The 134,010-nt window shown below is 37.5% G+C and overlaps 7 protein-coding genes and 1 pseudogene across 11 annotated transcripts; 4 read left to right on the top strand and 4 right to left on the bottom strand.

Moving 5' to 3' along the window:
- Nucleotides 1-4,136: 4,136 nt before the first annotated feature.
- On the bottom strand, nt 4,137-14,078 carry LOC306869106 (transcription factor E4F1). The gene is made up of 14 exons (XM_079415718.1): nt 13,742-14,078; nt 12,841-12,950; nt 10,947-11,037; nt 10,582-10,727; nt 10,364-10,484; nt 10,098-10,250; nt 9,602-9,711; nt 8,173-8,397; nt 7,983-8,097; nt 7,677-7,894; nt 7,392-7,590; nt 5,881-6,047; nt 5,001-5,063; nt 4,137-4,881 (listed from the first exon to the last, which is right to left on the bottom strand). The coding sequence occupies exons 1-14, from the start codon at nt 13,833-13,835 to the stop codon at nt 4,531-4,533; spliced, it is 2,163 nt and encodes a 720-aa protein (XP_079271844.1). The 5' UTR covers nt 13,836-14,078; the 3' UTR covers nt 4,137-4,530.
- Nucleotides 14,079-14,613: 535 nt separating this feature from the next.
- Nucleotides 14,614-21,674, bottom strand: LOC306869109 (hexosaminidase D-like). Of its 2 annotated transcripts, none has more exons than XM_079415721.1 (14): nt 21,206-21,394; nt 20,542-20,687; nt 20,158-20,431; nt 19,968-20,077; nt 19,096-19,183; nt 18,763-18,927; nt 18,430-18,613; nt 17,984-18,055; nt 17,105-17,309; nt 16,795-16,877; nt 16,584-16,659; nt 16,404-16,499; nt 16,176-16,265; nt 14,614-15,564 (listed from the first exon to the last, which is right to left on the bottom strand). In XM_079415721.1, the coding sequence occupies exons 2-14, from the start codon at nt 20,619-20,621 to the stop codon at nt 15,366-15,368; spliced, it is 1,722 nt and encodes a 573-aa protein (XP_079271847.1). In that variant the 5' UTR covers nt 20,622-20,687; nt 21,206-21,394; the 3' UTR covers nt 14,614-15,365. The 2 variants fall into 2 exon arrangements, with proteins under 2 accessions (XP_079271847.1, XP_079271848.1); XM_079415722.1 differs by lacking the exon at nt 21,206-21,394 and adding an exon at nt 21,612-21,674 and having other exon boundaries at nt 14,754-15,564.
- Nucleotides 21,675-24,656: 2,982 nt separating this feature from the next.
- Nucleotides 24,657-30,206, bottom strand: LOC306869111 (hydroxyacylglutathione hydrolase, mitochondrial). Of its 3 annotated transcripts, none has more exons than XM_079415724.1 (9): nt 29,995-30,206; nt 28,449-28,603; nt 28,310-28,374; nt 27,611-27,728; nt 26,838-26,946; nt 26,148-26,251; nt 25,883-25,984; nt 25,716-25,795; nt 24,657-25,556 (listed from the first exon to the last, which is right to left on the bottom strand). In XM_079415724.1, exons 2-9 carry the CDS (start codon nt 28,551-28,553, stop codon nt 25,457-25,459), a joined length of 783 nt encoding a protein of 260 aa, XP_079271850.1. In that variant the 5' UTR covers nt 28,554-28,603; nt 29,995-30,206; the 3' UTR covers nt 24,657-25,456. The 3 variants fall into 3 exon arrangements, with proteins under 3 accessions (XP_079271850.1, XP_079271851.1, XP_079271852.1); XM_079415725.1 differs by having other exon boundaries at nt 28,449-28,581; nt 29,995-30,057; XM_079415726.1 differs by lacking the exon at nt 29,995-30,206 and adding an exon at nt 29,804-29,904.
- A 1,059-nt stretch (nt 30,207-31,265) lies between these two features.
- On the top strand, nt 31,266-31,923 carry LOC306869112 (oxaloacetate tautomerase FAHD1, mitochondrial-like; annotated as a pseudogene). Its single transcript has one exon. The product of its transcript is annotated as an oxaloacetate tautomerase FAHD1, mitochondrial-like (transcript).
- A 4,299-nt stretch (nt 31,924-36,222) lies between these two features.
- Nucleotides 36,223-38,807, top strand: LOC306869113 (NADH dehydrogenase [ubiquinone] 1 beta subcomplex subunit 10-like). Its single transcript, XM_079415727.1, has 4 exons — nt 36,223-36,477; nt 37,695-37,833; nt 37,917-38,056; nt 38,246-38,807. Exons 1-4 carry the CDS (start codon nt 36,330-36,332, stop codon nt 38,329-38,331), a joined length of 513 nt encoding a protein of 170 aa, XP_079271853.1. The 5' UTR covers nt 36,223-36,329; the 3' UTR covers nt 38,332-38,807.
- A 1,796-nt stretch (nt 38,808-40,603) lies between these two features.
- On the bottom strand, nt 40,604-43,925 carry LOC306869110 (small ribosomal subunit protein uS5-like). The gene is made up of 8 exons (XM_079415723.1): nt 43,864-43,925; nt 43,321-43,458; nt 41,901-41,990; nt 41,506-41,613; nt 41,240-41,413; nt 41,000-41,159; nt 40,812-40,903; nt 40,604-40,728 (listed from the first exon to the last, which is right to left on the bottom strand). Exons 2-8 carry the CDS (start codon nt 43,453-43,455, stop codon nt 40,648-40,650), a joined length of 840 nt encoding a protein of 279 aa, XP_079271849.1. The 5' UTR covers nt 43,456-43,458; nt 43,864-43,925; the 3' UTR covers nt 40,604-40,647.
- Nucleotides 43,926-49,159: 5,234 nt separating this feature from the next.
- On the top strand, nt 49,160-53,359 carry LOC306862190 (ER lumen protein-retaining receptor 2). Its single transcript, XM_079404919.1, has 5 exons — nt 49,160-49,406; nt 50,094-50,194; nt 50,362-50,520; nt 50,854-51,106; nt 51,963-53,359. The coding sequence occupies exons 1-5, from the start codon at nt 49,316-49,318 to the stop codon at nt 51,995-51,997; spliced, it is 639 nt and encodes a 212-aa protein (XP_079261045.1). The 5' UTR covers nt 49,160-49,315; the 3' UTR covers nt 51,998-53,359.
- Nucleotides 53,360-54,956: 1,597 nt separating this feature from the next.
- Nucleotides 54,957-125,636, top strand: LOC306868074 (C-Jun-amino-terminal kinase-interacting protein 4-like; the record flags this gene model as incomplete). The annotated part of the gene is made up of 34 exons (XM_079414067.1): nt 54,957-55,256; nt 59,654-59,774; nt 66,212-66,282; nt 66,891-66,982; nt 67,198-67,348; nt 70,745-70,825; nt 73,288-73,447; nt 73,967-74,057; nt 74,285-74,406; nt 75,413-75,424; nt 77,950-77,979; nt 78,146-78,203; nt 78,286-78,438; nt 78,705-78,759; nt 82,567-82,697; nt 83,102-83,158; nt 83,247-83,411; nt 83,750-83,879; nt 84,681-84,770; nt 84,913-85,065; nt 85,587-85,752; nt 87,962-88,183; nt 89,105-89,288; nt 89,373-89,495; nt 95,828-95,908; nt 96,140-96,207; nt 96,295-96,443; nt 96,552-96,723; nt 99,574-99,687; nt 99,832-99,864; nt 100,203-100,382; nt 100,557-100,673; nt 101,149-101,261; nt 125,235-125,636. 34 exons carry the CDS (start codon nt 54,957-54,959, stop codon nt 125,634-125,636), a joined length of 4,347 nt encoding a protein of 1,448 aa, XP_079270193.1.
- Nucleotides 125,637-134,010: the final 8,374 nt, after the last annotated feature.

Genomic DNA, 134,010 nt, shown 5'->3' with positions numbered 1-134,010 from the left:
GTATACTTACCCCGGACTTGTGAGCGTCAGTCCAGGATGTTTCCAGCGTGGCTCTCTGCTCTCTCAGCTGGGCCTGCTTCTCCACGGCCTCAAGCCCCAGCTACACCGAATGCAGCTCGAATGTGTCCTCACCTGCACTCAAAGGTAGACACAAATCCACCATTTAAGCAAGTAACAGTGAAGCAATGGCAATGTGTGTGAATAGAGTATTAGCAATCTAAGCGAAATTAGCGGCTGCCGATGCTAACGGGCTATAAGCTAATAGCAGACTCGAGAAATCAAAATAAAACAAGGCGCTCTGATTGGTTTTGTTTTAGAATGCTATATGGGATATACAGGTCCTTTTAAAAAAAATTAGCATATTGTGATAAAGTTCATTATTTTCTGTAATGTACTGATAAACATTAGACTTTCATATATTTTAGATTCATTACAACACAACTGAAGTAGTTCAAGCCTTTTATTGTTTTAATATTGATGATTTTGGCATACAGCTCATGAAAACCCAAAATTCCTATCTCAAAAAATTAGCATATCATGAAAAGGTTCTCTAAACGAGCTATTAACCTAATCATCTGAATCAACTAATTAACTCTAAACACCTGCAAAAGATTCCTGAGGCTTTTAAAAACTCCCAGCCTGGTTCATTACTCAAAACCGCAATCATGGGTAAGACTGTCGACCTGACTGCTGTCCAGAAGGCCATCATTGACACCCTCAAGCAAGAGGGTAAGACACAGAAAGAAGTTTCTGAACGAATAGGCTGTTCCCAGAGTGCTGTATCAAGGCACCTCAGTGGGAAGTCTGTGGGAAGGAAAAAGTGTGGCAGAAAACGCAGCACAACGAGAAGAGGTGACCGGACCCTGAGGAAGATTGTGGAGAAGGACCGATTCCAGACCTTGGGGGACCTGCGGAAGCAGTGGACTGAGTCTGGAGTAGAAACATCCAGAGCCACCGTGTACAGGCGTGTGCAGGAAATGGGCTACAGGTGCCGCATTCCCCAGGTCAAGCCACTTTTGAACAGAGAAGCAGCACTGGACTGTTGCTCAGTGGTCCAAAGTACTTTTTTCGGATGAAAGCAAATTTTGCATGTCATTCGGAAATCAAGGTGCCAGAGTCTGGAGGAAGACTGGGGAGAGGGAAATGCCAAAATGCCTGAAGTCCAGTGTCAAGTACCCACAGTCAGTGATGGTCTGGGGTGCCATGTCAGCTGCTGGTGTTGGTCCACTGTGTTTTATCAAGGGCAGGGTCAATGCAGCTAGCTATCAGGAGATTTTGGAGCACTTCATGCTTCCATCTGCTGAAAAGCTTTATGGAGATGAAGATTTCATTTTTCAGCACGACCTGGCACCTGCTCACAGTGCCAAAACCACTGGTAAATGGTTTACTGACCATGGTATTACTGTGCTCAATTGGCCTGCCAACTCTCCTGACCTGAACCCCATAGAGAATCTGTGGGATATTGTGAAGAGAAAGTTGAGAGACGCAAGACCCAACACTCTGGATGAGCTTAAGGCCGCTATCGAAGCATCCTGGGCCTCCATAACACCTCAGCAGTGCCACAGGCTGATTGCCTCCATGCCACGCCGCATTGAAGCAGTCATTTCTGCAAAAGGATTCCCGACCAAGTATTGAGTGCATAACTGAACATAATTATTTGAAGGTTGACTTTTTTTTGTATTAAAAACACTTTTCTTTTATTGGTCGGATGAAATATGCTAATTTTTTGAGATAGGAATTTTGGGTTTTCATGAGCTGTATGCCAAAATCATCAATATTAAAACAATAAAAGGCTTGAACTACTTCAGTTGTGTTGTAATGAATCTAAAATATATGAAAGTCTAATGTTTATCAGTACATTACAGAAAATAATGAACTTTATCACAATATGCTAATTGTTTGAAAAGGACCTGTATTCACACAAAAATGATAGTGTATCAAATTGTTTTTAAGATAGAAAATAGACGATAAAGAATCAATTTGAAGGAGCTCAAACTCAAAACACGCAGTCACAAATCAGCGCATGCCGGACACCTGGATGAGCCCCGGGGACATATCCCCAGTCACCGTAGCCACCAGATCCAGTCCGTATCCAGATCAGATGCTGGATCAGCACCCAGAGATGACCTCTACAGCCCTGAACGTCAGCGGAGACCAGGACACCGAGATGAGCGCCAGAGACCGATCCCCAGTGAGGACCGTGCCACTTAGACAGCCATTGGGAAAGACCACTGGAACCAGTTGAGCCTTACAATCTGACTTTGCTGCAGTTGGAATTGAACTGCTGGTTCGTTTGGCCAGAGGAGAACCGACTGAGCCTGGTTTCTCCCAAGGTTTTTTTTCTCCATTCTGTCACCGATGGAGCTTTGGTTCCTTGCCGCTGTCGCCTCTGGCTTGCTTAGTTGGGGAATCTTCATTTCCAGCGATATCGTCGACCTGATTGCAAAGACACTATTTAAACTGAACTGAATTCAATAATGAAATGCCTTTAACTGACAATCTTTTTTCAATCTTTTCATTTTATATTATTGACACCATTTTCCTTTTTTGATATTGTGGAGTTGCTTTGACACAATTTACATTGTTAAAAGCGCTATATAAATAAAGGTGACTTGATTATTAACAAAAATTGCATCATTTTACAGTTAAATGGCACTGTGATTAAAAATAATAGTTTTAATGGGCATCAATGGGGACATTTTTGTCCAAAGGGTCCAGAGAGGAACAATTTTGTGTACCTAGTGCAAAACAAGATTTATTAAAGGAAATGGGAGTGAAATAGTACAATTCCAATTAAAATACAAACCTGTGCCAAAATTTATGCAGTTGGCAATAACACAAGCAAAATAATCAAAAAACAAAACTAAAATATAGCTGCAAGCAGCGATTACCGGGGTTCAAGCTCTTTAAGGCCTTTGATTTCTATGCTGTTAAGGTGTAGCCTAATGTGAAATGCAGGTCTGACACCAGAACACATCCACAGTGGAGAATTCATTAACACCGTATTTCTCTCTCTCTCTCGGTCACATACACACACAGACAGAAATTAAAGGTTTAACAACACTGATACACAGTAAGCATGCTAATACATACACACAAACAGACACACATTGTTGTAGATATAAAATTGTGATTTTCAGCTCCATTACTGGAGACCTTCTGCTGTGTGCTGCCTTGCTTATTGAACACACCTGATTCAGATATTCAGATCTCCGGCTCGCTAGAAGAGAGCTCCATGCAGGTTTAAGCACATTAATGCCTTTATGACTTTTATGCTGTTAAGGTCTAGGCCAACGTTAAATGCAGGGCTGACAATAGAACACATTCACAATGGAGAATTCATTAACACCGTATTTCTGTCACATAAACACACACACAGGGAGAAATGAAAGGTTTAAAAATACTTAATACACAGCTAACACAGACACACACACTCACTTTGTTGCAGATACACTTCAGGTCTTGCAGTCTCCACTAATGAGCTGATGAGTTGAATCAGGTGTGATAGATGAGGGAGACATACAAAATGTGCAGGGCTGGAGGTACTCCAGGACAGGTTTGAGAACCACTGAATTAGTAGGCCTTTGGGTACACTATATAAAGAACATATTATAAAATTACCGATTTATAGTTGTGCAAATGCTCAACTTTTTTTGATAATTATTGACCTAGAGAGTCTAGAGAATAGTTCTGCATTGATTTGATTGAGTTGAAAACTGAGGCTAGTTCACAGAAATAGGTTTTTTAATATGATAACCACCGTGATCAAAAATGCTTATTAACCTCAATGGGCAAAATGATATCCAAATTTTCCAATCCTGTTAGGATCGTAAACAACGATTTAGCAGAAAGGCATCAAAAATCTGCAGGTATTATGTCAGTAAGTTATAAATGAAAGTCCATTGAAAGTCCTACTGAAAAAGCACATCTATATTTAGCATCTTTAATCTGCTATTAAACCCTCCAGAAAGTCTTGCTCCATAGACTTCCATTTGATTTTTGTTTTTACAAACTGAGGGACGAATAACACATCCGTGCTTTTTGAGGCCAGAATATTCCTTAGATGACTATGTAAATTATGCATTACTAAGAACGCAGAAATGAGAACTGATCAATGAATGAAGAAATACAGAGGTACATAAAAATATATTTAATGTTTCATACTTTCGTTCCCTGCCAGGTGTTTTATGGGCCCTGTTATTGTTGGCAACATGTTATGTTACATATTCATGATGAGCAGATGATAGTCATATGATTCTATGCCATGCAACAGAGAGAAAATCTAATATAGAAAAAACATGGTTTTGCCATCTACTGAAAAATGGCATCAGTTTTTTAGCATAACCTGCAGCTTGAAAACAATCGGTTTAAAACACAAAACACAAACTTTTGAAAGTTTCCATAAGCAAAAGTTATGAATTCATCTTGCAGTGCAAAACATGTGGATTAAGGCCTCTCAGAGAACCGAAATGCTACAGCACGGCTGTTTATGTAACAAACAAAACATATTAAATTAACACAACCTGCATCTTAAACCACTACTACAGTCTGGATTTCCATTTCGTCGGGTGAAGCGATGACGTACTGCTCCTCTTGCTCCATTGTCTCAACATTCTCCGCTGTTACCATGGTGACTGTGGTGTGGGGCGTCTCCACGGCACCCTCTGTTGTCGTAGTGAGGATGGTTCCATCGCTTATGGCATTGGCGAGTGTCATTGCCACCTGTTCGGTCAAGCTCTCAGGTGTGGCAATGGTGATGGTGTCTCCACAGTCCGAGATGCATGGGGTCTCGTCTGCGGCCACGTTACGCACGATGATCTGGTGGCCTCCGTGTGATTGGCTGACGATCTGCTGCACCACCTTCATGATGTGACTGTCCATCTGAGGTCAGACACATCGAGCAATATGGTTACTCCATTTGGATGACAAACTGTCCTTTTTTAATCTTGCTAACATCTGCTTTAAGTTGACATTGATGTGAGGGAAATTTAAAAAATTACCTGCTGCTGATTGTCTTGAATTATTGCCACTTCCTCCCCTTGATCTGCTTCCTCAGCTGATGCCTGAAAAACAAAAAAAAACAAAAAACTCAAAAAACACAAAAATCTATATTTTAAACTAAATTATAGTCAATGTATTACAACAAGTATCTTTATCATATTTGTTTTCAAATCTTTAGATTTGGCCATCCATATTATTTATTATAAAATATAATTAAATATATACTAGTGTTTGAAAGTTTGGGGTCAGTATGAAATGAATACCTTTATTTAACAAGTATGCATTAAATTGATCAAAAGTGATATTAAAATTTACAAAATAAATCATGGTTTCCACAAAACTAATATGAAGCAGCACAACTGTTTTCAACATTGATTATAATAAAAATGTTTCTTGAGCAATTCAGCATTTTAGAATGATTTCTGAAGGATCATGTGACACTGAATACTGGAGTAATGCTGCTGGAAATTCAGCTTTTCACCAAATAAATAAATTACACAAACAAAAATGCAATAATATTTCATAGTATTACTGTTTTTACTGTATTTCTGAGCCTTATTTCAGGCTGTATAAGAGACTTATTTCAAAAACATGACCCCAAACTTTTGAATAATAATGTAACAAGTGGTGGAAGATAGTGAAAATGTGTATGTAATGATATGAAAATGAATATAAAAAAAATTAAATGAATTTAATTAAAACAAAAAAAGACATAAAACTAGTTAGATTTTTCTTCATTATTAATTACAACCAATTGTAATAATTTGACCTTTTTTGTTTAATGTATATGTTGTGCATATAATAATTGTCATATTATATCTACAGATGATCAGCAAATCAAGTCACATAACAAGCATACATAGCACACATGATGTTTACCCCAATGATGTATTCCTGAGTGTCGGCCACCACTGAGGAGAACTCCACCAGCACAGCATGAGGGTCGTCTGATACGATGGTGGTGGAGACACTCTCAGCCGACACCTCCTGCTCCTCAGAGTTCCCCGCGAGTTCAGAGTCTTTCTGCTGCACAGCAAAACAGCCTCCTGACACACACACACACACACACACACACACAAATATACAGTCACTGTAAGACTTCTTGATTTCTAGAAATAGCTTAAATGAGTCTCTCCAGTGTCCTCGAATTTTAGAGAGGAATTCCAGAATTATATTTAAAAGTTTAGCTGGACTTTTCAATGTTTTTGAAAAAAAAATAAAACATTTTACAATAAGTTTTCTATTTTAATATATTTTAACATGTAATTTATTCCTGTGATTCGAAGCTGAATTTTCAGCATCATTACTCCAGTCTTCAGTGTCACATGATCCTTCAGACTATAAGTTGCTTTCGATAAAAGCGCCTTCTAAATAAATGCAAAAAATGCATGAATGTAAATTTTCATTACCTGAAAAAATATATACTTAAAAAAACTTCAACTTATTTAATTTTAGCTAGTTGCCAGGGCATTGTTTCTCATTTTCGTTTAGCTTAAGTTGAAGCACTATAATATAACCATCACTAAAGTTATAGTTATATAGTAATAACTAAAACTAAATAAATTATAACTGATAAATACTCTATGGATGTTTTTAAAATCAAAGTGAAAACAGAAAATACACAAATTAAATTAATTACAAATATTAACAAAAACTATATGAACCATAGAAAGAAGGAAATTGTAATGTTTACTGCTTTATTGTGTTGTTTTTATATTCCTTCAATAAAAAAAACTTAAAAAAATAAAAAAACCATATAAACTGGCTTACAGTCCGTTTTGTTTTTAACCATAATAGACACATTTCAAGAGATGCTTAAAAATGAGTTCAATACAATACAAAACATTTATGATATTCATATTCTCTATACGGATATTATAGACAAAACTGGTTTTTAACATAATAAATATTAATATGTTAATAAATAATAATAAATGTTTCTTGAGAAGCAAATCAGTATATTAGAATGATTTCTGAAGATCATGTGATATTGAAGACTAGAGTAATGATGCTGAAAATTCAGCTTTGAATCAAATAAATGTTATTTTAATATATATTGAAATACAAAACTGGTATTTTAAATTGTAATAATATTTCACAATATTACTGTTTTTACTGTAATTTTGATCAAATAATTTCAGCTTATTATTAATTACATAAATGTTTTTAATTAAAATAATTTCAGATATCCATATTTGGATCTCATAATTTAAAAAAAAATCTGTTCTTTAGAAAGTTTTGCAGCTTATATTTAGGACTTTTAATATGCCAGAAAACACATTATAAGTCCTACTTATGTTTACTAGTTGTTTTTACATTAACTTCAGTTTAGACATGTTTTAATAATTTGAATGATTAATACATAATTTTAGTGAATCATGTTTATAAACCTTTAGCTCGCAGGTGTCGGTTGAGTGTACCATGCTCAGCAAAGCCCCGGCCGCATTTTGAGCACTTAAAGGGCTTTTCTCCCGTGTGATGTCGGATGTGCCGAACTAAAGCACTCTTTTCCCGGAAGCCACGTGAGCAGTGTGGACACACGTAAGGCTTTTCCTCCCCATGAGTGCGGTGGTGGACCTGCAGAGCATTCTGGAACACAGAAGACGGTGGTTTAAATGTGACAATGTAAAACCTAAGGACAGTGTTTGCATATTGTTTTTGCATATTGACCTCACCTTGGTCTTGTATCTCTTGTCACAGAAGCTGCAGTGGTACGGCCTCTCGTCTGAATGCGCTCTCATGTGTTCCCGCACATGTCCGATGGCTTTAAACTGTTTGCCGCACTCTCCGCATTTATAGCGCCGCTCGCTGACGTGCGTCTCCACGTGTTTCTTCAGCACGTAGCCTGTCAGGAACTCCTTCTGACATGTTAAGCACTTAAACGGCTTGTAACCTGAGGAAGGAAAAAAACATTCAGAGACTCATCTATTACACAAATATTATAGATTGTTAATGAATAAACTGCTTTGAATGGGGCGTACCAACATGCCCTTTGACATGGACCCTCAGGTAGGCCAATGTCTTGAACATGCGCTCACAGTGAGGACATTTGTATAATTTTGACTCGACGGGTTCGTCTTCCTTCACAGACAAATCCTACAATGGATAAAAAAAGGTTATGGTGTTGTTTTTATTGAAATGAAACATGCTGTCGCAATCTAAGAAACTCACTTGCGTTTCCTCGGCCATGGTCTCCACACATTCCTCCGTCACCTGGATCTCAGTGAGTCTGGCGTCAGTGTCAGGAGCCTGCAGGACTGCTTTAGGTGACCGGGCCTCTGCCTGCTCAGCCGCTTCCGTGGCTTCAGTTTCCAATGCGATACCCGAGTTTATGATGGCCTGGCAGATTAGATTGTTGGCTTCAACCACAGTCGCAGTTTGAGGCTGAGACACGACCTGGTACAGACAGAGGAACTTCATTAACACTAGTCTGAAACGATTTATAAACAAATGTCCTTGTACTTTTCCAAACATCTACATTTTTACTAAAGGAAGTTACTTCTTAGAAAGATTAATTTTTTTGGGGGGAGAGGGCTTTTAGTTTAGCTTTTACGCCATTTTAATAATATTAAGTAGCAGGTAATGCGGTTTTATTGTTACTAACAATGAACAATAATTTTTACAGCAATTATCTAGATAAATGCTAATTTATAGGGGTGGCACGGTACACAGATGTCACAGTTCGGTACGTACCTCGGTTCGGGGGTCACAGTTCGATACGATTTCAGTACAACAGGAGAAAAAAAACAACAAATCTACTATGCTCGGTTTCTTTTCATTTATTTTGAACAGGGTAGTACAGTAGTAATACTAAATATTACATTACATTGAATATAGTATATAATCTGCAGTACATATATACAAGGAATAAAGTCTTGAAATATACTGGATTTAGGTAACAGATAAACAAGGGGAAAAAACAGTGCGGCACGTAACATAGCCTATATATGCTGAGTTTCAGTTCATTTTTGTGACGGGCTTAATTTGTTCACAGAAAGGAAACTCAAATGGCAGAAAGCAACATCCTATTTGTTTTCTTTAATTTATAAAACCATTTTTCATTGTGAGTGTACACAAATAAAAGCAGACCTTTATACAGTTCAAGATTCAAGATTTTTATTTGTCACATAAAAAATAAATATATATATATAATTTTATCAATGTTGGCGAAGCAAAAAGAAATATCAACTATTGGTCCTACTGTTGAGACTTGCTTAAATGTACTTGCTTACAAGTAGTTAAATTGCAGCTCCCAAAAAATACAATTGAATTGTTCATGTTTCTTTTAATTAGTGAAATTCAACATGCTTTTCTGCGCCAAAAATATTTGTGAGTTTTGTTGCTCCTATTCAAATACCCTGTACAATTGTTTTGCACATTCCTCTTTATTACTATTTAAGTCAACAACATACTGACCTGCACATTTATATTTATTATCTTTTATTTTTTCTACTTTTCTTTTTCTTAATATTTGTATACTTTATAATTGCACTGTCCTTGGAGCGGACCTGACCTATATTTCACTGCTGGTTATACTCTGTATAATTGTGTATGTGACAAATAAAAAAAATCTTGACTCTTGATCTTGATAGTCTCATACCTGTTGCACTTGTCCTACCACCTCGATCTGGATGATTTCCTGACCAGCTTCCACAACCCTCACGACAGGAATTTGCTCCTTCTCAGGTTCAGGAGATGACGGCTGAACTTCTAGAACGAAACCCAACAGCAATACAATCAGAAAACACATGAAAAATAAATCTTCATCATTGCATGAACAAACCAGCTAAAAATGTCAGCATGAAATAATCATTCACCATCAATTTGTAAATGCATGTTATAGATTTGATCTATTCACGCATTTTTCGACCTTGTAATGTTAAATCAAAAAGTCATAACTGATCTTCCCATGAAAACAACAGACTTTTATCCGGTGACATATGCCAGACTTCACCAATCATATAGTCTACTTAAACCCTGCAATGTCACATTCATGGAATGAAAGATCCGAATTGGGATGAAAGATCCATTGATAATTGACACCCTCCGATCACTGAAAAGGTCATTATGAAAAGCTGTCGTGAGATGTGAATTACCTTTCCGAACTCCATCCTTGCTGACAAGTATCTCTTTACACTGACTGTAGCGAATCTTCTCAGTGCAAGGCGTGAGAGACTTCAGATGTCTGGTTAGAGCTCCGGACTCTCTGAACGCCAGGCCACATTGATTGCAGCGGTACGGACGCTCATCTGCCAAAGGAAACAATGTCAAAATACTGTGAAAGTCTTGCATAAAAACTTACACAGACACTAAACAACTTTCACAACCCGGTAGAGTCCAATACAAGGATGCTTAGTTTTACCTGTGTGTCGACGTTTGTGTCGGATCAACGAACCCTTGGTCCTAAAAGCAGTCTCGCATATTTCACACTTAAAGTCCTTCTGATCGGTGTGCGTGAACATGTGGGTTCTCAGAATATTTGTCTATAAATGGATCAAATTTATAACTGGAGTGAGTTTTCCTTGCATATTCCCAAATAGGGTAAGTATTCAAATGCATAAAAATGATCTAATATTGTACCGTTTTAAAGGTCTTCTCACATATGTCGCAGATGTATCGTCCCTCTGCGTTTAACTTCAAAATGACTTTTGCAGAGCTGGAACTGTCATCTTCGCTTGCAGAGCGGCTTCTCTTTTTTCCTCCAGCTGCTGCGTTTTCTCGCTTGTCTAAAGAACAAACAAAGCGACTTTGTTTAGTACCCAAACAAAGACAGATGGATTGGTTCTTTTCAGACCCAAATTCTCCCATTGTACAGTTTGTATATAACGATAGAGATCAGATGTCTTGTTTGGCCCTGGTCCTGTTCAAATAAAATCGGGACATCTAGTCCCTCGATACAATGAAAGTGATATTATATTGACTTTACTAAATAAAAAGTGCAGTACCTGCATTTGATGTGCCCGCTTCATCAGATGAACTATCATTTTCACTTAATTTCACCTCAATGGAAGAATCTTCATTTGGGGAAGCATTTGTCTGAGGGAGAGGACAGACAGATGAGCACTGATGTATCCTTAGCTTACATTTTGCACAGCTTCTTGACAGGCTTGCTGCGATACACGGTGTTGGCGGTGATACCGGTGTTAAGCCCACAGATGGGTGCTCGAGTCGCATTTTTATCTGAAATGACTCCAGACTTGACTCGACTCGAGGAAAAAGACTTGTGAATATTTTAAAAGCAATTATAACTTTGAAACTGCTGGTTATCTTTATTTTCTGCTCAAGATGGGAACATTTTGATTATTGTAGACATTTTTAGTAGATAATGCTTATAATATATTTAAATAGTATAGATTTAAGGAGCAAAACCCTGGACAGAAACAGTGTTTTTTGTCACATGGCCTCACATGTATCTAAATGTAAAAGTACAATACATGTAAAAATATATATATTTTTATTTATAATTTTTTTTTGTCCGGACCTCTACTTGGAAGAAAATAAAGAGTCTGTGCCTCTTGGAACTTTAATTGAATACCCCTGACTTTTATCAAAAGGAAATACTTGATTTGTATGGTTTTGTAATATCTGTGTTGCATATTTCCTTATGTGTCATGGTAGATAGGACTCTTATTATAGAATTTGATTACAGAAAAACTGTTTTGAACATGGGAATTGAATAAAATAGATTAGATTTCATTCACGTGACGAGAGTGAGTCGAGCTGACCGATCAGAAGAGCGGGGACAAGATGACAGCGGAAGATTTAGCTTCAAAACGAAATGCAAAAGCGCATGTTTGCAATATTTTGCATTTTGAAAAGCCTGTTGACTTTTGCCGTTTATCTACGGTGATTTTGGAAGTTTTTTTAAAACATCCGTTTCTTATTTAATTGGTTCCACCGTGTTTGCTGATTATCAGTTTTGTATAGGCCTACCTAGGCTATTTAAAGTGTGCAAGTTAATTCTATTATTATAAAATATGATTATTTTATATTAGGCACAGCCTATAGAATGGTGTATTTTGATTCGTTTTGTTAATATAAGCTCTATGATTTATATAGGCTAAGTGGAGTTTGAAGTTGTATTTTGTTGATGCTTCAATTGACGCCGAATTGCTGCCAATTCGAAACATCGCTTTTAAGCTGTTCAGAAGCGAAGGAAAGTGAGGAAAAGAGGGAAATCTCAAACGAACTAACAACGAACAAGTGCTTTACGCCGAATTGCCACTAATTTGAAAGTGAAAGTAAAATGTGCACCCCGCTTTTACAAGCTATTTAAAAGCAAAGGAAAGCGTGAAAAAAGGGGAACCCCATCCCCCCAACGGTGATACCAGTACAGTATTGTTACACATCGATTAACTGGTGGGGAAATTTCCTCACCGTCACAACCCTACTTCTTGAGTCTATGATGCAGATACACTACTGTTCAAAAGTTTGGGGTCTGTAAGATTTTTATGATTTTGAAAGAAGTCCCTTATGCTCAGCAAGACTGCAATTATTTGATTTAAAAAAAACAGTACAGTAACATTGTGAAATATTACTAATTGAAAAAAAAAAAATTCTATCATAATATATTTTAAAATGTAATAATTTTTTGTGATGCAAAGCTGAATTTTTAGCATTATTTCTTCAGTGTCACATGATCCTTCAGAAATCATTCTGATATGCTGATTTGCTGCTCAAGAAGCATTTATTATTATCAGTAATGCATTTTGTTTAAAATGTTTGTGGAAACATTTTTCCTTGATTGCATTTTTTTCATGCAAAAAGAAAATATGTACAGTGAATCCCTCTGGATATAATTATGCGATGAAAAAGGGAATGATATAATAACACACAAACCTGATGGTCTTGCTGAGGACGCTTGCAGCTCCTGCTGAGTTTATGTTGGATGAAAGCATCCAGAGCAGAGAACTCCTCCAGACATCTCCCACATTTATGAATGTCCTCATCTGAGAGGGAACACAAAAATATTGATCACACTTCAGTTTGACAGAACATGCATATTGCTAAAGTATCTGCGCAACGCGAAACAAAGAATGAAATAAACATAAATATTTATCAATCTAAAATAATAACATTTTCCCACAATTGTGCCTTCAATTTTGCACTCAATATTTTAAAATAAATGTATTTTTACTATTGTAATAGTAAATTAAAATGTTATTATTTAGTCATTTATAATAGTATATAAATTAATGTCATAACACAACTACTATCATAGATTTATTAATTAAATATTATTACTATACTATAATATTTTGGATTAGTTTTTAGTTTAGTTTATATTTTCTGTTACCATTATGATCTGTTAAAGTTTTGTATTACTATAAATTATATTTATTTCATTTATTACTTGTTTAAAAAATGTATTTAACAAAGACAAAGCAATTTAGTCCACAAATATTTAAAATGTCATCTCCATCACAGTATGCTATTGACTATATCTTTGAAATATATACATAAAAGTCAAATTCACAGGGCCAAAAGTGTCCATATGTGAAGAAACAGCTAAATCCTGGAGCCGTGCGGTTTTAACATCAAACAGTCTTGGTGTTGAGAGATCTTCATCCAGTACAGATCGATGCTAAGCAGCATTAGCAGCAGGCTAAACATGTTTGTCAAAAATAACATTGCGGCTAATGGAGACTCTGCTAGCGTGACTGAACGAGCCAAAGCCAGGCCCAAGCGTTTAATAATCGCGCTTTTACTGCGTGACTGTGTCCCATCGCCCTGTTTCTACCTTCGTCTCCGAGTGTGGTTTGGATGGTGATTATGTTGCTATGCTCCGTTTGGTCGGTAACTGTTGCTGCCGTATTATTATTTTCTTCAGTCATGTCGTTCCAGACCTCCGTCTCTGTCGCAACGCTTCAACAGGGAAAACATGGCGGATTTACGACCTCGTAGTCATAACAACTAAAGAGCGGCGAGGGGAAGGGAGAACGATTCAAAATAAAGGCGCGCTCATCTTCTCTCCAGTCGAATCGGTTCTTTCGAACGATTCTTTTCAAAGAATCGGTTCAGCGATTGCCATCCATAATCTAAAAACACTGCTATTTATAACGTACATTATTTTATTCTAAGTTTTATGTTGTAAATGTAATTTCACGTGTTCCAGAATTAGTTTGTGTAGTTATCTCTTTTTAAACCGATGAGGGAGCTTAACAGTTACAACAATAATCCCCAGTTTCACAGACAAGATTTAAACTAGTCCCAGACTAAAATGCATGTTAACTGAAAATATCTTGCTCTGGCATATCTTAATGTCAAGATGCACACCTTAATGTTTTCTTCCAAGGCATTTTTGTAAAAGTTGCTTAAATATCTTAGTTTAAGCCAAGACTAGGCCTTAGATAAATTCAGCCGTTTGTGAAACCGGGCCTAAATGTACCAAGTTAGAAATATTTACGACTTGATTACAGTTTTATCAAGCACAAATGAAACAGAGATTGTTTTAATAAATATGATTGGTTTGTAAATCTTGCAACGACCGAACACGAATCTGACTGGTTTTGTGAACTGGTTGAATCTGATTCAAAAAGAATGATTCGCTCATGATTCGAACTAAGCTACATCAATTGATTTGATGAACACAACAGTAAATATTCTTCTATTGAAATTTATTAAAGACTGTAACTTTTCATAAATTTGATAACGCAAAAACTGTGATGATAATCACTGTGGAACGTAACACCTGAATTATACCGAAAGCACAGAAACCATCAAAGATTTTTCAGTAATAAACAGTACAAAATACATTCCCATATTTTTTTATTTTATTTTGTAAAAACACACACACACACACACACACACACATACACACACATACACAAAGAAATAAAATCCAGGAAATTATGTTGTGTTATTGGCATTGCGATAAGGCTTTAATGCAGGTTTCCAGTGTTGACTTTTTCTGAGGTAAATGCTTCTATAGCTAATTTAGAACTATATGTGTAATAGTGAAGAAACACTAAAGAAACCTAGTATCTTTATTCGAGGCTCTCAATTGCCACATGGTTCCACATTCTGCAACTGTATAAAATTGCACAATATTTGCGCTCCTCGAACTGCACAAAATGTCCATCCCTAGACATTTACATTGAAAAAACCCCCAAAAAACATTAGCTGTACCAGTGTAACTGCATTATTTTAAGTCAACTCAAATACAGATTAAATTAATGCATAGTGTAGAGAGTCCACTTCTTCAAGACGTGCATGCACAGTGTAATTAGAGAACGTTTATGCAACTTTTCAATATCTTGTCATCACTTCCAGCAAAGCCTTCGGGAAACAAGCAAGATCCCTGAGGTGGAAAAACACAGTAGGAAGTTTGAATGCCATATTTTGGAATGTCTTTCTTGTCTGTTTCACCTCTTTTTCAAAGGATCAACCTTTGGCTGTCCATTGAGTTTAATGATTCTCTCTACATCAACCACCATGTTATAAAGTCTTTCTATGTGTTCGTTGACGTTCTCCTCCAACCACTCTTCTAAAGTGTCTGGGTAGAAGATTGCCTTCATATTTTGCCGGAAAGTCAGTAAAAAGGAATCCCATTCATCCATCAATCTGACAAGAGGGAAAAAAGCAACATATTTAGGCTACTATCTTTCCATTTATGCACCTCACAGCATAAACAAGCTTAACTAATTCTAGTTTATGGTTTATAATAATCACCTACACCTGCAAACAAACAGCATTTGCACCATCATTAATAAACTATTATGATTTGTATTCATATTATGGATTAGTTTTTATTTGTTCTATTTTCTGTTCTCGTTATAATTTCAGTTAAGGTTTTAGGAAATCTGTTTTGTGTATTTGTCATTTTTATTAGTTTTTTTTTTTTAAATATGTCCACACAAGTTATAATATTTTTTTCATACTTAACTTGAAGTAGTACTTAAACTTCAGCTAACATTTTATTTCAATTTTAGTTTTATTTAGCATTTTTATTTAGCATACAAGACTTCTTTAGTCAATCTGAATTTGTTTTTTCCGTAAATTCTGATACAGACTAATTCATTAATGAATCTTTTAGACATTATTTATTAACAATTTTTGACAAATTCATTGAAAAGAACCATTTCAAAACAATTTGCTATGGCTCACTATTACTGTGGGAACCCTGTATCCAAATAATAACCAAAATGTTTTATGAGAAATATAAAAACACGTACTTTTTCAGTTCATCTTTGAAAAATGCAAGATTTCGAGGGTTTGCAAAGTTGTGTTTGCGATGATATGGGCTGAATGACCCCTTGACATGGCTGCAAAACACAAGACAAACACAATCAAGACAAAGAATTTAGTTGCATTGAAAAAGGGAAATACTGGCTTATGCTCTGTGTGAATGTCATTTGAGCTCATGTTTATATGTAAGGTCACTCGGAAACTGAATCACTCACTAGCTTTGCATGATCTTTATAACTGAACTCTCGAGGTTGTCGTTGATCTTCTTCACCATTTCATAAACATCTGAGCCAGGAAAGGATGCACCCTTACTGCAGATCGGTCAAGAGAGTATCATTTAAAAACATCTATTCAAATATATCTATATATAAACATCCATACAAACATCTTCATACCACTCATTTTTGCTCAGCTCAATCTGACACCCAAGGAGGCGCTGCACCTCATTCTGTGCCTCAGTATCAAAAGAACCTAATGCAAACAAATACATGAAAGCATGATATTATACCTTTGCAGTATATCACATATGATTTTATTCTACTCATTCATAATCACATCACATACTCAGCCCCTCCAGAAATAAAACATGTTGGTTCAGCCTCTCACCGTATTTCAGTGTCTGAAGACAGACAGCCAGAGAAGGGATGGCCACTGGGAGAAGCTCACACAGCACAGTGTGATGCTCAAACCTTCAACACAAACAGTTTTTCATTAACTTTAACTATTAATAGAGAAATATGTTTTAATAATAGTGTATAATGTATGTATATGTCCCCATAAATGCTCATATAAATTGCAAACACATTCATTCTCTAGATTTGGAAGTTCTTAAAATCTGCACAGTTTGCATCAAGGCATTGCATGTTTGAAGACACAAAATATTTGAAGAAAAAGCTCAGTAAAACTGCGGGCTTACCTCTGCCAGCCAGTCAGAGCAATGCCTTGGAACCTCACAGACTTGTACTGCGGCATGGATGCAATGACTTTCTGCCACTGTAGGTGGTTTTTTAAATGGTGATTGATTGGAGTCCATTTCTGGTCGATTCCAGAGGCTCCTTTGAAAGCACTAGCAAACCACACACCCTTAAATCCAGCCTGTTCATACTTAGAGATGTAGTTACCTACAAACAATAAGCAAAAATGAAGTTAGATTTGGTTTGATCATTCAAAGGTTGTGCTCATAAAAAAAAAAAAAAAAAAGTGACTTATGCTCACCGAGGCTGCACCAAGGCTTTGATCAAAAACATAGTAATATTTAATATACATAGTTTTAAATATATATATATATATATATATTGTAATTTATTTTGCCATACCTTTTTTCCAGGATTTTTTGATTGATAGAAAGCATCATTTATTAATCTTTTTTTTAAATTGTAAATGTAGAATTTTTTTTTTCTTGTCACATTAATTTAATGCATCCCTCCCTGCTGAATAAGTTTAAATTTATTTAATATATTTATAAAAAAAATATATATACTATATTTTATATATTTAAAAAATAAAAATAAAACTTACTAAACTCCAAACCTTTGAACCGTAGTGTACTAGTTGGTCATATTGTCTATGATATTGATATTTGTGTTACATTTTCAAAATAAATTTTTTAAAATTAAAACATTAAAAAAAAAAAAACATTTCAAATCATTGAATATTTTCACAAATGATTACATAGGGAAACCTTTTTCCTCTGAATAATCTGCACAGATGAATCATTCACAATAAGGACAATGTTTAAGATGATGCATAGGCCTATGGTCAATATTTTCATATGAGAATCAGAGCAGGGCCTTACCGATCTCTTTCATATCCATGTTTGGGATGTACTTCCATATCATGGGCGATGCAAGGTCCTGCAAACCTGATTCTAAAAAGTAAACACCCACATCAGGACCAAAAAGCACTACTGAGTTCTTGACATTGTATTTTTGAAAGCTTGAAAGGTGCATCAAACAACATTTTCCATTGTAAAAGACGTTTAACCCCACCATTTTCATACTTTACAGAATAAATCATTTCACAGGTCACAAATACACCTGTGAATAGGACATCTATAATTTGTTGTTTTCAGGATGTTTCATCCACACCATTAGATAAAATGACAGTGCACCTATTAGAAATCCTTTGTACTTTCATAATATGCAAATACTGTACATTACAGTAAATGTGAGTTTTATTGGTAATATCTGCTATTTGATCATGGCAAAAATACATTTACTGGCTTACAGACTCTCATTATACCTTTGATAGTGTCCGAGCTAAGTTTCCTAAACATGTCGTCCCACAAGATCAGCTTGATTCCTCGCTTCAGTTTGGTTATAAATCTCCCAACTGCGGTCACATGATTGAGAAAAAGCTTTCCCATGTCTCCATTGTTGGCTTCCAGCCAGCGCTTCGAGTCTTCGCTTTCGCCCAGGCCACGTACCTAAATGTATTTTATCCACATGAGCTTACATTGGAAAGGAATAGGTCACTCAAAAACTAAACCAAACTCATTGTGTCTTTGTCATTTTCTTTTTTTTCTATGAAATGCAACTCTTTTTAATGATCTATAGAGAATAAAGATCCACTGACCTCATCAGCACCAATGTGGAACCACTTTGCTTCTGGGTGCTTCTTCATAACCTGCATTAGCATGTCTTGAACAAGATCCATGCTTCCTTGGGCCTGAGGGTTCAGGCTATTGGGAAATGTTTCCACTTCTCTCAATTTGAAGTACTTCTCGTGTTTTAAGACAAACTGAAATGTGAACAGAAAGACTGGTACTTAGTGTAGTGCATCTACAGCATTTGAATGATTTTTGCTTCCACATCAACAAAACCACCGTGACTGGTTGCTCCTTCAACTGTGAGCGTATGTTTGAGATATCTATTTGTATTTGTGAGAGATAGCTTCTTCTCTACTTGCCTCCAAGTGTCCGAACACCTGCACCAGAGGAATCAGTTCAAGCTTGTGCCGTTTGGCCAGAGACTTCATTTCCTCTATATCTTCCGGACTTAAAATAAGCAAGTTCAAAATTTGTATAAAGAGAAATAAAGATGAACAAATCATCATCTTATGATCTCTGAATATATTACAGCAATAGTTTATAATAGTTGACTATTTCTATGGTATTTATATTATGTTTTTTTGGTTCTCTTTGAAGCTTGACATATGTGCTAATGTTAGCACATTAAAATAAACCTGAAATCAAATCAAATGTAAATATTATATGAAAACACTCAAATTTGAAATGTTGCCTTTAGTTGAAATACTAAAATTACTAAAACTAAAATAAAAAAATAAGGTAAAGCTAAATACAATTATTTAAAATAAACAAACAAAATGACAAAACTACATTTGATATGACAAAACTGCTCATAAAAATAAAAACTCTAAATATGAATAAACTTAAAATATTCAGAAGAATTATAATATACTTAAATTAAACATTTAAATAAATAACAAAATCCAATGAAAACATGTAACAGAACAATTTAAGAAGAATATAATATCAAATAAAAAGTCACATAATCCCATAAAAGCTACTATGAAAAGGTGCGTTTGAAGAGAAGATAAATTTATAATACCATTTATTATAGTAAATAATTAAAATTAAGTATATAAATAATACTGGTGATTATTATTCACTGTCATTTTATGGAAAAGTGCTGCATACAGTAAATATTCTTCAAATATCTGCATATTGCATACAGGTGTAGAATGACATGAAGTAAATAATGGCAGAATTCAAATTAAGCCAGGTCTAGTTAATTCGATGCTCAGAATCAGTCGCTCACCTGTATGCAAAGCTTGATTTGACAATGCTGAGTTCCCCCTCATAAGGAAACATATCCTCATATTCCAGCAATATCCCATTAGCACCCAGAGATGACAGTAGAGGGAATATCTACAAAAGAACATAAAGGTAAACTGTTAATACATTATACCACATGTCTGAAACACAATCCTGTTTACACACACTCCCACCTCTTCCAGGTATTTGACTTTGGGTGCGGCGCCTTTCAGGTCTAAGTGCACAATTTTTAATGGATCTGTGGGTGTATCATCAGGAACTTCTGGGTATAACTCCTCTTGGTTTGATTGAATCATCTCTTTTTTCTCTGGCTGAACCTCTGCATGCTCTTTTTTGACAGGATCCTCCTGATTATGAACCAAATTCAGCTGTGGGATATGCTGGTTAGCCCAGAAATTACCACCTTGTACGATTTGGTGGGTCTTGACACTGGTGTCTTTGCTTGAGCTATGGACAGAAGGTAAATAAACTTCAATCACAATCTTGTTTGGGACAGTGAAGCATGGTTTGATGCTGATGCACCTGTACATGGAGACCCACAGAACTGCAATGCCCACCTGGGACTAAAGAAAATTTTCACCATGGCAACAATCACCAAGCAGCCCACGATCAACCTCATAAACTTCTGAGAGTTCATGTCTGCTTCTGTGCAGGTGAATGCGATAAACCATAGAAATGAAGGCAGGCGTTGAACTCAGGTGACCTTCAAAACAAAATTTGCAATGAAAATCAAGGGACATAATGAAAAGCTTAAAAATCTTTACCTTTTTAAATGACAACGGAAAAGTCTCCGCTTCTAAACACATCAGGGGCTAGTTGCATAAACTTAGCCTCTATATAGTGTCTCATTTTTGGATTATAATCTATGTTTTTATGTAACTGAATTTAAAAATATATATATGACCAGCCTTTGATGGCTATCTTATAAGACCAGTCTAAACCTTACATGCAACTGGCCCCAGTTTATGCATTTAATAATAATAATAAAACACTTTACAAATACAAATGAAAACCCGGTCTATTTTTTTATGTGGAAATGCATCCATAATGAAAGCAGATCACCAAACATAACATGCATTTAAAATATTTTCTCACAATTCGGACTCTTTAGCATTAAAACAGATTTTTTGTCTTTGCTCAAATAGCAGATATGACGCTTTATAAATGAATGCATGCTGTTATCACTTTAGAGAAACGCCGAAATGTATATAGGCTACTTACTCTGTTAAAGACCATTAATCCTTTAGGTAAAAGACTTGTATATGCAGACAAAGGTTTACTTCCGTGTGTAGTTTCTAGTGCATTTGTGTGGTTGAAAAACGCGACAGGTTCAACCTGTTTAACGTGACGTGCTTTTAAGATGACAAAAGGTCGACCGACATCTTTCTGCATTTGACCGAGCGCGAGCACCTGAACGACAAGAGCGTGACAGTCAGAGAAGGGATGGGCGGGTCGATCCTAAAGTTGTATCGACCCTCACATAAAAATATCCATTCTAAAGTGCTTTTTTTAAATTAAACCACTCATTTTATTTATGAAGAAACTAAGAATAATTGTGTTGGATAGAGCTATTTCTCCTGCTCATCTGAACACACACAAATGCTGAAAGACAGAACCAATAGCATACCAAGAAGTGACAGCGGAGACCTGGGGCTCGTTCAGGTTTACACCGGCGCAAAACGTTTTGCTCCGGTTTCCGGGTTGAAGACACATGCTGGAAACGGTGTGCACAATTGGTCCAAGTGAAGTCTTTTAATATGGTCCGCTGCAGCTCGGTATGCGCAATAATTAAAGATATTAGAAGACATGTTTGTCCTAAGAGTTTTATAGTAATATAGCATACCAACATGATGATAATAAATTTGTAATAAAATAATTTCACAAGAGCAAGTATATTGTTTGCACATGTTTATTCACATTAAAGGCAAAATAACTGAAATAATAAGAGCACAAGTATAGATCTGGAACTTCTTTAAAAGTCTGTCTAAATATGTACGTAATAATTGCAATGTCTTCTGGTCCATATCCTGTCCTTAGGAAGCTGTGCTAGACACTGATTAATGTAACATAAAAATACTATATTTATATATTTTGCTATTGTATTGTGGAGTGACACTTTTATAAACTTTTCTATCCTCCTCTGATATAACAGATATAACAGATCAGCAATAATGATAAGCCTAATGCTCACAATAAAAATAATAAAGTCATATAGATCATAACACAGTCTCGGAGGTAAGAAGTGGATTATCCTTCACCTGAAATGTCTTTTCATCCTGAAATGTGAGGCAAATGTTGGATCCCAATAATTAGGAACCACAGTTTCCACAAATCCCTTCACTCCATTGGGATGTTCTCGTATTCTGGACGGCAGTGACTGTAACATCTAGCGTATTTTTCAGTATTAAACACTTATACCGATTTCATTAGGCTCTGAAAATTCTTCAAAAAGAGCACAGAGTGATCTTCTCAGCTGCCATATAGCTGCAACTCTTCTGTCATCAGAACAGGGTGTTCAAGCACCGTTTCCTTTAATAAACGTTTTGCACCGTTTTTTCATTCAGCCCTGAAGTCATATCAACCTATCTTCACATGATATGAATTCTTGATATCAACAATTCAATTTTCACTAATTAAAATACTAATTCTTGATATCACGAATTAAATTTCAACTAGTAAAAACTATAATTGTTGATATCTGTAATTCACTAGTTAAACGTCACCATAGGCTGCCATTCAAAATCAATTGTTGATATCAAGAATTAATTTCTTACTATTTGAAAATTCCAATTTCACATATCAGAAATACAATTACTAGTAAAAATGTATATTCTTGATATCAACAATTTAACTGTCACCGGTGACAATGTTCATTTCTGATATCATGAATGTGATTGTTACTATAGTAACATAATTCTAGATATCCAAAATCACCCTCCCAATTATTGAAATCAGAAATACATTTTCAGAAATGAACATTGTCACCGGTGACAGTTAAATTGTTGATATCAAGAATAGACATTTTTACTAGTAATTGTATTTCTGATATGTGAAATTGGAATTTCAACTAAGAAATTCAATCAACAATTGATTTTGAATGGCAGCCTATGGTGACGTTTAACTAGTGAAAATACAATTACAGATATCAACCATTTAATTCTTGATATTTTGATATTTATTTGAACTTTTTATTTTTATTTTATTTATTTATTTAAATATTTTCCTTTATATGTTTACTATTGAGATGTTGTTGTTGTATGCATTTGTCAATTTTATTTAATTTCTGTATTTTCTTAAATGGGTGTGTATAGAGTATTTACAGAGTGTTAACTTTTTGTTTTAGTTACTTTTTCTTATTTGTAAGTCGCTTTGGATAAAAGCGTCTGCTAAATGACTAAAAGTAAAAAGTAAGTAAGTGACATCAACAATTAGCATTTTAACAAGTGAAAATTGAATTTTTGATATCAATAATTAACATTGTTACTTATGAAAATGTAATTGCTGATATCAAAAATAGCTATTGTTACTAGTACAAATCCAATTCCTGATATCAAGAATTAGCATTTTAACTCGTAAAAACTGAATTTTTGATATCAAGAATTCATATGCTGAGACAGAATAAAAGTCAAAAACGGCTTGCCATACAGAGCTACTTCCAAGAATGGACTACAAGTGGACAGTTTAGAAGTCATTCACAGATCTCTGCCAAACACTTCACAGGAGCAGCAGCACAAGCAATGGCGTCGCATTTCAGCTCACGGACCTGGATGAGTTTATTACTCCATCTCAGGTTGAATAGATGTTTCTGCCTGTAACATTTGAAACAGAGACATTACTATCACTTCAGCGCTTTTACTTTATATCTGTATGATATAACACCGGTCAGCTGATCATACGAATGTAACATTGTGTAGATAACGATACAGTTTAGCATCATTACTCCACTATTTTGTGTCACACGATCCTTCAGAAATCATTCTGATGTGATTTGCTGCTCAAGAAACATTTCTTATCATATATTGCAAACAGTTCTGCCAAAAAAAATGTTTGTGTGGAAATGATGACACTTTTTTTCAAAAAACTTTGTAATTAGGCTACATTGTATAATTATATTCCTAATTATATATATTTTTAAGTAAGTACATGTTTTCATAGTTTTTTATTCAAGTATTTTCCATATATTTGTGATTATTTTACCTTTTTTTGTTAATATAGGTATGATTTAGATTTTTTTTCATTACAAAAAACCCCAGCAAACACCGTATTAAATATTAAAGTTATATTAGTCCTGCTATTATTACTGTGCAATTATTATAATTTTACAATACCCTTTAGAATAAGGTTCATTAGTAGACATGAACAATACTTCTACAGCATTTATTAATCTTAATTTACTAATGCATTATTAAAATCACCAGTTGTTTTAATGCATTAATGCACTGTGAACTAACATGAATAAACAATGAACAACTGTATTTTCATTAACTAACATTAACAAAGATTGTAATAAATGCATTGTTCATTGTTTGTTCGTGTTAGTTAATACATTAATGTTAACAAATGACACCTTATTGTAAAGTGTTACCTAATTTTATGTAAATCTTTTGGTAAAAAAATAGGTTCAGGAGGAAAGTTGGAAGACTTTTGCTGTTATTGTTGAGTTGAACAATTTGTACTTCATATTGTTTTATACAACAGCCAGTAATAAAACAACTGTGTAGAATTACATTAAGACTTTATTCAGTTTGAACACTATAATCATAATTAATATTATCTGTTATTTCTGATGACAAAAAGTGCAAGTTCAGCTGAAACAACAAATGGATGAGATAAAACTAGGTGAAAAGCTGAAACTAGTATGAAGTGTTCAATAATTTCTACATTCAAAATCATTCAGAGACATCAAAATGAACACAATTTCTGATGGACATAAAAATACACCAAATATCATTTTGCTAGAACACCTCGCTTTGTTCATAACATCTTACAAATAATTATTTTTGATTTACAGAATAAAACATTGCACATTAAGACAAACATTTCAAAATAAAACTATAATTTAACCACATAACATTGGTTCATGGCCTGGATCTTCCCAAAAGCTGAAAATCTCAAAAATAAACCTTACGTAAACACAATTTTGCCTACAAAACAGACCTAGTTCAATATTCGAATTTTCTATAAATGCGAATCAATGGTATAAATGTATTCGTGAAAACATTGTAAATAATGAGTTTTTGTTTGATCTATTGCTTGCAGCAATGTTTTATATACATTGTTTTACAGGTTAACAATCCTGTGTATTGCTCACTGAAGACGATACGCTGCCTTAAAGAAAAAATATGGAAATAACCAGCTCAATAATTGTGCTTTTGCTATAAATGGAGTTCCTGCATGTCCTGCTATTGTTAGTCAAGTGAGGAGAAGACTAAGCGTAGTGGTGATGACCATCGCAAAGACAAGCCTGAAAGCTCAATTCTTTGGGACTCTAAAGCGGTCCTTCTCCTTACGGATGTTTCTCATGGCTTCAATCGGGTCACTGGTCCCAGCATGCTCTTGTACTGACTTCTCTCTGAAGTGCAAACACAAAGACATGAGGGGGAAAACAGTATTCGTTTTAAAATAATATACATTTTTAATAGTAATATTCCAAATTGACTAACTTAATTTGTTTAGATGGTGCAAGAAGGCTTATATAATATGATGTATAGTTAGGAATTATTTGACATACCTCACTCTCATGAAGGGGTTAAATGTGAACTCATCAGCGACTGTAGAGGGAATGGTTGGCTCTCCGTTATCGTATTTTTCCTAATCAGTTCAAGACAAGGTTATTCAAACACTTGCACTATGATAATATTTGCAGCTAAAGTGAATACATGTTAAAGATTTAAACACCTTAGCCCATGCTAACTTTTTCTGGATGGCCTCGTTATTTGGCTCAACATGCCGTGCAAACTTCAGATTATTGATGGTGTACTCGTGACCGCAGTATACACGCTGAAACAAAAGCAAATTGTAACTTTAGAGCATGTGACTTTTGATGACCTATAACGTCTATTTCAGTAACTATGAGAGTGTTCAATAGCGTTTATTGCTTTAATATTTAATATTCAGTCAAATTTTGTAGCACAAAGGCAGGAAGGAATGGAGGAACTGTTACCGTCTCTGGAGGAAGACGGCCTAAAATCTCAATCAGGGCTTTATACATCTCATCAGCGGTACCCTCAAAAAACTTTCCACAGCCGGCCACGGACAGAGTATCACCTGTTTATAATGTGAACATAAAAAACAGGATTGTTAATACAGTTCATCATATGTCAGACTGTCAAAATAGTCTCTGCTCTGCTTTTTTTGAAAGAAATTCATTCTTGTATTCATTATGGACGCTGATCAAAAATGACAGTAATGGCATTTATCATGTTACAAAAGATTTCTATTTCAAATAAATGTTCTTTCTGTTCATTAAAGGATCCTGAATGTTTTCACAAACATATGAAGCAGCACAACTGTTCATAATAATAATAAATATTTCTTGAGCAGCAAATCAGCATATTAGAATGATTTCTGAAGGATTGTGTGACACTGAAGACTGGAGTAATGATGCTGAAAATACAGCTTTGGCATCACAGGCATTACATTTTAAAATATATTCAAATAGAAAACAATTATATTACATTTTAATCATATTTCTCAATGTTCTGTTTTTATCACAAATAAATGCAGCCCTTGTGAGCAAAAGAGAAAATACATTTAATGCATCCTCGCTGAATTAAAGTCTTAATTTTGGAGAATAATGGAGAAAAAATATCTTATAACGTTTGATTAGTAGTGTATATAAACTATGTTGTACCTGTAAACACAGCTGGTGGTTCAGTGCTGTTTTCTTTTATTACAAAATAGCAAATGTGACCACTGGTGTGACACGGCGTGAACAAACACTTTACATTCAGAGAGCCCACCTGGAATAATAATAATAAAAAAAAAAAATAGAAAATCATAAAACTGACAGATCCTATAATATGGATGATTCTGATTAGCTAAACTGCATTCAAAGTCAATTTATGCACATGTGATTATACAATAATACCATTTAAAAGTTTAGGGTTGGCAAGATTTTTAATGTTTTATAAACAAGTCTCTTAGGCTCACATTTACTTTATAAGATTTATATAGGCTACATTTATATGATCACAAACATTGTAATAACAGTAATATTGTGAAATATTATTGCTACTTAAAATATTTTTTTCTGTTGAAATTGATTTTAAAATGTAATTTATTCTTGTGATGTAAAGCTGAATTTTCAGCATCATTACTCCAGTCTTCAGTGTCACATGATTCTTCAGAAATCAATCATGCATATTTTCTGCTTAAGAAACATTGTTAAAAATGATGAAAACATTCCTGCTTCATATTTTTGTGGAAACTGTGTTTTTTTTCAGGATTCTTTGATGAATAGAAAGTAAAAAAAAAAAAAATGCATTTCTTTGAAATAGAAATCTTTTGTAAATGTCTTTACTGTCACTTTTGATCCTTGCTGAATAAAAACATTAATTACTCCAAAACAATCATACTAACCCCAAACGTTTAAATAGTAGTATATATTATATAAATCAGACTTACTTTGAAAGTGTTGTAGTGTGTGACTTTCTGAGTTAAAGCTCCCACTCTGTCATCTCCACCGTACACGGTCAGTCCTGGCATGAGCTTCACCAGCTTCTCATTACCTCCTGCATGATCCCTGGAAGTTTTGAACGGAGTCATTTTTATTTTATTTTGTCTTGTGGAGTATATTTACATCTGTTGTGTGAAATAGCTTATTCAAGACTGTATTAAATAAACAATAACATGCATGAACCCTCTTATTTTGTTAAAATTATTAACATTTTGCATATTCTGGAAAAGGGGGGAAGGGGAAGTGGTGTGTGGCCAAGTATGGTGACCCATACTTGGAATTTGTGCTCTGCATTTAACCCATCCAAGTGTACACACAGTAGTGAACATACACCCGGAGCAGTGGGCAGCCATTGCTGCAGAGCCCGGGGAGCAGTTGGGGGTTCGGTGCCTTGCTCAAGGGTCTCACCTCAGTCGTGGTATTGAGGGTGGAGAGAGTGTTGGTTATTCACTCCCCCACCTACAATCCCTGCCGGACCTGAGACTAGAACCCACAACCTTCGGGTTACAAGTCCAACTCTCTATCCATTAGGCCACGACTGCCCCCCAAGGGGCATGCAAATTTATGAGCAAAACTGTAATATATGTATGTATTATATATATATGGAACAAAGCACAATCATTCTATGATATATATATATGTCTCACCAGTGATGGTGGGTTGTCAGGACAGTTTTGAGCTTCACGCCATGCTTTTTGACTGCATCTACAACCTGAGACAGATGCCAATTATAAATCTATAGTATACAGCCTGTAATGTGTGATGCGCACAGAGCAATATTCTTACTTTCTGAGGCTCTACTGGATCGACTATGGCTGCTTCCTTCGTGTCTTCATCAATGAGGAGGTACATGTAGTTGTCGGTGAGCGCGGGCAGCAGTTCTACCTTCATGTCTGTCTGCTCCACCAGAGATGATTTCCTAAGAGTGGAGTGAAACAAGGCTGTAGGAAATGTAAATCACAGGTTCACCATCAGTAAATGCTCCAGCATGAATAATAGATTTTTATCTTTTAGATTACATGAAAAACAAACCATAATTAGCAAAATACTTGATTCACTACAATTTTAGTTACCGTAAATCAAATTTTGTCTGGTTTTATATACTTTCTAGCAGGTATAAGCTGGTCATTTATGGTCATAAGTTGGTTAAAGATGATAGTTCACCTGTTTTCGACCAGTTTTACTATTTTAGGCTGGAATGACCAGTGCTTAAATGCAATTAAACAAAATGGCAGGAAATAATTCTGAAACATCTAAGTTTGAAGAAGTTCCCACATTTATATATTATGATTTTACAGTAATAAGCACAATTAGTAACACTTTCTGTAGTATTTTGGTGGAAGCTATTAACCATTAAAGAATTTGAGGTCAGTAACATTTTTGAATGTCTTTAAAAGAAGTCTCCTATGACTGCATTTATTTGATACAGTATATATACACACAGTATTCATATTGTTAATATCATTACAAAAAATATAACTACAATTTACAATAATGATATGACGATCCTTCAGAAATCATTCAATAATGCTGATAAATGCAAATAATTTGATGCTCAAGATTTGATTTGATGCATTTCTTATTATTATCAGTGTTAAAAAATAGTTGTGCTGGTTAATATTTTTGTGAAAACAGTAACATTTTTAGGATTCTTTCATTTTTAAATAAATAGTTCAAAAGAAAAGCCTTTATTTGAAATATTAATATTTTGTAACATTCTAGATATCTGCACTGTCGCTTTTAATAATATTATGCATCCTTTGCTGAATTAACGTTATATTAACGTAATATTAACTGAATTAATATTTAAAAAATTTAATATTATACATTTTATAACATTGTACACAATTTAACATCATAAAATGTAGGGATCAAATCATAATCTGCCTAATTGATCTCTGATTTGTAAATAAATACATATGTATTATGCTCAATGTTTTGATGCTGGGTCATTCTCTCCATATTGCATCTAAGCAATACTGTGAAAAAATTATGCATGGCATATTATTGCAATACACGCGTATTAACACCACACAAGTGAGAATTAAGAAATCTTTGATAAATGGTTTTCAATTGCACAATGCAGAACAAACAGAAAGCACGCACGACATGTAAAGTATAATGTAAATAATAATACGAACACGATATTATACGATGCTCGACGACGTTTATCAACAGCCAAGATGATGTAACTCTACTCTGTATAAGGAACAACTCAACTACATCTCTGCTAGATCAAAACATTGACTCCAAAGGTTCTTTGACAGCGCTGACATATCGATAAACAAGTCATTCTGATCACGCGCGAGTGAATATCCACGCGTAAACATACCGTGCTCCGAGCACACCGAGAGCGCAAGCACCTGATCCACATATCAGGACTTCAGCTGTCTGACACTACAGCCAGCACACAGGGAGGAAGTACAAAGTCTGCCTTAGAGTGCAAATCAGCCCACTTTTTATCTTTGACCTCTCGTTTAACCAATCCAAAACGGGAGAGTGTCGCGCGTGCTGCTGTATTTAGGGTTATTTACGAATTCTACTAAAGCGAAGGCTCGGCTACTATTCATAACTCATGGCAGTAGCCTCACATGACCTAATTCATATTCAAAAGTCAAGTTTTTTTGTTTGAAGAAGAAGAATCCAATACAGTTAAGTACAAGGTAATTAGGCTACAGCATGCATATCTACATACATACTACATCTCTATCAAATTAAAATTAGAACAAAAGACAAAAATAAAATATTTTACATTATGGGACGAAACACCAATAGATTCGCTGTCACAAATATATATGATTGAAATTAATGTTTAAAGTATTATTTTATAGTATTATTAAAATCCATAACTCAGATATAAATGTCACTTTCACATTTCTCACCAGCTGTTTTTGTTTGTTTACTTTTTCCTTATTTTTTTCCTTTTTTTAAAAAATAGTTTTTGTTGATGGCCTTGTAACTGGAGCACCCCCCCCCCCCAAAACAAAACAAAACATGGGACACATGGTAAAGTAAATCGAAATAAACCGTATGACTATAAATCGAAACTTTATTGTTATTATTATTATGCAATTATGTACAAAATTAGTACAAACATATACATATAACAAATTATGAAAAAAAGGTATATATATATATATAAACGTGCATGTGCATAAGTAAATATATATGCCAGGAGTAAAAATTAAAAGTTTTTATTATTATTATTATTTAATGCCAAGGTCCCAAAGATAAAAGTACTGAAAATATGAACATTATGCACAGGTGACATTACATGCAAAGCACCATTTATACATGTATAGCTATTAATTAATATTCAATAACGCAGCTTTCGCCATCGGTCAGGTTTCAAGAACGTTGGCGAGACCTAATTAATATTCATAAGCTCAGCCTTCTCTGTAGTAGAATTCTTATTCGGGCTATTTAATTCTTTCGGGCTTAGTTGTAGTCAACGACTTTAGAATGAATAATGTCTTCTGGACTTAATTACACACAATTGCATCAGTTTCTTGTTCGGTTTATTTGCACTAGATAATTCTCATTGTTCTAACGTGTCTGATTATTTCCTATTGCAGGTCTCGCTGCCTGGTGTCGGACTCCGAAATGAGCGCAAGGAATATCACTCGCTTTTGGGAATGGGGAAAGAAAATAATACGCGTCGGGAGAAACTATGCAGATCACGCCATCGAGCTCAAAAATGCCATTCCCAGCGAACCTGTGCTTTTCCTGAAGCCCCCTTCTGCTTATGTCAGGGAAGGCTCCTATCCTGCTTCCCTTCTACACCAGCAACCTCCACCATGAAGTTGAGCTGGAGGTGGTGATTGGTAAAGGAGGAACTGCTATTCCTCAGTCTTCAGCCATGGACCATGTGGCTGGATATGTGTTATGCCTGGACATGACAGCTCGGGACATTCAGGACGAATGCAAGTCCAAAGGTCTTCCATGGACCATGGCCAAAGCTTTCAACACCTCATGTCCCATCAGTGACTTCATTCCCAAGGAGAAGATCCCAGACCCGGGGAGAATCAGCCTGTGGTTGAAGGTGAACGATATTGTGAAACAGAATGGAAGCACATCCCAGATTATCTTTTCCATCCTATATCTCATAAACTACATCAGCGAGATCATCTCTTTGGAGGAAGGTGATCTCATTCTCACTGGGACCCCTAAAGGAATGTCAAGTGTCCAGGAACAAGATGAACTTCAAGCTGGCATTGATGGCATTGTGACTATGACGTTCAAAGTTGATCGAAAAAGTTAGAATTAAGGACAATTTGCTGCGAAGCACAACCATTGCAATGGCAATGACACAATGATTTTACAATCACTAGAGTGGGAAACGTATGATGTTTTATCTTTTCTAAATAAAACATTTAATCTGACTGCATATTTTGTGGCCGTCTGCCATTCTTTTTCAGCAAAATCTTCTGGGGTTGATTAGCTTTATTTGAACCGCTGGTTGTGTAAGTTATAACATGTGAAATTAACGTTTTACCAGGTCTAAATGTTCTTTGTTTTACACATCTCAGATTGTAACAGATTGATTTATGGTTTATCAGTTACAGGAAGAAACATGAAAACAGCTGCTCAGCCTCACATTATGTAGAAAAATCACTTTTCTCAAGTGATGATACTTGAGTAATGACACAGTGCATAGTTTAAGCTTGAGGAGGTAGGTCTAACATATAACAGTAGGCAAAATTAGTTAACTATTAGCCATAAGTTTGACAACATTCAGAGTGTTTTAAAAATCAGATGTGGTTTCACTGGGAGTAAATCAGTGGTCAGCTTTAACATTAAATGTTTATAGCTTATGTTTTTTCTTAATTAACAGAACCCGTTATCCTATAAAATGCAAATAAAATACCATATACAAAGAGAAACAAAAGTATTTCTTTTGCAATCCTGGCATAGTTTGCTTTTATTGACCTCTACATGAATGTACTTTCAAAGTATCAACATGCTCCATATTCATTCTCACAAACAATTTATTTATTAACCCCATTTAAAAGAAGATCTTCATGGGGGATTTTAACTTTGAACATCTCTTGGGTTTCCATCAATATGTAACAGCAGGAAAATCCAGCAGTTATACAAGATTAAATGATTAAAATCTCTGCAGTGACTGAAACAGTGATCTACAGAAACAGCAGCAGTAGTTTGCATCTTTTGGTATTGTTGTAAATATGGTAATGCATAAATTATTTCAATGTGCTAAACGATATCTAAAAGATTATCTCTGCATGACCAAGTGGGGCTGCAGAAATGATTAAGTCAGCATTTGTGATTCTTACGTTATCAAGTAACCAAATTATTTAATTTAAAATGTAACTATTGATCTATAACAGGCAAACTGATAAAATGTACACTACCATTTCAAAGTTTTGGGTCAGTAAGGGTTTTTTACTGTGACCGAGAGAGCTCAATGAGCTGCAACTTCAGAAAACACATGCAAATAGAAAAAGCACCAGCAAATCAAGAAAACATCTTCATCAATTTGACAGCAGGTGCTGCAAATGCTTACAACGCAAACAAATAAAGAAACGCACTGCAAATACTCCCAACACAACCAAATAAAGAATTGTATTTGCAGCGCGTTTCTTTATTTGTTTGTGTTGTGAGCATTTGCAGCACGTGTGTTGTCAAATTGGCGAAGTTGTTTTCTTAATTTGCAGGTGTTTTTCTATATGCAGCGCGCTGAGCTCTCTTGGCCACCGTAGTTTTTATATATTTTGAAGAAAATATATAATTCTATTCAGCAAGGATGCATTAAATACAAATGATTTTTATTTCAAATAAATACAGTTCTTTTGAACATCAAAGAATCCTGAAAAAAGTATCATGGTTTTCCAGAAAATATGAAACAGCACAACTGTTTTCAACATTTATAATAATATTAATAATATATCATAATATGGAAAACCATGATACTTTTTTTCAGGGTTCTTTGATGTTCAAAGGAACTGTATTAATAATAAGAAATGTTTCTTGAGCATCAAATCAGCAAATTAAAATAAAATGATTTCTGAAGGATCTGAAAATTCAGCTTTGCATCACAGGAATAAACTACTTTTTTAAAATATATTACAATAGAAAGCAGTTATTTTAAATTGTAACAATGTTTCAAAATATTTTTACTGTATTTTTGATCAAATAAATGCAGCCTTGGTGAGCATAATAAGAGGCTTCTTTCAAAAACATTACAACATCTTACTGACCCCACACTTTTGAACAATAGTGTATATTGTGAATATTATAAAAGATCTGATCTTGCATAGTTGTGCTTATTTATTGAAAGTAGCCGTTATTGGGAGTAAGCTTCTTTCTTCATGTTTCCCATGAGGCTGTTTACACATCATTGCTCTGATTATTCCTCTGTGGGCTTTTCATCAGAGCCTTTCATACACCATCCACACGGAAAACATATCCGAGCTTCTCCATACGCTCTTACTGAAACATGCATATCCAACATCTGGCTCTACTGTTGTTCATTCTTGACTGTGAAAGAAAACACGAAGGTTATGCAACAAATCAAATGTATTAAAAACCATTCTGTATATCAAGTGCTTACTTGAAGATATATAGCACAGATCATGTTAACAGCCATTAGTGTAGAAATTCAGATAATTCTCATAGTTTTCTGGCATAGCAGTTCATTTAATATTTAATTTAATTTAATATCAATTTTTTGTGTATACCTTTAGGAATAAACTTCAGAGAGCTGCTGAATATTCAGAAACATTCACATCATTCACAAACTCAAGACCATTTCCACACTTACCACATTTAACCTGTAAAAGATGATACAGAATTCAATGATCACATTCTCCAGATCCGAGATTAAATTAATAAAATTAGCTAAAAATTCACCATCAGGCCACCCAAGACATAGATTAGTTTGTTTCTTCATCACCAACAGATCCTCTGCAGTCAATGGCTGCCGTCAGAATGAGAGCCCAAACTGTTGCTAAATGCAAAATTTCACCAAATCTGTTCCGATGAAGGTCTTGGGTGGAACGAGAGTGAGTAAATTATCAGCAATTTTTCATACAGGGGTGAACTATTTCTTTAGGTACTTCAAATTCTCAAAATAATAATAAAAAAGAATTCACCTTATAAGCAGCCCATCTCTCCCCATGTGTAGACACCCTGTTTTCATGGATGGTTTCTGTGAAGCCTGGCCAGGGTGATGAATGCTCATATTTGGACCTGCTGGAGAACAGCTCATGCCCACATTCGGCACAAACATACATGCCTGCAGAAGAAACACAAATGTAAGTCTCAGACAGAATCACATAAGCAATGTAAAATACTTCTCAATCTTATTTTATGCAGTTACTAATTTGCCAGAAAGTCACTAATGCTACTATTCAGCTTCATTCTCTTAAAAAAACTTGATGCATAAGATTAAACTGATCACTGAGAAATAAGATGAAGAAAAAGACATACATTAACTTTTACTGTACCATTTTTATGATGCTTTGGCAATATTAATTGTCAAAAAATCATATCAAAAAGTACTTTTATATCTGAAACAATGGATGAAAAGGAACTTTCTTCTCGTAGCAACAAGAACCATAACGTAAAAACAAGACTTTCCCATAGTTTTACTAATCAAATGACACAATTAACTACACATATATGAATCATGATATTACATAAGCTTTACATGTGTTATATAGTAGCTACATCGGGGTCAACTTACCAGTATCAAAATGATCTTTATAAAACTCCCCTTCAGAGCCCGCAAAACAATACTTTCTCAAACACAGAAACCAACTACACAATAGACATTACCCTGCTGAAAAAAACAATAGAACCCTGCCCAAAACACAACAGAAAATAATGGATTTAATTGTTATAATGGGAATTGTATTGGTTTTAATGGAAACTATAATGGTGTCTACTGGTATGTGATGGATTATATTGGTGGGATGTTAAATCCTATTGGAAAAAGGCCCAAAACACACTACAAAAAGGAATTTTGTAATGTTTTACTGGAAAAAGCTAATGGTTTATAATGGTATTTTAATGGAAATCTGTTTTGGTTCTATTGGCCTTCTGTTGTTTTGTTGTTGTTGTTTTTAGCAGGGTAGCCAAAGAACTGACTGCAGCTATTTAGCCAGCATAATACATATAAATTACATAACCTTATAAATTAAAAGTTTATAAAGAACTTTTTTTTAATGAAAATGAGTATTTGTTGAGTAGTGAATGCAGCCTTGAAATGACCTAATTGTTTACATCACTTTTGTACTTTTTTATTTTTACATATTGTATTTGCATCTGTTTTATTTTTATAATTGATGATGTCTCAATATTTGGAATAAAAAAAAATAGCAGTGATCCGCATCCAATGTCACAACGACGACATCTATTTGTAGAAAAAAATTATTGCATCTATAACCTTTCACCTTCAACCTGGCTGTTTACAAACGAAACGAGGAGATAAAATAGTCAATTTTATACAGATTAGTAGCGGATTTGTTTTATAAAAATTATAGAAAAAATAGAATAAAATACTTAGAAAAAAAGTAATTTTCACTGGTCGCAGCTCGGTGACCTTTCTCGCCATGTTGTGTGAAGCGCGCATGCGCACTGTGCAGGAGAGAAACAGGAGGTCGATTAAAGGATTTTTCAGATTTCCCTTCCAATTAATGGTCGAAAATGCCGTCAGATCACGATAAAGATGTGTATCCAGAGCCTCCCAGTCAGACCCCAGTGGTGGATAGACAATCGGTTCTGCCGAATCCAGCTTTAATACTGTCAAAGCTCTTCTACTACTCGGTGGATTTGCCAGTGACTACATTCAGAGGTGAAGCGACTCCACACTAGTGCATCTGACACTGTTTACATATGCTTATTCATCCAGTTTGATATATAGTAGCCCTTGAAGTGTGAAAGGCAAATTATGGACATGCATTTGTGCTTTAACCCTTGTATTAGGGGACGTAATTTCTGAATATTAACCCTTTACAGACTCTAAGAGTCAGCATCTCATCTAAGAATCATGTGTCCATGTTGTTTAATAACAAACACAAATGATGAGTATTGGAAATATACGTTAAACTATGGTGTTTTTCTTGGAGTTTTGTGACTTTTTTTCTCATTGGTTGTTTGTGTTTTTGTAATAGCAATGCATTTTAGTTTAGTTTCATTCACTGTCATTTCAGAATTGAGGAAATAGTTCACCCAAAAATGTGCTGAAAATTGACTCATGCTCAGACAATGTAAGATGTAGATGAGTTTGTTTCATCATGGGAACAGATTTGGAGAAATTAATTAGCTTTATATCAGTTGCTCACCAATGGATCCTCTGCAGTGAATGGGTGCCGTCAGAATGAGAGCCCAAACAGCTGATAAAAACATCATAATAATACACAAGTGATCCACATGACTCCATCAGTTAACATCTTGTGAAATGAATAGCTGCGTGTTTGTAAGAACTAAATCGATTGAGGTGTTTTTAACTCTAAACAAACATTTCTAGCAAGTTTCTTCTAGTGAATCCCCTGTTGTCCTCTCACATCAAAATCCACCAACATATTTGTTTAGAACTGTTTTCTATTCTTATAAATGGTGCTTGTTCTGTGCATATTTCTCTCCTGATTCAGATAAGACTGACAAGACAAGCAATATTATGTATAGAGTACTTGTATTTTAGCCGGTTTCAAGTTAAAAACATCTTAATGATGAATTTTTTTCGCTTCATAAGACATTAATTGATGGTTTGGAGATGATTCATGTGGATTTATTGTTTTTAAATCAGCCATTTGGACTCTCGTTGTGATGGCACCCATTCACTGCAGATCAGATCACCCGGTGAGCAAGTGATATAATGATAATACATTTCTCCAAATCTGTTCCCATGAAGAAACAAACTCATCTACATCTTGGATGGCCTGAGAGTTTCCAGCAAATTTTCATTTTTGAGCGTACTATTCTTTAATGACTAAAACAAATGACAACTAAACTCTACTTGGCTTGTAATTTATGATCTTTATTTAATTGCCCTGCTTTTTGATCTACCAGACATTGTCGAAGGCATCCAGAGCGGTAAGAAGTCTTCATACTATCATCAGAATTTCCGCCGTGTTCCTGAGCTGACTCAGTGCCAGGAAGGAGATTATGTGTGCTATTATGAGGCTGAGATGCAGTGGAGACGAGACTAGTATGTTGCGTCACAAAGCCTTGTATCGCATTACATAATGAAGTTTTGTGCACACAATCACTATTTTTTTTTTTTTTCTGCAGTAAGGTGGATCAGGAGATTGTGAAGGTGATCCAGGAGCGTCTTCGGGCCTGCCAGCAGCGTGAGGGTCCCAGTTATAGACAGAACTGTAATAAAGAATTGCAGCAGTTTGAGCAAGTTTCCAAGGCCTTTCAGTCACGCTGTGAGTATCATGTCTGGTAGAAATCTTTTTTGTGTAATTAGCAGTGCTGTTTTAAAGCTGTTCAATAAATAACACAATGGGACATGTCAGCTGTATTAGATGTCTAAAAACGTTGACTAGGAACTCAAAAGCGTTTATATAAAAGTCCAGGAGTTATTTTCTGGCTGTTAACATCTTTAATTCTTCTAGACGGGGATCTTGGTGCGTACGCCAGCGCACGGAAGTGTCTGATGAAACAGAAGGAGAGAATGATGGCAGAGCTACCGCAGGCATAAACCTATAAACCCCTCTTTTGGCTTTTCTGTGTCAATCTCTCTCATCTGTGTCAATGTGTAAAATAAAGTTTATTGGAAAGTGACTTCTCAGTAGCTGTTGTTATTCAATAAAATCCAGTCAGTTTCAGTGGTTACTACTTTACCTTATATATGACTTTCCTGTTATAACTGCTTTACTTTTATGCTTTAGTTTAATATCAATGTTGTAAAAAAAAAACAGCTTATTGCCATTTGCTGCTCGAAGTCTATAAATCACAATACACTTTCTATAAATATTTGTTCCAGCCAAGTAAAATTAGGTTTCTAATGGACTGACAATAGTGGCAGCTACTGGACCGCAGGTACACTGATGTACACATTAACGCTGCACAAAGAGGGTCGACCTCAGCATACAGCATGCCAAATATTTAATGACCATTGCTTTGTTCTTTTGAATTCTCATATCAAACAAATCTGAAATAATGTAGCACTTCCACAAAAAAAAATTAAATATGAATATAAAAATTAGTGCTGTCAATCGATTAAAAAAATTAACTAATTAATCACAATTTTTTCCTGAAATTAATCGCGATTAATCCCACCTAACATTAAACTTTTTAAATCTACTTTTATATTGCAATAATTTCACATTTAATCTTCAAATTAATGTAGAAACAACATAAAGACGGTATATTTTTAATATTTGATTAATGGCATCTTTTTAATGAATGAAGGCCAGTATCACTGACACCAATATTGATGTCTCTATAAAATAATTATTTTTTCCCTAATATTTAACCATTGACTATTGCCATTCAACATTACAGTATAATTGAGAGCCATCAATTTTAATATGTATTAGACTTTAATAAAAATAACTTCTAATTTAAGTGAACTTTAAACAATTTTCTCATAAACACAGTATAACCAATGTCATATTTAGCTACCTATGCCCTTCAGCAAGTAGGAAATATACAGAAATTGAATAAAGTTATCAAACACTAAATTCTAAATTAAATACAGATGAGTCCTTAAAGCTATAAAGTTATTGATTTCCTTTTTTTTATTTTTTTTGTTCTTTGATGAACAGACATCACAGCAGCTGGGTTAATAGGTTATTTTGGCAGCTTTTTCTTTAAGAGCTGCCGAGGCGGATCTGACACGCATCGTGTTTTCTCTCAACTCACTTAAAAAGTCTTAAAGTCTCTATTAATGATCAGACGAGTGTGTTAGATGAGTGAGAAAGTGCAGGACAGTTTTGAAAACCATTTCAGAGACATGTTCTTAAATGTGACTCATATTTCACGCAAGCAGTTTTAAGGCAGTTTTAATCACCTTCATGACTTAACTGACCACGACATTGCATGCACATCGTTTCTTTCACGCTTTGATATGAAATGATAAAGGCTACAGCGTGCGGCAGCGCCTTTGTTCAGTACAGTAGTTTCCGCGCTCCTTTGACTCACGCCTGACGCTGAAGTGAAGTTGAAGCACGCGTCTGAAACATTTCCTATTTGAAATGCTCGTAAAGACGTTCTGTGACTAAATTAGCAAGAAAAAAGAGACAGAGGCAGCAGTTGTGAGTGGGGTGGCCAACACTAGCCCCGCCCCTGTGTTAACGCCGTTAAATATTTTTAACGCGTTAAACTGAAAAAATTAATCACCTGCGTTAACGCGCTAATTTTGACAGCACTAATAAAAATATGAAGCAGCACAACCGTTTTAAACATTGATAAAATGTTTTTGGAGCATCAAATCAGCATATTAGTGATTTCTGGTGGGTCACGTGATGCTAAAGACTGGAGTAATGATGCTGAAAATTCAGCTTTACATTACAGGAATAAATTATATTTGAAGATATTAAAACCAAAGAGAGTCATTTAAAATGGCAATGTTTTACAATATTAGTTGTTTTTATACAAATAAATGCAGCCTTGGTGAGTGTAAGGTATTTAAACAAACTAGTACGGCATTCCAGGCGAATTAAAATTACACTAAACCCGCTATAACACAAAACATGTTATACCCTAGCACCTATATTGTGCATTTAATGAAATTTAGGTTTTAATGGGTCTTTCAGCAATAAAAACCAAAAGGCAATCAAAGTTGTGCTTTGCAGCATTACTAGACAATGTGAGTGTTTGAAACCCCTTCAGCCATAGACACAATATAGCAAACCTCTTAGTCATTTTAAACCACTTTTGTTGGGACAGTTTTGGGTATGTTAATCAAAAACATAAGTCCACAAACCATTTGCTTTCACAATGTCAAACAACAGAGCACAGACTGAAAGTGTGTTTTCTTTCTGGACATTTATTTCAATCCATTGTACAAAATTTAGGAGGCTGCCTGAACATCTCCCTGAGTCCTCTGAACAGAGACCCTGGTGTGAGTCTTGGCCAGATGATCAGTGAATTCCTGAAACGGGACAGATACGTCAGTTTCAAGAACACCATGATGTATTTGTAAAAAGGAACATTTGAAATGAAGATACACATTACCTGGTAAGGAGATTTGGTAAACACCGTTTCCTTCCAGAGATCAGGGGTCAGGTAGCTGTATGTCTTTGAGATCGCATCGAAGGTGGCCTTGGCTGCATTGAGAAAATAGACATTACCATCATCACTGAAACACTCAAGCATGGACCGTTTTATCCTGGAACATTGCTATTCAAATGAAAGCCCCTTACCAAAGTTGCCCAGAGTGGCAGTGCAGCCCCTGGCTGAGGTGTAGCAGTCGTCGATACCGGCCATCATCAGCAGTTTCTTGGGCACGGGAGCGGACACAATGCCGGTACCACGGGGAGCAGGAATGAGACGCACCAGGACCGAACCACAGCGACCGGTCACCTGAGTGGATACATGTTCAGCCATTAAAAACACGTCCAAGCAGAGTCAAACCGTGCGCTAAACCACCTGCGAACACTCACTTTGCACGGCACGGTGTGTGGTTTTCCGATCTTGTTACCCCAGTATCCTCTTCTGACGGGAATGATGGACAGTTTGGCCAGGATGATGGCACCACGGATAGCGGTCGCTACCTCTTTAGAGCACTTCACTCCCAGGCCAACATGGCCATTGTAGTCACCAATTGCAACAAAGGCCTAGAAAATTAAGAAACATGAACAATTATTATCTTTTTAAAAAGTTACAGGGGATTTGACTAGTACTTAAACCTCAGGAAGTAGTAAGTCACCTTAAACCTGGTGCGCTGACCAGCCCTGGTCTGTTTCTGTACAGGCATGATCTTCAAGACTTCATCTTTCAGGGCTGAACCCAGGAAGAAATCAATGATCTCAGACTCCTACAGGAAAGAAAGGCAATACGTTTCACAACTTTGTGGGTTCTTAGTAACTTTAAAGTCACAATGAACCAGAGGCAATTCTTTCCTTTTGTATTGTGCCACAAATACAAGTTTAAAATACACTTGAAAAACAAAACTTGGGTTCTGTGCATCAGCACATTGAATTCTAGACTGGAATAGCCCATTAGTATGTTTGTTTTGTTTTTAAGTGAAGCATATTGAGTTTTTTAAGACCTATAAAATACATTCAGCAAATAGATATGGCATATATTACTAGCCAACTTTACCTTGATGGGCAGAGAATACAGGTAGATCTCCTCCAGGGTCTTGATCTTCATGTCCTTCACCAGACGACCAAGTTTGGTCACAGGCACCCACTATATGAAACAGAAATAGTCCATTAGCAAGTGTAAACTGAAGCTACAACTATAACGTAGACTAACCATGTTCCGTACAAAACCATGTTCCGTACAGATGCCGTTTTAGCGCCGATCGCTGAATAAATACTTCCAGGTCGTACATAAACTATATATCTGTGTAATCCTCATTTTTCCATCTTTCACCTCCAATCAAGACAGAGACCCACCCGCTGTTTGTTTCAGTGAGATTTGAGTAAGTTTGCTAGGTGCGCCCACTGCGCTTGAAAATGGACGGCGGGCAAGTTACACTTCAAGACTGCAGCTTAGGAGGGAGACAACTAGAGCAGCGAAAATGTACATTTCTATTTAATTTATGTTTCTCACAGTACTACAGTCTGTACGAAATGAATATGTTATCACAAATGGTTAAATATGTTCCCTTTTATTGAATAAATGTTTTGAAATTTAAATTTTTAAACATCGATTGCGGATGACCACTCACCTGAGACAGGTCTCACCTGTTTGCCCTTCATTCTGCGTGCAGTGATGATATTTATATTCATAAAGGGTCAATTAAGTTAACATTACATGATTTGAATTTTAACATTTTAAGTTAACAAATTAAACATGAAATATAACTCAATTGATTGTGTTATTTCAAAGCCAACTTTTTCATAAAAAAAAAAAAAGTGACGTTATGTTGTCTGTGCACATAAAAACACACGTTACACACAATGTAGACCTAAATAGTGCACACAATTTTTAGTAGTAGTATTTTTAATCAGTTTAGGGTCAAATGTAAATAGTAGTAAACACGCGCATCTTGATCATTATGTTTAGAAGTTCTCACATTGGTTAATATTTTTTATTTTAAAATCAGTGCAAATTGTTTGCCCTTCTCTCTTCAGAGATATGGAAATGTTATTCACTTATGTTTCACATGGTTGATGCTTAACTCACATGCCATAATTAATATCATTATAAGCCTGTAGGGAACACCGTTACCATTTTCCGTACACTGGCGGAGGTGGTACTTTTCCCCAATTTTCTCAAAAACTATTGGTCCTAAAGACATCAATCAAAGTATAATGGATATTCCCCCAGAGAAAGATCCCACAAACTTGCTTGTCGGTCTCTCGACAACGTCGGAATGGTCGCTGTTGTGCGGCGAATAGCGAAGAGTGTATGGAACATGGTTAGTCTACGTTACATCTTATAAATTGTGACTGACAGCTACTTACATAGTACATAGAGAGCATGCAGTAAAGCCAAAATAAAAGGCCAACATAACAGTACACAATGGATGAGAGAATGCATCTCTTAATGCAGTCTTTGACTGGTGCTTTACCTCCTTATCCTCAGATTTCCCTCCGCGGGCCCCGCGGCCTCTTCCACGGCCCCTGCCGCGACCACGACCGCGACCCCGGCCACCAGTGCCGAAACCCCCGCGAAAACCTCCTCTACCACCGGCGTCGTCCGCCATTTGCTGCAAAATATGAGAAAACACGAACAAGTGACTTGAATGTCAGACACATGATAAAGACAAATGCACATGTATCTTACAACAATCGACTAACATGCTACTATACAAGCCAACACTGACATTATAGCCAAAACATATGAAATTGTGCCATTAATTCGAATGATATAATACAGTTAAGTATATTAAGAATAAACTACTGACTACACCGGTGCCCCGCCATTTTTGAAACCATCTACTTAAAGTGCTCTAAAATAACCTATCCGCTCAATTCATAGGATTCATTTTGCGCTCATATTGTTACTAAGACGCACACGGATGCGTTCTACATAAATGTAGCGTTTTTATTTCACGATTGCGGAGATATTAACAGATATTGTTCCGCAGTGACAGAGACGCGTGCTCACTTACGTGATGTGTGTGCAGGAAGAAGAAGGCCGCCCCGAGAGTTCGCGGAGTATTTATTCAAGCGCAAGTATCGCGATATTTGACCACAGCCGTGATAATGATGACCTCTAGCGGCAGTCGAGAGACCTGCCTGTTCTAGCAAAGCTCTACTTTGCACAATATTAGAAACAGACCTATGAAGCACTGTCACTTTAATTTGGTTATTTAATTTTTTTTTTTAACCCATGCACTTGTTTTTATAGTTTTTTCCCCTCTCCCTTTTTTTTTATTACTGTTGTGAGATGTTTGTATTAATATGTACATAACTGCATAACTGCAAAGCTATCCGATGATACAAATAACACAAATGAGTAATGACATAAATCGTTACGTTAAATAATTTATTAAAGAAATACAATTGAAAGAGAGAAAAGAAAACAGAAGACATATATATTATGGCTTAACAATAAAAACCTAATTTGTGCAAATCTGATCGTATTTTGATCTTCATACGTAATTCTGTCCCACCTCTGAGACAACAGAAAAAATACTGACTCTAATGTAAGAATGAAATGTGCTGTTATGGTGCTGATCCTGCAAATATCAGTGACATTATGCCCAGTTCATGCACAACATCTTGAATACAATGAATAGATTAACTCAGCGTTTAACAAATACAGTTAAACATAGCAAGAGTGCTCACATGATTGTAAAACGCTTGTGAGAGGAAGGTCATCAACAGACAACATGTTTCAATTTTGGGTCACCCAACCACCATGTTACCACATCAAGTTTTTTTTTAACAGTAAAAATAGCACACATGCTAGAAATGTGAACATGACAAATTTTTGTATTGTAAAAAATACAATATTGCCAAAGCTTGAAATATAATAAAATATCAAAATAACAGAATAAAAACATTATAACAATATAAACTTAAATAAACATTTTAACAAATAAGAACTTGTGTGAACATTTCATACCATAGTGTTTAACATATAAACACACACAGGCTGAGGGTCACTGTGGTAGACAGTAGGGAAACACACTGAGGTCAGACATAATACATACATTACACACACACACACACACACACACACACACACACGTTCACCTGCTGTCTCTCAGACTGTAGCACACACACACACACACACACACACACGTTCACCTGCTGTCTCTCAGACTGTAGCACACACACACACACACACACACACACACACACGTTCACCTGCTGTCTCTCAGACTGTAGCACACACACACACACACACACACACACACACACACACACACACACGTTCACCTGCTGTCTCTCAGACTGTAGCACACACACACACACACACACACACACACACACACACACGTTCACCTGCTGTCTCTCAGACTGTAGCACACACACACACACACACACACACGTTCACCTGCTGTCTCTCAGACTGTAGCACACACACACACACACACACACACACACACACACACGTTCACCTGCTGTCTCTCAGACTGTAGCACACACACACACACACACACACACACGTTCACCTGCTGTCTCTCAGACTGTAGCACACACACACACACACACACACACACATGTTCACCTGCTGTCTCTCAGACTGTAGCACACACACACACACACACACACACACACGTTCACCTGCTGTCTCTCAGGCTGTGGCACGTCCACACGTATCTCGCAGCCAGTGCTGCTGTCTGTCCCTCTCCTAGTATTATCTTTATTTGTTCCTCTTCAGTCATGGCTGTAAAGTTCTTTATGATGTTTGTGAATTTGTTGATATATATGTCTCTGTTTGATTTAAATTGGTAACAGTGAAGTAGGAAGTGTGTCTCTGTCTCAATCTCTCCTGTCTCACAGTGAGCACACACTCTTTGCTCTCTGGGTAACCAGCTCTTTCTGTGTCTGCCGGTCTCGATGGCTAGTCTGTGCTCACTGACCCTGAGATATTCTTCTAATTCATATTTTAATTTTATAGTTCGATAGAGTTGTAATTTACTTTGTGTTTTGGTTTCTTGATCCCAATGTTCCAGATATATATTTTTAGATTGTTTGATAATTAGATTTATTTTGATGTTTGGGTGAGAAGCAGTGCTGGTCTGAGACTGGTTAGTGTTAGTAGAGTTAGTCAGGTTAGTAAGTCTCAGAACCAGCTGACTGAGTGGACTCTTTTCAGGGTTCAGTTCTTGGGTTTGTAGTGCTTTAAAATGTAGCGATTCTGTGGGACTTGATTTTAGATGCATCCAGAATTTGAGGGATCTTTTTTGTATATTTACAATCAATGGGAAGCGGCCTAATTCTGCCCTACATGCATTATTGGGTGTTCTTCTTTGTAATTTTAGAATCATTTTGCAGAATTCTGTGTGTAGGGCTTCTGTTGGATGCCTGTCCCATCTAGTGTAGCTCTGATCACTGAGTGGACCCCAAACCTCACTTCCATACAGCGCTATGGGCTGAATTACACTATCAAAGATTTTACACCAAATTGGAAGCGGTATTTCAGTATTTTGGAATTGTTTCTTGATTGCATATAGAGCTCTTCGAGCTTTATCTTTGAGAGCATTCACTGCCGTACTGAAACTCCCCGATGCAGTGATGATCAGGCCGAGGTAAGTGTACTGCATCGTGTGCTCTAGGGCGGTGCTGCCTAGACTGAACTGGTATCTGTGTTCCTGACATCTGGGCTTTTTCTGAAAGACCATAATGCTGGTCTTTTTGAGGTTTACTGCCAGGGCCCAGTTCTGGCAGTAGTTCTCCAGCAGGTCTAGGTGTTGCTGTAGTCCCTGTGGGGTGGATGACAGCAGCACTAGATTATTTTTTTTAATATATATATTAATGCACTGTTTGTGTATATTGTCCTTATCTGTTGAGGAGCTGGTTGCACAGTGTCTGCAGCATCTCTCTGATCTGGCTCAGTTCACTGGCAGGTGTGGAGGTGCTGGGTGGAGCAGGGGGCCGGGCTGCAGCTTCAGCATAGCTCTGTGCTCTCGGCTGTGGGGGCTTCTCTTGGTGTGGGGTGGCTTTTGGCTTCTTCTTTCTTACGGGGGTTTGATGGGCAGCAGGTAGATGTGAAGTTGGTGACTGCAGGTTTACAGATGTGTAGGGAGCCATTGGTGGGTGTGGTGCACGACGTGCGGTGTTTGTCCAGGCGATGTCTGTCCTCACCGGGGCCGGAGGGGGATGTCTGGGCATGTAGTCTCGGTGATGCTGGACTGCGGCCCAGGGCTGCATCTTTTAGTGTCTTTGCAAAAATACGGACTCCGTCTTTGTGTAGGTGAAGTCCAGCGTACAGATGTTGGAGGCCGATGTGGTGGTGGTGGGCCAGGTGTACATTAGGGAGTGCAGAACAGCCACGGGAGATTTCAGCATTGATGCTGTAGATGATGTGTGGTGGTGTGTCGTGTCTTGGGAGAAGCATGAGATTATGATTCGGGATTCTGGGAACTTTTTGCTGGTGATTTCTGCCATTTTCCTCACCTCATCAGAAGTATTGTTGCACAGCGAGTGAAGATCATTAGTCCCAGTGTGAATGATAATACATGAGGGGTGTCCTGTGAAGTCTCTGATGATCTGGTGAGCGTGGCCTGTTGTGCTACATCGCTTTGCGAGGAGTCCATGAGGAGGAGAACATCTGGATCAGGTTCTGGAGGCTGGGCAGGTGAGGCCTGTGTTGCTGCAGGTGTCTGTGTGTTTGTCGTAGGCATGCATTCTGTGTTTGTGTAGTTTGGTTTGTTTGGAGCTGTATTGAAGTGAAGTGTATTGTCTTTTGTGTTTTTCTGTAACTGTTCTTTCATTTCTTGCAGCTGTCTGGAAAAGTTCACTTCCTTTTTCTCTGTGTCCTCCTCTAGTTTGCATAACTGTAAGTGAAGAGTTTGGTTTTCTTCTTGAAGTTCTCCGAGAGCTCTTGTAAGTCCAGCAATGGAGGAGCTGGTGTTTTTCTTCAGCTGCTGGAGTTCATCTTTGAGCTCCTGGATGTAAATGTTTGTGTTGTGTGTGTCTGAGAGTTTGGCCTGAGTGTGTTCTCTGAATTCAGTGAAGTCCAGTTCTATTAGGGCTAAACTGTCTCTCAGCTGACGTTCGGATGGTGAAGGTGAAGGATTCACTGGGCCTTCTTCCTCAGAGTCTGTGCAGGTCACATGGGTCTCATCTCTCTCCTTCTCTACTCTGGCTTTTAGCAGGGGGAACATCTCCTCAAATGAGTTCAGGCTTGCTTCATTGCCTTGCAGTAAGAAGGTGCCTTTAATATAGTATGTTATAGTGAGAATGGGGTTGTCTGTGTCTAGCATTTCATCTTCACAAATAGTCAATCTTCCACCTCGGCCAATTCCTTCTTTAAAAACATGCTTGTATTCCTCACAGATGGTCAGTTTCCAAGCATTAATCATAGTGGTGTGGAAAATTAAGTTGTTCTTGATTCTTTTCCCATTGAGCTGAATATAGTCAGCGTACAGAACATCAGGATTGTCTCTGAGAGTTTTCTCTTTGTGTTTTTTTCGTGCCTGTACACTTCTGCACTTCTCTGGGTAACTAAACACACCTCCCTGCACTCTGCTTGCGCCAGGGTTGCCATGGTGATCAGACTGGGCACAGAGCCAGAACTGCAGCTAACTTTAGCTTTTAGCTTATAATGATGAGAGTTTTTACTTGAGTAAAATTAAATATTCAGTTTTTGGTTGTGTTTTATGCCAGATAGAGCTCACCTCTTTGTTTAGCCACTGTAGATAAACAATTGTGGAATGTTTTTCAGTTGTAGTTCCTTTAAAAAGTCCTTAAGTGTTTTGGAGGGAAATCTGCAGATAGCTGGTGCAGTGCTGATCCAGTAGCCAGATGCTAATCCAGAGGTTCCAGTCTTCTTTTTTGTATTAAAATGTATTTTATAGAAAAAAATCAGTCTTTACGCGAATCCAAGTTGTTCCTCTGTTGTTTTTACTTGTTTGTTGTCATTATCTCACTCTCTGTCTTACTTTTTTTGGCTTAATCTTTTGTAATTTTTCAGGAGCTCATCCTTAGAGTGGCTGACTCTCTCTCTCTCTCTCTCTCTCTCTCTCTCTCTCTATCTATCTATCTATCTATCTATCTATCTATCTATCTATCTATCTATCTATCTATCTATCTATCTATCTATCTGTCTGTCTGTCTGTCTGTCTGTCTGTCTGTCTATCCATCTATTTTTCGTAAAATTACGTAATGTTATTTTGATTAGTAATTTTTTCGATAGTAACAGTAATTTTTGTAAGGTAGACTGAGTGGGCGTGGCCAGAGTCCACGGCCGCATGAACTACACTTCCCAGCATTCATTGCGGTTTCGCAGTTGGCCACGTCACGTCCACCGGCCACGTCGCCCCTCATTCGCCATATTTCGTGGAGTAATGCTCTGGAGGAGAGCGGCATTGAGCCGGTTCACAGCTATCGCACTCATCCCGAGCTCTCTTTCACACCACTAAACCCAGCCAGAGAGAGAAAGACATCATGAACGTCTTTAGGCTGACTGGAGATCTGTCTCATCTAGCTGCCATCATCATCCTCCTGCTCAAGATATGGAAGACCAGGTCCTGCGCGGGTGAGCTAATCTCACACAAAACATACTTTCCTCATATGTGTCATTCTTAATATGCGTGTTTACGAAAGATAGAGGAAGCTTTAGACTGGGTTTAGCTGTCGGAAAAGTCTTATGAATTTATATTCGAGCATGAAGCATAAATGAAGTGCAGTTTGGGTAGCATTCAAGCTAGTGGGCTAGCTTGACTTAAAAGCGGTTGAAGGCTCGATTTTTGTTGAATTAGGTAATTAAATGGTTTAAATGGGCGTATTAGTATGTATTTAACATGTTGTGATCGTTAATGTTTTGCATAACTGTTGTGAAGGATATCAAACATCACAGGCTTATTCTCAGTGATTGAAATATCTGAAACTTGTGGCCTAGTTACTAACAGTAGTTTAATAATAGTAATCTCTCTCTCGCTCTATATATATATCCCTCCTTTTATTAGCCATAGGTTCTTAATGTGCATTGCATTCCTTGCTTTGACGTGGCAGTGCATGTAGTTATGTGTGGGCTTTGCAAGGATTGGTCATCTGGGTAGACTTGATACATTGACATCAGACTTTTGATTCACTGAGATCTAGAGAACCTAGATGCAGCTCTTTTGGACTGTTTATGAGCTCAGTATTCAGTAAAGACTGCTGCTGTCTTCTCTTATTTACTTGTAAGTTACAGTTATCTGAGTGCAAATATTTTTGCCCTCAGGTATCTCTGGGAAGAGCCAGATACTCTTTGCCTTGGTGTTCACCACTCGGTACCTGGATCTCCTGACATCCTTCATTTCTCTATACAACAGTTGCATGAAGGTAAAGGCATAGAATGAACACTTACATGCACACATCGATGGATTTATCAATCTTAAATATCAGTGATTGCAAAATCAATGTTTTGGCTACATCGGTGTAAACCGGTTTATATGTGCTCTGACCTTTTGTAGTTAATCAGTTTCTTTGTTTCTATTCTGTGAAAACAGATTATCTACGTCGGATGTGCCTATGCCACAGTCTACCTGATTTACGCAAAGTTCAGGGCAAGTTATGATGGAAACCACGACACTTTCAGAATTGAGTTTCTTGTGGTTCCAGTGGGAGGTCTGGCCTTTCTGGTCAACCATGACTTCTCTCCATTGGAGGTGAGTATTAGAGTCTTCACTGCACATTTGGGCATTTGACCATCATAAATGTGCTATTCTTGCCGGTTTTGTTTTTAACCTTTATTAAACCTCTGCATATAACAACAGGCATTATCTTTGTTAAAAGAGAAAAAAGACAAAAAAGTCGAGAAATACACACACGCACAAATAATATGTATAAAAAATTAATAAAAGCAATTACTTGCAAATAATAAATACTGAAATATATAAAAGCAAATTGCAACAGTTTAAATTAAAAAACTGAAAATTCACTCATTATTTACTAACCCTCAAGTTGTTTCAAACCTGTATGAATTTTTATTTTCTTGGCAGATTCTGTGGACCTTTTCCATCTACCTTGAGTCTGTGGCCATCCTGCCTCAGCTATTTATGATTAGCAAGACTGGCGAGGCCGAGACCATCACTACCCACTATCTGTTCTGCCTGGGGGTCTACCGCGCCCTCTACCTCTTCAACTGGATCTGGAGGTTCTACTTTGAGGGCTTTTTTGACATGATTGCCATCGTGGCTGGGGTCGTCCAGACTATTCTTTATTGTGACTTCTTCTACCTTTACATCACAAAAGGTGAGTTAAAACCTTTTTAAGGACCATGGGTGTGACATCTACTTTAGGTGGTCATGAACTTAAAGTCAGCATGAGATTAAAATGGACCCATTTTACTTTATTAAAACACATTGCTGATTGAATTGAAAATTAAATTTAATTTTATGACTTGTCTTTAATTCAGAAATTAAAACATCGAAGATACAGTTTACATTGTTGTGAGATTAATGTTTCTTCATCAGATCAGATTTGGAGAAATGTATCATTACTTCACTTGCTCACCAATGGATCCTCTGCAGTGAATGGGTGCCGTCAGAATGAGAGTCCAAACAGCAATGCAATGCATGCAAAAATTATCCAAAACTGTTCTAAACATGCGTTCATAGATTTTGAGAGGACAATAGGGTATAGACATTTACGATGGAGGAAGAGTTATGGATTGCAGTTTCCATATTTTGACCAGACTCAACAGTTTAAAGTTAAAAACACATTAATAATGATTTGTTTCTTACAAACACGCAGCTTTTCACTTTATTATTGGACTGGAGTCATGTGGATTATTGTGATGTTTTTATCAGCTGTTTGGACTCTTATTCTGACGGCACCCATTCTTTGCAGGGGATCCATTGGTGAGCAAGTGAAGTAATGATATTTCTCCAAATCTGTAGCAGAAATCTTTGATAGCCTTTTCAGCTTATTTTCATTTTTGGGTGAACTGTTACTTTAGGAAAGGTACCTATTTTAATCCGTCAACATTAATGCATGTATTAATTGAAGTTTAAGCACTTGTTTGGCCTCCATTTTTAGGATTTGGCATGTTTTAGGATAAAAAAAAAAATCCTGCTTCAGTTTCTGACATCTTTTGTCTGGTCCACAGTGCTGAAAGGAAAGAAGCTGAGTCTACCAGCCTAAGTGCCAAAGAACAGAGAGCTGTGTCTCCATCAGACTTATAGAGGGGCACAAGCCAATGATGCCACCGCAAGATGCCCAAGACGAAGAACGCATAACGCCAGTTAAATCACTGATTTATTTCTCTTTGCCTGGACACCAACCATCCCCTTACAGAAACGAGGACGTTTTTTGCAAACTTTTCTTCTGTCTTTAGCATCTTGCAATACTTTTTTATTGCTATTGAAAAGAAAAAGAAAAAAACTTTTCTATATGCAAGGTGTATTGAAATATTGAACAGTGCATTGTACACATTAACAGTTAAATGCGTCATTGCAAATTTGCCCATGATTGGAAATAGTTCCCAGTGTCGAATAAGTTTGCGGTTCTTTCCTGATTTAAGAGGGGGAGAAAAAAATGAAATGTGTGTTCTTGAATTCAAATTATTATATCCCATTCTTTATTTCCCCATATTGTACATGTGGTAAAATCATCCTTTGTTTCAATGAACAGTTTTGCCACCAATGAAAATTGTTTAAAAAAAAGAAAGTCCTTTTCATTTTTTTCCCACATAAATGCCTTATTTGTATTTCAATTTATGTACATAACCATTGTTGATGCCCCCATTTTTGTGACTTTTTTTTTATATGTCAACATTTATCAATGATACGCGATATTACAGCAAGGTTGTTTAAATACTCAGTTATTACCTGCAAACATCAGCTTGTTGAAATGCAGTAATATATGGTAAGATCATTATATCTAGTGGCGTGGATTCTGTCAAAGCACATTTTGGAGTGAGTTTTGTAGTGAGATTTTTTTTTTTTTTTTTTTTTTATGAACTACAACTTGTTTTCTTTAAGTTCAACATCCCCAATGTTTTCCCCTCTCGAGCCATTCCTGTTGGGTTTACAGTTATTTTTCTAGTTTTTACATGTCTCCAATAAATATTTTAAGGGACACAATTTGTGTGTTATTCCTTTGTGTTTTTTGTGCAATTTCCATAATTGATTCCATGTAAATTTTCAATATTTATGGTAAAAAAAAACTACATGCATTATGAATAAGTGTTGAAAATGCTGTTTACATGGAGCAGCATAAGTATTGTTACTTACCATCTATGTTCAAGTTAAATGAAAGACTCAATAAAATACAACATTTTCCCTTATACAGTGCCCTCCAAAAGTATTGGAACAGTAAGGCCAAAAAAATGAAAAATGGGTGGGTTCAAACAAAGGTGTTATCTTCTAAGTTGTGTATCAGATCCAGATTAAAATAACTGTAAATAAAAGCAGAAATGTGAATCTCTCATCTCATATTCATCTTTTGATGTCAAACCCAAATGTTTACAGTCTACAGCAAAAATAAAGGAATTGGCCTCACTGTCCCAATACTTTTGGAGGGTACTGTATATAAATTATTTTTTTACAGGACTCTTTCGATTTGTGTAACTGTACAGCCAATGAAAATATATTAATGAATAATTCAGTTCCAACTACAAAGCACTGACCACATGAGCGCTTTACCATGTACAACGCCCACATCTCTTTTGTAGTGACCAGGCATTCAAACATTTAGCAACGATTCTTCAGTACAGGAACAAATATATATCAAGGAATTATTTTGGATGAATAATCTATTCAGCATGATTAGAGGTATTCACCTAGCCTATGTTTCACTACATCTCCTGCTTCTCCCATTTTCTCTCTCTCAAAAAAAAGTGTTTTGCCTTGCCTTCATTTAAAATGAGGCTACACCATCAGATGCAAAAATAATGTCTAAAATATTTATTATAATACTGACAAATCTAGGATTCATTTTAATGAATGAAACAACTGACTGACCATTTTACAGTGTTTAAATCACCAGATTTTTCATATCACATAAAAATGAGCGGGAAAACTAGACAAAAACGTTTACAATATTTTACACATGTGCTTTAGGTGTCATAATTTGGATAAAATAAAGAGAAAATCGAATGAAATAATGCATTTTGAGCAGTGTGCGAAATATACAATTGATAATATATAACTGAAAAATATAAATGATTTTTAAAAATCAATGCTTTAATATTTATGCTTTTTTTTTTGTTTTCATTCCGATGAGCCTACAGTTCCACCGACATTCCCCCGGTTTCACAGACAAGGTTTAAAACTATCCCAGACTAAAATGTAATTCTGAGCTGTTTCAACCGAAATAAACTTGCACTGATTGATTTTAAAACATATCAGTGCCTTATATAGTTTTGTCTTAAGATGAACACCAGTAATGTTTTTTTCTAAGGCATGTTAATAAAAATGACTTAAATGTCCTAATTGAACTATGTCCTAATCCTGGTTTAGTCTAAACCCCGTCTGTGAAACAGGGCCATAGCCCACTATTGTTACCACTTGAGGCAACCATACACACTTTTTGATCGCGACTATTTACTATTTTTAAATTACTTTTTATTTCCTTTGTGGGCTGAATTCTAACCAACATAATTCACATTCTGCAGTTTTGCCAAAAACACTTTAGTTATCAAATTCATTATTATCAATTATTAAATGTTTCATTCCAGAGTGGGAATTGTGCTATTTAAAAAAAAAATAATAATAAAATAATAATTTTTATATATATAGGCTATGTGAATATATAAAAAATAAAATTAAAAATCAGATAATGTCAGGTAATGTTGTGGTACAGGTTTTGCCCCATCATGTCTCAAGAATGATCATCCCAGTACGCGGCGCGTGTTACGGTACCGAGCGTGACCGCTCAGCTGCTGTTGTTGTGTGGCGACCGCGGGGAAAAAAACACTCCACGTAATACATCGGCCGGTTCCAGGGAGGGACTCTGGACTTCCGTGGGGTCACTGTGGTCGTGTTTCAGACAAGATAACGGGAACACACCAGCTCTCGTTCTTCAGAAATAAACCGAGACTCGTTGGTGTGGAACAGGTTTAGGTTTAGATCTAGGACAGTCTCTCTGGAGAGGAAGGAAAATGGAGCTGGATGACGGAGTTGTGTACCAGGACGATGCGGGGACATCGGCGATCATGTCGGAGAGCGTCTCGGGCCTGGCCAGCTCCATCTACCGCGAGTTCGAGAGACTCATACGCAAATACGACGAGGACGTGGTGAAGGAGCTGATGCCGCTGGTGGTGGCGGTGCTGGAGAACCTCGACTCGGTGCTCGCCGAGAACCAGGAGCACGAAGTGGAGCTGGAGCTCATCAAGGAGGACAACGAGCAGCTGATCACTCAGTACGAGCGCGAGAAAGCGCTCAGGAAACACGCCGAGGAGGTGAGTGCACGAGGAGGCTTAGCGCCTAACATCATCATCCTCACCGGGAGCCTGGCATCTTTGTTTTCTTGCAGCAGCCGCCGCCACAGATCATCATCCTCATGCACGTGCACGAATGGTTTTGTCCTGCCTTGTTTAGCCAGTGCTGCCCTTTGAGGGCGAATCAGTCTTGGGCCTTAAGTGAATAAAGAAATCAAATGTGCATTTCGACTTGCTTCAGTTCATTATTATGCCCTCTGATGGTCTGTCTGGTCCGCGCTGATGGTTAGAACTTAATGTACAAACATTTCGTTCAATAGAACTGGCGCAGTCATGTTGTTTACATGCTTGTAAGTAAAGACCAGAGATCCAAAACAAGCAAGTAAACGACATGTCGAGCGAGGTTTTTGTTTGGCAAAGCAAGCTACAGAGAGGGATGCTTGCCTCTGTGTCATATGGGAGGAGAGACGGGGCAAGTTGTCACAGTGGCAGAACTTTGGCGTTCTGGCGAGGTTATGAACAAACGTTCTTCAAGTAACGCTAATAGAATGTTGATTCAAAGTTATCTGGTCTAATAATGTTCTGAAAACACTGGCAAAAAAGTGTTTTATACGTTGTCCATAGAATGTTTTTGTTCTGAAACATTTTAGTTGGATGTTCATCTGTTTTTTTTTTTTTTTTTAAAGGGGTCCTATTATGCTCTTTTACAAAAGTGTTGATTTTGTTTTGGGGGTGTACTAGAACATGCTCTCATGCTCGGTGGTTCGAAAATCACATTATTTTTCACATAATTTAGATTATCACAATACCTTTCCCCCCAGCCTGACACAAATGATTAGTTCCGGGTTTAATGAAGGCCCGCCTTCCGAAAAATGAAATGTGTTGTGATTGGTTAGCTGGCGAACAGCTTAGATGGTGTTTCAGTACTGCCCCGCCCCTCGCCAAAGCAGCAAGTTCATCAATATTGCCATATCAATCGCTCCGCTCACAAACTCTGCTTTATCAGACATTACATGCAAGATGAAAATGAAAATGACATCCATCATTTTCTGTCGGTTTCCTTCAGAAATACAGTGATATAAAAACACCCGCACTGGGTTTCGATTTTGAAACGTGCAGAGCTCAACCAAGAGTTCTCCCCACCCACCAATCATTCAAATTTCGAGGCGGGATTTATTTTAATGATATTCTAATGAGCTGCTTTGTGATATCACAAACATAGTCCAAACGAGCCGTTCGCTGTAGTTCTTGTAAGGGGATTTAAAAAAAAACGAAATATATATGGAGATTTGTAACTTTATAGATCTGTTTATGCCCAAACATACACACTACACACTGACAAAAAGTGAAAAAGCATAATAGGACCCCTTTAAATGTTGCCTGTTTCAGTACGTTCTGAGAACGCTAATAGAATGTTCATTCAAAGTTATCTGCTATTTAATAACATTAGCACAAAAAATGTTATTTTAGTATATGTATTTTAGGAAACTTTTTAGTTGGATGTTCTTCTAACGTTTTTAAATGTTACCTGTGAGGTGATGTACCCATGACGTTTGTTAAATGATAAAATGAAACGTTCCCTTAACGTTTGCATAACCAAGGAAAAAACGTAAAAAAAAAAACAGAGAACATTCAGAAATAACTTCATAACTTCAAGGGAACATTAGCAGAGTGTTCTTTAGAATATATTTTTTGTTTGATGGGCAGCTGGAAGGTTTTGATTCAAAAGGCTAATAGTTTTTAGCGGTGGTTTTGTATGTGGATTTCAAACACCTTTAATAAAATCCCAATATCATATTTGTCATTTTTGTGTCTGTGTGTTGTCAAGCTAGGCAGGCTGTCACAAGGTTATTAATTTCTAAAAATCACAATTTAATAATCACAATATTTGTTGACCATGGCATGTATTTTTTAGCACTAACGATGGAAATATTTAATAGCTTTTTTTCTAGGCAAGACTTTAATGTATGTGAAATAAATTTCAAAAATCAACCTACCTTGATAAATATTTACTAGTGTCAAAAGTGTGTCATCTAGTCCAAGTCGTCCATATATGGCAGGATTTTGACTGCTGCAACAGTCTGTCGTCATGCACAGAAACACACTGTGCAGTGCTTTTTTCAGAGACTTTCTTTCACATTAAACCTTTGAAATTGTATTGCGTGTGTCATTAGTTTTAAGTTACGAACCTTTCATAGTTGAAGTGTGTGAGTAAATGCGACTCTAATCTGTTTTGGAAATAAGATTACACTGCATTGAACAGTTCTCAATGTGTGTAAGCCTGATTTTGGACAGATTAAGGCTGCTCAATGGCTTTCTGTGTTCCTGACACAGTGACAGTTAACTGGGATTATGAGCAATATGTCTGGCACATTCTACAACCAAAACACAAATGAGCCATGAGCTGCATTAATCCCTGTGTGTGTACTGATACCAGATCTGGATACATCCTGTTATGACAGACAAATTTCACTTCCAACAGCAGAGTGACTGTGATATAAGGCTGTGATCAATATTCAGTTGTGGTGAACATTGATCTTTCTCTCACGTTTCAGATCACTGATATACTAGAGCAACTTTTTTCAGGGTTTATCGGGTTTCAGGCATAAATGTGTTAAATTTTTATACTGTAAATTGAACCAATATGTTGTCTCAAACCAGTGTAATTATTCTATTATAGTATTTATTGAAATGTTAAATTGGCTTTATATTTTTAGTTTTCATTTTAATATAGCTTTAAGTTTTAGTATTATTTTGTGCTTTTTGTTGTATGCTTTTGTCATTTTTATTAGTTTTTTAAAAATATTAATATTTTATTTCAGTTTTAGTTTTAGCTATTTTATTAATTCGACTTACATATTTATTTGATCACTTCTAATTTTCTTTTAAAAAAATTTAAAATTGTAATTTATCTAAAATTGATATTTTATTTTTCAGTTACCCAAAATGTTTTAATTTTTAATAGTTTTAGTTAATAACAACAGTCTTAATCATAGCTGCAAAATCAGTTTACACTTATATATAGTGTCATGCCTTGATATTTAAATTTAATTTAATGAATTGATTTAATTTGAGTTTTTCCATGGTCGATGATGATATTTTTCATATCTAGAGAGAATAGTGTCTGATATAATGCAGATATATAGTACAGTTTATGGGCTTAAGATGACTTGACCCCATGTTTTATAGAATATTTACTCTATATTATAATGTCATTGTAGTGTATGTCTTGTCTTAAACTTTTTTAACTTTATAACTAAAACTGTGTATTTGTGAGAGCTTTGTGTTGCACTGAAAGTGAATGGGAATTACCTCCAGGTAATGGGTCCTTTGCTGTGACCTGGCTATAAAAAGTGGATTTACACTGTATTTTGCTTTTGAAACTTACAGTTTTGTCAATGCATGATGTACCTTTTGCAGTTTTCATACACTGCCACTTAAAAGTTTGTGGTCAGTAAGAGTTTTTGAAAGAAATTAATATTTTCATTCAGCAAATGTGCATTAAATGAATCAAAAGTGACAGTAAATACGTTTATTTTGCAAAAAAAAACAATATAAATATAATATACAATATATATATATATATATATATATATATATATATATATATATATATATATTTCAAATAAATGCTGTTTGTTTGAACTTTCCATTCATCAACTGTAAGTAGCACAAACGTTTTTAACATGTGAGCAGCAAATCATTATATTAGAATGATTTCTGAAGAATCATATGACACTGAAGACACATGAAGAGCAATGATGCTGGAAATTACTGTATTTTTGATCAAATAAATGTAGCATAAGTAACTTAAGTAACATAAACAAAAATCTTGCTGACCCCAAAGTTTTGAATTTGGTTAGTGAATATTGTGAAAATATTTACATATTTAATTTCAGCACAATTTTGTAGGTTAAGCAAAAAGCATCTGCCACTTTGGTCAACCATATATCCACATTTCACATTATAGATTTTTTTCTGCACATGTTGGATGTAGTTTAATAAAAGAAATCCTTAGAAAACCTTTCTGCCTTGTTTGTGTCAGTCTTGATAGATTTGAAATCTTGACTTTTAATGTTGTTCCTCAATCTTGATCCTATTTTTGATGCATTCTACTACCTTGCAGGAATCATAAAGTGCCTTTTCTGCTTGAAGTTTTGTAGCTTTTAGTCTGTTGAGTGTATAATCAATATGCTAGCTAACTAAAGTTAATTTTAGCAGATATACACACATAAAAAAGACCAGAAATACTGATGACTCATCCTTGAAAATGTACAAGACTGAAAATGTCCCCTTCCTTTAAATTACACGTATCACTTACCGTTGATATCATGATGTAACATAACTAAATGTTGGTTATTTAAAAAAATAATGTATTATGCAATACTTAATTTGTTCTTTGTGTTTTCTGTGAGCAGAAGTTCATTGAATTTGAAGATTCCCAAGAGCAAGAGAAGAAGGATTTGCAGAACCGTCTGGAAAGCCTTTCATCACATTCCCGTCAACTGGAGCTGAAGATCAAGAACAATGCTGACCAGAGTAAGAATTATCTGCTTTATTCCCTCTTCTCGTTCAATCTGACACTTCCATGATCTGACAATTTTTTGAAACCTTCATATACAGTCATGGCCAAAAATATCGGCACCCTTGGTAAATATGATCAAAGAAGGCTGTGAAAATTAATCTGCATTGTTAATCCTTTTGATCTTTTATTTAAAAAATTCACAAAAATCTAACCTTTCATTGGAGAATAAGAGTTTAAAATGGGGGGAAATATCATTATGAAATAAATGTTTTTCTCTAATACACATTGGCCACAATTAACGGCACCCTTTTAGTCAATACTTTTTGAAAATTTGCCAGTTTAACAGCTCTAAATTTTCTCCTATAATGCCTGATGAGGTTAGAGAACACCTGACAAGAGATCAGAGACCATTCCTTCATCCAGAATCTCTCCAGATCCTTTAGATTCCCAGCTCCATGTTGGTGCTTCTTCTCTTCAGTTCACCTCATTCATTTTCTACAGGGTTCATGTCAGAGGACTGGAATGGCCAGCAGAAGCTTGGTTTTGTGCCCAGTAACCCATTTTTGTGTTGTTTTTGAGGTTTGTGTTTGGATTATTGTCCGGTTGGAAGATCCAAACATGGCCCATTATAAGATTTCTATCAGATTCGGTCACTTATAGATTTTTTTTATCTGTTGGTATTTGATAGAATCCATGATGTCATGTCTAAACAAGATGTCCAGGACCTCCAGCAGAAATATAGGCCCACAACATTAAAAATACAGCAGTATATTTCATTGCACACATGGGGTACTTTTTATCCCTGTGTTCACCAAACCCACCTTGAGTGTTTGCTGCTAAAAAGCTCATTTTTTTGTTTCATCTGACCATAGAAGCCAGTCCCATTTGAAGTTCCAGTCGTGTCTGATAACTGAATATCCTAGAGATTGTCTTTCATTTTTCTTGAAACCCTCCCAAACAACATGTGGCGATGTAGGTGCTGTATGACAATTTTTTTTTAAAGGTTTTCTGACCCCAAGACTATTTTCTGCAATTCTCCAGCTGTGGTCCTTGGGGAGTCTTTAGCCACTCAAATTCTCCTCCTCACCATGCATTAGGACGATATAGACACATGTCCTCTTCCAGACAGTTTCGTAACATTTTATGTTGATTGGAAATTCTTAATTATTGCCCTGATGGTGGAAATGGGAATTTTCACCTCTCTAGCTCTTTTCTTAAAGCCACTTCACTAATTTGTGAAGCTCAATTGTAGTGATCGACCGATATTGATTTTTTATAACCGATACCGATACCAATTATTTGCATGTCTATGTGCCCGATAACCGATATGCAGAACCGATATTTATTTACTGTTATAAAGTAAATAAATGACTGCGTGAAGTAAGTCCATACTTCACTTTGGTTTTACCTCCTTTCAGTCATCTTAACAAAAAATGTTTTGAGAATTAGCAGTCTTTCATGCAGGGCTCTAGACTCATTCTTCCCGCTGATCTCACTTTTGCAACAACATTTGATTAATCAATGCATGCTGATGAACTTTTATCATAGTTTATAGTTATATGGTAACGAAAGTTTTCAACATTCAACTCGTTCTTTTTCATCTGTATTATTTGTGATTTAAATTTTGTGAACAGGAATTCCTTTTTTCGTGCGCTTTTTACTTTCAAATTTGCGATCTTGGTGTCACATTTTACAAGAAAAGATCATTGTCTGTTTTGCTTATATCTATACACCTTTAACTTTTTAAGACTAAAACAAAAGATGGATTCATTGTTATTCTTAATTAAAAAGCGCAACAACAATAAAACAGTACGTTGACAATGACAAACTCTTACATAACATTTATCAACAAAAACGAATAAGAGGAGGCATGGCATAGGACACACCACATGCTGTACTATATACCTAGTATATTACAGAATGTTTAGCAAACTCTGAGGAAGCAAATAAATATTAATATATATATTTTTTTTAATTAAGGAAAGCCTCCATAGCATAACCTGAGGTAAACAGCAAAGATAACAAGCTTCTCAAAACGAAAACAAAAAGAAAAGTAAAACTAAACTGGCTGTCGCTGACAGGACTTGCATGTTTTTTCTACAAGAATACCAGCATGTTCACCTTCTCTGGTTTTACTTTAGTTTGAAAACAAATCCATCCGTTGCGCTCCATCCGCGACGCGCACCTTCACGCTCGTGCTGACGCGGCGAGTATAAACCAGGCTCTACCCACTAAGCGCTCGCGCTGAGAGCACCTCTCTTCACGTGATCAGTGGAATCTGACTCCTGCTATAATGTGCTGCGGCTGGCAGCGCGCGCTGTATGAAGCAGACGCTTTGGAGCAGCGCAGACCTGGCACTCGTACAAATGCGACCACGTCAAATTTTAACTCGCAAACAATTACCATTTTGGTCGCAGTCTAGAGCCCTGTCATGTTAAATGTAATCTTCGTATTACAACAATAAAAAACATTTTATTTATAAAAAGCTTTAGCAGCAACACTAATATTAGCAGTAAGCAAAATGAACATAGAAAGTCTAATGTTTTCAAATGGAGAAAATAAAGGAAAGGAGTCATATCAACTTCATTTTTAACTACAGTTTTAGTAGGTTTATAAGCTGTTTAATAGGATAAAGAGTGAAGAATAATTCACTGGATAATGTTAATTCACGGAATAATATTCTCTGGAATATTGGAATATAACAAGCATTGTATTTTATTGCATTTCTCAACTGGCATGCTCTAAATTATGCTGCTGACAGCGCGGTTTATCTGTGCCTTTACACAGAACTATAGGCTACTCAAACTGCGATCGATCGCGGAGATAATAAATAATTAATTTCCATAGAGTTGTATTAATTTAGATGTTTATAAACGAAATAATGGTTATATAGTAAGTGTTAATACAATTTAGGGTGCTTCAAAAAAGTGAATCTTGTTAAAAGTTACATGCGGTGGCCGTGCTGAGTATTTCTTGAGCATCAACCGCTGAGCGAACTGCAATATGAAAGCGGCTTCACGAGACTAATGATGAGCATATAGACAACAGAGAGAGAATTACATTCAATGCTTTTCTTTCCAACATGCAATCATTCATGGCTGTATTATTTAATTCATGCAAAGTTACGTCTTTATTGGGAGAGGACTTGACGGATTATCTGTGACTCCGACTTCACGAGACTAATAGACCACAGAGAGAATTAAATTCAGCGCTTTTATTTCCACCATGTGCTAATTCATGGCTGTGTTATTTCAGGCAAAGTTATAGCCTATCTTTATAGGGACAGGGCTTGACAGAGTATCTTATTTATCATATTTCTTAGAGCCAAGTTGCATTTAAACTATATATCAGGCATTTATGTAATACATCTAATTTGTGCATTAATGCCTGTAATATTAAATAGTTTACTAACTACAGCACATCAAGTACCTGCACGCCGTTGCTGTCTCGTCTCCCCTCAGATGCGCTGCAATTGCAATCCTGCGCGCAATTCTGAAAACGTCCACAAGATGGCGGTGTTTATCGGGGAATCCGATATTACAAAACCGATATTCGATTATGGAAAAATGCTTAAATATCGGAAAAAATATCGGTAAATCGATATATCGGTCGATCTCTACTCAATTGTCTTTTGCTGCACATCAGAAATATATTCTTTGGTTTTTCTCATTATGATGGATGATTAAGGGAATTTGGTCTTTGTTTTCCCTCCCATTCATATTTCTGTGAAACAGGAAGCCATGGGTGGATAATTTCATGTTCATAATCCCCCTGGAGTGCTCAAAATTGTGAATATGAATGGAATATACTTCAGAGATATTTTACTCATAAGAATTTCTAGTAGTGCCAATAATTGTGTCCAACATGTATTTGAGAACAACATTTATTTCATAATGATATTTCCCCCCATTTTAAATTATTATTATCCAACGAAAGTTTAGATTTTTGTGAATTTTTAAAATAAAAGATCAAAAGGATTAACAATGCAGATTAATTTTCACAGCCGCCTTTGATCATATTTACCAAGAGTGCAGATATTTTTGGCCATGACTGTATGTCTTCTACATGTTATATGTCCATGCATCTGCTCTTAAAGTCCTTCTGTTTTGGTATAAAATAGCTATAGTTCATAGTTCGGTATACTTTTTGCTTTTATGTGAAGTATTGGTTTAGGGTTCTTCACACGTGGTTCATATTAGATTACCGTCCCGTAATTTAATCTGCTCTCTCTTTTCTCAAACCATTCTACTGACCCTATTAATGGATCATTGAGAATGTAGAGTGGCCCATTGATAAAGCAAAGATTTGACACGTTCTTTGGCTTCAACATAGCTGTTTGATTCCTCATGTCTGTGAGTCATTATTGTGCTGGTTTCTATTAAAGTGAAATAGTTGGGTGCAAGGTATCTAACACTAAAATTGATTTTCAAGGGTAGCTTGCTGTTCGTTTGCGTCAGCATTCAACAGATTAATTTAGATCATAGTCTAATTCGCTACTGACATGGATATGAATGTAAAACCTGCTGTATTGTTTTCTGTCCATATTCCACCAGTGTAACTCATCTCTCCATATACATTTGTTTATTAATTTAAAGGAATAGTTCACCCAAAAATGAACATTTGCTGAAAATGTACTCCTCTTCAGGCCATCCAAGATGTAGATGAGTTTGTTTCTTCATCAGAACAGATTTGGCGTTACATCACTTGCTCACCAATGGATCCTCTGCAGTGAATGGGTGCCGTCAGAATGAGAATCCAAACAGCTGATGAAAACATCACAAGTAATCAACACCACTCCAGTTCATTAATTAATGTCTTAAGAAGTAAAAAGCTGCTTTTAGTATTAATAAACAAATGTATCTTTACAGCTTTAATCCGTTGCTAAAATACCACTGAAAAAGTCTCGCTTGAATCATGAGAGAAATATGCACAGATCAAGCACTGTTTACATGGACTGGAGTGGTGTGGATTACTTGTGGATTATTGTGATGTTTTTATCAGCTGTTTGAACTCTCATTCTGACGGCACCCATTCACTGCAAATGATCCACTGGTGAGCAAGTGATGTGATCCTAAATTTCTCCAAATCTGTTCTGATGAAGAAACTTGGATACATCACGGATGGCCTGAAGGTGAGTAAATTTTCAGCAAATTTCAATATTTGGGTGAACTGCTCCTTTTAAAGAGTCATTTGCTGTGTAAAAATAAGTTCATATGTTTAAAACAGTACAAAAAGCTTTAATTATGTTATTTTAAAGAACAGTTATTCTCTTTTCAGATCACATGCACACAGAAACTCTCCTCTACATATTTTAGAAAATAATTATGAATCACATTAGAATAACCAAATGAAAGTAGACCAAATTTAGTGATGCGTTGCATCTTTTCAAAAAGAATTGAAAACAGAATTTGATTTGTTGTCAGAGCAAATATTTACACCTCTAGAAGTCTGGATTTGAGTAAGGGAGTTTTGTTTAGTTTTGCATTCGTGTGATTAATCTCTTCAGTCTTATTAAATGCAATGTTTTCTGTGGCCCAGAAATAACATTACTCATGTTCTGTCGCTCAAAAACATCCCTAAAAAAATCTAAACCAGGGTCAGTTTGAGACTGAGTGTGTGCTAGAATAGGCCCGTGGGTGATAATGATATTAGTCAAGCACCAAAACATGCTAATTATGGATGTCTGCTGTTTTAATCTGGCACTAATTAATTAATTCTGACATTAATTAATAGTGCATTTCCAGAAAACCCTTTTCTGAGATTTGAAATGGATATCAGTTCTACTAGAAATCACTGTGCTGAAATGAAGTATGTAGAAAGTGAATTAACCGGTCTGATTGTGGGATGCTTTGGGCAGATCTGCTGCAGGATTAGATTTAAACCTGAAAGCTAAAAGTGGATTATGTCTTTGTGTCACCTCTTAAATAAAGCCTGTTTAATATCCTCTGTGGATATTCTCTCAACAGAACTGCAAGTATTTTTAAAGGCCTCACTGAAAGCATCAGCTTTGCCCACTCAAACAAGCTTAATATCTGGTTTCAAGCCAATTCTAAGTGGCAGGCTGGCTCGCATGGTTTTTGAGTGCTGTACAGTGAACTGCGGGTCGTGATTGGTCATTTGGGAATTTTCTAACCTGCTATGACGACGGCTGTGATAATTAGCCTCATTTCTCTGTCCTCATTTATTTCAAGGCCTTGTTTCAAGCTTGTACCTTGTGTTGATAAGACATCCCAGACTAACATTTTGCATGAATTTGCATGCAAAAAGATGCCAAAATATTGTCTTTCAAAGTTTTTAAAAGCAGTTGATATCAATATTTAAAAAGACATGTTTTTGGACACTTTTGGACTGAAACTACAATACTAAAACATTTGCAAATTACACTTGTAATGTTTAAGTTAAGTTAATCATTCCGAATTTCTTTAATATTTTTTTTTTACTCCTTTCTCAGTAAGTCGATTAGAGGAGCGAGATGCTGAACTGAAGCGCGAGTATAATTCCCTTCACCTGCGGCACACAGAGGTAAGAAAGAGAGCAAATTCAACACAGTGTAAATGACAAAGGCCATGTACACACTGCAGTTTTGGTAGTGACAACCATAATATATATTAATCAAACAGTGAATTTAAATAAAAATTCACTACTTTTCAAAAGTTTGGGGTCCGTATGATTTTTCTTTTTTAAATAATTTTTTACGTTTATTCAGTGAAGACGTATTAAAATGAACAGAAGTGACAGTGTAGACATTTATAATGTTACAAATAGATTATTATTTCAAATAAATACTGTTTTTTTTTACATCCCAGAATCCTTATGTATCATGGTTTTCACAAAAATATTAAGCAGCACAATTATTTTCAACATTGATGATAAATGTTTCTTGAGCAGCTAATCAGTATATGAAGGATCATGCGACACTGAAGACTGGAGTAATGATGATGAAAATTCAGCTTTGCATCACAGGAATAAATTACCTTTAAAATTAGAAGAGTTATTTTAATAACATTTCACAATATCTTTACAAAAGTTTTTACTTTATTAATTAAATGCAGCCTTGGTGAGCATAAGAGATTACCTGCAGCTCTTTAAGGCCAATTAATATGCCTACTTTTTGTTCATTTGTTCTTCAGATGATCCACAGCTACATGGAACATGTGGAACGGATCCGGATGCAGCAGACGGGAGGAGAGACCTCTGACACAGGAACAATTGGCCGAGTTCGGTAAGATGAACATGATCCTATTATCTGTGCTGAAAAGAACAGACACTATCATGTAGTTGTTTTAAAAAGTATGCAAGTTTTTAAAGCAACTGATGGTATTTTTGCATGATTGTTTATATAAAATTAAATTACATCAGAACAAAGATTGATTGCATTCCACATTTATATTAATACATCATGCATGATGATTTTTTATCTTTTTCCTCATTATATAGGAAAGAGCGGCCCCTGTCTTTGGGAATCTTCCCCATGTCCGGCAGTGGCACTTCACTGACGCCTGACATCCAGGGCAGAGCCGAGACTCCTGGGGTGGAGGGCTGGAGATTCAATAACCTCAGTCATCAGCGCTCTAATGCCAGCCTCAAGGTACAGTAAAAACGCAACATCATCATATAAGAGTTTATACACTAAAACAAATGTCCAGGGTATCTATACTAGGCCATGAGAAGAAAATAACTTATATTGTAGACAGACAATATGAAAGAACTCTGGGAAGAGAAGATGATCGATACACATTTGATGTCTTTTTTTGATCCTCTGTTTTTGTAAAGGTACATGTTTGCTGGTTGATAGGGTAGAAAATATGAGCAGTGGTTGTTTGAAAGATGTTGCCACAGAAACATTAGGCAGTGATGTATTTTCAAACATCCTGGAACATTGGCAGTGACCCATTTTATCAAATGTACTACCAAAATACAAGTATAAATTAGATTTTAGGGCTTGCGATAAAGTTAAAGGACTAGAGGGTTAAAGTTACTATGTTAAAGCTGCAGTCCGTAAGTTTTGCCTCTTTGTTGCCATCTCTGTTTGAAAACCTAGAATTGCAGCTATTTGCAGAATTATCTAGCGTGGATGTAGTCTCGCGTAGCCAGACCTTCAGACTGACAGCTGAAGGTCTGGAATAGATGTCCGCTTTCATTGGCCAAGGCCCGCCCATGAGGCCGTTTGACCGACATGTCAAACAACCAATCATAGTTCGTTTCGTTTAGCGTCACGTATCGGGGCATGGAAATATCGCCACAATAACAAACCGGTGAGTGATGTATTTTAAAGATTCTATGCCGCGAACTTGAAATATTTCACATACTTTTGAAAATCCAGCCTTTAGTTGATCCTGATAAGCGTTCGTCGTCACATTTGTAAACAAGACGGCTTTCTTCTTTCGTGAGGGGGTTTGGCGCCACGGCATCTTTGTTTCCCGGCGGACCGAAAATAAACGCAACACTCGTGTCTCCCGGAAATCCGGTTTAATTCAACCAGTTGGATGACGACTTCGACATTCCTGAAGTGTTTCCAGAAAAGTGTGCCATATGCATCAGACGTTTAGCCAAGTTCCGTGGGCGTGATGTCTGAGGCTGAGACTAGCGCGGATGAATCTAAAGTTTTGAGGAGTATGTGTGGCTGTCAGTCACCGGTGTGGATATTTACTGTACTTCGGAATCACAGACTCTAGCCTACGTCTTAGAATATATGACCCAAATAAGAATTTTCACCGTATATTGCCACGTACATTACTTACTTACTGAACAAGTAAGTAACAAGTCTGCCACGTTTGTTCTGACCAACTGAGGAAAAAAGCATTACAATAAATCATGCTACCAATGGTGATTTAAATCTAACGATCACTTAGCTCATATCACATCAAACCGTGCAAATTATTATTATTGTTATACTTTGTTCTCAAATTGTTAATGTAACATCAGCATTGCGTGTACTTACATGTAGATTTCAATTTCTGTACAGTCTAATCTAATTGTCATACCATTTGAATTTCATATAAAGAAATTCTTTTAATCCAAAAAGCAAATTATTCTTCCTTCTCTTTGAAATACAAAACGTGTGTAATCCCTCGTAGACTATCTGTAATCAATTCATTTTTTGCGATTAAAACGGGAATATAATTTAATTAAATCACATGTATCTCATAAACACATAATGCTTTCAGGATTACAGTCCACAATCAAAATAATAAATTTAATTATTACAACTGTTGTTAGAAAAGGTTATAAACGATCTGCCACCTGCAGCATCCTCGCATGCGATATAGTATATTAGCCAGAAAAAACTTCTTTATGTTTACAGATGTGACATACTGACACGGCGGCATGTTCAAAATTCCTGCGAATTCCTACCATTACCACTCAAATTATAAAACATTATTATAAGCTAACCATTGTGGGCTAAAGTAAGAAGATTTTGGATTTCCTTGCTCAAATATTGATTTCAGATCATTTTTAACCAAAAAAAGTTACGGATTGCAGCTTTAACATCGAGTGTAATATGCAGGAATTCTGAAAATATTTTGCAGTTCATAATATGAATGGTTTGAAATGGACTCAGTACTTATTGATGTTCAATTTAAGAATGTCAAATGGACCCTTTTCACATTTCCAGGTTTCTCAGAACCAGAGGTGTGCGATACTGACAAAAAATTATATCTCTCTCTAGATTTTTATTGGGATTCTTTGAATAACAATAACTAAACAATGTATTGCTGAGGGTGATTTGTGCTGGTACCTTGGCTGGTTTAGACCTTTCGTGGATGAATAAATATGACACTAGTCCCTTTCTTAATGAGTGATTCATTGAATCATTCATTCAAATGATTCATTTAAAATGGCTAAATAATTTTTAGAAATGAAGCAAGTGACTGGGTTATTATGTATGGGTTATTGACTCGTGGGCTCAAATGATCTGTTCAAAAACACCGCAGTGTTGCTTTGAGATGCAAAAATGTTTGAAAATATTTTCGTGGGCGAAACAGGAAAAAAACAGACAATATTATGTCTAAAATCTAACTCGCTGAATATTAACTTATTGTTTTTTTACTTTGCTTTACTTTACTTTACTTTACTTTTTTTTAGCATAAAGTTAATATCACATTTGTGATCGTACTCATGCGCTAATATTTAGGAAAACGGCACTGTTGCTTGTGTGATATTACTTGCCTATATAAATACAAAAACAAACCCATACAGGGATACTTATTGCTTTCATAAGTTGAATTATAGGGGCATTTTAACTGTATTTGATAGGCTTCATCATGCATGTAGGCTTTTAGATTTTCAAGACATGTTTTGATTATTTTTGCAAAGTGAGTGACAATTATGATATTATCGCAGATGATAAATATTGCACACCCCTACTCAGAACTGGAAGTTCTATAATGGTGAAGAAACTACAACAAATATAATTTTTGTGTTCCCATTTGCTCCAATAGTAAAAGAAAAAATCCATAATATTGTTTCTATGATTTTCCAAAAGAGGAAGAAAAATAGACATTGATTACGTTGGCAGGAAGAGAGAAGAAATGAGAAATTCCTCAGCCATTGCATTAGAAACGCAGCAGGATTAACTGCCAATGTAACAAAGTATAGTGTTATAAACAAACTTTACATTTTTTTAATAAGTAAAAATATAAAAAACTTCACAATGTAAATAACCGTGGAAATGCATCATGTGAAAAGAGTCCATTATACAGAACATTCATTCCATTAATGTTACAGCCTTTTTTCTTTATGTGAACTGATTTGATGCTGCGACATCCACGTTCAGCTGCATGAAACATGGCAACATTAAGAATCTGAAGCTCTCTTGTATGGATCGCTGCTTTAAATGTTCTCATGCATAATAATGTTACATTAGAGTTGTGTTTTCCCACCCACCAATGCTAGATCACAGCACAAACACATGAGAGCGCTATTGTGTTTTGTGTTTCAAACAAATATAAGATGCCACGTCCCAATTTTCTTGTCCAAGCAGTTGGAGGCGGAGGACACTCCAAAGAAAAGGGATGGTAAGGATGTTCTGGAAGCTTGGGACTCGCTGGCAAACGACTGCAAGGTAGCAAGGCTGTGTGCCGGCGGACAGTGTGTAGTGCAAATCACTGTTGTCCTCTAATAGTCAGAAAGTTTATTCACAGAACGTGGTTTGGTGTCTTAACTGCATGCAACTACACAGATGTATAAATGCTAAATAAAAAAAGAGCATGCTAACTTGGAGTAATGCACAAATAGTTTTAGTTATCTAGGATATAGTTGCATACAGCTAATGCATGGTGTTAATTTAGCTTTTACCGCATGTCATTTCAGTTTCATGCTGTCTTAGATTTCATTCTTCATTTGCACATTTCTAACATTGTGCTATTAAAATGGTAGCTGACAATACCATGTCTTTATGAATTGGTTTTAACCAGTGTTGGGGAATGTTACTTTTAAAGAGGTCATTTATTTTGTACTGTTCTCTGAGGTCTACTTATAATGTTATCAAGATTTTTACATCAAAATCATCATGATTTGGAAGTAATAGGCTGTTTTCTGTCCTGTTTTTGACCCCCCTCATCAGAACACTCTGCTTGAATAGGCGTGGAGGATTGTAGACTCGGAAGTAAACGCCCACTGCTATGATTGGCTAACAGTTGTGTATGTTTGACAGCGTACATCCTTCACAGATGGACGCTGCTGTGATTTAGGTTCAAAATGTGTAAATACTCAGTACATATCAAACGATAACAGACAAAGCAAATGTGATCTCGTAATGAAAACAGTTACTCTTGTGTGTTGCGACTATACTGTCGGATCCAATATAGTTGGCACAGCATCGTCTTTTAGTTTCAATCTTTCTGAAAATCCCACATCAAATTGTGCCTTGTTTGTAAACGAATCCGCAATAAAATAAACAAAGGACCAAGTTGTTACTGACGAGGTCTGGAACTTCCTTAAAAATAAAGTTAATCAAATACAGTTTATTGTTTTCTGCGTAGACCTGCGTACGCCTCTGTTGTTATTCACACTACATTGGTGGGCGGGGCTAAACAGGCAGTAATGTAAAAGCAGGCGTTGATCATTTTCTGTGGAGGCGGTGCTTATCCACACTATTACATCATAAAGCAGAACATTACTCAAGCTGTCATTTTGGCAGACTGGCTTCAATATAAGCTGTTTTTAGACTAACAAGAAAATTTGGAGTTCTGAAACTTACAGTACAATGACCTCTTATGTCAAAAGATCAAGGGAATTTTGGTTTCTCAGTTCATGACCCCTTTAAAAGAAATATTACATTATTAGTTTTACAATATTTTGGATAAAGTGTGCAGGTACGTAAAACATGGCAATAAATGTTTTCAGTTTTAGTAGGTTAATTTACTGTAGATGTAGGTTTTCTCCAGTATAAATAACCTCAACACTTGGCTTTAACAGTTTTTCTTCTTTTCTATAAATTACTGCATTCATTTCAATTGTGTTGCATTTACAGCAGTGTTTTTAACCTATTTCATCAGCATAAATGATATTTGCTTTGTTGTTTGGGGTGTGTTGTGTAAATCTCGGTGTGTTGCAGTGTGTTTTTGTAGTAGTGTTTTTGTAGAGATTGACCGATAATTGATTTGGATGATTTTATTTTCCTCTCTTGTGTTATCAGTTCTTAAGTACCAGTATGGTACGCCTATAAATCAGTCTACTTAATATATTGTTTGGATAAAATTGTAAACTTTTATTTTTAACAATGCATAGCTGTTTAAAAAAAAAGTAAATCAACTTTTTTTTATTATTGTGTCAAAAATCTGAAATTGAAACTCAGAATCAGAAATAAATATATTTATTAATATTGTAATATTTACAATATTTCTGTATCTTAGTTATCAGACACTTGAAAAAGCAAAAAAATCTGTATTGGTCGATCTCATTAGTTTGGTGTTCTAATCTCTGTTATTTTTGTATCATTTAAGCATTGTTAAGTTTATTGCACACTGAGTCCGAAATCTTTGGCCGAAATTTTCGCACGTTAAAAAATAAATACGACCTCACGTTGTGTTAATCACGTTTGCACACTGTCTCCAAAACTTTCGTCCGTCAAAAAAAATTCGGATCAGGTTCGATTTTCTGCGTTTTCTCATCCATAGGAAAGGATGGGGAATACGAAAAAACGGAAAAACACATGCAAAACTTTTGGACTCAGTGTGCAATGACCATTACAGTTGCATCAATGAGCTGTCAAGTGTATGCCATTTTTGTGTTTGCAGTCTTATTTTTTAATATCTTTAGCCTGAACTGACACCGATTTGTCTAGTTATTATTTGACGCTTGTTTAAAAAAAAAAAAAAAAAAATTGTCTACAGCAATGCCATCCCCTATATATTTAGTTGTGTGTGTTTGTGTGGCTGTCGGTCTCACCTCAGTTTGTCAAATGTTCAGGGGTTAAGTGAATATCCCGACCCCTCTGTGTTTTCCTGTTGCTTTCTCTCCTCTGTCCCTGAGCTGTGACCTTTGACTTTTAGGTAATGAGCATTGTGTGTTGAATGATTTCAGGAGGAGCTGTCTGACCTCAGCCAGGGAGGCTCAAAGTCTGTCACTCCCATGTCCACCACGGCCTCAGATCTGGCCCTGGACTCGCACCGAGAGGATGGAGAGGGATTCTGGAAGAACACAGAGGTTCAGGCTGTTCCAGGGACCAGGAGCGTCTCTGCGGGTTAGACACTCTTTTACTGTGCATGGAAAGCGTTACAGCTTTAAACGACTCTAAAATTGCACAGTGTAACTTAAATAGTGCTTCATTCAGTCTTATACACTACCATTCAGAAGTTTAGGGTCGGTAAGATTGTTCTTATGCTCAGTGAGGCTATATTTATTTGATTAAAAATACAGTAAAAACAGCAATATTGTGAAATATATTTACAGTTTAAAAGAACTGTTTTCTATTGTAATATATTTAAAAATGTATTCCTGTGATGTAAAGCTGAATTTTCAGCATCATTACTCCAGTCTTCAGTGTCACATGATCCTTCAGAAATTATTCTGATATGCTGATTTGCTGCTCAAGAAACATTTCTTATTATCAGTGTTGAAAACACTTGTGCTGCTTAATGTGTTTGTGGTAACTGTGATTTTTTTCGGTATTCTTTGATAAATAGAAAGTTCAAACAACGTATTGCAGATCACATTATTTTAAATGATGATAAATATGTAGTTGTCCATTTTGATTATTCAGGTCTGGCTGGTAATGAGGAGAAGTCAGATGTTCAGGCCATTATTGAGTCCACTCCAGAGCTGGACATGGACCTCGGATATAAAGGTTCAAGGTAACCAATGTGCCATAAATCAAACACTGTGTCTAAAACATTTGAATGTGTCTATGATATAATTGATCATTGATATGATATAAGAAATATTGTTTAGGCTTAATAGGATACTCTAAACTGAACTGAGTAACCTCAGTTTTACCCTCTCCTATTAAAGTGTCAGATCCTAAATCCAGTGCTAGCCTATAATTGAATGATGTAACATGCTTGTTGCTGATGTGTTGAAGCACCCCGACCCGAGGGATTGAGAACATGGTGTTCGACCGAAATACAGAGTCTCTCTTTGAAGAAGTGTCGTCAGCAGGCACAGGTTTGATTGGAGATGTGGATGAAGGGGCAGATCTGTTGGGTACGTTTGTTGCTGTTAATTTTCAGATAGTTTTACAGTTTTTTTGTGAGCTTGATCTTTATTAACATCAAAGGAATAGTTCATTCAAAAAATTGATGAGAATTTACTCATCCTTGGGACATCCAAGATGTAGATGAGTTTGTTTCTTCATCAGAACAGATTTGGAGAAATTTTGCATCACATAACTTGCTCACCAGTGGATGCTCTGCAGTGAATGGGTGCCGCCAGAATGAGAGTCCAAACAGCTGATAAAAACATCACAATAATCCACAAGCAATCCACACCACTCCAGTCTTTTAGTGAATATCTGGTGAAGTGAAAAGTTACATGATTGTAAGAAACAAATTCATCATTAAGACGTTTCTAACTTCAAACTGTTGCTTGCAGATAGAGTCCTCTATCATTAGTATTACTTTCTCCAGTGAAAAAATTATCCTGTCTGAATCAGGAGAGAAATATGCACAGATCAAGCACCGTCTACAAGCAAAAACAGTTCAAAACAAATATGTCTGTGACTCTGTGGATTTTGAATGTTATTATGGTATTTTGGCCTCAAGCAATGTTTTAAATTTAAAACGTCTTAATAATGGATTTGTTTCTTACAAACACACAACATACTTTGTGAGATGTTAAATGATGGACTGGAGTCATGTGGATTACTTATGGATTACTGTGATGTTTTTATCAGCTGTTTGGATTCTCCTTCTGACGGCACCCATTCACTGCAGAGCATCCACTGGTGAGCAAGTGATGTAATGATACATTTCTCCAAATCTGTTCTGATGAAGAAACAAACTCATCTACATCTAGGATGTTCTGAGGGTGAGCTCATTTTCAGCTAGTTTTTGTTTTTAAGTGAACTATTCTTATAAATATGTCATTTGCCATCATAATGAGATGAGCTCTGTGATGGTGGCACAGTCCCATGATGCTCTGTTTTGCATGTTGAACTGACCCAGATTTCTCTCTCCATGCCCTTTTGTCCTGTTCTTCCCTCTAACCGCAGTGGAGTACTCTGGTGTGTAAGACATCCTTACTTCTTTCTGTCAGATAATCTTTGCTTGTGTTTCAATTAGCATCATTTTTGTATCTAAATCTTTCATTCGTTCCTCATACTTCTCCATACTTTCCCCTTTAACTGAATCATACAGTAGCAAATAGTGCCAACCGTATGGCAGCAACATGATATGAACACCTACTGTAGCATGATGTAGCACAGAATGGGGTGATAGTGTTAGACTCAAGGCCGCACAGAATCTGCTGACATTTTCACATTTTCTGCACTGATTATGAGATTGATATATCTCACAATTGTTTTTTTTCTTTCGCAGTTCTGACTTTATAACTCGCAATTCTGAGAATTTTTTTCCCCTCAGAACTGGACTTTATAACTCGCAATTGAATATTTATATCTCACAATTCTGAGAAAAAAGTCTAAATTGCATGATATAAACTCTCGTTTGTGAAAAAGAAAGAATTGTGAGGAAAAAGTCAGAATTGTGAGCTATAAACTTGAAATTATGAGAAAAAAGTCTGAATTGCGAGAAAAAAGTCAGAATTGTGAGATACAAACTCGCATTTGCGAAAAAGTCCAAATTGCATGATATAAACTCGCATTTGTGAAAAAAAGTCAGAATTGCGAGATATAAACACATTTGTGAAAAAAAGTCAAAATTGCATGATATAAACTCGCATTTGTGAAAAAAAGTCAGAATTGCGAGATATAAACTCGCATTTGTGAAAAAAAGTCAGAATTGCGAGAAACTCACATTTGGGGAAAAAAGTAAAAATTGCATGATATAAACTCACATTTGTGAAAAAGTCACAATTGCGAGAAAAAAGTCAGAATTGCGACATATAAACTCGAAATTGTGAGAAAAAATTCAGAATTGCAAAAAAAAAAGTCAGAATTGCGACATATAAACTCGAAATTGCGAGAAAAAATTCAGAATTGCAAAAAAAAGTCAGAATTGCGAGATGTAAATTCGCAATTGTGAAAAAGTCAGAATTTTGAGATTAAAAACTCACAATCACCTGATTTTTTATTCAGTTTAAACAGACTGCCCTATATATCTGCTATCTTTTGAAATAGAAATTCATGCATGTTCCAATAGTAATAGTACAATTGATATTCAATGAGATAGATTTAATTCTAATATTTAATTTAATTCAAGTAAAAAATGCTGCAGTCGACTCAAATGTTAATTGTTAATTGTTAAAAAAAAATATTATAATTATCTAAAATTAAAACATACTTCAAAGTAATAATATCATTACTTTAATACTATCAAATTTCTTTTACATATAAAAAATACTGTGAAAACCGTAATAATGTGAGATTTTTTTGCAATTTCTAATAACTCTTTTCTGTTTTAGTATGTTTTAAAATGCAGTTTATTCCTGTGAATAAATTTATTTAATTGCAGTACATTTTTTCAGGATTCTTAGTTGAAAAAAAAGTTCAAAAGAACAGCATTTAATAGTATAGCAGTATATAATAATAATAATAGTAGTAGTAGTAAATAATAAATAATAGTATAATAGTATATAACAGTAATATTGAGCGTCCCCAAAATCATTTTAATAGCTCAAATAGTTTTTATACCCCAGAAAAACGTTTTTTTTAATGTAAAATTGATTGATTTTTTTCAAATCAGCTCGACAACTTCAAACGATCGACTCACATTGCTTTCATATGCAACTTTTAACTACAACATTCCTATTCATAATCATTCTGATAGCACTTGAAGGCAGCATCAATGAAAACACAATGATAGCTTTAGCAATAATTTACAGAGTGCCAAGAAGCTCTTTCAGAAAGGCTATTTGGAAAACAAACGCATGATACTTACTTTGTCTGGAGCTGGCGTTCGTGCACAAAGCGTTGGTATTAATTCCTAAACATATAGGGGACGTTACCGATTTTTTCCTGGATATTTCATTCAAAATGAAATTGAACCACAGTGTCCTCGGCTCAGATGGGGGGAGATTATGGTGACTCCTATGTTCATTAGTGCATCCCAAAACACAACACTTGTAAAGCCTCTTTGGTGCTGACATTGTATATATCTCCATTAATGGCGAACTGCAACTTCTCACTCAGGGCTGTGTCTATGCTTATAGGGCAGCGTCACAAATGGGTGGGACTTTTTCCCCTCAGTGACGTGAACAGAAGGAGAATCTGAAACAGCTCGTTCTGAGAGACTGTTTATGATTTATTGGTTTTATACAAAAATGAGTTGGTGGATTTTTAACATTATGGGCTGGTTGTTTTCACATACTGCGGCCACACAGCTGTGTTCAAACACCTTATAAAAGTGATTTTTGCATAATAGGTCCCCTTTATGTGAACTTGGCACAGATTCTGTGTGGGTCTAGTTATAGCTAATCTGAATGTGGTTGAATAGTCATGCTGATCTGTCAGTGGTCTCTCCACTCTTTCCAGCATCTCTTGGTTTTTCTGTGACCTGTTAACTCTCACCTCACAGCTGTCCATTCCTGTTTCACTCTCCATGTGTCTGTCTCTCTGTCGAACACCCGCAGTGCATGCGCTTTCACACCCGATTCTGTCCGGTAAGACCATTCATACCTGTCTAACCTGAAAACACAGGGCACATCAAACTCATCTTCAACGTTTTGAATCTTTAAATAGTGTTTTTATCATCACATTATTGCTTTTGTTATCATCAGTTTGCCTCGGCTGTACTGTTATTAGAGATTTTTGTGATGTATTTTGCAGGCATGGGTCGTGAGGTGGAGAATCTCATTCAGGAAAATGTGAAGTTGCTTGAGACAAAGTGAGTAATATAGTAACTCTTTACAGTTTATTTACTGTTTTCTGTTGCTTTGTTGTTGACAGCGCATTGTTTGTGTGCACAGAAATGCATTGAACGTGGTGAAGAACGATCTGATCGCTCGTGTGGACGAGCTCTCCTGCGAGAAGGAGGTTGTTCAGGGGGAGCTGGATGCGGTTTTGCAGGCCAAAACCAAACTAGAGGACAAAAACAAGGAGCTGGAGGAGGAACTCAAAAAGTGAGTCATTGTTTCGACCAAATAATACAAAAACGCCTGAGGGATGCATTCATATGCAGTTGTTAAGGGTCTAGTTTTCTTGCGTTAGTAGCCGAATTTTAAAATAAATCAAACATGACATATTTAAGTTAGTAGCCACAGGTGGTTTATCACATTAATGTGCGTCTTTTTCATGAGAAGCTATTTGGACTGTGTAAATAAATGTGTAACTAGATTGTACAATTGCACTGAAAATGAGGCACTCATAAGAATATTTCATAACACAGAGTGAAAACAGAGGCAGAGGTGGCCAAACAGAACAATAATAAAGATGAAGATGAGGTAAGTATTAATATTTGAATATCACAATAAATATAAGAGTCAGTGAGATTAATACTATATAAAATTAATACATTTAAATACAGCAAGGATGCATTAAATTGATCAGATTGAAAGTGCTTTAATTTATATTGTTACAAAAGACATTTGTTTTGTTCAAATAAATGCTGTTCTTTTAAAGGGGTCATATGATGCGATTTCTTGTTTTTCCTTTTCTTTAGTGTGTTATGTAGCTGTTTGTGCATGTATACGATCTACAGAGTTACAAAGCTCAAAGTGTCCCACAAAAGGATTTATTCTATCTAAAAGAGAAGGCTGATCCAGACCGGGCTGAAACGCCTCATTAAAACACACCCCCACATGTCTACGTCATGAAATATTTGTGTAATGCCGCCCAAATGTTCACATGGTTTCAGTAACCGCAGTAGTGTTGATGCAGCCATGTCAGGGAGACGATGTGTGTTTCTATGTGAAAGCAAAAGCACTTTATTTGGCCTTCCAAAAGTAGATGCAATTAGGGGTGGCTCCATACCACTTTTTCAGAACCGATCCCGATCCGATACCAAGAATTCTGAGTATCTGCCGATACCGATATCGATTCAATACCAGCACAGTTCTTTTAATCGTTGAATTCTTATGCCTCAATGTGTGTTGACCTGATCTTGACTTTTTTGTGTTACACACAATCTACTAAATATAGACAACTTTATTGTATATATAATTATAATCTATGACAAAAATACTATTATAAACTAGATTAGTGGATAATTCAGTAGCAACAGTTACTCTAGAAAAATCATGAGTGCACAATTTTATAAAATCTAAAATTAGTGGGAAAAAATATTATTTAGTGGGGAACAAGTAAAAGTGAATAAGTGTAGGACTAAATTTAAAATGATAATGTAAAATGATATACATTGCTCTTTGTATTGTTGTAAAATACATTCATGAAAAAAAGTAAAATATTTATATATAAATATATATACACTGTAATATTAAAATACATTTCTTTTAAATGTATAGCATAGTAATGAGGCAGAAATATAAGTTAGATAAGACGAACAAGAAAGGCTATTAATAATCTTTTATTGTGCAAAAGTATTATGATACGAAAGGCTACAAATACAGAGCGGCACAAAGTGCTTTTGTGCAACCCATGCGCAGAATGATGCGCTTGAAGCAGCACAGAGTCACAGCGTGCAGCGCTCCGCGTAAAAATAGTTCAAAGCACAAAGTGAAGAGATATTAATGCGTAGCGTATTAAATCTGTGCGATAGTTTGAGCCTTTTCTTTTAACAGTTTTAAATTTCAGTTACTGTGCTCATTAAGAACATAGTGCTCTCTAGTCCAGTTTGAACGCTGAATGGAGGATGACAGACAGCCGCAGCGGAGAGAAGATTTTACGGCAACTTAACTTCGATATTCATCTGTACCTCACAGTAAACTATGTAACGGCTTCAGAACACTTGAAATATAGTGCACGGAAACTTTATGGTGTTTTATAATGTGTTTGTGGTTTTTGTGGGGCTTAAGAATAACACAATAGCATACGCACAATATCGGATTTGGATCAGCCTTGTCTGACCGAGACCTGATCTGGCAGAAAATGACCGTATCCGAGCGATACCGATATATCGGATCAGTGCACCCCTAGATGCAATTAGGAATCTTTGTTAACATTTGTTTACAACAGAACAGCACAACCCAAATTTTAGAATTTGTGCAATGGATTTTATGGACGACCGTTTTGTGAACCTAGGAGAGTATAAGGCTGGTTGTGCACAAAGGCTATTTCTAAAAAAAAAAAAAAGAGTAAATTCCGACTTTGCCATGACAATCTGGCGCTTCTGAATCAGCGACTGTAAGTATGTTTTGTTATTAGTTTAAGTATTTGCTATTGACTGTTCAAATGCAGAGTTTTGCGCAAGTGTAGAGTAATGCATTGTGTGCATGTGTGTGTGTGTGTGTGAGAGAGAGAGAGAGAGAGAGACAGGGTCACATCACAGGGGAGTCAGTTGTCTTAATCGCGGCTTGTGTACTGCAAATACATACGAGCATCATCACTGTCTGTCACACGACTCTGTTCCCCTCTCGAGTTCAAGTATATATCGCTGCAGCCCGGAGACCTCCAAGTGGGAGGGACTTATGCCACAAGAAGATTTTACGGCAACTTAACTTCGATATTCATCTGTACCTCACATTAAACTATGTAACGGCTTCAGAACACTTGAAATATAGTGCACGGAAACTTTATGGGGTTTTATAATGTGTTTGTGGCTTTTGTGGGGCTTAACAATAACACAATAGCATACGCACAATATCGGATTTGGATCAGCAGAAAATGATCGTATCAGAGTGATACCGATACTGGATATCGGATCAGTGCACCCCTAGATGCAATTAGGAATCATTGTTAAGATTTGTTTACAACCGAACAGCACAACCCAAATTTTAGAATTTGTGCAATGGATTTTATGGACGACCGTTTTGTGAACCTAGGAGAGTATAAGGCTGGCTGTGCACAAAGGCTATTTCTACAAAAAAAAAAAAAAAAGGGTAAATTCCGACTTTGCCATGACAATCTGGCGCTTCTGAATCAGCGACTGTAAGTATGTTTTGTTATTAGTTTAAGTATTTGCTATTGACTGTTCAAATGCGGAGTTTTGCGCAAGTGTAGAGTAACGCGTTGTGTGCGTGTGTGTGTGTGTGTGTGAGAGAGAGAGACAGGGTCACATCACAGTGGAGTCAGTCAACGCGGCTTGTGTACTGCAAATACATACGAGCATCATCACTGTGTCTGTCACACGACTCTGTTCCCCTCTCGAGTTCAAGTATATATCGCTGCAGCCCGGAGACCTCCAAGTGGGAGGGACTTATGCCGCAAGTGGGTTGGGACAGCTCCAAGAGGGAGGGTAGGTTTAGGGTTGGGTTTGGTGTAGGGCATATTAACAAGGCCCAACCCATTTGGAGCTGACTCCGACCTCCGTTTATACCCATCTCCTCGGGTTTGAACTGATGGTAACACTAACGACATTATTTACTGTCTTTATACTGAATTTGAAAGCTGAAGCTCCCGATTATGGAAAGGGCGTTACATTTCCGACGCATGCTTGTGGTGTTCGGCCAATCACAATGCACTGGGTCAGTTGGCCAATCAGAGCAGACTGCACTTGTTGGAAGGAGGGGCTTTGTAGAAAACAAAGCGTTTGAGAGAGGCGGGGCATAAAGGACCTACAATAATGGACAGTATTTGAAAAATAATGAAAAATAATTTTTTGAACATTAAAGCATGTCAACATATTCTGTTACACCAAACACACAAAATAGCATCATATGACCCCTTTAAACTTTCTATTCATCAAAGAATCTTGAAAAAAATATATGATTTTTCACAAAAAAGCAGCACAACTGTTTCCAACATTAATAATAATAAGAAATGATTCATGAGCAGCAAATTTAGAATGATTTCTGAAGGATCATGTGACTGAAGACTGGAGTAATGATCGCAGGAGTATTACTGTTTTTACTGTAGGGACTTCTTTCAAAAACACTAGAAAAATCTTAAACTTTTAAACAGGTCTTCTGAAGCCATGTGATAGCTTTGTGGGAAGCTGTTTGCAACAGTAAATGTTGCCCTTACTCTCCAATACATTCTTAGGTGAACTATTCGTTTTCTAGTTCAAGTTCACCATATTACATTATTTGATTTAAAACAACATTCATTGACTAATACATGTTAAAATAATAATTGTTATGCCCAAATGGTGAACAGTATGTAACTCCGTGTCACCTTTCGTTGGGTGTCCGCAGAGCGATGTGCCCACAGCTCAGAGGAGGAGGTTCACGAGGGTGGAGATGGCTCGAGTCCTGATGGAGCGAAACCAGTACAAAGAGAGACTGATGGAGCTGCAGGAGGCCATCAGGTGGACGGAAATGATCCGGTAAACATTTCACTGTAACACAGTACTGTAAAGAAAGTATAGCTCTAATTTGCTCTATAGTCCAAAATAGAAAACAGAATCTCTTTTCTATCCTTTTTTAATTTCAGATTGTTATGAGCTTTTATTTATTTTTTTAATTTTTTCTAGGTCCAGAATTATAATATAATTGTTAGTGCAGCAGCCACGCAAATCACATTTTTAATGACGATGTTACTGTTTGTTCATTTTTTCAGTGTCTGATCAGACCATCTTTTTTACGCTCAGCTTGAGCTCTGTTCTCAAACTAATTGTCCAAGAAAGTAGGCCAGTTTTTCTGGCTCTTGAACAAAAACCCCACACCGCCACATGGAGACTGTCTGCTTGCTCTCGGCTCTCCTACAGTGATGTGTCTTCTTTTTCCACAGAGCTTCAAGGGAAAACTCTGAAGTTGCAGAGAAGAAGAGGTCAAGCATCAGACAATTGTAAGACCTCATCTCAACTGCTAGTCACACAGATCACAAATGTGAGCTCGGGCTCTTCACACCCGTCTTTGTCTATGGCCTGTTTCAGCTTCAGTCGCCTGTTCAGTTCCTCCAGTTCCTTAACGTCCAGCAACACAGCGAGAGGTTTACCGTCCAACGTCAAGTACAACACACCCAGCATCATGAAAAAGAGCAACACCTTCTCCCAGTTCCCAAGAGAAAAGACAAAAGCGTTCGACTTCCTCAAAGAAGAGTAACTCTTCTATTCAACCTTGTCAAACATATTAAGTTTTTAAGTAAAATACAATTCAGGATGCTATTTTTTATATGTGGCAAACCAATACAGCAACAAAGATGTAGTGAAACCAAAATGTCCTTAAAATCAGAAACTGATTTACATTTACAAGAAATGCATGTATTGTATTTTTCACATACAGTGTTTTGGTATCAAGACCCACCAGTTGAAATCCATGTAAATCCAGAATATGAAGATATTCTTGTCTGGCATCACACAGAACACTAAAGTGTTAATTAACAGTACATTATTCATCATGCGTCCCCTCATCACTTTTTTCTTGGCTTTTCCATCAGGGTGGACTCGAGTGGTTCTCTGTCCCGCCGGGAGCAGAAGCGCGCTCAATACGAGCATGTGAAAGCCCACGTGCAGAAGGAGGACGGCAGGGTTACAGCACATGGCTGGAGTCTCCCTGGAAAATACAAGGCAATTCAATGCAATGCAATATTTTACATTTAATTAAATTTTATTGTTTTTTTATTTTATTTTACTGTTTATTTTATCCAGTATTATAATATATTTATTAGTACAGCAGCCAAGCAAATCACAATGCTGTTATGTGCATATGATTATACATAATACAAAGAATTGTATTTTATTTAATTTAATTTTATATTATAGGTTCAGTCTTACTATATATTTATTAGTACAGCAGGCAGCTAAGCAAACCGCAGTGCTACTGTTTTGTGTTTTTCTTTTTCTTTTTTATTTCTACCATCTTCAGTACCTGATCAGACCATCTTTTTTATGTTCAGCTTGAGCTCTGTTCTCAAACTAATTGTCCAAGAAAGTAGGCCAGTTTTTCTGGCTAGGTTACAAAACAAGAACCACACACCTTTTTTGTTTTATTATTTACACATTTTCTACTTACATTTTTGTAAAATATCTCTAATTGTCCTGTAACATTTTATTACTTTTTTTTTGTTTGTTTTACTTTATTTTATTAATTCCACGTTTTCTGCTGATCTTTTTTGTAAATTATCTATACTTGTACTGTAATCTATACTTTTTGAAAAAGTGTAATGCATTCATTTATTTTTGTTTTATTTTATTTTACTTTGCTGTTTGATTTTATTATATTATTATTTATTTTTCTTTATTCCATATTTTCAAATTGTCCTATTATCTTGCACATCTTAACAATGCAACACTATATTTTATTAATTCCACATTTTCTACTTTTAATAAAAATCAGCTATAATTGTGCTGTTATCCTGTTCTTTTTAGGTTGCCAATAGTGGCTATGCAGAGAACAAAATAAACCTTCCTGTTCCTGTGTGTCTCAGGCCACTAGAGCAGAAAGATGCTTCTATGAAGGTGAAGAAAGATAATTGAAATCCAGTTTTGATTCTATACTTTAGTAATTCTGTTTGTTAAGAAAATACGAAATACGTTTATGAAGTCTCAGTCGATATTACTATGTCAGCCTCTAATATTTCTCCTGATTCCCCCTGCGCAGCTCCTGTGTGCAGCTGGAGTGAACCTGTCAGGTGGACGCTTATGTGAGGGAAGCTCTGGTATTTCTGGTGAGGAGTCTGCGGTGGAGACAGACGCCTCCAAACAGAGGAAAGGCTCCCAGAGCAGCCTAGATCAGTTAGAGCAGGAACCTAAGGTAAAAGATTTCCACAGTCATATTGTGGAAAACATGGACTTGTTTGAAGTAAAAGATTTGATGTAGAAAGTAGACATATTTTAACACACAGTCATATGTACTGTATGAGCTCATTAACATATGACCCCCGATATTTACATACCCTGTTCAGTATTTAAAACCTCGGAACTTGTTTGAAATGTGAAGAAACTAGGAAATCATAATACATTTCATTTACATATAGAAGCCATATACATTCAGAAAGGCACAGACCTATAAATGAGAGAGAGTGTGCAAAATTGTCATAAAAACGACATGACTGGTTTTGATGTGAGAAATCTTGACTAACATTGTAAGTGGACTTTCACAAAACAAAAAGCTAAAAAAGTGGTCGTTTAAACTAGGTATTTAGGCTTGGATTCTCATGAGAGAGTCATTGTGATGTATAAAAATGGATCAGACATGCATACCTCTAAAAACTTTCATATGCAGCATTGACAGTGTTGGTTGTTCATGCAGTGATATTGTGTGTTTGTTGACAGGAGCGGGAGCAGACGGTGCATGTGGAGATGTCCAGTCGCGTTTGGATCTGTACGAGCACACACTCCTCCACAAAGGTGATGATCATGGATGTGACGCAGCCCGACAACCTGCTGGACAGCTTCTACGTCTGTAACTCATGTGTGCTGTGCATCGTCAGTGTACCAGGTCAGAAATGTACACCCTTCGTAACAGTAATCTCTCACTTCATCTTTTTCATGTTTCTTTCAGTCACGGGCATAAATAGTTTATCATTACATTTTGATAAACTAATACAAAATGCAGTTATTACAGATTATTGATATCTTTAGAACTCTGTGATTTGGCCAAAAAATTATATTGTGATTATTTTGTCATACATTCTGATTGTGATTTGAGCCGCGTTATGATAAACATTTCATGAAAACATCTTTATATTGATGCTGCTAAGACATCCAGGCAAAAAGAACAGAGAACACACTTTGATTTTAGTAGAAATAGTTACTCTGTTTTTAATCTTTATAGGAACCAACTCAAACCAAACTAGTGTCTAAACTTAATGGAGTAAAAAGTCTCTTTGCGTTGATTTTGTATGTTGACATATGGCTCAAAACTCATTTTAGTTTACTTTTTTAGGAAACCAATCAATAAAAAAATGTTATTTTCATTGTGACTCATTAAGACTTTTTATAATATATTTGACTAATTAATAATTAAAACAAATATATTACTATTGTAATAATGAATTTTACTGAAAACAATTATATTAATAATTTCATTTACTACAATAGTAAAACTACGATGCTAATATTTTTGTTTCTTTATTTCTTCACTTCCCAGCATTAAAATCATCTTTCTGTCAGAAAACTGCAAAATAAAAGTAAAAAGTAAAATTATGTTTAGTTGACCACAGGTTTAAAAACATTTCTCATTTCAATATCTGGTGAAATACTGTAACTTAGTAAAAAAAAATTAAATACATTGTACATTATGCAAATGTGAAAATAAATCTGGTGCATGTTGCGTTCCTAGACGATTAATTGTGCAGCTGTACATTGCATTACACAAAATTTCAAGAAAAATCACTAGATAATCTAATGCCTGTTGTTTAATATGTAAAGCTGCAGTCCGTAACTTTTTTGGGTTAAAAATGATCCGAAATCAATATTTGAGCAAGTACATAACCAGCCAGTGTTCAAAACTGTCGCCTTACTTTAGCCCGATTCACAACGGTTAGCTTATAATAATGTTTTCTAATTTGAGTGGTATTGAGCGCATAACTTTACGTCATGTCTGTAAACATGAAGTTATCCTGGCTACTAGGCTATCGCACGTGAGGATCCTGCAGGTGACGGAGCGTTTATAGCCTTTTCTCACAGAAGCTAGAATAATTAAATTTAGCGTTTTGATGGCGGATTGTGATCCAGAAAGGATTATGTGTTTATGAAACGCATGTGAATGAAATTAAATTATATTCCAGTTTTAAATGTGCTTCTGATTACAGATAGCCTGGGATTACACAAGATTTGTATTTTAAAGAAAACCAGTTCGAAGGGAGCATAGTTTGCATTTTGGGTTAAAAGAATTTCTTAATATGAAATTCGAATGGAATGACAATTAGAGATTAGACTGTACAGAAATTGAAATCTACACGCTAATACACACTATACTCAGTCATGCACTGCTGATGCTGTTAACTTTAAAAATGTGAGAATAAAGTGTTACAATAATAATAATTTGCACGGTTAGATGTGATATGAGCTAACCGATCGTTAGATTTATTCACCACTGGTAGTGCGATTTATGGTAATGCTTTTTTCCTCAGTTGGTCAGAACAAACGTGGCAGACTTGTTACTTACTTGTTCAGATGACAATATACAGTGAAAATTCTTATTTGGGTCATATATTCCAAGATATTCTGGAGCACATCTCATGCAAGGAAGATTATTCCGCAAGCAGCTGCAATTCCAGGTTTTCAAACAGAGATGGCGACAAAGAGGCAAAATTTACGGACTGCAGCTTTAATTTGGAACATATTCATTGTAGATCATTGTTAATGATTCTGTGACAAATGGCACTAGATAGTGCTTTAGACTGAGACACCAGAGATACATAGAACACAATATTTTTGTTTCATTTGAAATTTAAATGATCAAGATGAATTTCTGTAATTAAGTGCATCTGTTTTGTTGCTTGCAAATCCAATAGCCTCTATAAATGTACACTTGCCTTTGTTGTCACATGTTGGGGTTGAGCGTCTTGGTATCAAATGGAAATGGGAGTGGAGAAATACTTCACATCATTAATGCAATTCACTTTTAGGAAACTAATGACGCAATGGCATTAAATATAAATGATCCCAGTAATGTTGTTTATGTATTTTATTGTGGTTTCCAGGAGTCTTGGAGACAGACTATCCTGCAGGGGAGGAGATTCCTCAGGACCTGGAGGCGGGGCCAGACGCTTTATTGGCCAGCAGCAGCTCTCAGGGCAGTGAGGGTGCGTTGAGTGACGTGTCAGCAGTGGGCTGCAGTGTTGAAGAGTCCAGCACAGGATCTCAGACGGGCAGCACAGGGGCCAACGAACAGTCAGCAGAACAGAGTCCAGCCAGAGGAAGTGGTAAGAACTGTCTTAAAGGTCAGTGAGGTCATGTAATTTTAACAGCTCTTTATAGAAGCAGACTCTGAATTTAGTTTGGATGAGATATTTGAAGTTTAACTTCTGATCGGTTAAATAATAGTCAGAAAGATTGAATTTGAATGAAATGGAACAGTTTACTGAACCTTTAGACAAAATCTAAAAAAAGTTTGCATATGTTTTTGTTGAGTATCATATTTAAAATATCAGGCTTTTATGACTCAAATAGTATAATATAGTGAGAATATGGATCTCATACTTGAGTTGAAAAAAATAATAAAAACTTCATATTCAGAGACCCAAACTGAGCAAAAAAATGCACTCAGTACAGTTGATTTATTTATTGTCAAAAAGTAAAATTCAATTTTGCAGTAAATGCATATAAATGTCAGTTGTCACTATTTATCTTCCATATGTCTAAGTAAGATGCTTAGTTTAATGATCAAAGCTCTGTAGTTTTTATTGTGAGAGCATTAAATATAAGGTTATGCAATAAAGTGATGATTGAGAGAATAATAAACATTAATAAAATAATAAAAAGCCTGATGTATCATAATTGATACTCACATTTTTCATGATTTTTCTAAAGTTGCTTCAGTCTGTTAAGCATTCATCTTGAAATTTTACAAACAACTAAATAATATTTATTAACGTTTACTTTATAAAAATCAGTAAAAATTCAGTAAAGAAATCAGTAAAGATGTGAACCATAACAATGGATGGTTTTAGATTACTGATGCTAAAAGGCCTTTTAATTGGTAAGTATAAACTATCAATCAGATAACAGTGTACACGTTTTGGTCATATTGATTGCTTAAAGGCTCTAGAAATTTGCTTATCAAATATGACATAGTAGGCTTTATAGGGTTAAGAGTAAACGTGACAGAAGTCTCTCTGTCATAGATCTCTCCAGAGCTCCCAGTGAAGACGGGCTCCCTGCAGCAGAGGAAGCTATGGAAGCCACAGAGGAAGAGCAGGAGAGCCCAGGACAGGACACCAGTCAGCCAGGAATCTACACGGAGCACGTGTTTACAGACCCGCTGGGAACAGAGCCTTCTGGGACTTCAACAGGCAACTATAACCAGAGGTGAGCCGGGCACAGTATCTTTATCACTGCTGATTTATATCCAGATGTGGATGGGAACTCATCCTTGGTTGGGTTCCTTGTCAGGGAGTCCGATCAGGACAGGGATGATACGGCCTCAGCAGGTGGAAAGACGAATCTGGCAAAAGAAGAGATCCAGCGGATGAGCAGCGCGCTGCCCACCATGTGGCTGGGGGCTCAGAACGGCTGGTGAGATGCACGCACACATATACACAAACATAAAACAGCATCTGGCCTAACGTGCAATATAAGTGCGTTTCCTTTATGGCAACTTTGTTAAACACCATAATTTATGAACGGAAATAGTTCTGTCAGGGATAGTAGTAAATTTTTTTTATTATATATATATTTGCCATACTGTCTTTCGATCTCTGTTTCACAACCTGTGTTTCCTGGAGTATTTTTGTTGAAATTTGTGGTCAAATAGGGCCCTATGTTTTCCATGGTGCAGAAAACTATGATAGAATTGCGGAATTCACTCATTAAAATGGAATTTACTGTATAACTCAGAATGTCACAGAATCCAGCAAATTAAAAATGTAGAGCTGCACAATTAATCAAATTTAAATTGCGATATAAACTAATTTCTGACTTCAGTTAAATGTGCAGTCTGCCCGTTCTGTGTATCTCTGTGAGAATGAGCAGCACAGTTTCATTTACTAAGGAACTTCATCTCGAGACCTGCTCTGAGTGTCACTTCACCAGAATTTCATTTTGATTATTGTCAAATACATACAGAAACTGATCTGACGTCTTCACTACAAACTGCCAAATTAAAAGCTTGATTAAAACTTGAAGAATTTGACAAATATTATAACTTTTTTTTTTTTTTACAGTAAAATGTACTTCCCAACTTTAACAATAATAATAATAAAACAATTCATTAAAATGTTTTTTTTAAAGAACTTCCCCCAATCAAGACATTTTCTCATTTGTATTTAAATTTATAAAGAACATCTTATTGTCAGAGAGTTTCAGTCACCACAGTCACTGCAGTCATCAGCACCCACGTTTACAAGATCACAATCACCTGCGTTCTGATTCCCCGCACCTGCTGCAGCTAATCAAGCTCCACTCTATCTGCACACTCTCCTTCCTCGTCTGGTCTACCGTTCACATTACTGAACCAAGCCAGACCCCATTGATACTTACCTGTGTGTTTCCCCTACCTTAGTCGTTCCTGTGATCTCCACTGTTGCTGCCGTTTCCCATAGTTCCTTCGATTGAAAGGACAGTTACTGCCAACAAAGCCATCCGGATCCACTCTGACTGTGTTCTATTCACCCACCGTCACCATCAGTTTCTCTCCTCTGTGTCTTACCAATAAATGCCCCTGTTTGACCAATTACCTCTGTGTCTCCTAGCCTGTATCGAGACAGAAGACCGGACCAGGACCGTACGCGTGTCATGGAGCCCCGGCTGCCCGCGGCTGTTGACACGCTGGAGGAATTGGTCAATACCCTCCGAGCCTCCCTCCTGCCGGCTCCAGCTCTGGCACCTGCCTCTGTAAGTCCCATGGCCATCCCTGCTTCCTACGTGGGTGATGCAGCTGGGTGTGGCGGCTTTCTGCTCCAAGTCTCCCTCTTCATTGAGATGCAGCCACAGAAGTTCACCACCGAGCGATCGAAGATAGCTTTTCTCATCTCCCTGCTAAGTGGCAAGGCGTTGCTGTGGGCAAAGGCGATCTGGGATGCCCAGAGTGTTATTATTAATTCCTATGAAGCCTTCTCCAACCATTTCAAGGAGGTCTTTGGGGTCGCTGTGGGACAGCTGTCCGTGCAAGATCGACTCCTGCGATTACGTCAAAGGGAGTCCTCCATTGACGACTACACTCTGGAGTTCCGCACGCTTGCTGCCACCAGCGGATGGAATGAGGCCGCGCTGCTGAGTGCATATCGTCTGGGGTTGAATTCCCGTCTTCGCACCCAGATGGCGATCTACGACGACAACGTGGGATTGGAAAGCTTCATGCAGCGCGCCTCCCGCATTTTGCAACGCCTCACTGCCTGTTACAAGGACGCAGCCGCACACCAGCTGGCCTCACCCGCCTCCGGGCCTCCAGTACCAGAACCAATGCAAGTGGACTCCGCTCGTCTTTCACGCACGGAGCGTGCTTGCTGCCTCGCGGTCGGACTGTCTGTACTGTGCTTCCCCGGATCATTTCATTAGGAACTGCCCCATGAGACCTCCATGCCCAGCGGTGAGTACACTTCAACTTGAACCCGATGTTTCCACATTATCCTTACTGCCAGTGCAACTACTCACCCCAGAATCCTCTGTTTCAGTCTCCACCCTTGTCGACTCGGGCTCCTCTGGGAACTTCTTATCTCAAGCCCTCCTAATCAGGCTTAACCTGCCTCGTAAGCGGCAGCCCCGGGAGCCCCGAGTCGAAACCATTCAGGGAAAACCGCTCGGGCGTGGAAGGGTTAATTATCGAGCTCCCCCTCTAAAGCTCTGAGTCGGATGTCTGCACGAAGAAACCATTTCATTTCTGGTACTGGAGGGATCCACGGTGTATATCATCCTGGGATGCCCCTGGCTCAACCAACATTCTCCAGTGGTCAGATGGGATCCTTGTGAAGTCACTCACTGGAGTGAGACCTGTTTCCAGAACTGTCTGTCCTCGATTCCTAAGCCACCCAAGAAATCCTCACATATCCAAATGTGTTCCACCCTCGTCGAAAGCCCTGAGCCTCAGGTGAAGTGTACGATCCCATCTGACTACCAGGCATTCCAGGATGTGTTCAGTAAGCAGGCAGCCACCCGCTTTGCACCGCATTGGCCATGTGACTGTGCCATAGACCTGCTGCCTGGAGCTAAACTTTACCCTTTAGAGTTTACCCTTTGTCCATCCCGGAGCGCAAGGCAATGGAGGACTACATCAAGGAGGCTCTTCAACAGAGATTCATCCGGCCATCTACATCACCTGCCGCCTCAAGCTTCTTCGTGGGCAGAAAGGACGGAGGCTTGAGGCCATGCATTGATTACCGAGCCCGGAACTCACAGACAGTGAAGCTGCCTTATCCACTTCCCCTGGTCCCAGCCGCCCTGGAGGAACTCCGTGGGGCCCGCATTTTCTCCAAACTGGACCTGCGGAGTGCGTATAACCTCGTGCGTATCCGGGCGGGCGATGAGTGGAAGATGGCATTCATCACACCCTCAGGCCATTACGAATATCGGGTCATATCGGGTCCTTTCCAACTCATTGTCCGTCTTCCAGTGCTTCATGAATGAGGTGTTCCGGGAGTTCCTCCTTCAGTTCGTGATTGTCTACATTGACGACATCCATATATACTCCCGGAACTTGGCCGAACATCGCCAGCACGTGACACAGGTCCTTCAGTGGCTCAGAGTTCATCATCTATATCTGAAGTTGGAAAAATGTGAGTTCCTTCACTCCACAGTGCAGTTGCTCGGATACAACATCAGCCCCGACGGGATCATATGGACCAGGGGAAGGTTAATGCCATTCAGGAGTGGCCTCTTCCACAGTCAGTGAAGGAACTGCAGCAATTCCTAGGATTTGCCAACTTCTATAGACGGTTCATCCACCTATTCAGTTGGCTCACAGCGCCCCTCACCTCCATGCTGCGTGGCAAGCCCAAATCTCTGTCCTGGAGCCTCGAGGCCCACAAAGCCTTCCAGCATCTCAAGGAGGCATTCAGCACGGCCCCATCCTTCGTCACCCTGATCCTCAGGTACCCTTTGTCGTCAAGGTGGATGCCTCGAGCATGGGCGTCGGGGCCGTGCTGTCTCAGTACCATGGTGAGCCTCCCCGCCTCCATTCTTGCGCTTTTTTCTCCCGGAAACTGACCCCTGCGGAGCAAAACTACGACATCGGAAACCGGGAACTGTTGGCCATCAAGTTAGCTCTGGAGGACTAGCGTCACTGGCTGGAGGGAGCTTCATCTCCGTTCACCGTCATAACCGACCACAAGAATTTTTAGTACCTCAGAGATGCTAAACGCCTCAACCCCCGTCAAGCCCGCTGGGCTCTGTTCTTCACACGTTTCCCTTTTACCATCACCTACCGTCCCGGAAGCCAAAACCCCAAGGCCGATGCACTCTCCCGGTTACATGCTCCCGATCAGCCCTCAGAATCTGAACCCATTCTCCCTCCAGCCCTCATTGTCATCCCCATCCAATGGGAACTCACTGAACACATTCGTGACACCACCCACACCGAGCCAGCTCTGCAGGGAGGCCCAGAAGGGAGGACCTACGTTCCATCTTCCCAGCGAGTAACCCTTCTGGGCTCAGTTCACAAAGTACCGGGCTCTGGACATCCAGGCAGGGATCGCTCCTACAAGCTCGGTACTGGTGGCCCAGTATGGCCGAGGATGTCATCCGGTACGTCTGTAGCTGTTCAGTCTGTGCCATGTCTAAGGTCCCCCGCCATCTTCCAGCTGGCAAGCTGGTTCCCCTGCCTGTTCCCCAAAGACCCTGGTCACACATCGGGGTAGACTTTGTCACAGACCTTCCAAATTCTGAGGGGCAAACATGCGTGCTTGTAGTAGTGGACCGTTTCTCCAAGGCCTGCAAATTAATCCCCCTAAAAGGCCTACCCACGGCACTCGAGACAGCAGAGAGTCTCTTTCACCATGTGTTCCGGAATTACGGTCTGCCCGAGGACATTGTGTCAGACCGGGGTCCCCAGTTCATTTCACGGGTATGGAAGGCCTTCTTTCAGTTCCTAGGGGTGACAGTCAGCTTATCTTCCGGATACCATCCCCAGACAAATGGCCAGACTGAGCGTAAGATCCAGGAGCTCAGTAGTTACCTTCGGTCATACTGTTCAGACGATCAGCACAGTTGGAGCCGATTCCTCCCCTGGGCCAAGTATGCCCAGAACTCCCTCCGACAATCCACCACCGGCCTTACACCATTTAAGTGCATACTCGGTTACCAGCTCCCGCTCTTCCCCTGGACGGAAGAGCCCTCTGAGGTTCCAGCTGTTGACTACTGGTTCTGATAGAGCGAGAGGGTATGGGACTCGGCGCACATCCAAGTCCAGCGTGCAGTACGGAGGCACAAATTCTTCGCAGACGTCCGTCGGTCAGACCCTCCTCGATACAAGCCAGACGATTGGGTCTGGCTATCGACCCGGGACCTCCGCCTGCCATGCAAGAAGCTGAGTCCCCGCTACATAGGTCCCTTTCCAATACAGAGGCAGGTCAACGAAGTCACGTACCAGCTCCAACTCCCATCAAGGTACAGAATCCATCCCACTTTCCATGTCTCACTCCTGAACCCCTTTTCCCCTTCCACCACAGGACGCACCGAACCGGACGCACCTCCTCCTCCAGAGGTGCTGGAAGAGGTCGCAGTCTATCAGGTCTGTGACATTCTGGACTCACGGCGACGGGGCGCCCGTCTTGAGTACCTGGTGGACTGGGAGGGATACAGACCGGAGGAAAGATCCTGGGTGGCCCGGGACGATATCCTGGATCCCTTACTCCTGGAGGAGTTCCATCGAAACCACCCCAATCGTCCCGCACCCAGAGGCCGTGGCCGTCCCCGTCGCCGTGTTAGGGCATCAGGAGCTGCCCCTGGGGGAGAGAGTAATGTCAGAGAGTTTCAGTCACTGCAGGCATCAGCACCCATGTTTACAAGATCACAATCACCTGCGTTCTGATTCCCCGCACCTGCTGCAGCAAATCAAGCTCCACTATATCTGCACACTCCTTCCTCGTACGGTCTACCGTTCACATTACTGAACCAAGCCAGACCCCATTGATACTTACCTGTGTGTTTCCCTACCTTAGTCGTTCCTGTGATCTCCACCGTTCCTGTTCTCCACCGCTCCTGCCGTTTCCCATAGTTCCTGCGATTTGAAACAATGGACAGTTACTGCCAATGAAGCCATCCGGATCCACTCTGACTGTGCTTTATTCACCCACGGTTACCATCAATTTCTCTCCTCTTTGTCTTACCAATAAATACCCCTGGTTTGACCAATTACCTCTGTGTCTCCTAGCCTGTATCGTGACACTTATTTTACCAAAACAATTTCTGAATTTTATTTGAATAAATGTATAAGTAAATAAATAAATCCAATGTTCAGCTGTAAACCAATTGTTTTACTTTCAGTTGATTACATTTTAAATGTATTTTTATGAAGTTTTATGATTTATAATTTATTGTTTTGTATTAAATCTATTAAATCATAAAACAGAATCTAGAAACAAATCAGCAGACAACACAATTTGGGAAAAACAAAATGAACAATAATACAGATATCATAAGGTGTTATATATATGTTAAATTATTAGTTTTATAAATTCAATAAATTAGACATGCTTTTTTTTGGATGCTTGGAAATGTTAATTAATCATTAAACCAGAATCCAGATTACTAAAGTTAGCTGAACAATGTTTGCCAAATTAAATGTAGTGTTCTTTGACCAAGATCTACGGTATAGCGACTGCACAGCTAAAATCTTAAAAGTACACTCTGTCATAGCATCAGTGTTTTGCAATCAAAGTTTAACTTTTCTCATTTGCGAAATATCTTTCATGTAGTTTATATGTGCACTCATCTGTCGCTCGATGGAGGAAGTGTCTTCATGCTGTCAAGCTCAAGGATTCCATCTTGAACATTGTGTAAGTTGAAACTCAAGAATACAGTGTAACTTTTGAAACATTGTTTTTTATATATATATTTGAGTGGGATTTCAGTTTATGCTGCCAGATGAAACAGTAACTTGTTAAAAACTGTAAAGCTGTAGCTGTAAAGCTGTATTTTTATTCAATAGCAATATTCAGTTGAAATCAAAAGAAAACTCTGAAGCAAACATGAGTTCTTGTTATCTTTACCATTATTTCTCTACACAGACATGTGAAAGGCCGTGTTTTGGTGGCTCCGGCTGACGGTACACTGGCCATCTTTCACAGAGGTCTTGGTAAGACACTGTCAGTTTACTAATAATTCAGATACTCCTCTCAATTTGACTTTAATTGTTAGAACCATCCTCGTTCTGCTTTTACAGACAGCCAGTGGGATTTAACCAACTACCACCTCTTGGACCTCGGCCGGCTGCATCACTCAATCCGCTGCATGACCATCGTGCATGATAAAGTGTGGTGCGGCTACAGAAACAAGATCTATGTGATTCAGCCCAAAGCAATGAAAATAGAGGTTCATAATTATGTTTTAGTCTTCACTGTATTAGTTTTTGCATTTTGAGAAATGTGTTGCATGCAGGATACTTTACAGTGTGTTGTGATTTTTCTCTGTGTGAAACAGAAGTCTTTTGACGCCCACCCGCGCAAGGAGAGTCAGGTGCGTCAGCTGGCCTGGGTGGGTGACGGTATCTGGGTGTCCATCCGGCTAGACTCCACCCTCCGCCTCTTCCACGCTCACACCTTCCAGCATCTCCAGGACGTGGACATTGAACCTTATGTCAGCAAAATGTTAGGTGAGAATACTGTGAATATATGTTTTTAGTAGTGCTGTCAAACGATTAATCGCAATTAATCACATCCAAAATAAAAGTTTTTGTTTACATAATAAATGTGTGTGTAGTGTGTATATTTATTATGTATATAGAAATACACACACACGCATGTATATATTTAAGAAAAATATGTTGTTTATATATTAAATATATTTATATATGAGAATTTATATGAATATAAATATATACACGTAAATACATACTTTCTTCTGTGCAAGATGTACAGAAGTCACGTACAGAAGTTTTAGACCTGTACGACAGCTGGGCCAACCTTTCCCGCGGCATCAGAGAGGCCAAGAGACAGTACTCCAGGAGGATAGCCCATCGTTTCAGCGACAGCAGAGACACTCGGAGCCTGTGGTAGGGGATACAGACCATTACGGACTACAAGCCCCCACCACAGATCTGTGACAGCACCATCCCACAGCTGAATGCCTTCATTGCTCGCTTTGAGGCACAAAACAGCACCACTGCACAGAAGACTCCTCCTCCTCCTCCCGGCGACCAGGTGATGACGCTGTCCCCGGACAGTGTGAGGAGATCCCTCAGCAGGATCAATGCATGCAAAGCTCCGGGTCCTGAGAACATTCCTGGGCGTGTACTGAGAGACTGTGCAGTGGAACTCACTGATGTCTTCACAGACATCTTCAACATCTCGCTAAATCAGGCCGTTGTCCCCACATGCTTCAAAGCTACCACCATCATTCCAGTCCCGAAGAAGTCATCTCCATCCTGCTTCAATGACTACCGTCCAGTCGCACTTACTCCAATTCTCATGAAGTGCTTTGAACGGCTAGTCATGCACCACATCAAGTCTGTCCCCCCCCCACTCCCTGGACCCCTTCCAGTTTGCATATAGGTCCAACCGCTCGACCGAAGATGCCATCGCCACTGCCCTCCACCCAGCCCTCACACATCTGGACAAAAAAGACACATATGTCAGGATGCTGTTCATACACTTCAGTTCAGCATTCAACACAATCATCCCTCAACAGCTCACTCACAAACTGGTCCAGCTGGGGCTCAACACCTCTCTGTGCAACTGGCTGTTGGACTTCCTGACCGGGAGACCTCAGGCAGTACGGGTCGGCATTAACACATCCAGCACCATCACACTGAACACTGGGGCCCCCCAAGGATGTGTGCTAGGCCCCCTCGTCTTCACTCTGCTGACCCACGACTGCACACCGTCACACAACTCCAACCTTTTCATTAAGTTTGCGGATGACACGACTGTGGTGGGCCTCATTAGCAATAGAAATGAGACAAACTACAGGAGTGAGGTGAGCTGTCTGGCCGGGTGGTGCAGTGACCACAATCACTCTCTGAATGTGGAAGAGACGAAGGAGATTGTTGTTGACTTCAGGAGAGTACACACTCAGCATGCCCCTCTGACCATCAACGGTGCGACTGTGGAGAGAGTGAGCAGCACCAAGTTCCTGGGTGTGCACATCACAGAGGACCTCTCCTGGACTAACAACACTGTAGCACTGGCCAAGAAAGCACAGCAGTGTCCCTACTTCCTCCGCAAACTGAGAGGAGCCAGAGCCCCAGCCTCCATCATGTGCACCTTCTACAGAGGAACCATCGAGAGCATCCAGACTAGCTTCATCACTGTGTGGTATGGCGCTTGCAACGCATCCTGCCGCAAGTCACTTCAACGCATAGTGAGAGCAGCTGAGAAGATCGTTGGTGTCTCTCTCCCCTCTCTCCAGGACATCTACAGCACCCGTCTCACCCGCAAAGCCCTCCGCATTGCAGGTGATCCCACCCACCCGACACACAGCTTCTTCAGTCTGCTGCCATCAGGGAGGAGACTGCGGAGTCTCCAGGCGAGGACCAGCAGACTGAAGGACAGCTTCATACATCCGGCTGTCAGGAAGCTGAACTCCCTCCCGTCCTTGCCCCCCCTCCCCTCTTTTACCCCATGCAACACTGAACTTTGATACTACAACCCCCCCCCCCCCCCTGTTTTATTTAACTGGTTTGCACTCTTATCTATTCTGCCATGTGCCTTATGCCACTTTATTTATCTCTTTTTATTTTTCTACAATGTCCTTAGACTGATAAGCTCCTCTTGCACTATATATATATATTCACTCTATACATATACACATATATCTGGACATTTTTGTTTTATTTAACTGGTTTGCACTCTATCTGCCATGTGCCTTATGCCACTTTATCTATCTCTTTTTATTTTTCTACAATGTCCTCATTGTATATCTGTATAGTTGTATGTACATATGTTTAAACTGTATTTATCTGTATTTGAACGTCTACTGTCAGTGTCTTAAATGTTAACTGTATGCACCAAGGGTCTGAGAGTAAAGCAATTTCAATTCTCTGTATGTATGTGCCGTACATGTGGAAGAATTGACAATAAAGCAGACTTGACTTAACTTGACTTGATGTATACTGCCATTCAAAATTTTGGGGTGGGTAAGATTTAAAAAAAATATTTCTGTCTGCATTTATTTTATAAAAAAAAATCAATATTGTGAAACATTATTACAATTTAACATAACTGTCTATTTGGAAACCTTTCACGAATCTTTGAGTTAAAAGAACAGCATTTATTTGAAATAGAAATCTTTTGTTACATTATAAATGCCTTTACTGCCACTTTTTATCAAATTAATGTACCCTTGCAATCAAAGTATTAATTTCTTTCAAAAAGTGCTACTGAGCCCAAACCTTTGAATGTTGGTGTATGTTGATAAAACACAAGAGATTACTAAATTTGAACTCTTTTATATTACACTTTTGAATAAATAAACAATTGAATGCACTTCCTCATGTCTTTAACAGGAACGGGAAAACTGGGCTTCTCTTTTGTGAGGATCACGGCTCTAATGGTTTCCTGTAACCGGCTGTGGGTGGGAACAGGAAATGGTGTCATCATCTCCATCCCTTTATCAGACTGTAAGCCAATATCACACACACACAAACACAGTGTACATCAGTACTTGATATAGAAGGCAGCATTAGTTGTTCTTTGGCCACTTCTCTCTGTTTTTCCCCTCCCGTCTTCCTTATTCTTGTCTTTCTCGTCTCCTGTCTCTGTAGCTGTAGGTCAGTGTGGATATCTAGGTCAGAGGGGTGAGTGGGAAACACACGGTTGACATTAGGCTAATTCTGAGACAAACCTGTCTTGCTTTGCTTCATTGCTGCATCTTGCTCAGCTTGGTTCAATATTTCGTCTGCAAGTTCTTAGTTCCTTTCAGACCTTCCACTCTCTTGACTGTTTTTCCATCTTTCTGGGCTGATCAACAGTGAATCTGCATCTAGCCAAAATTTGCTTTAAAGTTTTAATATTAATGAGTGTCTCCCAGTAATTTCGCAATTGAATTTGACATTTGCTCTGCGAGAGACCATGTCTTTGGTGCTCTATTAAACGCTTTAGACACTTGTAGTTACACATCTTTTTCTTTCCCCAGCAGCTCATAAGACTGTAGGAGCGATCGCCTGTCGTCCAGGTGGGGCGGTGCGAGTGTACGGCGATGACACTGTGGATTGTGTGGTGACGGGCTCGTACGTACCGTACTGCTCCATGGCACACGCTCAGCTCTGCTTCCACGGCCACAGAGATGCTGTTAAATTCTTCGCTACTGTTCCAGGTAAGACATAGTAACACAGTGCTTCAGTATTGATTGGGAAGCCTCATAATTGATGAAGTCAGCTTCATGAAAGGTCCGGTTTAGTGCATGACTTTGTAAATTGCATTATGGCATCAGGTGGTGTTTGATATAATGACTGGTGAAGTTCAAATCTGTGTTAACGTTGTGCTTCAGGTCAGGTTATTGTGCCTGGAGCTGAAGGTACGACTGAGAACTCAGACTCTTCAGCCCCAGACGGCAAGAGCATGCTCATCATGAGCGGAGGAGAGGGATACATCGACTTTAGGATCGGTAAGAGCTTCAGTAGGAAATCTCTCTAGGATTGGTCCATGAGCAGCAGATGGCATTTCTGCATGTTAAATAATGTAAACATGCAAATGTGCAGATCCTGCAGATCATTCATAAAGGGCTCATGTCACATTCATATTCAAAATGACAGTAAAAACTAATATTGTGAAATATCAAAATGAATACCATTTCTGTTCGTAATATTTGTCAGTGTTCACGATTCATGTGCAAAATGATTGCAGTTAATGGGACGAATGCTTGTTGTCAGTATTTTTAATCAAAGCTTTTAATGGACTTTTCTGCTGATGCATTTAAGGTTGCATGCATGGGGGAAAATAATATTAACCAATAATATTGCAGACATACCTTTAAAAACCTTATTAATTAGTTCTCTAGTTTTTAAAGTGAAACTACACAAAGCTACAGAAAATGTCTACTGACAGGAGGTTATAATACCGGCTCTCTTTTTCTCTCTCAGGTGATGAGGGTGGTGGTTTGGATCGAGATGAAGATGATGAATCAGCTGAACCCACTTTGAAGCTGCAGTCAGCTCCTGCCAAACCCGAGCGCAGTTATGTTATAGTCTGGCAGGTTGCTTTAGGCAGTGACTAATAAATCACTGCTGCAGGTTCAATGGAGAACTCTAGATCAACCCACTTGGGCTTATTATTTTACAACATACTACTCTTCTTATTAATACAGATATTATTATTATTATTGTTGTTATTATTATTATTATTAATAGTGTTGTTCTTACTTCAGCTATGAGTTCTAATATTTGTGACTAGATGTTTATTTAATTTTACTGTTTTGTATGAATCTGGCATTGACAGAAAATTGATCAGTGTTGAAATGAAGGAACAAAACATTGACTTGAAGCTGTCCACAACTATATTGCAACTATATGAAAATCCTGTGCTAAAAGTTTTGAAGAAATAAATGAAGATTTTCTAAAAATATACTCATCCTCAGGCTATCCAAGATGTAGATGAGTTTGTTTCTTCATCAGAACAGATTTGGTGAAATGTATCATTACATCACTTGCTCACTAATGGATCCTCTGCAGTGAATGGGTGCCGTCAGAATGAGAGTCCAAACTGCTGATAAAAGGTAAAAAGCTGTCTGTAAGAAATAAATCCATCATTAAGGAGTTTTAACTTTAAACCATTGCTTCTGGTCAAAATACAAGACCTAATATCCATATCGTTTTTTCCAATGAAAAAGTTGTCTTCAAAATGTTATCATGGATTATGGTCCCGTATTTTGGTCAGAAGCAACAGTTTAAAGTTAAAAACGACTTAAATTATAGATTTATTTTTTACAAACATGCATCTTCACGAGACATTAGTTAATGAACTGGAGTGGTGTGGATTACTGTGATGTTTTCATCAGCTGTTTGGACTCTCATTCTGACGGCACCCATTCACTGCAGAGCATCCACTGGTGAGCAAGTGATGTAATGATACATTTCTCCAAATCTGTTCCGATGAAGAAACAAACTCATCTACATCTTGGATGACCCCAGGGTGAGTAAATTTTCAGCAAATTTTCATTTTTGGGTGAACTACCCCTTTAACAGTTTACATTACAACATTACTTTAGGGAAATGTTTTTTCTTTATGTTAGCTACTTGAGATGATTTTTATGTTTGTGTTCTTCATAGAACTGATCAGAGGTTTCTCTGTGCACTATGGCAGTGGTAGCATTGTGTAGTTCATGTATATAGAAACTCAGAGAGCTATTTTTGTTATCTGTACGGCGTAGATCTCGTGAGCGGTGTCTGAGCACCTTACGGCATGTACACGTGTATTTGGCTCTTGCATGAGTCCTGTATCATTCCTCTAGGAACTCTAGTAATTCGGGTTTTCCTCACGCTAGAGCTTGCTGGCACTTTAAAGACAGTACCGATCGTACGCTAGACAATGCTAATTTCTGGAAAGAACAACATGCTGTAGTGTTTATAGCAGTTGAGATGATCTGCCCTTTTACCAAAGGATGAAACGTAGAACAAATACTAAACAGCCTAGTTGTCCAATATTTTGCATTGCCGAGGCTTTTCGATGTTCTGTGATTCTCTGGAATGGACAGATAATGTTAATTGGGATTGTATAATAAATGATTTGTATTTCTTGTGTCAGATTTAGTTTTGTTTGCTTCAGCACTAAGCATCTCAGATATTTAATGTCGGTTTTGTCTGTATTGTATGTCCCAGGCTTGGGTTCGAGTGTGTTGAGTTTTCTAATCAGAGTTTTGCGCTCCTTTTGTATCTGGTCTTTACGACACTTTTATTGTACCTTGATGTCTGTTGAAACGAATGCAACATGATATTTGACTTTTTATGTGTAAATGGGCTGGGTTTGGGGGCATTCGGTCTCTTTGTTTATTTTCAATTCTGACACATAAAGGGAACTTTATATCATTGTTGTTGCCATTCCAAGTATTTATTTTCGTAATGAACTTTGCGGTTCAGAATGTAATTTTTTACATGTTTGTGAACAAGGACGATATTGTTTTGTTTTACATCAGACACCTTTAAGAAGCAATGTTTTCATGTTGAAGGAACTGACTAATAATGTAGACAGTATTAGACCTCATAACATTCGTGGGTCATTCGGAACCACACGTTTATATTGTATTAAGCTATGCATGTTTTTTTTACACTGCAGTTTGTTCGTTCAACTTTTGTTTATCGCCACCTTTTTGGGTGGTTGTGTGTATATGTGCGAGTGTGTACACTAAAAAAAAAACGAAAAATTTTAAGGCAACCAGCTTCAGCAGATTTTTGAGTTTTCTCAACTTGTTGTTTTAAGTTTATACAACAAAAAGTTGAGAATCTCCTACAAAATTAAGTTGAGAGAATTCAAAAATCTGCTGATGCTGGTTGCCTTAAAATTTTAAGTTGGCTCAACTTTTTTTTTTCATTTTTCTTTTTTTTTACAGTGTATGGAGACGATTGAGAAATATTACCACATTTGGATGTGAGTGTGTTGTCGCTGTTTCCCTGAAATCTTACTGGACTGGCTGTGTGTGTGCCACAGCTTGTCATTACTGTGTTTTTCTTGTCAAAGGTTTGCTAAAACTGCATCATAGCCTTATTTTTAAACTCTATTAAACTCAATTTCATGGGGAACGCACCTTCTGTCTTAATTTTATTCTCTGTTCATATGTTCATGTCGTTCACAAACTGGTTCGTCTTTTTAATGATTGATTCAAACCATTTCTGTGGTCTTTCCTGTTACGCATTACATTAATTTCATGTCCCAAATTAAATCTCAAAATGTGTTGAAAAGTTGAAAATTTTTAAATGGGCAAACGAATGGAAAAATTTCTAACTGTTTATTTAATTCATGTTTTAAATGTAGGCCTAGTCAAATAAAATGTTATACATTCATCATTTATAACCCTCAGGTATCTAAACCATCAGTATTATGGGGTCTATATGCGCTTCAGAATAATACATTAATTTCGATGTTTGAATTGAATCTAATATATACTATAACTAAAAAAACACCATATTGCGTTTGTCCAGCAGGTGGCAGCGCTGCACTGTTCCCACAGGCCCAGAGAAACACGTGCTGCTGGGAACAGAGAGAGATCGACATAAACAGAGCTGCAGCGCTTACATAAGAGAGCCAGATTCTCTCAGAGGCTCTTCTGTGTGTTTGTCTGCTCAACTACCTACTCACACACTTAAAGGACAGAATCACACACCTCCGTAATTATTTCTGATTGTAATTGTATTTGAGCTGTGTTCATTTTAATAACGTTTTGAACACTTTTAAACATAATTAACAATATTCCATAATTAACATATGATTATGCCAAACATTCAGGTCTTTGGTTTACTTAATTTTACCATCTGGTGCCATGATAAGGTCACTTTTTTTTGCAAGAATTTACAATGTGTAAATTGATATAATGTCTCCAGGCCTTTCAGCAGCTACAGTTATTTAACATCTTTCAGATTCTTAAGCTCAAGGTTAGAAAGTACCAAGTGTGTACGTGAGTATTATAATCTTTTAATGTGATTTAGACCGTATTAAGACGCTTCAAATGTACACCAAGTACACACAGTCCTTAGGATTCCTTGTGAAAAAAGTACACTTTTAGCATACAAATAAAAGAGGACTTCTTATCAGAGGCGTCATGCCCATTGGGATACAGAATACAGAAAATAGCCGAATAATGTTTAAAATGATCGCACTGGTGTAATTAGAACGTTCAATGCGGCACATCATCAGATTCTAAATCTAAATCTGCGTTCCGGCTTTAGCTTGAGACACCCTGTTCAATCACACACGATTCTGTTGAGTTGATGAATGCAATAGCCAATCAGAGGCGTCCAGATGAGTCGTCGCTGAAACCGTAGTAAGTAAGAGATTCATTTCACAATGTCAACAGCTTCAGTTATTATAATGGGAGATTTTGAGAGTGATTGTAGATCGAAGTCACTGAAAGGTTCATATTTTGGTTTTGGGAGTCCCCAACAACAGGTTGACATGCATGGAAGGTCAAAAACACTTTCATTGTCTTATAATATGCATTTATTTTTTTGGAGTGTCTAATTACACTAAGTGCAAATAGCCCGCCTTGTTGGCAAAGGCTATTTACAATAACTCCACCCACTAACATGTGATTCGATTAGTCAACATTGAAAAAAAGAGGCTTATTCCACATCAGTTTCAGTGAAGGTGCTTGCGTTTTGACGCGAGTTCGAACCCGCCTTTTGCCGAACTTTTTTTCTCCCTTTCCAAATCTCATATTGCACCAGAAAGGCATTTATTTTCAATAAAAATGAAGGAAATAATCAAAAAGTTAAAAATAAAAGTATCGGGTAGGGTCAGGGTTCGTGTAGGGAGGGCTTTATTGTCCTAATAAGATGGCATCCATTTAATAATTTGAATTAAAACTATAATTTACACTCAATACGTTATTATTGCGTACTGTTTTATAATGTACTACAATACTGAGGTGCAGATAATTGCCACAATTTGCAATAAGTAGTATAAATAGCAGAAAATCTTGCTATTTTAACATAGTGTAAATAGTATCTATTGCTATTTGCATTTAGTTTAAATAGCATCGATTGCTATTTACACTTAGTGCAAATAGCCGCTGCCTTTATTTTTACCTTACTTGTTCAAATAAACGATTCGCTCAACGATTCATTTTTCCAAACCCCTCCTTTGCATGATGCTAATCTGCAGTGATTGGTCTGATTGGTCTCATTTTCATTTCATCATGCCTGCAATGTCTGATAAAACAGCTTTTGTGAGCGCAGTTCTGCTTTGTGTACAGCCTTACAGTGGAAACCGCTATTCTTACAGCTCCAAAAGCTGCACCTAGTGGCAAAGAATGAATTTGCATTTTCATTCAGACCAACACGAAAAAGACCTAACAAGTTGGCAGGCAATATGCTAATGTTTCATGTTGACCTCAACGTCAAATGACTCGTTTCAATGATTCAGAGTCATTCAATGACTAATGTTAACAAATGAGACCTTATTGAAAGGTGTTATTAGTATAATTTAAAATAATGTATTTGGATGTAATAAAGGACTTTATTGCATGTTAATTGCAATTAAATGAGCATGTATTATGTTTTAAAACAGTTAGTTGAACGTAAGAGTGCTTTTTGACCCACTTAAGTAGGACTTAAGTACATCTTTAAATGTAATTTCATAATTATATCTTTTGTCTTTGAAATATGGTTAAAGTTTACTGCCAGTTTAACTACGGTTAAAATTAAATCAAGTATTTTATTTGTGCTTTATTGTCTTAGTCAGCATATCAAAACAAGCATGCATCTTTTAAGCATGTCAAAAGATTGTTAAAGCAAATAATTAATGTGTACTTACTTACAAAATGCAATTAACAATTAAGCACACTTCTCTTTCACAAGGGTTTGAGTAAGTCCTGCTACAGAGCGTGCAAAAAGTATTATGTCAAATGAGTTGGACACGGGTCAAAGGGCAGCGCTAACATGGCCAGCATCCAGGCAAATGTCAGGGTTTCCCTGCGGCTGAATCAGGAATTATGAATCACAGGAGCTGTACGAGTGCGACAAACAGTGCATGTAAAGTTTAGGATCATGAGGGCTATGAGGGGATGTCCTTCCCCTGCTCAACGCAGGCCGTTCCCTCAGGAGAGCCATCTAAATATAGAAGCGCCGCTACTGACCATGTGCTGTTGTGTGCTGTATATTTAGGTGAGGTGTTAGTGTGTCTGGCCAGGATCGTGAGCACGAGTATGAGGGAGAAGAGTGTGAAAGGTTTGTTCACTGCATTGGTATCTCTATATTTATACACACATAAAACAGCTCAAGTGTCATCCAGTACTTTGTTTATCATCGCTTGCACAGCTATCCATTTGCTGCCCATATTCTTACTGGAGAAACATTTAAAGGGATAGTTCACCCAAAAATTAAAATTCTGTCTACTTGTTCCAAACCTGTTGACGGTAACCATCGACTTTCAATAGGAATTCAATGGCTACCGTTAACTGTTTATTTACAAACATTCTACAAAATATCTTCTTTTGTGCTCAACAGTAGAAACACATACAGGTTTGGAACAACTTGAGTAAATGATGACAGAATTTTTTTATTTTTGGGTGTATACTGTCTGTCATGAATCAGACCTCTGTGGCTCTCTCCATGGCACCCTCTCCTGAGTATTGACTTTCCCGGACTCCATTTCCCATACACCCCGTTCAGAGACTAATCACCTGCACAGGTGTTCCCCATCATCCACACTACTTAAACAGCATCCACTCTCACTCTCATTGCGAAGTCTTGTTTTGCCCCGGCTGACATTTCTAAGCGGTTTCCTGTGACCCTTCTGTGTATGACTTTGGATTGTTTGACTACTGTTGATTCTCTGCCGCCTGCCCTTGTGATCTTGCTTTCTGAAACTCTGACTGCTTTGCTGCCTGCGCTGACTCAAGCCCGGTATCGTTTATGTCTCTGCTCTGCCTCTGATATTCCTGCCACTGTTGCTTTGAACACTACCTGTTTGACCCTGACTTTGATTATTAAAGATGTCTGCAAATGGATCCACATGCTTCTGACCCCTCATTACACTGTCACTTTAATAACATCATTATTATATTTATTTTAACATTTTATTTTAAAGCACCACCTAAAAACAACATAAAATTTAGGTTAATTTAAATAAAAGCTGCTTCTTTAAAAGGTTATTAAAAGGCATTTCTTAAAGGAACAGTTCATGCATTAATTAATAGTCTGTCCTCATTTGCTCACATGGCTTTCAAATGTCATTCAACCTTCTGCATATTAAAAATTGTCATGTTGTGTTTGGTTCACAGACACGTAAGAGTGGATTTGGCACTGACGTCAAATCTGGTGTGCTGCATCTGAATATCACAAATGATATTCAAGATCTAGCTTAATTTTTGAAATACAGATAGGACCCTTTGTGTTCCACAAACTCCTATAGGTTCAGATTGACGTGAGGGAGAGTAAATGATGCCAGAATTATTCCTTTAACAAGGTATAAAGCGTCTGCTGTCTCTGCTTAGACTGTGTGTGGTTTCAGAGACTGTTAATGAAGTAAAAGTGAGTTTGAAGTCAGTTTGTTATTCCTCTCATTACTGCCCATCCGTTGACCCATCCACCCTGTGATGTGTCTGTAATTTATCAAGGCATCTGAAGGCTGTAATGATTCAGGCTTTTTAATATCCCTGCACTGCAGTCCTCCAAATTTAGAGGTAGAAAGCGAGTATGTGTGTGTGTGTGTGTGTGTGTGTGTGTGTACTCAGCATGTTTTTTTGCTCGGCTCACAAAGGCGACCCTAAATTTATCCTGACAGTCTCTGGGGAAATGCCTGGAGAACAGTGCTTATAACCACAGAGGGGCTTGCAGAGCACAAAACTAGAACAAGAGCAGCCGAGACGTTTCTCTAGAACAAAACCTGTCGCGGGACGTTAAACTTCCAGCAGATTTGCTCCGTGATTTTGACAGGTCAAAAGTACACAACACTTCCCTAAGAGCACAAGCAAACTACCAGAACTAAGACAGAATATAAAAAGCCAGGTTGATTCTCACATATAATGAAAAATAAGTGTTGCTTGCCTGTGCAAAAATCACTGCTGTGGTTGCTAGAGTGTAGTGAGATGTTTCTAAGGTCCTCTGAGTAATTTTAAGTGTGTTATGTGGTTACTAGAGTGTTCTGACTTGTTTCCATGGAGTTGTTATGCTGTTGCTAAGGTCCTCCGAGTAATTTTAAGTGTGTTATGTGGTTACTAGGGTTTTCTGAGTTGTTGCCATGGAGTTGTTATGCTTTTGCTAAGGCCTTCTGAATAAATGTAAGTGTGTTATAGGGTTGCTAGAGTGTTCTGAGTTGTTGCCACGAAGTTGTTATGCTGTTGCTAAGGTTTTCTGAGTAATTTTAATAGCATTAGCCTATATGGTTGCCATGGAGTTGTTATGCTGTTTCTAAGGTCCTCTGAGTAATTTTAAGTGTGTGATGTAATTACTAGGGTGTTCTGAGTTGTTGCCATGAAGTTGATATGCTGTTGCTAAGGTTTTTGGGGTAATTCTAATAACATTATATGGTTGCTAGAGGGTGGCTATGCTGCTAGGGTATTCTGAGTGATTGCCATGGAGTTGCTCAGGTTCACAATCATTTCTTGTTTGTTGCTATGTGGTTGCTAGGGTGCAATGATTGGTTGACAGGCAGTTGCTAGGTAATTACTAAGGCTTTCTGAGAGGGTTTTGGTCTGTTTCTATGCTGTTGCTAAGGATAACGATCGCTTCACATGCTGCTTGAACTGAGGCTCTACAGTGATCTGTCACGATACATTAAAGAGCCACAAAATGGTATTTATTGATTACATTTTTTAAAAATGGCAAAATTTTATCATGTAGAAAAGTAATAGCACAACAGGCATAATTTGTGATGTCTTTCATGTCTGTAGCATGAACGGTGCAGGATGGGTTAATCAACAACGTTTAACCCCTAGGCTAATAGGTTTGTTGAAATACCTAACCATAACTATGAGCAAAAGTAATAGTGGTAGTCGTCTTAGAAGTCATCACTAAGGTACAGATTGTCCTCATTAGAGCGAAATGTGTCAGAACATGCGCCTAAAACCAGTCACATGTTTCCTGACGTCCTTAATAAACCTCCTGCATTCTGCCCTGGAGGAGAACGAAATGTAAAAGGTCTCGACCTCTCAAGAAAGCATCTGATTTACAACAGCACTCTTGGTACACTTCTGTCCCACACCAGGGAAATGTTCTAGAGCTATTCTGAGTACAAGAGATTCCATCAGCGAGGTTAAGCAAACCTTGTAGACGCACCACGCAGGTGAAATAGTTATTGTGTTGAATCAGTCCTGATGTTATTTGTGACGGAGAAGTCAGGATTGGAACAGTCTGTAACCCTACTGTATTATAAAACAGTGTGAATTCATCATGTTTTTGGTTGACAGTATAAGGAGAAGGACTTTTTGTAAACTAAATAATTTATTAATGGGAGAAATTGCAATACTCAATATGACTCTAAAGACTTTATAAATTATTTTACTGCTTTTATGGGTGATTGTATAACAAAGTATAACAATATTCTTCTGCTAGGTGATTTTAATATACATGTGTGCTTTCAGTCCAAACCTCTGGACCTCAGTCTCATTGATTCATTCAATATGGTTCATTGTCAAACCTCAGTCTCATTGATTCATTTAATATGGTTCAGTGGGTGAAAGATTCTGCACATGCTCACGGACATACTTTGGACTTGGTTCTCTCTCACGGTTTTTCTATTACTGATGTTCAGGTTTTTGATACTTTGCTCTCAGATCATATGCCTGTATTATTTACGTTGCCTTTTTCTCAGCTAAGTTCAAGCATTACTTCTACTGTACAACTGACTCGTTCCTTTTCTTCCCACTTTTGTGATGACTTCACAAAAACCTTTAACGAGGTGTGCTTGTCTCTGTCCTTGGAGTCATCTTTACCCGACTTGGATGCTGAACAGCATCTTAGTCTGTTTAATACTGCCTGCTCAGAAGTTTTGAATACCATTGCTCCTCTTAAACCGAAGAAGTCAAAACCTAAAACTGGACCAAGGCTCAATGATAACATCTGCTCTCTGAGGCAAGCTTGTAGAAGAGCTGAACGAAAATGGAAAAAGGACAAATTGCAAATTTCAGATGAAATGCTTAAAGACTGTTTTGCTACTTTTCAGAAAGCAGTGAAATCCGCAAATTCTAAGTACTTTTCTAATTTAATTGCAAAGAATCATCATAGTTATAAAGCCTTATTTTCTGTTATAAATTCTGTTTTAAATCCTCCTGTAAATGTGATTTCAAATCCCTCAGTGTCATTATGTGAAGGTTTCTCAAGGTTTTTCTGTGATAAGATCATTACCCTGAGATCTCAGTTGCAACCACTTGCTAATGTTTCACCTGAATTTTGCTGCTCTTCAGCCATATGGAGTGCTTTTGATCCAGTTTCTCTCCAGACTCTCAAAGAAATTCTTGACCATTTGAAACCTTCTTTCTGCTCTCATGATGTTCTCCCTCCATGTATTTGAAAACAAATTTTTTACTCGGTTGGACCTAGTTTGGTGTCTTTTCTGAATAAATGTTTAGTTTATTTATGAATAAATGTTTAGTTCAGGGACTATACCTGATAGCCTCAAAGAAGCTACTGTGACACCTCTGCTTAAAAAACCTTCACTTGATGCAAATAATTGTAATAATTTTCGACCCATCTCAAATCTTCCGTTCATTACTAAAGCACTGGAAAACTGTGTTTATTCAGCTTTAGTCTTTCCTTAGTGCAAATAATATTTTTGAAACTTTCCAGTCTGGTTTTAAGCCTCTGCATAGCACAGAGTCTGCTTTATTACAGGTTCTTAATGATACTTTGTTGACGACTGACTCTTTTATGTCCATATAAAAGAGTCTTTTATCCCAATTCTGTTAGATTTAACCTCGGCTTTTGATACAGTTGATCATAAAATTATTTTATCTCGACTAGAACATTTTGTGGGCATGCAGGGAACTGTTCTTAGCTGGTTCAAATCATACTTAACAAATAGAAGTTTCTCCGTCTGATTGGGTAATTTTTCTTCGTTGCCTGCTTAACTTTCCTGTGGAGTGCCGCAGGGTTCTGTTCTCGCACCCATTCTTTTTTCTTTGTATTTAATTCCTTTGGGCTCTATTTTCAGAAAGCATGGTGTATCATTTCACTGCTATGCAGATGATAGCCAAATTTATCTACCTCTGAAACTAAATAAACATGCTGCTTTGGAATTTTTAATTTTTTTTATTGCCTGGATGAAGTGAAAACGTGGTTCTCTCAAATTTCTGAATGAATCAAAAACCGAGGTTACAGTCTTTGGCCCTAGTGAAAATTCAGGGAACAGAAGTTTCGATCTGGACCACCTTGCTCCTTTTACTTCTTGCTGTATTAAGAACCTAGGTTTCTTCTGGGATCAGAGTCTTAAATTTAATAAACAAATAATTCCAGTTAGTAGTTCCTGTTTTTTTCAGCTCCACCTTCTCTACAAAATTAAATCTTTTCTCTCAGTGAAAACTTTAGAGATTGCTATCCATGCGCTCATTACATCTCGCTTGGACTACTGCAACTCTATTTATTTTGGCATTTCTAAATCTTCCATCGCTCGTCTTCAATTAGTACAGAATGCTGCTGCTAAATTCCTCAAAGGACAATGTAAATTTGATGACGTTACTCCAATTTTGAAATCGTTGCATTGGTTACCTGTGCATCTTAGAATTGAGTTCAAAATTCTTCTCTATGTTTTTAAATCTATAAATAATCTGGCACCGAGCTATCTATCTGATCAACTTTATCCATACAATCCTACACGGAACCTGAGGTCTGGTGATCAAAGACTTCTCTCTGATCACGGTTAAAGCATAGAGGTGATAGAGTCTTTGCGGCTATATCAGATCGGCACAGTCTTTAACTGTTTTTAAATAATCTCTTAAAACCTATTTCATTTTTCTTTGGCTTTTAATTCATTGTGAGTTTATGGTATGAATCTGTGGGTTGCCTTGTGTTTTATGTCTTTGTGTGTTCAGCATTTTGGTAAGCCGTGCTTGCTATTTTTAAATGTGCTATATAAATAAAACAAATTTGAAACTTGACTATACAAGTCCCACTTATCAGTTAAATAAGCAAGTCACCTGATAGAGGAATCAGCATTATTTTTTTTCTACACCTGCGTGTATGTGATTTTCACCAAGGCTGCCTTTATTTGATAAAAAAATTCCGTAAAGTAAAAACTGTAATATTGTGAAATACTATTACAGTCTAAAATAACTGTTTTCTATTTAGATATTTTGTAAAATAGTTTTCTGCAGCCTATCTCCAGTCTTCAGTATCACATGATTCTTCAGAAATCATTTTAATTATCATATGAAAACAGTTGTGCTGCATAACATTTTTGTAGGAACCATGATACCATTTCAGGATTCTTTGACGAATAGAAACTTAATTTGATTTGAAATATAAATTTTCTGTAACATTATAAATGTATTTACTGTGACTTTTGATCAATTTAATGAATCCTTGCTGAAAAGAGTAATAATAACAACAAAAAAATCTTGCTCAGTGAATGCTGTTAGCCAACATTGTTGTAGATATCAGTCTTTCCTCTGTCAAGCTGACAGGAGCTGCACTACACCAGCTGCCTGGGGCAGAACAAATATGGCCAAGTGAACCGCTAAGGCATACCTCTTTTACTTTTATAATGTAATGTACTTTCAAGTGAAACGGGTACTCAAAAAGAATAAAATGGGCAGGACTTTATATATTTAAAATTGATTAGATTGTAAAAAGATGCTCTTATGTGTTTGAAGGGCAGGGGTTGAATTGTAGGACTTGTTTCCATCTCAGAGTTTTTAATGCGATACAAACTCTGACATATAAGTTGAAATAAAGTACAGTTTTAATTTTTACTCTCAGGTTGAAAAGTAAGGTATAATGGTCTATATGCACAGTTACTTCCTGGTTTTAGATAAGCCAGCTCAGTCATTTCCCATCAACTGTCAAAATCAGCTGTGCTATAAGGAGAGCGCCCTTTCACTACATAATCCATTCAGAATTTAAATAAAAGTTCTGCTTGTCTAAGAGGACCATACTGTACTGTATACTACCATGTACTGTTTCAGGAATGACAAACGTGAATGAATCCACAAAATTATTCCACGAGTCATTGCTATGATTAACAGTGTTAAGTGTAGCAATGGCCGAAACAAATGATTGGACAAGCCGATAAATAAACCTGAGAATAAACCTGTGCATTAAGTGATTTAGAGTAAATTCAGAGTAACAAAACTACACCAGCAAGTCTATATTGGCTGAATGTATTTAGCAGCTTCTACAGTTAAAGATAAAACTTAAAAAAAAAAAGTTTTTAAATGAAATCTAAAAATATTTCAAAATATTTAATGCATTATTGTTTAGTTGTTAAATAATAATATACTTATTTAATGGGCTTATGGGTGACTGGGCTTATTTATTTTTTAAATGACATGAGATTTTGTGACTTCCTTCACTTGATATACTTTATACTTCAGTAAAATAAAAGTACTAAAATGTAACACTAATAATTTTATAATAAACCCAAAAGCAAGATGTAAAAAAATTAGGGAGTTGAAAGGGAGTCCTTCTGCTGCCATCTACTGGTTATAACTGTAATTTCATGTAATTTTCATCTTAAAAAGTATTTTTTTTCCACCAGGAGACACATTTAGGCCAACATGTGAACAGCCCCTAAGAAGCATCAATTTTCTACATTTTTGTTTGCTCAGTGCATGAAAAGGTTTATTCCACCTGTTTCAATCTGACTGAAATTTCAATAGATTTGAGCATTTTTATTCCGATTGATGTGTTTACATGAAGTATTTTCATTCAGATTGGACTTTTAAACTGGTTATAGCTAATCAGAAAACAATGCTCTATGTAAACGGGGCTATTGACTCACTCATTAAGACAGTCACTTGCTGCCACCTACTGGCGGTTTGCTTTCATTATTAAAAGTATAAACTCTGTGTAAATGCATCTAAATGCAGCTGTTTATTCTGCAGTGGAAAGATAGGTTTTCTTAATACTGATTTAATTTGATTGATAACAGCCCTATATTGTCTTATTATATTAAGTGAAATGATATATAAAATGTAAGAATTTAATATGAAAGATGCATTTACAGTTAGGGAAAAATGGCCTTTAGGAAAATAAATTATTATTTTTTAAAAAACACCTGGAAATCGATTTAAATAAATTTTAGTATGCACTATGCAGTAACTTCAGTCATATAAAACTTAATTTACCAAAAACAAAATTATGGCCAGTGAAAATGCGGAGTAGCTAGTAATTTTGGACAACTACTACAGCCACAGTTGTCACGAGTCCGGGCTCGGCAGTTCTTCCCTGTCGCCACCAGAGGTCACCATCTCCCTTCCTCCCGGACTCATCTACGTAATCACATGCACCTGCCACATCACATACACCTGCTTAACCACACACACCTGTACACTTAACACTCCCAGCTGTTCTCCGTTTGCCACAGACTATATAGTCTCCCCTTTCCCACCACTCGTTAATTGTAATTTACAAATGTGTTGCAGTGAGTACATTTCTTGTGTTTTGCTCTGGTCTGGGATACATGCACTGTATTGCCGTCTGGTATCCCAGATCTTTTCTGTTTAGTTTTTTGCTGTGTTGGCTTGTTGTTTTTTGAAATTAAAGAGCACTTCCCTGCACTTGGACCCTGACCTCATCGCTTCTTCGCCGTGCCGTGACAACAGTGGTTAGTGAGCAAAAAAGTTGATGTCAGGCCCTGTGTGTATTAATTTGTTATTCTTCCCATCACACACTTCCTTTGCTAATTCCAAAATGTCATAGTCAGTTGATAGCAGACTAATGCAGTTATTGATGCTGTTTTTAGAGAGAGAGAGAATAAGTGTGTGACTTACCCGAGTCTGTGCATCTCTCAAGAGCGTTTGGCAGCAGTGTCTCTACTAGTAGCAAAACCGTTAATGACAGTGTTAATCTGTTTTAAGAACAGTGCAGTTTTACATCGCTAGTGAGAAATGTCATGTAGCTTTTAAGTTGCCTAACTGATAAAATCATCAAAGTAGCTCTGAACCGCTGACAACATGTATCCGTACTGTATGTGTGTGCGTTTGTCAGGGAGAGATTGCGGGAAAAAGATCTGCTTTCCGTAGGCTACATAATAAAACATAATTTTGTGGCAAATTACGTTTATGGAAGTAATTTGTCACTTTTATCCTATTGTTAAGGCTATTTATTTGCTTGGTTAGTGTCGTTGTGGGTTTTGGTTCTTTTGCTGTTTTAGGCTGATCTTTGAAATAACTGAAATCATTTGGCGAAGTGATATGGACATGGGAATGCGGTCAAGACCTGCCTGGAACTACGTTACCATACATGTCCTTGAAAATAATTGCACAACTTGGAGCACTTGTCAGCCAATCAGATTCAAGCATTCAACAGCCCTGCAGTATAATCTTCTATAATGCGCAGATGCACAAGATATACAGAGACATGAAAACAAGAAAGTAAATATTTTTGGGAATGAGGGACAGGTGCGTCAGGAAACTGTTTAATTTATCACTGTAACTCAGCACCTGTGCTGTCTGTATCCTGTTTCATGGATCAGTGTGTTGGCTTTCACAGCAGCTCTCTCTTTCTCTTTCCTATTCCCATTTGTCATTTCCTCCTCATTCCATCAGCACTATCCTGCTCGCTCTCTCTCGCTCTGATGTGCGTCACAGGCTGGGTAAACACGTTTACTGTGGGGCCTTCTGCTCACCTGCTTTGAATTTTACATAGTGAGTGGGCTAGAAGCTGAGAGAGAGACTGTGTGTGTGTGTGTGTGTGTGTGTGTGTGTGTGTGTGTGTCTTAGATGAGCTCCTCTGATCTCAGAGGCATGAAAACACATGCTTCATTAACCATGTGTCAGAGATGGTCCTTAAGAGATCACTGACCACTGCAGCTTGACAATATTAGCATCTGTTTGCACATTTCAGGATTCATTTCATATGACAGATCACAAGTTTATTTGTGTCTCATAAGAGTCCTGCAAATTGTAGCAGAGACCCGTTAAAGGAATAATTTAGCTGGAAAATTTTGTTGTTAGTTGCTCACCCTACTGTCACTTCAAACCTGCATTAGATTTATGTAGAAAACAGAAAATTTCTGAATAATTTTTATTTTTTAAAATATGCAATATTTAAAACAGAGGGGAAGATTTTTAGCACATTACTTACATTTTGGTGTGTTCCCCACATAAAGCTATTATATGTATTAAGAAAACTTGAAATGGTGTGCTTTATTTTTTATTTTTTGAGGCAGTTATGGAAAAGATTCATCAAATTTTTATGTCCCAAAGAAGAAAAAATACATCAAATGGTTTTAGAAAAATAATAATAATAAATAAAATAATAATAATTTAATCAGCACTACTGTTTCCAACATTGATAATAATAATAAAAAAATGTTTCCTGAGCATTAAATCAGCATTTTGAAAATTCAGCTTTACCCTCACAGGAATAAATTACATTTTTATATATATATATATATATATATATATATATATATATATATATATATATATTCAAACAGAACAGTTATTTTTACTTGTAATAATATTTCACAATATTGTTGTTTTTACTGTCTATTTAATAAGATAATGCAGTCCTGGTAAGCACATTATACTTCTTTCAAAAACATAAAAAATCTTAAAGACTCTACATTTAGCATGATAGTGTATTTTATTTGAATATTAATTTGAATATTTACTCTTTAAATGTATCACAATTTTAATATAACATATTTTGGAGCATAATAAAACATATATAAAAAAAAAAATTCTCTTAAGGGAAAATAGATCAAGAAAATCTGACTGACTTTATTATTAATTATCATAAGCCATAAGTGAGCCTACCTTTAACCCCAAACTTGATATTCAACTAGTTTGCATGTATGTTGTAAATAAACACAGCACATGTTCTTAGTAAATGTCATGTGTGATGGTGAGCTTTCTGTGTCTACGGCAGCATTATTCTGGCTTTCACCATTCGTGTTTTCAGCACCTTGGACAGCAGCCAAACAGGAGCACGTCGATGAGTAAGTGCGAGAGATTCTCCTGTCGGTGTGCTGTGATTGGTCCGATTTTGAGAGGTTCTATGACTCATAACGGTGCCAGAAGGCAGCGACGCAGTGATTAGCTCAACCATGACTGAACTGTGCCTCTCGACAGACACACCGACCAGCACCTGCATCTGTTAGTCCACACCACCACTGTCCCAACACAATAAAAACAAACACCACTGACCTTTTGTTAAAGGAATGTTCTGGGTTCAATACAAGTTAAAGAGATAGTTCCAAAAATTACAAATTGTCATAATTTGCAAACTGCCACAGTATCTCACTCCTATTTTAATGTTTTTGAGAAAAATCTCTTATGCTCACCAAGAATGCATTTATTTGATCAAAATAGAATAAAAACAGTAATATTGTGAAATGTATTACAATTTAAAATAAGTGTTTTCTATTTTAATATATTTAAAAATGTAATGCCTGTGATGCAAAGCTGAATTTTTTGCATCATTACTCCAGTTTTCAGTGTCACACAATCCTTCAGAAATCATTCTAATATGCAGCTCAAGAAACATTTCTGATTAATATCAGCTGTGCTGCTTCATATTTTTATGGAAACTGTGATGCATGTTTTTTTCAGGATTCTTTGATGAATAGAAAGCTCAAAACAACATTGTTTGTAATAGAAAGCTTTTGATTTATATTATAAATCATACATTAATTAATCATACATACATCAATCATAAATGATTACATTATAAATATTTTTGATTAGACATTATAACTTAAAAGTGGTGATTAATAGTGGTCTTTACTGCCACTTTTAATCAATTTAATATATCATTGCTGAATAAAAGTATTAATTTCTTTAAACTTAATAACCCCAAACTTTTGAATGGTAGTATATATTTTTATTTCTTCCATAAATACAAAATGAGACATTAGGAATGATGTCCAAGCTGCTCTTTTCCAAACAACAAAGATGCATGCTAATTAATAATGTCAAGCTCCAAAATGCACTATAAACATGTCATAAAAGTAGTCCATATTACCAAACATGGAAAATTACCAAACCGGGAAAATGTAAATGAACTGTTAAAGGGGTCATATGATGCTATTTTAAAGATCATTATTTTGTGTGTTTGGTGTAACAGAATATGCTGACATGCTTTAATGTTCAAAAAACACATTATTTTTCAAAAACTGTACAGTATTGTAGGTCCTCTATGCCCCACCTCTCTCAAACGCATCGTTTTCAACAAAGCCCCTCCTTCCGACAAGCACCGTCTACTCTGATTGGCCAGCTGACACAGTGCATTGAGATTGGCCAAACACCACAAGCATGCGTCGGAAATGTAACGCCCCTTCACGTTAATCACCATAATCACGAGCTTCAGCTTTCAAAGTAATTATAAAGACAGTTAATAATGTCGTTAGTGTTACCATCAGTTCAAACCCGAGAGGGGAACAGAGTCGCGTGACAGACGCAGTGATGATGCTCTTTTAGACAGAATAAATCCTTTTGTGATAACTTTGAGCTTTGTAACTCTGCAGATCGTATACATGCACAAACAGCTACATAACACACTAAAGAAAAGGAAAACAAGAAATCGCATCATATGACCCCTTTAAAAAGAACTGATCAGAGGACATCTCAGAAGAATATTGCTGGAACGCCACTCTCTCATGAACACGCGTAAAACAGTTAGCGGAAGCTAGAGATTACGATTTATAAAGTTTTAAATATGGATATTTTTGTTACACAAAGGCATCGATTTGCTTCAGAAGGCCATGTGAAGCACTTTTCATGATGGATGGATGCATGTTTTTGGGCTTCAAAATCTCAGTCACCATTCACTACCATTATAAAGCTTGGAAGAGCAAAGACATTTTTTAATATAACTCTGAATGTATTCATCTGAAAGAAAAAAGTCATATAGGATGGCTTGAGGGCGAGTAAATCATGGGTTAATTTTCATTTTTGGGTGAACTATCTCTTTAAAGGTACATATTTAGTACTTTAAGAGTACATTAGGACCTAAATTGTACCTTTTGAAAGGAGACCGGCCCAGTGCCAGTTTTGTACCTTTTTCAGAGTGTGTTTAAAAAAGTGGGTCTGATTGGGACAACATTGAAAATAGTTTGTCCTGATTTCCTTGCAACAATCCTTCCCTTGCTAATTTACACAAAAAGCCTCAGAATGAGCCTCCAAATGATTAATTTCCTAATTACACACATTATTCTTCTCTGCTGTCCTCTGATTAGTTCTTATTAACAGTTCATTTACATTTTCCCTGTTTGGTAATTTGTCGCAATAACCAAAATAGAAAATGCAATTGTGCTTTTGAAGCATTGTTGTGATGACTCATACTCCAGGCGTACAGAAAATGACTGTGGATTTGTGTTTTACTTCTGCGTGTTTGATTTGACTGCTAACAGATGTGATGCTTTTTTCTGAAGTCGCACATCACAAGAGCTCAAAAGAGGCAAAAAGTGTGACAAAATCAAAACAAAAGCAGTTTTGACACTGCTGTGTGATTGCAAGACATCCGATTAGTATGCCACCATCCTTCATTTGTCTTACCGTCAGATCTGAGGTGGCCTTAAATGCCGGTTGCCTTTTCATAATCAGACAACACAATGAAATCCTGCCGTTTGACACGTGGAGGGGAATCAGACCCCATGGGATGCGGAGGGAAGCTCACTTTGAATCGCAGCACAATTGTGTATGTGTGCCTGTTTGTGTGGGCGTATATGGCTGCGGCTCATATTCCAGAAGCTTTAGATTTGTCAGCAGACAGGCCTGACTCTTCCTTGAGGTCGCTCTGAATTAAATATGAGGAGTCTTGTGGAAATGTTTCTGCTGGACAAGCAGTTGTCAAGAGGTGTCTCGCTGCAAACTTTAAATCTACTTTTACCTGCTTGACTTTAATTGATTATGTTTGTTAAATTAGGTACATTTAGGCTAATTTAGGCTATTCTGTGAATAGAGAAAACGTGCGCAGTGTGTTATACAGCAGATTGCAGAAACAGTAAGATTAGTACGTAGTATGCTAATCTGAAAATCTCAAATTCCCATACTTTCATAGTACTGTATATACTGATTTCTTGTCCATTATTGAAGCATGTGCTGTATATACTTGTTTAATTTGACATTGCTTTTTGCATGAAGCAAGGAAGTTTGCATATTCAGACACAGGCTATGTTCAGAATATTAGCATACTACTAGCGGTACTGTACTGAAAATACTATTTTAGTATGTGAAACAACACACATTAAGATAAACTTTTGAAACCATAGTGTGCTACATTGTTGTTTTAGTGGCATATGGCTGTTTGGCAGAAGTAGGAAGAGTATACACAGTATACTGTTCAAAAGTTTAGGTCCAGTAAGATATTTTTCTGAAAGAAATTCATATTTTTTATTCAGCAAGGATGCATTAAAATGATCAAAAGTGACAGTAACAGACATTTATAATGTTACAAAAGATTTCTATTTTAAAGAAATGCTGTTCTTTATTGAAGGCCGCCATGGAATATAAAAATAAATAAAAAGGTTATCAATTAAAATATCAGTTTATATTTCACAATTCACATTTATTTATCCATCCAATTGTGATAAAAAAGTCCAAAGTACAAAATATGATTCTAGTTTATATCTCACATTTATGATTTTTTTCTCATAATTCTGAGTTTACATCTCGTAAGTCTGTTTTTTTTTTAAGCAATTGCAAGTATCTCGGTTCAGAATTTTCTTATAAACTCGCAATTAGAAGTTTTCTCGCAATTTTGAGTTTATAGCTCAAAATTAAAAGAAAAGCAATGTATCATAATTGCGAGGGAAAAAATGTTCGAACTGTGAAATAACATTAATGTTTAACGTGAGTTGTAAGGAAAGAAAATTCTGAATTGTGAGAAAAAAAGTCTTTAAGTTTTTTATTTCTTGATCCCTTGGCGGAAACAAGCTTCCATAACAACAATAACTATAATGGTAACTATAATTAAAGTTTTAATAATTGTTCTAACTCTATGACAATGAAGTCCGCACAAATTGCCTACAATAATGACACAGAGGAACGATTTTGCTGGAATCACTTCCAGAATGATTTTCTTCAGCTGATGAACAATAAAAACATTGACAGCCAATCAGAATCCACCGCGAGCATTTAAAGTGGCAGATGATGTAACTGCAGAGTGCATTTAAGGTGTGGCCGCTAATATAGTTATCGTCCTTGAAGTGAACGGCCCTTTAGTGTTGATGTATTTTTCTGGTCAAGTCAAGTCACCTTTATTTATAAAGCGCTTTTAACAATGTAAATTGTGTCAAAGCAACTGCACAATATCAAAAAGGAAAATAGTGTGTCAATAATGTAAAATGAAAAGATTATCAGTTAAAGGCATTTCATTATTGAATTCAGTGATGTCATCATCCAGCTCAGTTCAGTTTAAATATGTATGCATATATATGTAATAGACACTTTCAAAAAACATGCAGAAGTGAGAGTGAGTGACCTCTCGAAGAGCAGTAGAATAGAGTAAACTTTATTATTGCCTGTTGTGTTGAAGAGGTAATGAACTCATTGGGGAATCTACTACTATTCAACTCTGTATGGTGAGCAGGCAAGATTCTCTCCTTCCTTTCCTGCCTTTGTCTGTGCTGAGAGCTGATATCTTCTCTCAGGTTCCCTGCGGTGTGTGGTGCTCCTGAGGGTTCAGTCGTTCTGGATCTCCTCATGTTCTCTGGCCTGTGCTCTTGCTCTCTGCTAATGAACTCCCATGACAGAAATATACAACAAAATAACAGCTGAGGGAGGAGGAACAGTGTCTCCATCTTAAACAGAGAGTTCTGAGACATCGGCTAGCCGATTTAGCATTTGGAACACCGCTCAGTTTCTTCAGAAATTGTGAAAATATAGCTAATCCTTCACTGGTATTCTTCGTCCTCCACGAACAAGAGTAAATATTCACATGCAAACAGGATGAGCTCGGATGGATTTGCGGATGCAGGTGGGCGGAGCCTAAGGATTTGGAACTATATAAATAGTAGTTCTAATCAAGGGAAAGCTAAGCACTAAGAACAGGTGAATAATAGCCACATGAAAATGAGATTGTCCATTCTGACCCACAGACATGGTATAGTAAGGTATTAGGGTCAGCTTTCCTCTATGACACAACCTAAGTACGATAATGTGATGCTAGGCGGTGCTAATGTGGTCTGTGTACACTGTTAGCCAATAACGAGTTTAGCTTAAGCTTTAGTGTTCATTTGTGCTATTTTTGAGGCTTGAGGGATTTGTCTGTGATAATATTACCATGACCTTGCTGATGTACAACTGGAAACTACAGGAAATGTTTTGAAATGTGGAATTGTGCGCATTGAGATCCTATAGTATAGAAGATAACTTTATTGATATTTTGAGAGACTAATGTTTTTAGTGTCACATCTGCCAAATATTTTCTGTAAAGGAATAGTTTGGCAAAAAAAAAAAATTGAATTAGGCCATTCTTCATCAGAACAGATTTGGAGAAATGTATTATTACACCACTTGCTCAGCAATGGATCCTCTGCAGTGAATGGGTGCCGTCAGAATGAGAGTCCAAACAGCTGATTAAAAAAAATTACAGTAGTCCACAAGTAATCTACAGCCAGATTTTTAAGATCATAAGAAACAAAATGAAGTGTCTCTGCCTCGTAGTGTATTCTTCGGTCAACCTGTGTAATATTGTGCTTGTATTTTTAACCAGTGTTTACAGTGAAAATAGGGAAGTCACCAGGACAAACTCTTAACTCATCCAATTACCTAAATAAGCTGACTGAACTACAGAAACTGGTTTGAATCTAAATAGTCTCAAAGCTTAAAACAATGACTCGATTTCTATTGTGCAAAAACTCCACAGACCAACACAGAACATTATATTTTTTTAATATAATGCACAGCACAGCGTTGCATTGCATTTTTGTATTGTCCATAGCTTGACATATATTGCACCAAAATTTCTCAATCACAACACTGTATATGACAATATTACACTTATTAAATGACCCAAAAAATCTAATGTGTGCACTAACAACCAATTACTGTGACTGTGTATCAACAAATTGACAGAGTCGTTTAAAGAACATTAAACACATTCAGAGAAAATCAAGTTCGGTTTTGAAGATGAAAAAGTATATATCCTGTATATATCCTGTATCAATGCAACAATTCAGAAACTTGTTTTATATATATATTTTTTTTATGCCAGGATTTCACAGCTTTCATTCATGTAAACTCAACACTGAAGACTCTGTAGTAGATTTTCAGTTCAGCACTGCACTGCTGAAACATTTTAGAAGAGGAAAAACTATGTCCTCTAAAAGTGCTGCATCATTTTTTGGAGCGCTACACACTGTCGTTTTAGATCTCTGATTTTGCTGGCAACTCACTGAACCTCTGACTGCAATATCAACACAACTCCCGCCGGGGAGCTGGTCGCTGCAGTGCGTGTGTGTGATTTCATTCTCAGGAGTGTGTCAGGTCTCTTGTCTCAACTAATTCTGTTTCCCTGTGTCTCATCAGTCTGCGGTGACATGCTGTTGCCTGGGTTTACCTTTTCCTGTGCATGTAAAACTACTGATCAGCTTTCACCTTAATTTATTTAGCCTGCTTCCACAACCTTATATTGTATTTCTGACTTATATGAACTGCTCCTATAAGAGCAAAGAGTACATAATATAGGCCTATGTCAGGACACAAGATAAGCATGTTATTTACAGGAATGTCCTGAAAAAAAAAAACTGGATACCTGGTCACCTTGATGAAATTCTAATATAATCTGTAAAATTTCCTTTTTTTAAGGATAATTTTGGTATGCCAGCACAATCTTGAGAGGAAACGAGCAGCAGCGACAACATAACCAAGGTTAAAGCTACAGGCTAGTCTGCAGTGAATGGGTGCTGTCAGAATGAGAGTCTAAACAGCTGATAAAAATATCACAATAATCCACAAGTAATCCACACCACTCCAGTCCATCAGCTAATGTCTTGTGAAGTGAAGAGCTGCATGTTTGTAAGAAACAAATCCATCATTAGGTATTTTAACTTTAAACCTTCGGTTTTGGGTAAAATACCTATTCATACACTTTCTCCAGTGAAAAAGTCAACCTGGTCTCATAAAAATACGTACATCTGTGCACTTTCTGTGCGACACCGTTTTACGTACCTTACTGCACGTTTCACCACAATTTAAAAGAGAAATGTCCACTGAGTGGTGCTAAAACACAGGTTAAATATGGGAACCCTGGCACGTTTTTATTATGTTGATATAGGTACATATTGCTGTGTTTTTATTATGTTGATATAGGCACGTATTGCTGTGTTTTTATTATGTTGATATAGGCACGTATTGCTGTGTTTTTATTATGTTGATATAGGCATGTATTGCTGTGTTTTTATTATGTTGATATAGGTGTCAGCGAATCACAGTCATTTGCACCCACGTTACCCAGATCACAGTCACCTGAGTTCTAATTCCCCGCACCTGTCACCTACTAATCACCAGTACTATATCCACTCACCGCTCGTGCTCCTTCCTCGTCCGGTCTACCGTTCACTACCGAACCTAAGCCTGACCCCTAACCTTGTGTTTACCTGTCTACAGCGTTCCTACGTTGCACCGCTCCTGTACTCCACCACTCCCGATCTCCACCGCTCCAAGAATCTCCAAGCCCTACCCGCCCTCATGGCAGAGCGCGCCGCCGCCCTTCCCTCCTGGATCCAGCCCCACTCCATCACACAGTATATTCTCTTGCACAGTTTCAATAAACCTTGTATTGACCTAACTCCTCCGTGTCTCACAGCCTGTTCGTGACAGAAGACCGGACCCCCCCAAACACCGCATGTCATGGAGACCCGGCCGCCATCGGCCGTCGACACGCTGAAGAAGTTGGTCAATACCCTCCGGGCCTCCCTTCTTCCGGCCCCACCACCTGCCTCTGAGAGTTCCATGACCATTCCATCTACTTACGCGGGTGATGCGGCTGGGTGTGGCGGATTCCTGCTTCAAGTGTCACTCTACATAGAGATGCAACCCCAGAAGTTTACCACTGAGAGATCGAAGGTGGCCTTCTTAACCTCTCTCCTGTCCGGTAAGGCGTTGCTCTGGGCGAAGGCCATCTGGGACACGCAGAGTGTTATTACCAACTCCTACGAGGCGTTCACCAACCACTTCAAGGAAGTATTCGGAGTCACCGCGGGACGAATCTCCGTGCAAGATCGGCTGCTTCGGCTGCGCCAAGGAGATGCTTCCGTGGAGGACTACACCTTAGAGTTCCGCACTTTAGCGGCCACAAGTTGTTGGAACGAAGCGGCCCTGTTGAGTGCTTACCGCCTTGGCCTGAATTCCCGCCTGCGCACCCAGATGGCCATCTATGATGACAGCGTCGGCCTCGAGAACTTCATGCAATGGTCATCTCACATATCACAGCGCCTCACCACTTGCCTCGAGGACGAGACCGCCCCCCAGCCAGCCTCACCTGCCTCCGGCACTCTAGTACCAGAACCCATGCTCATAGACACCGCCCGCCTATCCTGCACGGAATGTGCACGCCGCCTTGGGGCTAATTTGTGTCTCTACTGCGCCACTCCAGGCCATTTAATCCGGGAATGCCCCGTTAGACCCCCACGCCCAGCGGTGATTACCCTCCAAGTAGAACCCAATATTTCCTCATTGTCTCTGATGTCGGTACAACTTCTCACCCCAAACTCCTCTCTTACAGTCTCCGCCCTGCTCGACTCGGGCTCCTCTGGGAATTTCATCTCCCAAACCCTCCTAAACCGTCTCAATCTCCCCCGGAAGCGGCAACCCCGGGAGCTCCGAGTCGAGACCATCCAGGGAAAGCCGCTGGGACGTGGAAGGGTGAAATACCGAGCTCCCCCACTGACACTCAGGATTGGCTGCCTGCATGAGGAATCCATCACCTTTCTGGTACTGGAGGGGCCCACGGTGGATATCATCCTGGGACGCCCCTGGCTTCATCAACACTCTCCTGTAGTCAGATGGGATCCATGTGAAATAATTCGCTGGAGCGAATCCTGTTCCCATTCCTGCCTGCGGTCAGTGCAGAAGATTCCGCGGAACCCCACTCCCCTTCCAGTCTGTTCCACCCTAGTCGAAAGCCCGGAGCCTCAGGTGAAGTGTACGATCCCATCTGACTACCAGGCGCTCCAGGATGTGTTCAGCAAACAGGCAGCCACCCACCTCCCACCGCACCAGCCATGGGACTGTGCCATCGACCTGCTGCCTGGAGCTAAACTTCCTAAATGTAAGGTTTACCCTCTGTCCATCCCGGAGCGCAAGGTGATGGAGGAGTACATCAAGGAGGCTCTCCAACAAGGGTTCATCCGGCAGTCAACATCCCCCGCGGCCTCAAGCTTCTTCTTCGTGGGCAAAAAAGACGGAGGATTGCGGCCCTGCATTGATTACCGCGCTCTGAATGACCTGACAGTCAAGCTCCCGTACCCACTTCCCCTGGTCCCGGCCGCCCTAGAAGAACTCCGTGGGGCCCGCATCTTCTCCAAGTTGGACCTGCGTAGACCGCATATAACCTTGTGAGGATCAGGACAGGCGATGAGTGGAAGACGGCCTTCATCACACCATCAGGCCACTATGAATACCGGGTCATGCCGTATGGCCTCTCCAACTCACCGTCCGTCTTCCAAGGGTTCATGAACGAGGTGTTCCGGGAGCTCCTCCATCAGTTTGTTATAGTGTACATCGACGATATCCTGATATACTCCCGGAACCGGGCCGAACATCGCCACCCCGTTACGCAGGTCCTTCAGCGGCTCCGAGAACACCAGCTCTACCTGAAACTGGAGAAGTGCAAGTTCCATCGCCCCTCGGTGCAGTTCCTAGGATATACCATCAGCGCCAAGGGAATCCAAATGGACCAGGGGAAGGTCAAAGTTATCCAGGACTGGCCCCTACCTCAGTCAGTCAAGGAACTCCAAAGCTTTCTGGGGTTCACCAACTTCTATAGGCGGTTTATCCATCTATTCAGCCGGCTATCCTCACCCCTCACATCCATGCTCCGCGGTAAGCCCAAGTCTCTGGCCTGGAACCCCGATGCCCACAAAGCATTTCAATGGCTAAAGGAAGCTTTCAGCACGGCCCCCATCCTTCGCCACCCGGATCCCCAGATCCCTTTCGTCGTGGAAGTGGATGCCTCCACCATGGGAGTCGGGGCCGTGCTGTCCCAGTACCACGATGAGACTCCCCGCCTCCACCCTTGCGCCTACTTCTCTCAGAAGCTGTCCCCTGCGGAGGTGAACTATGAAATTGGTAACCGGGAACTGCTAGCCATTAAGCTGGCCTTAGAAGAGTGGCGTCACTGGCTGGAGGGAGCCGCCTTCCCCTTTACCATCATCACAGACCACAAAAATTTACAATACCTCAGAGATGCCAAACGTCTAAACCCCCGTCAGGAACGCTGGGCCCTATTCTTCACTCGGTCCTCCTTCACCATCACCTACCATCCCGGAGCCCACAACACCAAGACCAATGCCCTCTCCCGCCTACATGCACCGGAATCACCCACGGACCCCGAACCCATTCTCCCTCCAGCCCTCATAGTAAGCCCCATCCAGTGGGACCTCACCGACAACATCCGTGACGCCACCCTTACCGAACCCGTGACCTGTTCGTGACAATAGGTACGTATTGCTGTGTTTTTATTATGTTGATATAGGCACATATTGCTGTGTTTTTATTATGTTGATATAGGTACGTACTGCTGTGTTTTTATTATGTTTATATAGGTACGTATTGCTGTGTTTTTATTATGTTGATATAGGCACGTGTGTTTTTATTATGTTGATATAGGCACGTATTGCTGTGTTTTTATTATGTTGATATAGGTACGTACTGCTGTGTTTTTATTATGTTGATATAGGTACGTATTGCTGTGTTTTTATTATGTTGCTACAGGTACATACTGCTGCGGTTCAGAATTCAAATATCCGGGGTCTGTCCCTAAAAGTTAATGCTCTATCATGTTAGAAATATGCACTACACCAAACCCAACCCTAAACCTACCCGATAGTGTTAACAAATGTAAAACTGGTATAAAAACATATTTGTTGATGCAACCGTGCCATTTCAACTTCCTTTTATGAAGATTTGAAGACTTGTTTTGTCGAACCGTAGTTACACGGGATTCAAACCGGAGCTCCTCGCCTTCTAAGTACAGCTCCGTACTCCGTGAGCTACCGAACAAACTTTCCGTCTATGAAATCCCATAGATACGAGGCTGGATATGTGCGATGCTAACACTCAAAAGCATCAGTTTTCAAATCTCCCAGCATATTAATATTGTTTTGAAGTCGTAACATGATATTCTTAAAGTAATTGTGCAAGTTTTACTGCCTGCAGTAATATGTAATTATTGGTACATATTTCGTGTCTCGGTAAAAAGTGCACCCAGGTACGTAAATGGCATGAGACTAGGTTGGGAAAAGTCTATCCCCTGTTGTTCTCACACATCAAAATCCACTGATATATTTGTTTAGAACTGTTTTTGACTGTTTTTGCTTGTAAATGGTGCGTCGTCTGTGCATATTTCTCACCTGATTCAGACAAGGCAACGTCTTGATGGATTTGTTTCTTACAAACACACATCTTTTTGATACACACAATTTTAAATGATAGACTTCAGTCATGTGGATTATTTGTGAATTATTGTGATGTTTTTATCAGATCTTTGGACTCTGAATCTGATGGCACCCATTCACTGCACACAGAGGTGGAAAGAGTACAAAAATATTTTACTGAAGTAAAAGTACCATTACCTTAATGAAATTTTACTTAAGTACAAGTAAAAGTACCATTCTAAAAGTCTACTCAAGTAAAAGTAGCTCATTTAAAATGTACTCAGAGTAAAAATTACTTAGCTACTTTTTAACAGTGGGAGGGACGCAACAATGGGATAGGCCAAGGGTGTCAAACTCAGTTCCTGGAGGGACACAGCCCTACAACAGTATAGATATAACCCTAATTAAACACATGTGATCCAACTATAGCTGGATCACATGTGTTTAATTAGGGTTACTTATATCTATACTAATCATTTAGGTCTAATCAATTAGGGTTGTATCTATACTAATCTAATCATTTAGGCTCATTTGAAAACTACATGGTATGTGTGTTGGAGCAGGGTTGGAACTAAACTCGGCAGGGCTGCAGCCCTCCAGGAACTGAGTTTGACACCCCTGGGATAGGCCTATAAATCTCAAACTAGTTGTTTTTAAGTAAAGGAATCAGTTATTTAGAATAATAAGACATTTGGGCTGTTACCAGGCAAATTAAATCAGTATCAACAAAATTCATCTTTGCAATGCAGAGGAATTAAATGAAAACCGCCAGTAGGTGTCAAGTCACTGTTAATAAGTGAGTTATTGCAACTGAACAGAATCATTTAAACAGTTGATTCATTCAGGAATGAAACATCATCATGTTGCTCAGAGATGCAAAAGATGTTTGGGATTATTTTTGTTGCCGAAATAGAGCAAAAACAGGCAATATGGTGTCTAAACTGTTGAAAAAAATAAATAAATAAATATATATATATATATATATATATATTATTTTGCCTAAATACTGATAATGTCAAATCGCACATCGTTAAAACAACAATTATGATATTATCACAGACTATATATACAGTATATCGCAGCACACCCTGCACCACTGTCTTTTTGGCTGATTTGTGCAAAACCTTTTGCTAAACTGCCAGAGCTTCATTTTAATCGCCAATGCAATGATGCAAGTATTTACCTCTACATGCTTTTGAAGGGTTGATGACGAGATTTTATAAGCTGCTAGTTTGGCCTCCCTAGGCAAACACAGCTTACACTGCATTATAGAGCATAAATATGGCCAGGGGTTCACTTAATTTCCTTCGAGTTCAACTTCAGCAGAATATGATGGGGTTTGGTTTTCAACTTTGTCTGCACCATAACGCCTGTCTTGTCCATCTGCATCTTTCTTGTGATTTTAGCGCCAGTTTGTTCTCCTGCCCATTATTTACTGCTGTAGTTTCCAGGGAGCGATTTTTTTTTTTTTTTTTACTCAGTAATGAATGTGTTTTAAAAATGTAGCGAAGTACAATACTTATAAACCAAATATACTCAAGTAAAAGTAAAATTACAGATTTTAAAAATTACTTTAAAAAGTAGAAGTACACAAAAAAGCTACTGAATTACAGTAACGTGAGTAAATGTAATTTGTTACTTTCCACCTCTGACTGCAGAGGATCCAATGATTAGCAAGTAATGTAATGATACATTTCTCAAAATCTTGGAGGTCTGAGGGTGTGTAAATAATTCCTTTAACATCAAAAATAATATTTTCAGCCAGGATTGCTGGACGCACACCCTGCATTTCATTAGTTAGACAAACAGATAGACTCGCCCCAAACACAATTGGTTAAGCCAACAGTCGAGTTTAAAGTTGAGATGCTGAAATAGAGCTTTTGTTTTGACACCACCGTCTTTACTGAGAAATAACCTACAAAGGGCCTATATTTGTCTCTGCATATTAAGTTGGCATAGAAGAAAGTATTTTAGCATGGAAAATTGAACACTTCACCTTTAAACAAGGGCAGTAGGCATGCTGTGCCCATTATGTGTCACTAGGGGGCTAAAAGTGGCTGTTTCTAAAGCAGACAAGCAAGACCAAAGATAGATCGACACTCAAAGTAATTACCTTCTTCTTTCTGGCCAATTCCACAGAGTTGTGCTATTCACTGAAAGCCCTAATACCTGCTACAGGCTCTTTAAAAACAAGCCGATTAAGGTGCAAGCGAGCTAAGGTGAGCAGATTTCTGAAATGGAAACCAGAAACATTTCCTAGTTCAGTGGTCAAATTACAGCTGAAATCTCATTTGTTATTATCTGAATTAAAAAAATAGGGACAGTACATTTTCATATTTTTTAAATTATAGTGAGTTCCATGTACTATTATAATTAATAAATATTATGATGCTTGCACGTCAAGCTAATCCTAACTGTGCAACACTGTGAAAAAGAATAAATAATAATTGCACATCAAAAGAGTATTATATTATAACAAAATTATGACTTATCTGGTTCTAAACTGAGCCAATGTCTTATATTGCATGGATTGCAAATATGCGGTATATGCTGAGACAGCTTACTTTACTTCTGGTTTTAAAAACTAATCATGTATTATAGCTCAGATATTTAATGTCATGGAGCTGTTTGCATAGTCAGTTTGCTTAATGCCATTTCAGCAAACACCCCTGATAGCTTTCACCATGTATGCAGTGTGGAAAATAATATTTCTCAGGGTCAAATTACTATTTACTTGGCAATAAATACCCAAATTCTCATTACAATGCAACATGTCAATATGGTGTTTAGAAATAAAAGATTTTCAACAGGATTTTGGGGCTATTTCCTCCTTTGTAAACTCAGATATGTTGACTCGGAAGATAAGTTAATTTGTCCTTTTCTCTTGGTGGGTGGCAGAAAAAGGCAAGTGCCTGTAAATGCTAAAAATACCGCACTTACAGCAGTTTCCCATAGCACAGGTCTGTAGACGTGTGCTACGCATGTTGATTCATCACCGAAATCTCCATATCTAACAAGACTGCTTCAATGGCAGCCATCTGTTAACTGGGACATGACTGCAGTGTGGTAGCTTACATGTTTGGTAGCATGTGTGTTGATTCACCTTGAGAGGCTTCTGGACTGTTGAGGAGGAGAGTTAAACATATTGCTTGTTAGCACTGATCTGTTACCACAGTAAAGTAACAGTAAAAGTTATAAAGTAAACTATCTATCTATCTATCTATCTATCTATCTATCTATCTATCTATCTATCTATCTATCTATCTATCTATCTATCTATCTATCTATCTATCTATCTATCTATCTATCTATCTAGTGTGTTTTGTTTCATGTACTAGCTGCATTGTGATCAAGTGTTTATGCTGAACCCGTCTTTTATATGACACACAGCTGACATGCTAATTGCACTCCAAATACCCTGTAGAAGTACTTTTTGGCTACAGTCTAGTAAATGATTGCCAGTGATCTGAATCCTGAGGGGTAAGAAGCACACCATGCTCCGGCTGTTTGCATTGCAAATATCTGATAGGCCTTATCCAACTCCTGTTGATTTTTCCTCCTGTACGTCTCCAGAATTATCCTCTCACCGCCTGTGAGTAGCAACAGATGGATGGACCGGAGCGAAGGGGTGGGGGAAGGATTTGCACTGAAAAATGAAGAAAGAGTGTACATGCTTCACACCATGTGCTGTGAATGACCCTCTGTTGAACAGCTTCATGTTTTGCTGGCTGTGATAAGATGGATAAGGTTTAGTGGAAACCTTTTGATTTATTCATTGCAGATACTTTGACCTTTAGCTGATTAGAGAATGACTTTCGCTTCCTTGTTCGCTATTTAACAAACCATTTCTCACCTTTCTGACACTGAATAATGGTAAGTGAGAAATTCACCAAAGAGTTCACCAAAAATTTCACATTCTGTCATCGTTTTCTCAACCTTATGATATTCCAACCCCATTTGACTTTCTTTTTACACTTTTTTTTTTTTTTTCATTTTAATGCGTCATTAGACATTATAGTATAAATATAGATCAGGATATTCTGTAAACATTAACCTTTTGTGCTCAACAGAACAAAATAAAGTAAAATGGGTTTGAAACAACATGATGGTGAGTAAATAAAGCGTGCTTCTCATACAATGTCTAACGTCAGCTTTAATTTACTGGCAGACCTGAGTTTGTTCAGCAGAAGTTCATGTTCGCTGCTTGTTTGTCATGTACTGATGATCTGGAAGCCAAGGGTGGGAGTACACCTGTGTTTTAACAGGTCCTCCAATAGAAAATCTTAGATATGGTTGTATTACGGTATGGACTTTTACCTCGGAAGATATTTTTGGGCTATCTCCTAATGTGTTTGTCATATTGTAGAGACCTTTAAACTAGTATATTTGTGAAAAAGTTTTCATTCATAAATTGAGTCACAAGTCAAATATAAATGTGAGTTAAAAACTCAAAAGAATATTAAGTCTTTATTTATTTTAGCTAGTGAAGTGACAGTGAAAAAACAGTGAAGTGACATACTCAGAATTTGTGTGCACACACACAAAGTAGTGAACAGGGAGCAGTTTGGAGTTCGGTGCCTTGCTCAAGGGTTTCA

The sequence above is a fragment of the Barbus barbus genome, assembly GCF_936440315.1.
Source record: "Barbus barbus genome assembly, chromosome: 4".
Taxonomy (NCBI): domain Eukaryota; kingdom Metazoa; phylum Chordata; class Actinopteri; order Cypriniformes; family Cyprinidae; genus Barbus; species Barbus barbus.
Note: the sequence above shows the minus strand (reverse complement) of the source record. Positions and strands in the feature narration are given on the sequence as shown.

Bases quoted from the DNA above. Each gene is read 5' to 3' on its own strand.
- LOC306869106 (XM_079415718.1), bottom strand. From the start codon at position 13,835: ATGACTGAAGAAAATAATAATACGGCAGCAACAGTTACCGACCAAACG. The intron at 7,591-7,676 runs GTGAGGTCAATA...TCTGTGTTCCAG, and splicing joins ACAAGAGATACAAGACCAAG to AATGCTCTGCAGGTCCACCA. The intron at 6,048-7,391 runs GTTTATAAACAT...TGTGTGTGTCAG, and splicing joins CCGACACCTGCGAGCTAAAG to GAGGCTGTTTTGCTGTGCAG.
- LOC306869109 (XM_079415722.1), bottom strand. From the start codon at position 20,621: ATGAACTCTCAGAAGTTTATGAGGTTGATCGTGGGCTGCTTGGTGATT. The intron at 16,266-16,403 runs GTGAGTGATTCA...TGTGTTTTGCAG, and splicing joins ATAAAGATCATGCAAAGCTA to CCATGTCAAGGGGTCATTCA. The intron at 15,565-16,175 runs GTACGTGTTTTT...CCCTCTTGTCAG, and splicing joins TTCAAAGATGAACTGAAAAA to ATTGATGGATGAATGGGATT.
- LOC306869111 (XM_079415724.1), bottom strand. From the start codon at position 28,553: ATGAAGGTAGAACTGCTGCCCGCGCTCACCGACAACTACATGTACCTC. The intron at 28,375-28,448 runs GTAAGAATATTG...CATCTGTCTCAG, and splicing joins ATCCAGTAGAGCCTCAGAAA to GTTGTAGATGCAGTCAAAAA. The intron at 25,557-25,715 runs GTATGTCAAATA...TTTGCACTTCAG, and splicing joins AACCCCTTCATGAGAGTGAG to AGAGAAGTCAGTACAAGAGC.
- LOC306869113 (XM_079415727.1), top strand. From the start codon at position 36,330: ATGCCGTCAGATCACGATAAAGATGTGTATCCAGAGCCTCCCAGTCAG. The intron at 36,478-37,694 runs GTGAAGCGACTC...TTGATCTACCAG, and splicing joins GCCAGTGACTACATTCAGAG to ACATTGTCGAAGGCATCCAG. The intron at 38,057-38,245 runs GTGAGTATCATG...TAATTCTTCTAG, and splicing joins CAAGGCCTTTCAGTCACGCT to ACGGGGATCTTGGTGCGTAC.
- LOC306869110 (XM_079415723.1), bottom strand. From the start codon at position 43,455: ATGGCGGACGACGCCGGTGGTAGAGGAGGTTTTCGCGGGGGTTTCGGC. The intron at 41,414-41,505 runs GTGACTTACTAC...TTAATTTTCTAG, and splicing joins GTCAGCGCACCAGGTTTAAG to GCCTTTGTTGCAATTGGTGA. The intron at 41,160-41,239 runs GTGAGTGTTCGC...GTATCCACTCAG, and splicing joins CACACACCGTGCCGTGCAAA to GTGACCGGTCGCTGTGGTTC.
- LOC306862190 (XM_079404919.1), top strand. From the start codon at position 49,316: ATGAACGTCTTTAGGCTGACTGGAGATCTGTCTCATCTAGCTGCCATC. The intron at 49,407-50,093 runs GTGAGCTAATCT...TTTTGCCCTCAG, and splicing joins GAAGACCAGGTCCTGCGCGG to GTATCTCTGGGAAGAGCCAG. The intron at 51,107-51,962 runs GTGAGTTAAAAC...TCTGGTCCACAG, and splicing joins CTACCTTTACATCACAAAAG to TGCTGAAAGGAAAGAAGCTG.